General features: G+C 41.0%; 2 protein-coding genes across 5 annotated transcripts; both read right to left on the reverse strand.

Moving 5' to 3' along the window:
• Positions 1 to 17,962: 17,962 nt before the first annotated feature.
• On the reverse strand, positions 17,963 to 22,844 carry KCNJ8 (potassium inwardly rectifying channel subfamily J member 8). The gene is made up of 2 exons (XM_033057126.2): positions 22,480 to 22,844; positions 17,963 to 18,946 (listed from the first exon to the last, which is right to left on the reverse strand). Exons 1-2 carry the CDS (start codon positions 22,842 to 22,844, stop codon positions 18,046 to 18,048), a joined length of 1,266 nt encoding a protein of 421 aa, XP_032913017.1. The 3' UTR covers positions 17,963 to 18,045.
• An 8,709-nt stretch (positions 22,845 to 31,553) lies between these two features.
• Positions 31,554 to 103,488, reverse strand: ABCC9 (ATP binding cassette subfamily C member 9). 4 transcript variants are annotated; one of them, XM_033057121.2, is made up of 43 exons: positions 103,267 to 103,488; positions 101,166 to 101,392; positions 99,759 to 99,802; positions 94,492 to 94,595; positions 92,812 to 92,977; positions 89,876 to 90,017; positions 89,387 to 89,508; positions 88,361 to 88,527; positions 87,442 to 87,684; positions 83,267 to 83,461; positions 80,604 to 80,768; positions 78,953 to 79,108; positions 76,996 to 77,130; positions 75,499 to 75,661; positions 74,820 to 74,860; positions 73,730 to 73,872; positions 70,134 to 70,242; positions 68,944 to 69,054; positions 68,350 to 68,422; positions 66,376 to 66,481; positions 64,791 to 64,829; positions 61,373 to 61,411; positions 59,483 to 59,584; positions 58,012 to 58,096; positions 57,457 to 57,537; positions 56,384 to 56,521; positions 55,779 to 55,904; positions 55,082 to 55,178; positions 53,929 to 54,176; positions 52,871 to 53,019; positions 51,989 to 52,058; positions 51,004 to 51,161; positions 48,890 to 48,982; positions 46,159 to 46,261; positions 43,822 to 43,923; positions 40,942 to 41,062; positions 39,842 to 39,972; positions 39,174 to 39,252; positions 36,692 to 36,800; positions 35,757 to 35,860; positions 34,883 to 35,016; positions 34,550 to 34,612; positions 31,554 to 32,484 (listed from the first exon to the last, which is right to left on the reverse strand). In XM_033057121.2, exons 5-43 carry the CDS (start codon positions 92,954 to 92,956, stop codon positions 32,347 to 32,349), a joined length of 4,725 nt encoding a protein of 1,574 aa, XP_032913012.1. In that variant the 5' UTR covers positions 92,957 to 92,977; positions 94,492 to 94,595; positions 99,759 to 99,802; positions 101,166 to 101,392; positions 103,267 to 103,488; the 3' UTR covers positions 31,554 to 32,346. The 4 variants fall into 4 exon arrangements, with proteins under 4 accessions (XP_032913012.1, XP_032913014.1, XP_032913013.1 ...); XM_033057123.2 differs by lacking the exon at positions 64,791 to 64,829 and having other exon boundaries at positions 103,267 to 103,487; XM_033057122.2 differs by lacking the exon at positions 64,791 to 64,829 and having other exon boundaries at positions 32,398 to 33,436; positions 103,267 to 103,487.
• Between the last annotated feature and the right edge of the window lie 6,922 nt (positions 103,489 to 110,410).

The raw sequence follows: 110,410 nt of genomic DNA on the forward strand, positions 1-110,410 counted from the left end.
CTAATGAAGTGTTTGACATCAAGGCAGAGCCTTTTTTTCCTTTGTCAAGCATTGGAAGGGGCTGCCCAGGGAGGTGGTGGAGTCCCCATCCCTGAAATCTTCAAAAAATTACTGGATGTGCAACTCAGTGCTCTGGGCTGGTGACAAGGTGGTCAAAGGTTGGACTCTATGATCTTGGAGGTCCTTTCAGCCTAAATGATTCTGTGATTCTGTGATTTTTTTCACACCCAATTACGTATTTCTTGGGCAACATATGAGAAATCTGTTCCTTTTTTTTTTTGGAACCAGATTGAGCCTCTATTACTACTTCAAACTTCCAATACCAGGGATAAGAGTAGCCATAAAAAATAACACAGATTTAGGCTGGGCAGTTTTGGGGCAGGTACTATGAATTTGCTTAATTCTCAGACAGATTTTTCCCTTTTCTACCTATTGTTTTAAAGTTCACTGGTTTCCATCAGAGGACAAATGACCATCACATGTGGCAAGACAAGTCATCCAAAAAACAGACTTTAGACATGATGCAATTAATCTGTCCTCGTTAAGGCAAAGTTCTGCATTATTTCTATAATGAAAAGAAACAGAATGTTTATTTAATTGATGTTTTGATGACAGTGGTTTTAGAGTGCAGACAATAATTTTCATTCACAGATCAAAGAAAACCTTGAAGCTTTAGTGGTGCAACAGAAAGGGAGATGTGGCAAGAAGCTGAGGTTATAGGGTTCAGCTCTAAATACTCTTAAATATAGGGAGGCCCTATTGTCATGGAATTTCTGTACCTTGATTTAAAAGCTTCAGTCTGACCATGAGCTAACATGAGTATGAGCTTTGGGACTCAGACCCAAAATTATAATTAGCTGTTTATGGTCAATGGCTCCATCTTTAATTTGCTGAAACAATGATGACTGGGGCCTTTATCTCTGTTTTCTTGCCCTTATCTCTGTTTTCTTGCCCTTTCTCCTCCCTTTCTCCTTCTGCTTCCCCTTCTCATTTCTTTTTGCTTTTTAAATTTACTTTTTCTCCTCTTTCTCCATCTCATTCTCCTCCTGTCTCCTTTGCTTTCTGCTTTCTCCTTTTTGTTTTTCTTCTAGAGGCAATTTTTTTAAAACAAATTAACACTTCATAGAATGATATAATCACAGATTGATTTGGATTGGAACAGATTTTACAAATCATCTTATTCAAATCCCTCTGACATGGGTAGGGACACCTTCCACTAGCCCAGGTTGCTCAGAGCTTCATCCAGCCTGGCCTTGAACACCCCCAGGAATGCCAAATCCACAACTTTTCTGGGCAGACACACTTGATGTTGTCATTGCGTGCTTTGTGAAATTTTTGCACTTGAATTTACCTCACCATACTATGAGAAAATCAAGCTTCAGCATCCACCATGACTTACGATTTTTCTTTCTCCCAGTCCTATTTTCCTGCTGATGGGTTAGCCTACTCCTAGACAAGTTTTAAAACTCTCAGGGATGCAGCTGTTGAAATGCATGTTAGCTTAATCAAAAAACAAATAAACAGTCAAGATGTGTGGGAAAGGAACCAACCGTACTCACTGTGAACACAGCAGTGCACAGGATGGACATCTTTTCCCTTTACTTCCTCTTGTGATTCAAAGTTGGCTTTTTTTTTTACCCATGAACCAGAGAGTAACATTTGATCTCAGTTTGACTTCTGAAATAGGTCATTGTCTGGTTGGGAAGCAGAGATACACAGAGATGATGCGTCTTCTTGGAGATCAGTTTCTTGTGGCTAAGGCAGAGCAGATAGGAAAGCATAAATCAAAATAAATATCTTTGTCCCTTCTGTGGTTGAAATGGGCTCCTCTGGTATCCAGGGACAGCGGAGGATTTGGAAAGAAAGGTTGCATTGTGATAGTATTTTTCCCTTTGTGGGTTACTCAGAATCTTGCATGGGAAGATGGGGAACAGCTCGGAGCACAGATAATTGGGATGAATCAGTGTTTCTAATTCCACCCAGGATAGCCTCTGTGAGAACTGGAGAGGTTAGCCCCAAAACACAGTACGGGTTTGGAAACATTGTGCTTGTTTCAAGGGGAGCCAGAGTAAATAATATGTACAAACATGGCTCTGGGCTGTCATTACAGAGAACAACATTAAAATTATTTAATCTCCTTTATGTTTCATAAACCAGATTACCTTGAGGGATGAAGCAGAGAGGAAAGACTGCAGTGTGGGAGAAGTCTCTAACTTCTGACTCAGTTAATGGGATGGTGTGTGGATTTAAAAACTTGCAGACTGTGAGATGACAAGTTCAGCACCACTGTCTCTAGAAGTAGAGAAATTTGTCCAAAAAGTGATTAAAACAAATGAGTAAATGTCAAAACAAACAAATTGGACCTATACAAGCCCATAGGTCCTGATGGGTTGTTCCCACAAGGGTTGACCAATGTCATTGTGAGGCCACTCTCAATTATTTTTGAAAAGTTGTGACAATCAGCAGATTCCTGCTGATTGGAAGAAGCAAATGTCATCCTGATCTTCAGGAAGGGCAAGAAGGCCCTTCTGGGGAACTACAGGCCAGCCAGCCTCACCTTAATCCCTGAGAACATGATGGAGCAACTAATCCTGAAAATTATTTCCAAACGTCTAAAGGCCAAGAAGGTGATTAGGAATAGTCAGGATTGTGCCTGACCAAGCTCACAACCTCACAGACAAGCTGGCGAAGTGGAGTTTAGACAGGTGGGCAATGAAGTGACCTGAAAACTGTCTGATCTTCGGGATCAAACACTTGTCATCTATGACATGAAGTCCAGTCACCAGTGGTGTAGACCCGGAATTCATACTGGGACTAACACTGTTTAAAAATTCTGTTAATGATCTATAAAAGTAATGATTGTTTGATTTATTTCTCTTATTGCAAAGAAAAAATTATCATGGATCCTATTTTACTTCCAGTTCCAAAAGTCTCCATGAAGTTTCACTGGATCAAAGACTCAACATATCCAACTAAGTCCATATTGCAGAAATTATTACATTCCAGATGAAAATTTTCACCTCAGCATTGAAAAGTAGAGGGTAATTCTTGCATTTTCATAAACCAGAGAGGGTTATATGTGCTTCAACTGTTTTGTTCCTTCTTACTACTCCAAAAAAAAAACACACTTAGAAAAGTTGAAACAAAACAAATGTAAGGAAAATAACTCTGTAAAACAACACTGTGAGATTTTTTTTCTCTCAGTATAAACTGTACCAAGCTCACAGGAAAAGAAAAAAATTCTTCAGTAGCTGTAAACCAAGCCTGCAATAATCAGACTGACACATCTATCTCACCATGGGAAACAATACTAGATAATGTTGAATTGCAGTGTGGTTTATTTGGGGTTTTAAGCAGTAATTTCAAATGTTTATTAGGTTCTCCAGTTTTATGGTACTTAGCGTCCCCTGCTCCTCCATGGCCTCACCAGCTGCAGGGTGACTGCCCCTGGCTCAGGAATTCCACCTTCTGGGAAGGTCCAAGTCAGTGTGTCCCAGGAAAATGGGAGTACGTCAGCCTGACCCCATATCTCTGGGATATCCAGAGGATATCCTGCCTTCTCCATGCCTGGAAGAAAGCTGAATAACTCTGGAATACAGTGAGCTGAAAGGTCATCTGCAAGATCAGATGCTTAGGGAAGAATAGAAAGTGAGGCAAACCAAGAGTGGAGGTGCACCCATATTTTTGTGTTTGTGTGAATGCCTGCCTGGCCTTCTGATGTCAGGGACAGCTGGAAACCTGCTGCAGCACCCTCACGGTTTAGAAGAACTTGTACTTCACTGATGGTGGTCAGTCAGTCCCTCAGATACCTGTGGTGCTCTGACAGCTGTAGCATTTTCATTGGGAAACTCTGAAGGGAGGGGGTCACATCTCCAGCCAGTGTTCTGTGGCCTCACTCCTCTTCCTAAACCATTAATGGGACTTCTTTCAGAAAGAAGAAGAAACGGAGACTTTTTTTTTCCTAGTTCCTGCTGTGTCAGTGAGTGTTCTGGCACACCTGAACACGACACACCCATTTAAATAGCTGGAAAAATCAGTAATCCCTGCTGGATGTCTCTCAGGAGGCTCTGAGGGAAGGCATCCCTCTGGCAGATGGGGGACCCAAGGAGCTGGTGTGTGACAGGAAAGCCCCTGGCCATGCAGATGGGTGAGGAGATGCTGTTGTGACGCTTCATCCATGTCTGCTGGTGGGAGCAGCAGCTGAGGTGCAGGTAGAGGCTGTGAGCCAGGCTGCAGGTGCTCAGCAAGCCCACAGCTGTTCAAACAACATCACCTGTGCTCCCTAGCTCCCACAGAGTGAACAGGTACACAAACCCTTGGATTCAAGGCTTCAGGCCAGCCAGCTTGGGGAACTGTTTGCATTTGGCTGGGGGCACATTCAGAGCTGCTGAGAGCAGAAAGGATCCTTGGGCTTAGACAGTCCAGCTTCCAGTAGATCAGCTCAGCTGGCTAGAGCCTGGTGCAAAAAACACCAAATTTGTGCGTTTGATCCCACATATGGGAACATGGGCCATGCACTGAAGAGTTGGGCTCGATACTTGTGGGTCCCTTCCAACTCAGGATATTCTCTGATTCTGTCATCTGAAGGCCCTGGTAAATAAAAACTGAATCTAGTCTTGTGATGCTTCTCTGTCATTTTTCTGGCTTTCCATTTCAAAGTAGGCTACAAATTCTGTGCTAAGAAGCTCAATGATTTAGGCTATACAGCTGAAGCTGGGTCCAAGTTAATCTGATAGGGACAGAGATTTTTCCATACCTGCATCAGAAAGTGGCCCATACTTCCAAAGTACAGTTCTTCCCTCAGCCTTTCTTGCCACTAATGTGTGAATCCCATTGTCATGGAGCTGTTTTCCTGTGTGATAGACTGCTCAGCTCTTCTGGTGCAAATCCAGAATAATTTGGGTGACTTCAACAGAGCTGCTCAGGAGGGACACATGCAGCTGAGGTCACAATCTGTTCCGCTTAATTAAATAAATAAAGGTTAAGTATCCTGCAAGATCCATTTTCCAGTGTCCTTAACCTTGTCTTTGCTGGTGACCTCCTTATTTATTTATTTACTTATTTTCCAACTGAGCTTTTCATGGCCATTGACATAAATTTTCCAGCTTTTTTAATACAGAACATCTGTGGTCCCTATGCAGTGTCCTCTATAGGTCATGGGAAAACTTTATCTTACTAATAAGCTCCATTCCTCTATATATTCAAGCCCAATTGATGGGGCCAAGTGTGTTTATAAATAAATATTGTCTTGTAATGACCATTTCCATATGTCCCAGAGGAATAGAGATTTTGTCCTTTTGAGCTGGCCAGCTGCCTCCTTTGTAACAGTGAGAACAGTTTTCCCCTGTCTGGTTAAGGTTTGATTTATGTGGAAATGAACTCCCCAAGGTGGCAGACCAGTGATACTGAAGAATGCAATGCTCCCAAGTACCCTTTAATAGTCAGGGAACTGTGTTCATCCACCCACCCTTCATTTTTCTCTTCATCAAACGAAATTATGGTTTTAATTATTGAATCTGTATATATGTCCCTGACCAGCTCTGTCTGCCTCAGCCAAAACAGGGACAAAAGCATGAAAAAGGCAATCAAGTTCCACTGGAGTTCTGTCACATATCTGTCACTAAGAGAAACGACCACTGACGTAGGACATGGTTAAATCATGAAAAAATATGTTTGCTGGGAAATGCAGAGCATGGATTGCCAAAATATGTGGTGAATGATTGATCCTTCTTTACTGATGAGTGCACCAAGAAATATGCTGCCATATGGCTTCCCCTCTGCACAAAGTGTGATCCAACAGCTGCATATCACTGAAGGATGATACCGTGCCCAGGGCTTATTTCTTAATATTGTTCCACAAGAGAGAATATATATTTCTTATTTCTTGATCTGCTCTGCATCCTCTTCCAACTAGGCAGCAGTGCAGAAGAGGTCAGGATCCATCTTTTGAAGGCTTTCAGAAGAAACCTATTGGAGACTTCAGAAGAACAACACACAAGACTTATGTAGGATATCTGTTAATCTTTGCTTCTCAAGTTGTTCCTTGAGCTTTGTATGCATGTGTTTATGTGGAGATATACACACAGAGTAAAGAATGTTTATTCTGATTTTCCACTCTTCCAAAACATTGTACTGTGTGGAAGGGAATGAATGCCTGGGGATTTCTAGGCTTTGGTTTCTGGTAAAGCCAGTCTGATAAAGAGCATCCAGTCTTGATCAATAACGAGAATACATTCCTATGGCTGTAATTTCACCCTACCCTGTAGTCTATCAGAAAGATAATGAGGAAAGAAAGGTAATTTTCAATAACTTAATTTTATTATGCAGAAAAATAATCAAAGTATTCTCCTTGTCCCTTAGCATGCTAGAGCTTAGCACATAGTAAAGAAAGTTTATATCAAAGTAGGACATGTATTTTGGGTATTTAGGTGTTTCTCCATTTGTGTGAGAAATCCAGTCTTGGCTAATGCATGAGGGACTAGACAGAGCCTCCCTTTCCTGTATTCTGAGACATGTTCCATGGGAGAATTCAGCAGAAAGCCAATTCCTGTAAATTAAGTTATGACATCCTTATCATGTTTTCCAACTCCTCTCATATAGCACAGCAATGTATGTCAGAAGGGGATGTGTGCATTGTGGTCTGGTTTTGATACCAGCGAGATTTCGTATTGCAGTCCTGGCTCTTCTGTTTCAAAAGGCAAAGGGAAAGCCGTACCACCAGGAAAATGATATAAAATACTGTTTATGGCTATTTAATTTCAGGTTTATGAAGTAGGAAAAAACCCAAACCAAAACAATCACACGCCAAACCAGCACAATTGATCTGTTACTGCTGGGGTCTGTTCTTTTTTTGTTGTTGTTGTTATGTAAACTGCGTGACAGCCTGGCTTTCCTACGGTGGGAAAATCTCCTGAGAAGAAACGTGTCCCTCGCTTCCTCTGGGAATGCTCAGTACCCTGGAGATTCTTCTTGCTTGACATTTTGTTTCTCAAGTGACTACTGGACCTTTGCTCAGATGAGATAAGTCATTTTTCTTTCCCTGGCTACAAGTAGTACATGTAATTATGTAATTGTAAGGCTTAAGGCTAAACTGGTTTATGACAGTGCAGGGGGTTGTCCTCCCAGAGCTTTTCTGAGCCAGACTGAGCTGGGCTGCATTCCTCTGGCCATGTTTTGGTGGCAGGTAGCACAGCAAGCTCAGGAAATCCCTGTTCAGAGGTGGGCCATTGCCCATCCCTGCTCTCATACATTTTCCGACAGCAAATTTGGGGACCAGCATACTTACGTTTTTGAGCCAGAAACAAACCCTTTTTATAAAATTAAAACAGATCTTTGTTCTACCTTCTGGAAATACAGCAGACTTAGTGTTTATAAAGGTTGTAAAATATGATGAGGTCACATCTGGAAAATACCAGATTCAGATTATGCTCAGAATATGTTGAACAAATCACAAATTTTAGCTAACCTGAACCTCTTCTTTGCACATGATAGTGTTTTCAGATAGGAGCTGCTCACATTCACAGCATTTGGAAGGTACTTTGCAGGCTCACAGGCAGGACAGAGCTAATAAATGCACATAAGTGATCCAAACAGTCTACTTAAATTTATTTTCATTGTACAGTGTTTGTATCTGGCATTGCAAACAGCACCAGTCTACCCTGCAGTGTCTGAAGGTCTGTCTCCAAAAGGAGACAATTCTTTCAAAACCAGTACTGAACCATGAGATATTATATCAGGTAACACCAAATCTTGTTTTCTTACTGGACTACTGATGTATCTTTTTTTCATTATTAAGTGAGGTTCTGTTGCTATATAATCTTCCTCTCCTTTTTTTACCAGAAAACCTACAGAACGAAAGTAGCCTGCTGCCATACGGAAAGGGCAGCTAGAACCTTACTGCTGTTTCCTTTTCCATCAGGGTTGCACTGAAATGTCTAAACAAATATATTTGTGGTTGTATGGAAGTTTGGGGTTAAAGAGCTCCCTGGGGCTGGAAGACACACACCCACGCTGCCTGGGAAGGGCTGCTTCAGGATTAGGAAAACTCCCCTGCTAGACAGACTTCTGCTCTGGAGTTCCTGCCACTTTTCCCTTTGAATGCTCTTCCTGCCTGGACTTCTTAAGTAGATATTTAACTGTAAGATCCTTAAGAATTCTCCTAATTTGGAGGGGGCTTCACACAAGTGTGCAGGGATTGCTGAACTGTTTAGGATTTCAGAGGTGCTCAGGTATTTTACAGAATCACAGAATGCTTTGTGTTAGAAGGGACGTCAAAGCTCATCCAGTTCCATCCCCCTGCCATGGGCAGGGACACCTTCCACTAGACCAGGTTACTGAGAATCCCATCGAGCCTGGTCTTGAACACTCATTATCTCAGTGGGTAACAGCATCCCCAGTGTTTTAATTTTGTTCTATTTATTTATATTAGCAGACAGTACCTTACAATTCACATAGGTACCTATGTCTTAGCAAATAATTCCCAAAACAACTGGAATCCAGCACTTGCAGATCTCCCCTTCAGAAGCCTTTGATCTGAAATAAACCAAATTTACCAGAAAGAATAGTACATTTACTAAGAAACATTTTTAAAACCATGACCAGCTGACATTCATTTCTGCTTTCCTTAAAAACTGCCCATCCCTTGACTTCTTTAGAGCATTCCCACATTAGCCTGATTCCCTAGAGGAGCTGTCTTCTCCCTTGAATGACAAACTCCTTCAAGTCTGTCTCTGATATCCCTGATCTCATCTGTTTTCCATCTTTCCATCTTACAGTACTCCCTGTGTGCTGGAGACGGCTTGTCCTACCATTCCTGGGTTTTATTCTTCCATTTGCCCAGCAGCCCTTTGTTGAGCTGGTTCATTGGAGTGGCCCAGCCAAATTGTTGCAGTGTTCACTCTCCTCTGTTTACCACAAAGAATCCATGCTGTGAATGCTCAGAATGTGTGCAAGACCCTCACATGCCATAATCAGTTTCTTAGCAGGACCAAAAGTAAAATCCAAGGAATGGAAGCAAGGATCTGGTTTGCCTCTGACAGCCCCTTGAACTGTGCTCTGGCAGCTCGAAGCGAGCCTTCCCTGGGGGCACATAAGGCACATGTGCTTTGGAGAACAAGAGGATCCAGGGCTGATCCTCGCTGCTGCTGCTGGGAGTTTGCATGGCCATGGCGTGTGACCCAGCTGGAAGCGAGTCCCTCTGCCTGGCTGAAGGGGCTGCTCTGTGCTTGCTGCCGATTTCCATGACCAAATTCCATGTCCTGCCTGGCATGTGCAGCTCCCATGTGGCATCATGCATGGCTGGGAGCTCCCCAGGGGCACAAATGGGCACTGAAATTGTGTTACCCTTTAAAAGTTCACATCTCGGAGTGAAACCATTTGGCAAGCTCTCTGTGTCTTTGCTAATGAACATTTCACTCCTTGAAAGGTATTTTTACCCTCTTCTGTGAGTGTGCATGGTGCTGATAGGTCCATATTTGTGGCAGTTTTACCAAGCTGAAATGCCACAGCCTCTTCATGATTTCAGGCACCAAATTATTGTGGACAGGTTCTTCAAAGGGAAGTCTGGAATCTGTTGCTACTAAGAAAACCCTTCCCCTTTTCACAACAGGAAAAAAAAATCAACAAACTTTGGATGTGTATTTGCAAACACTTGTACATGCACACATTTTCCCTCTGCAGTTTTTTTCCCCAGGGTCATATCCCCAATGACATTCTCAAAGTACCCATATGAAATGCCTGGAAATCCTAATGGGGGTATGAATTCCCAGCCTTTCTCCACTACTGCATGCAAATCTAAGTCAAGCTGAAAATTTCAAAGAGGAAAGTGACCATAAGAAACTCACTGAGACACTTAACAGAAATCTAAACCAACACATTGCAAAGAGTTGCAAATAAAAACCGGTCTCAAATCCAGCACTCCTCCTGTGACATCATGTCACATTAATCACTGCTAGGTTGACCTAATAAGGATGAAAATTCCCACTTCAGAGCCTGCTCTCCCAAACAAAAAAATGCATCTTCTGCTGTGTCGGACCTTCCTTAATGTCTGCCAGAAGAGATGGAGCTGGAAGATCTGCTCAGATGTCAGTGTAGCTAGCTGAGGCTCAGGGTGGGAGAGAAGCCCATCTGAGTGAGGGTCTTTTCTCTCTAAAGCACAGTGGAGTCTCTGAGAATGAGGATTCATCATATATATATATATATATATATATATATATATATATATATATATATATATATGATGGAATCTTTTGGCTGCAAAGCCAAAGTAAAAATAACTTGGAGAATCCCTACTGTCAAATCTGGCAGTGCAAATGCTTCTTTTTATAGATAAATATGTGTGTACATATATATATATAGATATCAAGTTAAACAAACTTTTCTCCTTTAGTTTGATAATGTGCCCAAGGAGAACTTAAGTTGATTTTACTGATGAATTAATTTTTCTGTGCTTGAAGTGGAATAGGAAAGAATGCATTGATATACAGATATACATGGTTTAGGAAAGTCTAAGTAGTTATCACCACTTGCTGGCTGAGTGATCTGCAGTGGATTGCAAACACTGTGCAAGGTGTGGCTACCTACTTAAAGTTTCTATTTTGTGGACACCACTAAAAGCCTCTCAGTGAGTGAATGCTCAGATGTTGACATCTGAAATTACTAAGATATGATTGATTACATGTTTCCATGCTAAATTATTTTGTCTCGTGCATGATTTCAGATTAAACATCTCCACCTGTAAAGTCTCTTGCACCCCTGTTTTGAAGTCTGTTCCACCTACCATTCAGTACATGGTAAAGAGATCTTTATTTCAGCCTTCTGAACTTCTTATTTCTCTGGTCTGGAGCCTTTCCTCTAGTAATTGATACAACTGAATTAGGATTCATTGCCTGCTGCTTTTTATCTTTAACCAAAGTATTGAATTGATATTTGAACAGATTATTGTCCCTTAAGGAAAACATCCATGACTGACAACACCATACTTACTGCTAATATAAACTGAAAGATATTCACATCTTTAAAATTAGGTTAAACTTAATATTTCATGGAGCACATTCAGTTTTGTATTTCATTTTTCATGTGGATGTTGACAGTATAAAGGAGCTGACTATAAGGAGAGCTTCAGTCCAGAGATTTTATTATTCTTAATTTAACACAAAATATTTAAAGAATGCAGTGAGATTTTGTATATGGAAAAAAATAGCACATCCCAAACAATTTAATCTGATCAGCCAAGAATAGTATCTGTTTATAATATGATTTAAAACACCAGCTAAGGCTGAGCAGACAACATTTATTAGTACTTGATATATTTTTGAACAGCTATGAGATGAAAAGCTGACCACCCAAGGGGCAAACAATTGTCACTTGCTTTTGCTCAAACTCACCAGAGTTTCTTTCAGTGTGTGTCACAACCCTTCAGTTTTGCTTCATGTCCTGCCCTTGACTGAATTTGAGAACTGTGACAGTCAGCAGAAGCAGCCCTGTTCTGACAGACCAACCCAGATCACCCAGAATGAAAGACGTAACATCAAAAATGCACCCTGAAGGATAACAAGGCTGGGCCATGGGCGGATGCAATCAATTTTCATGGCTATTGTGGTTACAAAAGAAAAAAAAAGGCACTTGAGGAAAGCAGTGATGTTCCCTGGATGAGGAAGATGCTGAGCCCCAAACCACAACAGCCCTTTGCAGTCGCTCCAGTGCCATTCCTCAGTTTTATGGTCTTTGTAGTAGACCTCAGACCATAAAACTGAGAAATATAATTTCACTTTGGCCCACACAGAAGCTGCTTTTTTCTTCCTAGCTACTAAGCCAAAATTTAACACCAGCAGGAATCCAAGTAAACTCCTGTAACAATGAGATACCCTAATCTTTACAAGTTGTCCCCAGGGACATTTGTCAATGCTGTTTGAAAAGTCCATAATTAGCACTGAAATGCGTTTGTCAAAATAAATCAACAATTTGGGGATGCCTAACTCCGCTGGGGTTTCTGTTCCCCCATGTTTGTTTGTTTCCTCTGTGGGAGATTAATTTAAGACTCAGAGGAAAGTTTTCTCTTGACCAAAAACTCTCCCTATCCATAAATTTGGAGCGCAGCAGGGATCTTTAGATCATCCCATCTGACATACTGAGCAGTACAGGCCATGACACCATGCACAGCTACTCCTGCACTGGGCCCTGAAAAGCGTGCAGAGATTAACACTTATCCTCCAGATAATTAAAGCATGTTTGTGGTGGAAGTGATGTCTTCAGGTGGATCAGCTCTTCTCCAGAGTACAAAGAAAGGGCTTAAACCTTTGTTAAGAGAGAAAAGAGACTCCACCATGTTTTTGTTTGTCTCTTTGAATTTTTATAAACTAAATGTTAAAATAATTGGTAGCAATAACTGAAGTGTGGTCTATATTTTCATTGAATGCATGTTTTTTTGTCTTTCTTACATTGAAGTATGTCTTGATGGTCCTAGAATATTCTTTTCACTGCTAGCCAGTAACTCATCAGTGTTCTGAGAGTCCTCTGCCAGAAATCCCCTGAATACTTATTATTTTAAAATATTTCTTTTAATCCAAGCTCTTGGTGATGTGTCCTGACTGTGAGTGCCTCAATCCCAGTGGCTGTTTTTCTCTTGGGCAGCACTGATCATGTCTCTGCAGGCTAAACCTCTCTTCAGTATCTAATAAGGGAATATGGGACCGTATTTTATCTTTACTGTCCAGTTATCACATGAGAATTTTTTTTTTTTTTTTTTTTAATTCAAAGAATTCTTAAGGGAAAACAGAAAACACAATTCAGGGAGATAGGGCTGAGAAGCATTATTAATATGCTAAGAGTATTAGAAATTCCTGCCTATCATCTTAGTCTGGATGTCATGTAAACACAAATATAGGGAAAAAATATTTCAATATAAGCATGTGGGGAAGAAAAAGTTAACTCTCACCTAGCTATTCATGCAAGCCCCACCAGTGTTTTGAAAACACCAGGCCCAGCAAAGATTATATTTTGTGAAAATAATGAAAGCTTTGTTCCTTTCATCATGTAATATCTACTGTTTTTTTCTCCTGTCAAAGCTCCTTTCTGGTCTTGAACTAATGACTTTTGCAGCTTACAGCAAAAAACATTTGCTAATAATAACCACTGGAGTGCTTGGAAACTGGTTTCACAAAATGTCCGCAGTCTCTAGTTTGTGAAGAAAAAAAAGACGTAGAGAATTAACCATCTTTTTTATTTTCAATCAGAAAAAATAGCGTGTCCGTGCTGCTTTCCAAATTGCCAAGTAAAAGCATGATTCATGGCCTGAACCATATATATATATATATATATAAAGTGTAGATAAAGGCTCAGGCTTTTATGAAATGCATTCACCATGGCTGTGAGGCTTTGAAATGACCCTTTGGCCTGGAGTGACACAAGGCTTTAGGACAAAGCCTATGGCATGATGAGGTGCTAACTAAATCTGAATATGCCCTGGCTCTCACCTTGCAATGTCCTGAGTGCCCCAGAAAGCCCAGAAAGAAGGGTAACACTTTGGTGGAAAGAACCAAGCAGTTGTATAGGCCAGGGCAGATTGCTGTGGGACAACATGCTTATGAAGAAATACTCAAGAGGCAGAACTGTTTGACAAGGCCAGAATTGTTTTACAAGGCCAGAGTGATGCCAGGGGTAGTAGCAGAGGGGTTCAAAGTGTGGCTTGCAGCAGGGCCTTTCCAGTGCCAAGCTCCTGCTTCTGTCCCTGGCTCGCACCAGATGTTGCAAAAGAGGGAGCAAGAAGTCCTGAAGGTGACAGCCACACAATCAGCTGCCAACAGGGAGAGTTTCCTCCAAGTCCTATTACTCAGATGTTGGCTTTGACCCTGGAGCATTAATCTTTATATCCCCTGTAAGCACTGTCTGTGTTTGTTTGCTCTGTGTCCCCACCACGGTAACTCTGAATCTCCTGGGTGTCCCAAACAAGGACAAAGACTCTCACTGCCATTTGTCTGTTTAAAACAGAGAAGCTCCTTAGGTGAAAGCCAGAAAGAAAAAAATAAAATGCAATCCCAGACATTATGTCCTGGAAGTGCTTTATAATTATTTTTCTAAGCTTAGAAAACAGTTTTGCTCTTCTGGTAGGCTGCAGAAAGAGCCAAAGCACACTAAATACACAGAATAAGCGATGTCAAGTAATGCAGTTCTAGTTACACCATGCTGCAGAGGGATGGGAGTAGTAGGGACACAAAGAAGTAGGAAGGGATGGTGCTGATAGCTTATTGAATCTAGTTTACTAAATTATTACCAATGAGATGGACAGTTAACTGCTAACATGAACTGTCAGCACTATTTGGTAGAAATCTCACCCTCATTCTTAACTCGTCAGTCTGTGTTACAAACAGAAGGCTTCAAATCTAAATTAAAGCCCCTTTCTGATAAAGTTGCCAGGGAGAATAATAATAATATGTATTGAGCTGTGGTGCTGCCAGCTGATCCCCTCTCAGCAGGCAAAGCTGGGTCTGAAAGGAAATGCAGTAATATTGCAAAACCAGGTCTGAAATCTGTCCTTTCAGTAAGGAAAGCAGCTCCCAGGCACAAGACCTCTCCCACCACTGGCTACCTCTGTCCCTGACCTCTTCCAGGACTGCAAACCTTGCTCAAGAAAGGGGCTTTGCACTAAAGGACTTTCTGCACAGAGCAGGAGCACAGCACATGTCAACATGACATTCATGGCACAAAGCTTTGCCTTGTTTATCTGTTCAGCATCCTGGCACATAACTGAGGTGTCTTAGTGTAACCTCAAAATACCAATATCCCTGCAGTAGTGTTGCAAGAAACAGAGTGTATTAGGTGCGAAGCAGAGAGAGCTGTGAAGGTGAAATAAAATTTGGAAGGAGAAAATTGTTCTGGGAAAAAAAAACCCCTTCATTTGAAATCCATTGAGAGAATAGTGAGGTAATATAGGTAATACAAAATTATTATTCTAAAGGACCATGGAAAAGGCTGGAATACAGGAAGGACCAAGAGTATAGAAGAATGAATGAAGAATACAAAGAGGCAAAAAGAAAAAGAATAGGCAAAAATCAGAGATAGAAGAAATAATTATTTGTTGGGGGTTAGGATTTTTCCTTTTGTTTCCTTCTGTTTCCTTTTGTTTTTTGTTCTTTCCCTCATGGAGTTTTGTCCCATCTGTGGATAAGAGACAATAGCGACCAGTACTTAAGAGAGACAAAAAAGGTGGGGGAAGCATGCAGCTGGCTACTCTCTTACCTGGGAGGTTTTCTCTCTGGAAAGATGGTGATACCATGAGATTTTGGCCGGGTGCTGAGGGGCTGGGCTCCTCTTGCTCTCTTGCTTTTGGCATGGGAGGAAGCACAGCCGCTCTGCTGTCGCTGCCCAAAGGATTCACTGCCACGATGGAGCTTTAGGTCTTCCTTGTGTCTCCCACTGTGGGTAAGCCTTTGCTTGTAAGAGCAGCTCTTGGACTGGGACCTTATTAACACCCAATCGGACTGGAAGGGACCCTCACCATCTATTTGGGTGCCTCAGGGGAAAAACTCAGGACCCCAGTCCTCACTCCCTTCCCAGCTGCTACGGGAGGAGGCCGGGTGTCACTGCCCAGCCCCGCTGCTTTCTCCACTGCCTCTGGCTTTTCTCACTACACTGTAACCCACACCCCTGCCTGCCAGGACACCCTGCAGCCCCTGCTACAGCTGCAGAGTTTCTGATATGTTTCCATTGCTGCTCTGGTGTGGGCCGATCCCTGCTGCGGCCCTTCCCGCCACCCAGCCTGCCCGCCATGGCTGCCTGAGGGAGGCGCGGCCGAGCTCGCGCCACGGCGCCCCCTGCAGGCCGGGGGGAATCACTGCCCCCTCCGCCCGGCCAGGAGCCCGCAGCGCCCCTGCTGGCAGTGCCCGGAACTGCACCACGGGACAGCACCTACGGCTGAGAGCGGCTGGGACTGAGTTTGTGCTGCTGTTTGTGCTGCTGCTGTTGTTGGTGGATGTTTGCCTTGTTGTACATACTAGTAAAAAACTGTTATTCCTCTTCCCATATCTTCTCCTGAAAGCCCCTTAATTTTAAAGTTGTAATAATTCAGAGGGAAGGGGGTCATATTTTTTCCATTCCAAGGGAGGTTCCTGCCTTCCTTGGCAGACACCTGTCTTTCAAACCAAGACATTGTTGTAACTTTTTTATTATTATTATTTTGTATAAAACCTGCTTTTGCACAGCATCTGACTTAACGATGTATCCAACAGACAGCCTCAGAGAAATTCACAGTCCTGGAAGTGGAGGACAGAGACAAATTGTATGTGCTTCACTCTGACTCTTCTTGGAAACTTCAGCTGATCATTGTTTGGACACAAAACAGACAGATTAATTTCTCCAGATGTTCACTATCCATCCTTCCAGAACATTAATGGACAGGCCAGGAAATGAATGCTTTCAGCAGAAACTTCTGTTTCAATCTGCTGCTTCAGAGGAAGTATTTTCTCAGAGTTTTTGTTCTGGAGAGCACCTGTTCCAAATGCAGGGAGTCCACATCTCCTAGCAATGCCACTCCGTGCCACCATCCAACACCTCATGAAGCCTGAAACCATCCACCCAACAACTGCTGATGAGCTACTTCCAAAGAGAATGAGAATCCAGCATTGCTTTTGACTGTTTCACCTTACAGGAAAAAGCAAACTTTAAATGTTTGAGTGGCTTGGAGGGTCAGAACAAGGATAGTACTTCTCTCAAGTCACAGACATAAGACAATTTCTGCAAGAGATTTGAACAGGAATTTGTCCATAGTTATGCTTATTCACACAGGGAAATACATGTATCAATTTAGGCTACCAAATGTGACAGAATTAGTTGTCTTACTTTTATGTATTTGTGTAGCAAAACTTATGATGACATTTTTGGGAAGGCTCCAGGTAACAAATGCCCATTTTAATTTGCAGAGGAAAGCTTCTTCACACCAATTCTCAGCGGCAGATTACATAAAGAACACAGGTGAGGCATTGCTAAAAAACAGGAATTCAGCAGCAGCACCCAAGTCCCCCTGAAAAGCAGTTAGTTTTGAAAACACTGTCTAATATTATTGGCAGGCTTCCCTCTCATTCCCATTCATGAGTTCCCACTGGCAAAAAATAGCCTTCTTTTGCAGGAAGCAGACTTAATCCTATGAAAAGTAAGTGAAGCAAGTACATGTGTTTCCTTCCATGTATGAATCTATCAGAGAAAACAAAACAGGATTTGGTCTTTCTTCATGAAGAGAATGTTAAAGAGGCACCTGCTTTTTCCAGCTTGAATAATTTCAGTGAAACAGATGCCCATCTGGGCAGACAGGAGGACTGGGATTTCTCAGCTTGGGCTATAGCTATTCTAACATGTGTGTTGTCCTGCAGCCAAGTATCTGACCCTGAGAAGAAGAGCAGCACTCCGTCGTTTCACTGGTTTTCTTGCCTGGAGTGACACCAGCTTTCCTGTGGGATGGACAGGTCACTCACCTGACCTGAATTTGCTCTCAAAATGCCCTTGCCAAAAACCAACAAAAAAGAAAAATCCTGGGAAACCAAAGGTGAAATGGTGGCTCTTCTCCAGGGAAATCCTTGAGGAATTTAGTTACTCCCTTTAAGAGGACAAGGAATTCACACAAAAAGATCAATATCCAAATGTCATGCACAAAATCTGTGGGAGCTGTTGAATACAGAAGTTTTATAAAGCACTCACTTGCATAGAACAGCCCCACATTTTGTGACAGCCAGCAGAAGAGAAGAAAGAGACGCTTGATAGGAAAAACACAATTTAAAAAATCAGCATGCCATTAAAACAAGTATAAATACACATTATATTACATGAGTGAAGTGTGTTTTCTTTAGTGTACGTGCCATTTTTATTAATTCATACACTAAGTGCTAAGGTGTTTTCTAATGCCATTAGGTGGTGCTTTCAGTAAGTAATGGAATAAATAGTTCTTGCATGGTTCTCTTCTGCAGTATGTTCTCTTTTTTTAAGTAAAAGAAAATTGAAGCAAAACACCACAGGTGCCTCCTCCTTCTGAAGCCCAGTGCCCTAGCACAAAGCTGTGCATCACGTTTCTGAGGCACTCTGGCTCCCCTCGGGCGTGATAAACTGCACTTTGGGCACGATGAGCGAGGAGTTGGTTCTCCGCATGGAGTTGCTCCTCCGAATGGAGTTGTTTCTCCTCATGGAGTTGCGCTTCCTCAGGGAGTTTTGGTGGGACAGCTCGCTCTTCTGCAGGGTCTGGATGAGGATGGACGGCTTCTCGTCGAGCTCCCGGGCACTGCAGCGCGGCGCAGCCACTTTGACGGTGTTACCGAACTTGGAGTAGTCGACAGCGTACACACCCTCCTCCTCGGTGACGATGGGCACAAAGCGGTGACCCCACAGGATCTCCTCTGCCACGTAGGAGGTTCTCGCCTGTGTCGTGATGCCGGTGGTTTCTACGACCCCTTCCAGGATCACAATGAGCTCCAGGTCCTGGAGCGCCAGGTCGGAAGCAGAGATATCATAAAGAGGGCTCCGCTTGTCTATGACATGACAAATGATCAAGGGAGCCACCAGGAAAATGTTGTTGCTTTCAATGGGATTATCGACGGGGATATCCACTTGGTGAATGGGTATGACTTCTCCTTCAGGGGTCGTGGTCTTCCTCACGACCTGGATTCTCACTGAGGCACTGATGATCATGCTTTTCCTCAGGTCCCCCACCCGGAACATGAAGCAGAGCTTGCCGTTGCGAACGGCAATGACCGCCTGCCGGCTGAAGATCAGCGTCTCGGCCCGCCGGTGAGCCTGCGCCGTCTTCATGAATATGCAGCCCAGCATGACAGCATTGATGATCAGCCCCACAATGTTCTGCAGGATCAGGACCGTGATGGCCAGGGGACACTCCTCGGTCATCATCCTGCCCCCAAAGCCAATGGTCACCTGGACTTCGATGGAGAAGAGGAACGCGGAGGTGAAAGACCTGTAGGGGAAGATTGCACCCAGTTAACTCTCAGGACATGGAGCACAGACTGAGAAGTTGTTAACACGTACTTCCAGAAATAAACTTAAGGACCTGTTTGTATGGCTCTAGTACACATAAGCCTTGTGTTAACACCAGCCAAAGCATTGCATGCTTGGTGGCTGAGATTTGTGTGGCTGGTGTACTGTCTAATGGCGCCAGGGAAGACCTCAGAGCCTGAGCTCCTCAGAGACCATCTGGGTGACCCTGAGCAGCTCAGGGAATCTCTGTCCAGGAGCACAGGCTGCCCACTGGCTTAGTGAACAGCTCTGGAACAGCTGGGCTTTCCACCTTCTCCATGCCATGAAGCCTTTGGTGGAGAGAGGTGGTTTTGGCAAGCAAGGGCAATCTGCTGGCACACAGATCCTTCCACCGGCCTGTGCAGAGAAAAGAGACAGGTAAAACTGCAACACTTCACTCATGCTACCTGAATTGTGACCCAGAATTTCCTGATGGGGGAAAAGGGGATTTCCCAGACGTGTGATGCTTCCCAAACCCTTGTTCACCTCGTGACTGAGCAGGATGAGGCCAGTGGCCCCCATGGTATTCCCCTGCACACCCTGGCAGCAGGACAGAGCTGTGACCCAAGGCTTGGGTTCAGCTCACTGCCAGGGCAAAAACAGATAGAAAATTTCAGCACAATAGTGGGATGCAGAAGTGTGGGTTAATTAAATACACTAGAATGCTATGGATTTGGACATCACAAAATGCTGTCCACAAACTTCCCAAAATACACTATTTATAGTAGCCACAAAGTCATATCCCCTGTATACATCAGGATCCTTAACTTCCTTTTATATTTATTTATTCCTTTATTCCTTCCAGATATATTCTTCCAGTGGAATCCAATAAATCTGAAGCATCCCAATGCCTACAGGGCTATACCAGTGGAAAATATATCCTGCCCATGAAGATGGGTCTAAATAATTCATTTGGTTTGCTTTGCTTTTCAATTAATCTGCTTTTAAATATTTTTTTTCCTAGCCATATTTTCCGTGGGGTACTGGAGGACACATTTAAATAGCATAGGCTATATCAAGGATAATTCTCTGTGAGAGAAATGAGAAATTCTGTTCTTCAGAAAACCAATCAGTCTCTGCACAGGTATGTTTGAAATAACTTTCTTTTTTTGCCTTTTCTATTTTTCTTAGTCTTTAACAAATTCCTTTGTATTGAGGGGGTTTATTTTGTATTTCACTGAAGAAATCGGGGATGAAGGAGTTAATGGAATCCATGGAATGATTTCTTATTTTCATGAATATTCAGTTACATGCAGAATGAAGCTTCTGGATTCAAATTCAGTCAGCTTAATTCAGCTTAAAACTCTGTCCAGTAAGTAAAGTAGCCTGACTTCCCTTAGCAAGAACCTTTCTTTATTTGGAAAATAAAAAAAAGAAAAAGAAAAAGCAATCCACCTTTTGAACAGTGGAAGTAAGTGAAGAGAGTAAGTTTGGAAAGCATTTTAACCCTGTGAAATGGGAGAGAGAAAGTGCAAATCACACCCTTCCCAGGTCCTTCCACTCAGAGCTGTGTAGCAGCTTTCCTTTTTGGATAATGTTTCATTTCTGTGGCAAAGAGACATGAGGCTTAGAAATTTCTTCACTACTTTGTAGAATGAAAGGGCTGCAAGCTCTAGGCACTGGTTAAAATTGCCCAAGCCAGGTTTTCCCATAAATATGTAATGGCACCTACCCAAGAAAGCGCTCCTGAAATATCTGTGGGCCTAAACCTCAGGGGAGTAGGTTAAAAATTATTTGTCATGATTTTGGCATTGTAAAACTAAAGGTATTTTACACCCCAAAACTTTTCATTCTTAAAGATGTCAGCAATCACATCATTGCTTCATGACTTTGACCAAATTGGTAGCCAGATTTCCCTGGGAAAGAAAAAGATTTCCCATGGCTTGGACATGGGTGCTGGAGCAGCTGTTGCCTGGACACCCCACCAGGGAGGGGGTGAGTGTTCTTTGCCATGGGCTAAACCTGGAATGATACTGATTGATTCATGCATTGTGCTTCCTAGCAGACATACTGGAAGAGCCACAGGCAGCTATGGGAGGGGACAGGGACAGAGTCCTGGCTGTGGATGTGGCTGGCCCCAGTGGCATGAAGCCCTTGGCCCCCAGCTCAGGATCTGCAGGGTGTCACAGCAGCCACACCAAGGGAGCCACCAGCCACGTGCAGGGATGTCCCCTCAGCTGACCCTGGAGGGCTGCAGGGTTGTAGCTGTTCACTGATTCCGGTTGGACAGATCCCACAAATCCCAGAAATGCCGGGGGTAACGCTCCTGCGGGTGCAAGCTGGGTCATGACATCTCATTTCAGAGGAAACTGCTTGTGGCCAGACATCAGAAAAGAAATAGGACAGCAACCTCTGCTCCAATTCCCCCCAACCTAGTGAAGTGTAGCTTGGAAAAGTCCCCTCTTCTTTTACCTAGGAAAATTCCCATTTAGAGAAAAAAGTGTCAAAACAAAGGGAGAATTAAATCTCTGCTACTTCATAAGTCAGACACAAAGTCTCTTCAGATTTGGTGAGATACCTCAAGATTTTGTGGGAGAAAGGAGAAAAGGGAAATGGATTTGATGATGTCTCAGAGCACCCTGCAGCCCCCAGACCCTCAAAGCACTGCAGTGTATAAAGGCAGGTGATCTGGGGCAGCCTGGTGGTACAGAACCAGGACTTTTCTACCTAAAAGCCTACTGCTAAAAAATCAGATTTAATTGATGAGATCCTGAAGTGATCTTCTGGCTTACCCCACCTGTAATTCACAGTCTTCTCTTCCATGTATGTGTCAGCTTGTCAGTGCCCTGACAATTATTGTGGCTTTGGGGACAGAGAGTAAAATTGTTCAACAGGTGACATTTAATCCAGTCATCCCTTAAGATTTCACTGCCTGACACAAATGCACAGTGTGGAAAGTGTTCCTCTGTCCAACTGCTGGCCTATGGTTCCACCAAGGTATTTTTAAGCCCTGCATATTTAACACTCTGATGAGAGTCATCTTGAAATACACTTAGTTTTGTCCTAAGGGACACATTTCCTGGCACCTCTGACTGGTGCCCTGCCTGACACCCAGAGCTGGTTCCCTGCCTCTTGGGCACTGCTCTGGAGGGAGCACCTCTGGCCGACGAGGCATTGGAGATGCTCTCGCTGCCGCAGACAACGTTACAATACATATAACACATACCCACTCTTGCAGCAGGCTCTTATCTCGACAGGCAATCGAGTTACCCACAGAGTGTGGAGACACATGAAAAGCAGCAGGTCTCCCTCTCTTTCAGATCCTGTAAGGAATCAAAGACATCTACAGTACAGTATTTTCCAAGCCCAGGAGGCTTGCTGAGTTTACGCAGTCTAGAGGAAAACACTGCACTTTTCAACTGTCTCAACCAAACCCAATGGTTCATGTAAACCAAAAGCTGCACTTCAGACAACACCAGGACAGCAGGCAGCTCTGTCCCCCCCCTTCCTTCACCCCACCAAACTCTACTTTACCTGACACACGTCACACACGGCGTCCACTTTGTGCTGTTCGAAGGGTTTTCTGTGCTCGGGTCCATGTCGCCGTGGGCGAAGGCCACCAGCCACCACATCATGGCAAAGAGCAGCCAGCTGCACAGGAAGGACATGGTAAAGATGACCAGCGTGTGACGCCACTTCAGGTCCACCAGGGTGGTGAAGATGTCTTGCAGGAATCGCCCCTGCTCACGGATGTTCTTGTGGGCCAGGTTGCAGGCGCCGTTCTTGGCGATGAAGCGGGCTTTGCGCGGGCGGTCACGGATGCGTGGCTTGCGCAGGTTCTCGGCAGCGATCCGTGCCAGCACATACTCTTCAGGGATGATACTCTTGCGAGCCAACATCTTCCTGCCACCATAGTCCACTCAGCGAGATGAGCAATGAGGAGGGTGGTCCCTCTATCAACTCTCTGCAGGGCTCACTTTACACTGCAAAATAGAGAGAACGTGGTCAGAGTTGTCACCTGTGCAAGAAGACCCTATTAGGTACCCTCTGCCAAACCCCACTACATCAAATGCTGGTTCTACAGTGCCCTCCCTCTCTCAGACCATCATTTTTGCAAGAGCAGTCGGTATCAGCTGGGAGCAGAAATGAAGGATGCTATTTGGAGACTCCTTGCGGGAAGGGAGGCTGCACAGCAGTCGCACAAAGTCGGTGTTAAGTACCGTGACAGACACCAGCTCCGTTCCTCGGGCTATTTCTCCGGGAGACAGCAGTGCTCAGATGGGGACCGGAACACGAAGCACTAAGTTATTCTCATCGTTCAGGATCTGGAGAATCAGTCGTCTGTGGTTTGAGCCGAAGTTACTCTGTGGAGACAGCGTGGAGACTCCCTCCTTACGGCTGCAGCCCCGCAGCGCATTAAGCAGCCCGCCGGGAAACCCTTGCCCCGTCCCCCGAGAGCATCACAAGAAGGAGCTGAGCTGGAGTTGCGGCAGGCAGGGAACAGGACTCCTCGGAGCAGGCGGTCGCATTTTCCCTCGCAGCTCTCCTTCCCTTCCGGAATCAGGCGGGGAAACCCTCCCTTTATTCCCAAACTTTGTCCCCAAACGGGTGACAGAACAAATCCGCGGAAAGCCCAGCTTCCCGGCGACTGGCCCGTCCCACCGGGGGAGGGCAGGGCTGCCTGACCCCCCGGCGCCTCGCAGGGTCCCCCCAGCCCCCGGCCCCGCCGCCACTCACCGCAGAACGGGGCGGGACGCAGCCGGGCCGGGCGGAGCGGGGCGGGCGGAGCGGGGGGGCCCGGGCGGAGCGGGGCGGCGGCTCGGGGGGATGCGCGGAGGGGCCGGGGAGGGGCTCGGGCTCGGGATGCGGGGCTGGGACTGGGGATGCGGGGCTCGGGATGCGGGTCTGGGACTGGGGATGCGGGGCTTGGGCTCGGGATGCGGGGATGGGACTGGGGATGCGGGGCTTGGGAGTGGCGGTCGGGATGCGGAGCTGGGGCGCACACGCTTCCTGCGCTGAGCGGTGCCCGCGGACAATGGGTTGAGGGGGTTTTAGGCAGGTTCCATCCCATTTAACAGCGGAGCAAGGTGCCCACACTGCTGGTCTGAGACATTTCGCTAGTTACACAAAGCTGCGCGCCTGCGTGCGTCCCCTGGCAAGCCAAGAGTTTGTGCCTTCCTAACCTTATCTTCCCTCGAATCTGGCTGACAGAGGAAACGAGGCTTGTGCGTAAGTGTTTGGGGGACCAAAGCCAGAATCTCGTGACCTTTGCAGCTTTGGACAAACTTAATTACCTGTCTCTGCAAAAAAGGAAGGAAAGATTTCACGGGTCACAGCTCTTGCTCAGCAGCGTCAGGCGGGTTGTAATGTTCAGCTGGGCAATGGGCACTGGCAGATGGGGGTATGTATTTGGGATGGGTGTAGGAGGAATTCTGTACAATGACAACCTCTCCCCCACCTCCCCAGTGAAATCCCTGAAGTTCTTTTTCCCACTGGTTGAGGTTAACAATTTTGGCTCTTGTGTTGAATGGAAACTTGCATTCTTGGAAATTGCACATTTTTTTGTTGTTGCGGTGGGTTTTTTGGTTTTTTGGTTTTTTGGGGGTTTTTTTTGTCCTGAAGTCTTAGGGTATGTAATGGGAAGAATAAACAGTACATCAACTTCATGAAAACATCTAAATTTAGATTTTTATGAAGCAAAGTGCAGAGATTGTGTCAAATTAACTCCTTTGTATCCAAAGGAGTGTGAGTCTGAGTGTGTGTGTGTGTGTGTGTATGGTAGGGACATTCCAAACTTTTCTGTGTATCACTAAAGTGAATCACCTGTGAGATATAAAATTCCTACTGAACAAAATACCTCACTCCACTCTGTAAACTACGGAATAGCTTGACAGGCCTTCTGCAATCAGGAAGGGTTTAAACATATTCAGGGTTGGAAAAACTGAGAAGGCACATTTGACAGGCAGTGTAATCCTCAGCTTGAAGATATCCACCCTGCTAAACACATGCACGTGCTTAACTTTAAATAGATGAGTGGTTCCTGGAAACTTCTTCAGTACTGGCCTTTGCTAATACCACATACCCAGTAGCCAGAGGAGAGAAAGACACAAAGCCCCAGTCATAGTAGGCAATTAGCTAAATATTTATGCGTGAAATTAACTGTAGGCAGATGGGAAGGTGAAAAGTCAGGGTCTAAGCCAAATACCTTTAGACTCTAACCAGACTCTGACTACAAACACATAAAGTCACTTGAGTGGGTATCTGCAGTGTCAACATTGTTGGTGTGTTCATGGGCCGGGCTTGGGAGAATTTGGGAAATGATCCTTCTACAAATGGGGTGGCAGAGACAGTTCTAGAGGGCCTGACTCATTTGTTTCATGCAGCCTCCAAAACTGCATCTCACTTGGATGTAACTATTGGAAATAACTGGTTCAATACACATGGAAAAAAACCCTGTTCCCTTTTCCTTATTCTCTTCCTCTGCCCTTCTCCCATTTAGTTCCTGTGAAGTATTTGTTTTCTTCTAGGACTAGAAACAAGATTGGTGTTCCCCGGTATGGCTACTAGGTGCAACTCAAAAAAATAACTGTCTGAACTGCATGGGACACTTCCCACCCCTCACTTCTTCATGAGATCCTTGAATTGTACGACTTTGCTTCTGCCACAAATTAGTTCAATGCCACATGCCCAATGGCACACTTTCCTCTGAAATTCTTGAAATCCCCAGCTTTATAATCAGAGGCACAGAAACACCAAGAAACCTTGCTTTATTTACTTGCCACCTCAGAGCATAACCCATGTGTGTGGCTGTTTACAGCCTCATCCCCTTCTCACTCAGCCCCTCAAGCTGCTGCTGTGCTCCCCACCCCATCTCTGCTGGTAGTGAGTGCAACTGTGTGGTACACAGTGTGTGGATTAGCAGCTAGTTTAGAAAAATTGATCAAACCCATCTTTGAGGACAGGGGGAGCCAGGAGCAACATTCCTCAAGCTACTCAAGTGGAACAGAAACTGCTGCCAGCACTGGCACTGTCAGGAGTCCCCTGTGAGCTCTCAGGCCCACGTGTTCCCCACTTGCTGGAGGTTTCCTCCCCCTCAACTGGGTACCATGCAGAGACTGGAATTCTTGTAGCTGAGATAGGAAGGGATCCATCAAACACACACAAATAGTCCTGGCACAGCCCCAGTGTGGCTGAACAAAAGTGACTGATCCTTTCACCCACCATCATACATTGCAGGAAAAGTGCTCATAAAATCCCATCTTTCCCTCTCTGCCTGTTCAATACTGGAAGAGTTGCCTTCCTCCTCTCTTCTACTGGAGATGAGTTTTGAGGAAGCCCGCTGGGCCATGACCACAGGGATGTGAGGGTTAGGAGCTCCAGACATAATTCTGAGCACAGCATCCACTCTCTCAAGTTCCAGTGTATGAATATGCTATGGAGAGTGACAGCTACTAAAACCCTTCCCCTCTGACCTTTTAAATACTTGCTTGGTTGCCACAGGCACACTTGAGTCTGAGATTTAAGTAATAGCTGGGAAAATCTCCTAAAATGTCTCCTAACCCATTTGGTAAGGAACAGAGTGTCTGAGTGTTGTGAACACAGCCTTTTCAGGAAAAAAAATGATCAGAATTGATGGCAGTTTTAGGTCCAGTTTTCTTATGGCCCTTCATGTGTCTCCTTGCTGTTTCATTCCCCTCCACCCACAAGCATTACTGATATTATGGTAAATATCACTTTACAATTATGCCTATCTAAAAAACAGGATTAAATAATGCACTTAGACATTAATCTGAAATTTCCACATTATAGCTGTGTCCAGCCCTTTCAGAAAATCCTGCTTTGTAATAAGTTTTGTTTGAAATTCTAATCTTAGCTTAGAGATAGGATGACTTTGCAGGCGTCCAGAGATGTCATGCACTTAGAGCAAGGCTTCCACAGACACACAAAGCTGATAAGCCATATTCGGATAGCGTGGGTGAACTCTTCCCTACATGAGCTGGCAGGACATCCATCAAACATGAAAGAGCAGAAACTGCAAACTAAGGGCATCTGTTACCCTGAAACAGCTCCTTTCCCCCCCTGTTTCATGCAAGAGCAGCAGGACAAAAATAGTTTTTATCAGCAGAATACATGTAACTAGTGCCCCTCATCCAATTTAAGTTACATAGTGGAGTTTGTGCATTACATGCCTTTTCCTGGAGTTTTTCCTAAAGTTCTAGGAAGAGCAACCCCAGTTTGGGATTGTTTCCTTGCTTCCCCGTGCCATAATTTATGGGGGGGCTGTAAATCAGATTCTAGCTAGGTTGAACATGGTTACAGTGAGCCTCTAGCTATGTTCCCAGTGTGGAGTCCTTTAGGTGCTTCCCCTCTCTCTAGCTCACTGGCTTTTCCAGGGTTAAATTAAGATTGTGCCAGTGACAGAAAGCAGATGCCATGTCTCACCTTCAGATCTTAACACACAATATCTGGCAACTCCAAACCCTCAAATCTCAGATGCTCTGATGGGACCTGAATAAGTAGATAGCCCCAAATCTGAATGATTCAGCCATGAAAATCTGCAGTACTCAGAGATTCTTAGACTCCAACCTTCCTGCCTCTGATGGAGAAGTCTAATGGTCACATTGCTGAAAGAGTAAGGGTCTAATGTGGCTGGTAGAATAAAAACAATATAACCATTAAATATGGAAGAATATGCTGCCTTGGGGCGCCTGTAGCTGTGATCCTGAAGGGTGGTGGTTCTGGACCATGTCATTTACACGAAGCTGCATTAGTTCCTTAGTTACATGGTTAAATATTTTACTGCACACTGAAGTGATATTTATGGATATAGCCCGAAAATCCTGAAATAAATTAAAGGGAGAGTTAAGAAATGTCATGGGAATAGCTGTGAGGAACTCTTCTGGGCAGTCCTAGCTGGGACTGTTCATTATTTACTTATACCTTTAATCCAATGGTTGTATAACCATGTAATGTATTTATGTATAAAGCAGACTAATATACATACATGGGAATGAACTGCAGTGGCCACTGAAATGTGCAGTGTGCTGGCGTGAGCTGAATGCTGCATTACTATACAGCAGCTCATCAGATGAAAATCCCTGTGTTCCATGAAAATGGAAGGAGGCATCTCGTGCATCATTAAAAGAAACCAATTAAAAAGATGTTTTAAATAACTGCTTGTTTATTGTGTTCAGAATGTGGTTTATTATATTAGAGAAATGAGCAGCCTGCCAGGAATGTCTGTTCTGTTTGCATGGGTAGTATCTAGCAGCAGACAAATGCTATCAATAGTGAATAATTAATAGTAACTGTAGTAAATAGATTTTCTAAAAATCTCTCTTCTCTTGACAGATTACACTTGGAAGCTTCTTGGCTTCATTCAAGCCAATACTTTAAGCTGTCCTGCCAAAACAAAACAGCATCAGCAAGTTGCTAATTTGTACAAGTCAGCTAACTTCTGCCTCATGGCAATTTTTTCATCATTTGAATACCTGATAGTTTTTCCCAAGTTCTGCACAGACATCAATTCTAGTGGAGAAAAAAACAGAGCAGTAAAAAAACAATGTGGAAATGATTGGGATGTTTGCATGGCAACAAATAATTTGATTTACAGTTTTGTTTTCAGACTTTTCTTAATAGTCTCTTAGTTTTACCTCTGAAAGAATTTATTTTCCAAAGAAACTAAGGAGTTCTTCACATACCACTATGGAATTCATGTCAGAGAATTTACATAACATACTTCAATTCCAAATGAGGCTTTTAAAAGATGCCACTTGAGGGTGCAAATATGCTGAGTTAATTTTTGCTTTTAATCACATTTAGTGGGAGCATCATTGCTCCAGAGAGGTTTTTACAAGTGGCACTGTGGTTTCAGTGGATATTTTATAGTTGATTTCGACTGCCAGTATCAATCACACTGGGGACACAGGATTATAGTGCTTCCAAATGGAATATACTCCAACTTCTGACACTAGATAATGGAAACATGATAATGAAAACATGGCCCCTTTCCACAGCTTTTTTTATAAAGGTAGCTGTTGAGTCAACTGCATTAAATCTCCGTTTATTTTTTTGATAAAATTCCTATGAGCATTTCTGTAAAATGCTCGTGTGAGGTTTCCTTCAGCTTTTCATGATGCATTAACAAAATTGCCTGTGAATGTACTGACATCTTTACACCATAAAGCACAACAGTCCATTCCTTTGGGAAGCAAAAAGAACACAATCAATTACATGAAACAACTTACTGTGCAAGTAGTTTTTACTACTTGACCACATTTGAAATTGCATTTCTATTTTAAGAAAGCACAATTCAATATTATTGCTTTTTGCAGAGGTTTTATATATAATGAGATGCAAACTTCTTTGGGCTCTATGCCTGTTGGTACTCACTGAGTTCCAAGGAGGTGTATGAATTTATAGCAGAGGTGTTCTGCTATAACAAACCTAAAAGAGGCTTGTCCAAGTGCTTGAGAAGCATTGGATAATATATTCTTTCAACTGAATGATACATTTGGGAAAAGCAGGCACACTCTTGCAAATAAAGAGCTTTTTCAGGTCTGCAGTGAAACTGGAACTTATAAATACTTGAGATGCCTCTTTTGTGCATCACTTGGCCTAACACAGCCGAGATCTCTCTCTGCAGACTTTGCCTTGCTTATGCCCCTGGCTTAACAGAGCTACCCCAAACTGCTCAGGGGAAGTTCCAATGTTTTCTAGCATGATTAAGTTTGGGCTCAGTAAGGGTTGTATGAGATATTTCTAGTTTAGAACAAGCAGGGATGAGCTGTTAGGGGCTGTGATGAGTTTGATGAAAGGCCACATACAGAAAGGGAGCAGTTTGATCTGTGCCAGCCCTTATACCCGGCTCAAGGAGTGGGAAAGACACCCACTGGTTGTAAGCCAAATTTTAAGAAACACTGTTGTGGCTCTCTAAGAAGTTGCACAGCCAATTTCTGTACTTAAAGTGGACCTGCAGGAAAGATGGGAAGGGACTCTGTGAGGGAGTTGAAGTGGTAGGAGGAGGGGGAATGGCTTCAAACTGAAAGAGTGTAGGTTTAGATTGGATATCAGGAAGGAATTGTTCCCTGTGAGGGTGGTGATGCCCTGGCACAGGTTGCCCAGAGAAGCTGTGGCTGCCCCATCCCTGGCAGTGTTCCAGGCCAGGCTGGATGGGGCTCTGAGCAACCTGGAACAGTGGAAGGTGTTCCTGCCCATGGCAGGGGGTGGAACAAGAGGAGCTTTAAGGTCTCTCCCAACTGAAACCATTCTGTGATTCTATGATCCACAACAGGAGATCTACTCCTTCTACTTTGCTGTTTCTCTCCCAGAAACAGTTAACAGAAAAATAATGTAGATGGAATGAGAAATAATATTTAGATTCTATCACAGAGACTACTTTCCTCTGTCCATAGTTAAATTTACACATAGCCAGTGTTCACTTTCCAAGTTCCCTTGCAAAAGGAAGAACTTCATAGTGCTTCTCACACCTGTAATGGCTCTGAGACAAACCTAAGAGAAAACAGGCGCTAATTATTGGCCTTTCTTAAGTATTACAAGACACAGTCCCAGGCCCATGGCAAGCCTTCAGTGTAGTGGGAACAGGGATGTCATTTAACTGGCTAGCACCACTTAAAATAAATCAGGATTGCATCATCATCAAACACACACAGATCAACAAAACTTTTTGTACTTCATCTTTATACACAGTCTGACAGCAAGGAAATCCAATTATCTTTTTGCTGAAGACAATTAAATTAAATCAATAATAATTTTGGCCTTTTGGCCATGAAATTTGGATAACAATATGCTCTTCTTCTGCAGGCATCTGCTTTTTAAAAATGTATTTTATTTTAATGACAAAGGTCAGCACAGGGAATTGATCCTGAAAAGAACAAAAGTGTTTTCACAGCAGTAGACAGGGAAATCACAGAAGTACTTCCCCTCATAAAATGTTCAAGTCTGATCTCTTTTGTTTAGTTGTGTCACACAGATTTATTTTCAATAATTCAGTGAAAATAAAAACTTCAAAAAATCAATTTCAAAAGATAAACCACTCTGTTCTTTTTACATTGTGAGACTAAATGTAATCCAAATTTCAAGTCCTACAACTTCTCCAAAATTATTGCATTTTTGGGGGAGAAGGGGGAAAATGCTCTGCCTTATGTTATTTTAATGACACTAAAAAATAGGCTTTAAGTGCACTTAGTGATCTTCCTAAATGTTGTAGCAGCAGGTGAATAAGAATCACCTTGAATATTACCAGTGAAGCTGACCTCTCAATCTGTACCCATCTGTGAAACTCCTTCTGGGTGTTTACTGCCCATGGATCTAACCATGTGTGAAAGTCAGGTGCAGGCAACCTTTGCAAAATTGCTGGATGTAAATATGGGTCTAACTTCATCTACATTCTTGCAATAATTTGAAAATCACACCTCCTTGCACTAGATCTGATTCAGAGGTAGGACACAAATGTGTGAAGGAAAATAAACGTTTTCCCCAAACAGAACTTGAAGGACTAAAGACATATAAAACAGTTAGTGGTTGGCTAATTACATGCCATTTAAAGCAGAATATTTTAGTAGACATGAATAAAGGATTGGCTAATATCAAGTTTATAAATTCAGATCAATTTTAATATAAAGTCTTGAGATACTGTACAAAATTCCTCTATAAACCTATCAAAGCATGCATAATCATAGGATGATTTGAATCTTTAATGAAAGTTGGAAGAATTAATATGAGTTTAGGAACTGACTCTAGGAATAAACCATCATTGCACTGAAAATAGTTCTGTCACAACTGAAGTGTGCTTACTAAAGTGAAGGATGGGAAGAATGTCCTTATTCCTGATGAAATTCCTTTCCCTCATTCACTGCCCCTCTGCTACAACTTGGAGAGCAAAGTTTATGCCTTTGGAATGCAGCAGATTGCCCCAAGTGTTATGGGCGTAGATGTTTTTCCTAATTTTTCCCTCTGGGGATAGAATGCATCTGGGGAACCTCTTGCTTCCTTGACAAACTGCACGATTTGATGTCTGGTTCCAGCATAACATATGCAGTTTATAAGATCAGTGCATTCTTTTTCTCTCTTCAAACAATAATAGAGTCAATAAAAAGTCTGAGGAAAATGCCAAATTCCCAGGAAGTAAAAACTTCTCCCTCCGTGTGTGTATGTGTGTGTGTCTGAAGTTTAATAGCTTTGAATAAAGTGACATTTTTATTGCTTCAAGGCATACATGTATCGCAATAGGCTTTATTATTTTGGAAGAAGGAAGTGTGAAGAAAAAAGCTCTAAAAAACAAAACAAAACAAAAAAGGTAAAAGTGATGTTACACTGAGTAGAAAATATTTGTATTTCATCTGTTTAAAAAGAAGCTGTTAAAAGGCATTGTGTGGCTGTTCACATGTCAGCCCGGACAAAGGAAGCGAAGATGCCATCTTCCTGGGAAAGCAGATTCTCAGGAGTATCGTACTCCAGGATGTTCCCTCGCTTCATGACGATGACCAGGTCTGCAGTGAGGATGGTGTGAACCCGGTGCTGCCACGAAGGAAATCAAACAGAGGTTTTCATTTGGAGAATTCTCACCAATGGGCCTCATGCAAGGCAAACCCCATCGGGGAAAGGCTGTCCTTGTTTACAGTCATATTTGGAATAGATCCTTGTACTTTAACCTGAAGAGATTTTCAGTTACTTTACAGCCTCTGCCACCAAGCCTGAAAATACCTAAGCATCAACTTCACTTCTTGCCATTATGGACAGCACAGCTGTTGGAATAAATCCTATGCCCCCACTGAAACACATCTTCCCCCATGGGAAACAGGGATGCTTCTCATCCTGCACTGCCCGGTGGCGTAGCATCCTGCTCTGCTCCTTGTTCTCTGCACCCCAGCAGTCTGCTCTCCATCTATCTCAGGTCTGTTGCCTTCTGTAAATCCCTCTGGGATCTAATTTGAATTTGCTCCAGGCAACAGTTTAATCCCACAGGCTACAGGTTTGAAACCAGTTTGAGTTTAATTTCAAGGCCATATGAACACAGCCAGTCAGGTATAGATGGTATGAACTCTTAAAAGTGTGATATTTCACTACACAGGCTGAAAGTCAGAGATCACTTCATGGGTTGGATTCCTTTGACATGGTAGTTTCAATGTCAACTTCATGTCTAAGATTTAGGTATGATCAGCATAAATAGTCATGAAATTAAACAAACACAGGAACCACACAAGAAACACCTTCTTGCACTGTCCTCTCAGAAGCTGTGCAGTAGAAAGGAAGCAGAGTGAAAGGAAACTAAAGAGACAAAAATAACTACCAAAGAGCCAGAAGTCTTGTGAACAGTGTGGACTGAGAGAGTCTACTTGTGAGTCTTCACCAAAGTGGTGAACAGGCCGTCCTCTTTGAGGAGTAAGTTTGAGGCAGTGTCACATTCAACTAGAAAGCCCTCAGAAAGGACTAGGACAATATTGGCGTCCAAGATGTGAGACACGCGATGCTGGAAAAAAGAACAGAAAAACAGGTGGGTGAAGGAAGGATCAGCTGTGAATGAGGAGAGGAAGGAATGAAGCCATCTCCATGAGGAAAGCTAAGTATTAATGTGTGCTGTTTCGCTTGGGACACTGACTTTGGAAAGGGAAAGTCAAAGAAAAGTGAGATTCCAGACAGAAGGACAATACAGCATGGAACTGAAGGACAACAATCTCACCACTAGACTCCTCAGCACTTACACAGCCAAGAAGAGCACATTGTAAATGAGCTGGGTTAAGTGGCTTTCCTGACACGAACTACTCGCTGACAGGCCTGAAACCAGATTCCAGGAGGCCTGACTGTAATCTCTAACCACAGGACTGGATTCCAGACAAGGCAAATGAAACAGCTGTTGAAACATGTATTTATCTCGTGGAGAAAACCTCTGTTTGTTGACTAATGCTGCTGTCACAGGTGGAAATATTCTTAATAGTATCCACCACGTGTCTGTGCATGTGTATGTATGAACATGCATGGATATGTGGAACTTTTGGGCACTAAAAGTGGCAGGAAGATGGGAAAGAACATCATAAGCCCCTAGCTAAAAAGATTATTTTGGGGGGGTAATTCCCACTGATTCCAGTTTTAAAACCCTTTTTGTAAACCCAGCTTTTTATTCCAAAAGAGAGAAAGATAACCCAACTTGAGAAACCACACCAAGAATATTATGAAATTTCAACTCATAAATTTGTGCCATGTATGTAGGCACAACACATACATAGCCTTCAGAGGCAAAATTCAAGCCTAGATTTGATGCAACTTTCAGTAATGGTTCAAACCATACATTTTGTTTCAATTTTTTAGTGAGAATTACTTCAAAAATGCAGATGCTGAAGTTCCCTGTAAGGTCTTCGTTCAGATCAAAGTGTTTTAGTTTCATAGCAGGACAGCATGTACTGGAAATTTCCAGGTTGATAGTAAGTGTCTGACTTGTTCTGGTATCATGGGAATATTCTAGCCTCGTGGTTTAGTTCTATTTTGTGATGCTTTTAGTTCTGTGTAGTGGTGTTTAACTGGTGAAGGGCAAAGTTAACTGCCTGAGGAATGAGGAAAAAAAAGTTTTTTCTGGCTTAATACTTACCGCTATTGTTACAACAGTGCGGTCGGCAAAGGCAGTCATCACAACCTTCTGCAAGATGTTTTCCTGTCAGGGGAAAAGGCTCACTCCAGTTACTTCGTCCTGTTACTTTCTAATTCATATGTTTTCAAGCATATTCCACACTGTCTCTTTCCCAGCAGAGAAATGTCACACCTGTGAAAGCAGGGGTTCTCAAAAGTGTTTTTATTTTATCCTGAGAGAAACAAAAACACTGCCAACTTTTTCTGCTACAGAGATCTCACAGCTTTGTGGCTGACATTTAGGGAAGATGCCTTTCTCCTGGCGGATCCTTAATTAGCTAATTGCTGTACTCACCGTGGCCATGTCAATAGATGCTGTGGCTTCATCCATGATGAGGATGCTGCTCTTGCGGACAAAGGCTCGGGCCAGACAGAAGAGCTGCCTTTGCCCCACACTGAAGTTTTCCCCTCCTTCTGTGACCATGGCATCTGTAACAAAACCAGTTCCTGTGAACACTGCATCCCTGAAATGCTGCCCCTGAGAGCTCTGCTTGTGCACTACTCCAGGGCCAAGCAAAATCCCCATAAAAGCCAATAACCATAACCTTGACTGACCAGTGGGATGGAGGAATACCAAGAAAAATGAGCACAGCCTCTTGGGAAAGGAGAAATATATTACTAAACAAACAGTTGGCACAAATTGTTAGGAAATCTAGTAGGCTGCAGGGTAGTATCTTAGTAATATGAAATATACTTGATATGGAAATAAATATGTGAGTTTCCTTCATGAAATGGATCTGAAATGGTAAGAATGCTCTGTCAGTGTTTACAGCTCTGCTGGCAGAGCCAGCTTCTGCTAAAGGAGGTAAAATTGTTCTTTTTTCTTCTTACTAATTATCCCACTATGATCATAGAATCATAGAATATCCTGAGTTGGAAGAAGCCCACAAGGATCATCAAAATCCAGGTGCTGGCCCTGCACAGGACAGCCCCAAGAATCACACCATGACACTGAGGTGTTGCAGGATTTTTCCATGGTGTATGGGAAACCAAACTCTTCTTCAGCTTTTTAATAAGAATATTCTCTCTAGTATGAAGAGAGACTCTTCATTATGTGCCTGTCACCCCTACATGATGATCCAGAGTGTCAGATGGGATGGATCTGTTTATCTGTATGCATGCATGATTCCATTATCGGCCCATGATCCCAGAGATTGGTTCAGACATACCAAGGCCTCCTGGCAATGACTTGACCATGTTCTTCAACTGAGCAATCTCCAGAGCTTCCCAGAGTCTGTCATCGGTGCACTTGCACTCAGGATCCAAATTAAAGCTGCAAAGAAAACCATAACAGGAATCTTGTTATTGCAATTACTTTGAGGTTTTCTGCAAATTAACATCTTGGCATTGTGTGTCACCTGACAGGCTATGCAGATGGATTGGACTGAGCTAGGAAGGTTCCTTGCTATAACAGTGGAGGAGTTCTTTGTACTACTTAATTAGTGGTTTGTTTTGGTTATTTTTTGGTTTTTACTCAGAGCTAGGATTAAAAAATACACTAAAGAAACAGATTTTTTTTTTGTGCTCAGGCTTGGTTGTTTACTAAATGTTATCAAAATGTTTAGCAACACTTCTAGCCATTAGCTAAAAGCGAGCAAAATTGAGAGGAATCTAGCTAGCTACAAGGGCTCTTAAAGCTAAACAGTTTAATAGAGAAATAACACCTATATTATTTATACTTTTAATTTAATAATTCAATTTCTGTAACCTTCAGTGTGGCACTAACTGTTCAACCAGAAACTATTACTTGAAATTATGAAGAAGAAGGAAGATGTGCACCAAAAAAGACACTATTTAAAATCTTCCATCTTGTTCCATACCTATTACTATTTATAAGAACCTTTCACTATGTGAAAGCACACACTTCTGTTTAACTACACTCCTGGGATTTTAACTTCATCATTTAAATTTGGAAGGTTTCTCTAAGGCCTTAAGTCAAAAGCAGTGTTTTTCAGGGGATTAGTGCTAGAAAGCACAGAAAGCTCAAAAATCCCAGATTTCTGGGATGCAAAACCTTGCCTTTTCCATCCTGTCCTGTCCCACAGCTGCCATGACAGGCAGGCTGTGCAATGCTGCCTGCCACCCCCTGATGGCATACACCTACCGGATGGAGCCACTGAACAGGATTGGGTCCTGGAGAATGATGGAGAGTCGCGAGCGGAGCGTGTGCAGAGGCAGCTTGCTGATGTCTATCCCATCAATCACTATCCTCCCTGTGTCAAACAACACACAGAACACGTGAGGGAATTGCACATGATCCACAGGTAGCAGGTGGGAAGATGGAACAGCCCCTCTGGGGCTGATCTCTGGATAATGGGACACTGTGAGCTCTCAGCACTGTCAGACACATGGGGAAGGTGAATGTATCTAATAACACAAGCCAGGGATGTCATAAAAGCCAGTGACACTGCCACCTTGCTCTTTTCCTTTTTCTTCCCCCCACCCTCCCTTAAGGAATATTACATGTCTTCCCTTCTATGTGACTAATGATAGCACCAGAAGGATAATTTATTTTGGGTCAAATACAGCCAAACTGAGCAAGAACAAGAGCAACTGATGTTGCTGTGCCTTTCTTTGTTCCCCTTGAATTCAAGAGTTGCTGAAGATATTTCCCTTGAGAAGGGGTCATAATTTCTTTTTCATAATAGATGCATGTATACGGGGGGTTGGAGGTTACAGGGAAGGAATGGGCCAGGGCAGAGTGAATGAGGATATGGTAAGGGCTATTTCCATCAGGCATTTCTGCAGTTTTCAGGTGGATTGATTCACTAGACAGCTGCACTCCTCTCTGGGATGTACCTGACATTAATTTCATCAGTTCTCTCTCCCAACAGTGAGAACTTAACCTTGAACTGGCAGGCACATGGATATTCAGAACTTTGTACATGTGTCCCTTCTGTCATTCCCATTGACATGATACTGCATTTTGCAGGTTGTTCTCTGTGACCCTGTTCCAGTGGAAGATCTCATCAGCCCCCTAGCTGGACTACTTCTGTTATTGTAGTTTTATGCTTTTATTATATGGCCAGAAGAATCAAGATTTTATCTGTAAGGTCCAAAGTCCAGTTATTTTCACAGTTCAAGAAATTCCAATTCAGGTTATGGGACTTCTGCTTGAGACACTGTTGGTTGCATAGACTTAAGCAATTCTTTTTCTTCACAAACAAGGACATTAGAGTGGGTTAGCAGAAGATGAGGTAGAATAAGGAGGGAAAAATTAATATGGCATGCCTGGGGAATAGGGAAATGCATATTTGATAGAAGCCAGGGTGCTCAAGGAAAAGAAAAGAGGAGATGAGAAGATCAAAAAGTAAGTTTGAGAGAAATAATTTGTTTGTAAGTTTGAGAAAGAATTGAGGAGTGATCAAGCAAGACACAAGAGAAATGAGAGTTTGATCAATAGGCAAAAGAAGGGAAGCACTAAAGAACAAAGCAAAAGTAGGGAAATAAAATGTGACTGATACAAATTTAAGGCGATAACGAAGACCTAAGGAACAACATAAATGAAATTTTGGCTCTAGTAAAGTTATTAAAAATCTTATTATGTAACTTTTATCAGAGTCAGGACCCCACCCAGAAGTGGATCAGCATGGAGGACAAATATGGGTACAGCTGGGAGAGGGATGTGCAGAAAGAATAAACAGAGCTTGATTAGAAGAGGCTTAGACATTCCCATTGGGAAAAATCAAGGATACAGGAGAAGCAGACAAAGAAAATATACAGAAAGAAGACTTTAAGTAGAAGGAAACTTCAAGCTGGCCATAAGCATGGTTATTATTTCTTTGCAATATTTTTCTATCCAGGAATCATGGTCATGAATCAGAAGCCTGTGACCATAGATACATACAGGCACAGAACCACAACAAAAGCAAATATTAACTGCATCAGATTGAATTATCCTCCCACATCCTACTGGGCTTTCCCTAGCAAACATTCTATGCACAATGGCTAAATTAGAAACTTAGAAATCCTTGAAACAAAAAGATGACTTTGTAGTAGTTTTCTATATTCCCTCAACAGCACACATGTATCTGTATTATAAATGCTGAAAAGCAGTTCATGTCAATTAGCTGGGACAGCTAAATGTTGCAGGAGTGAAAACATAGCAACATTTTTCCAGCCCTTAAGTCAGATTCTGCTGCAGTTGTGGGAAAGCACAATAAAATAAAAAAAATCAAGGGAATGGACTTGTTGAGTTCTAGTTTCTACTCTGCTAATATTTTGACAGCTATAACAAGTTAATGCAGTTATTCTTTAGGGAAACATTTAGACACTCCAGAGAGTTACATTTTTTTTGTCCTGTCTCAAAAATTGCATGTTTTGTCAGACCATATACAAATTAAAAAAAAAAAAACCAAAAACCAAAACACTAGAAATATCATCTGTGCACAACATTTCCTGGAAGAACCAAGTGCTATTCAAAATAGGGCACTTTGTACTTTGAAGGATCAGGTATAATACTTCTAATCAAATATCTTCTGAGCCAGAGAACCAGGTTATAAACTATCAAAAAGGCTCCTCACTTCTTCTGAGGAAATAAGGGGGGATCAGGTGAGGAGTGACAACATATTCCAGGGAAAACTGACCATCAAAAATATCCACCATTCTGAAGAACGCCAAGGACAGAGAGGACTTGCCACTGCCAGTGCGACCACAGATCCCAACCTGCAAGAAATGGAGGATGTCACTTACTCCAGAGTACTCTCTTACTCACATACTCCTTACTCCTTACTTACACTTGCAGTTCTTTTAGGAAAGCTGCACTGGATTGTGTTACTGGTGAGTAGAAAGGTCCTTCCCAATGGCAGGTTTCACACCAGGGAAAACACAAAACAGCACTGCAATCACACTCCCCTTTTCTGCCCCTCATCACAAGGACTTGTCCAAGGAGCATTTCAGCATTTTGGCCTAGATGCCAATGACACTCTGTGCTGAAATGTGAGATACTGCATTGTTTTTACACAGTTCACTCTGGTGTCCCGCTAATTTATCTGCCATCTAAGCTCACTCTTATGCAAGGAAGATGAACTTGGAAAGACACGAGACATTCAGAAGAAAAATTGATCCCAGCCAAGAATAAGTTTTTATCTGTAAGTTCTTGATCTGTGCCCAGGGACCTTAGAGAGGATTGTAAATGCATATATCTGCCACTACAAGCTGTTAATCGTGTTCTTCTGCCACTTTAGAAAGGAAAACACAGTAACCAAGGATCTGGACTAAAATGAGGATGATGAGCAATTGCTTGACAGGGCACCTTTTGTCCTGGTTTGATATAGGCCTTCACATGCTTCAGAACAGGCTTCAGGTTGTTTTCATAGCGAACACACAAGTTTTCAATCTTGATTTCCCCCTCCTTGGGCCAGTCTTTGGGGACTTGAGAGGGATCTGAAATAGTTACAAAAAAACAAACAGAAATGAGTGCTGCCAGAGCTTCACCCTTCACAAGAGTCCCCTTTCCCCCTCTCTCCTTCTGGGGCACCTTCCTTTAAGCCACTGGAGAAATGAAGCTCCAGTTCCCTGCCAAGGGCAGCCTGAGCTGGGAACTGCCTGGCAGGCACTTGGCTTCCAGATCTCCACACACAGGGAGAGAGGGCAGATACTAAAGCATCTCTTGGCACTGTAACAGGGAGAAGCTGAAGGAGCAGAGAACGCAGTGTCAGGGCAGCATTAGCACGGCCCTGGGTCAGTGGCCGGCACAGGAAGGGCAGCTTGAGGAAGGAAGTTGTTACTGCCACACAGCATGAGCTGTTGACATTATCACAGCTCGTGTTTCATCCTGATTAGCAAATACACAGCAGGTTTTGTCTCTGGACTAAGGAGCTGGGCTTTCCAGGGAAGCTTCTTGACCTATGAGCACTTTTTCTTGTACTTCAACCACTTCTAAAGTAGCAATCAAAGCCAATTTGAAGTGTGTGGAGCACAAATTCCAATGTGCAGCTCAGAGAAGAGCTGCTGAGGTCTGCTTGGCAATGTGGGCCTATCTTTAGTCCACATCTGCTAGAAAGATCAGAGATTTTGAAGCATGTGACATTTCTAATTTTTATCTTTATTTTTGTTTTCTAAATAACTTACATGGATGTTTTACTCTTCTCGTCTACAACTGCCGTATTTTTGATTGCACTACAGGGTCCTGCTCTGCCTCCCCAGCATTTGATAGGATTTTTTTCATGTTGACTAACATGAGCAACATATTTTCATAGCTTCTTTTAGCTGTCCTTGTCATTCACACCAGTGCCAGTTTCTACACCTCAGTGAAAACAGATTTTGGCCCGAGAGGTGTGTACATTTTTCATGACCAAGCCCACCATTCTTTCACATTACCATGTAAAACCCCAAAAAGATTAAGAGCAATACCCAGGTAGCCTTCATAGTTCTCCGACTCCATGTTCAGGAAGCTGTGTACTTTTTTTACTGCACCCATCTGCACTTCCAGATCAGCCAGATTCCTCACTACCCAGTTCAGGTAGTTGGTTATCTGTACCACAAAATGAAAACAAGGACAGGGTTCAGCCTTCTTTCTGTTCATCTACCCGTTTGGAAATAAAGGTTGAATACATTTCTGAAAATCCTGACTCAGCATAGTGGTTCTCTTTTTAGCATTACAGCAGTTCAAGACTCAGTGGAACAGCATCAAATCCATAAGAAGCCAGTCATACTCCAACATAATTAGCCCTAAGACAGCAACTTGGTGCTTGGTATTCTCATCCTTATTTTTTGAAGGAGAAGTATGGAAAACTTATACCTAAACTTTGACTGATTGAGGGAATCTCTTGTTTTCAGCATCTAATAACCAGTGCTGAAAGAAACACAGAAAAGCATCAAAATTGAAAGTGCTGCTTGGTAATAGTTTCTATTATGCATATCCTAATCTTTCAAAGACTGCAACTAAAAATTAAGAAAGTTCACTATTTGCAAATATATTGAAAACATTTTATGATAATTTCATTTCTGCATATTTAGATAATCCATTTCTCTCTGTGGAAAATATGAGAAGTTTTTAGCACAGAAATATATGAGGCAAAAAAATGTGTTATCAATTCAGCAATATTTCTTTCCTGGTTTTTATTCTCATTTGTAATGAAAAAGAATTGATCAACAGTTGAATCAATAGTAAAGGTATTACTTTTAGTAGATAATTCTTGATTATTAGTCCTCTAACAATACTCAGTATCTTAGACAAACTCTTTTCTAGGCAGGTCTTACTATTTAAGGCTGAAAATTGTAAATCTGTTTCCTAAGTCTGTATTTAGGTGCTTCTGTAGAAAAGAACTGATCTTCTTAGAAAGAGTTGATTGCTAAGAAATTTTAAAACTTGAGATATTTTATGCACCTGAATGAAGTTTTAGAAACTTAAAAATAAAAATATCCTATGCACAAACATATTCAGAGAAAGGCTTTGCCATTTTTTTGGTGAGTCCCAAATAAGGACTTGATTGAGAATAAATCACCCAGTCTCACTTCTTTACTACTAACATAATACTGATGTAATAAGCAAACAGAAAATAATTTTCACTGATACTCAGCAAAAATTGTTGTTAATCTGCAGGATTTGGCAACTTGCTTTGTCCTTAAGAGAGAGTTCCTGATGTGGGATCCTCTCCTCTTTGTTGAGAAGCCTGCTGACTTGATGTCCAGCTTTTGAGTTAGGAAGTTGGAGAAATGGGAAAGTTTGCAGATAAGCAACACACTGTGGAACTGCTACTTGCAGTGGCAGGCTGCTATCCTAGATCTGGCAGATTTGGTAACACAGCCTGGTACCCAAAAAGCTCTGCCCACTACCTCAGGCTTCATCACAGTTGTGCAAAGGACTTGGCAGTGTTTTTAGAAGAGGAGAGAATAAGCTCAGGATATCCACTGTAAACGTAATCTCAGTACAAACAGTTTGCTCTCATCCAGGTTCAAATATCAGCCCTCTCCTAGCTTCAAAGAGTAATTATGAAAAAAACCAGCTATGTCAGGGGACACAGGTGATGATCCAGCTGCCTTCAAAAGTTCATCAGGGTTATTGTGGGGCAGGAGAGAGACAGGTGATCACTTGGTGCCTACAGCTGTTCTTCACCTGTTGTGCCAGACTTCAGCATGTGCCTATTTCACACAAATGAACTGTTTGCAAATAGAGGCTAAAAACAAAGAAGCCCAGGATGATGCAGACATCCTGGTGCTTCCAGATCCCTGCTAATGAAGCAGCATTACCAGGAATGTTTTCAGAGTGAAGCTGAAGCCCTGGGACTGATTCTCAGTTGTTGACAGATTCTCACACTGTTGCAACAGCAGCATGGAGGGGGATCTAAGGTCACCCTAAGGCAGCTGCTGAGGACTTTCTGTTGTAGCCATGGGCTCACCAGCAAAGCCATTCATGTGCACAGCCAGATCTCAGGGTTAGACCCACACCTTTATCTCTTCCTCATACCAGTGCTTCAAAGCAGACAGATTTTTGCCATGCCAGCCATGGTTTCAAAAGTTCTTCCTGCCACTACCATCCTATCTTTGTCCCCACTCTCATGGCTCATTCAGTAATACTTTGTCTCCTGGTTAATTCATGAATACTTCTGCTGTCTGCAGTGATTCACTCTGTGCTCATGATGAACACTCAGCCTCTCCTGCAGCCAGGTACACTAAAATACTGTTCCTTCTCCTCACTGCTAATGACAGTGGCAAAATGGACCAGCTACTGGGCCACCACAACCTTGTCATCAAAAAGTCCATCTCCTCTGCATTCCTACTGCTACCTGGCATGATGAACCATGCCCACAAAGGTCCCAATCCCCAAATCCATTCATAATTGCATAGACAATCTTAATCATCTCAATAATTTCCCTTCAAGGACAAAACCAATAATTCTGTTTCTTTGGCAATTATTTTATTTGGTCTTTGGTTTAAGATTACCCAGATGATAACAATCTGTATTTCCTGGCAGGTTTTGCCATGTAGAGGTGGAACCAGTGCTGTGTTGTACAAAACAGAGTGCACAGCAGGTCCTCTTACGCATTTTTAATTTTCCTACTCTGCTTGGGAGCACGCAGGGCCTGGGAATGGTTGTGTTTTTTTAATTGGCTCATAAAACCTGAAGCAAGTCCAAGTTGCCCTGAACTCCTCAACTTTGGCTCAAGTCCATTATTTGCATGATTCTTTTTTTCAAGATTAAGAAAGCCGGGAGATGACCATGCACACATACAACTATTATAACATTAATGTGTTAGTCTGGAAGTTCTTAGACCTGGCCTTGGCACGTACCGTCAGAGCATACAGGAGACCCAGCCCCACAAACCCCGAGTGTGGCCCTTCAGTGATGGAAGTGACAGCAGCAGTCAGGACAATACAAGCACCCAGGTAATCCTGGAATGAGAGAGGACAAAAAAGGGGAAAAAATGCAGCGAACAGAACATTTCTTTACCTGTTGAGCAGTTCTGCTTTACCAAGGATTATTTGTATTATGACAGCTAGCCATTAATTTTGGTTTGGTTTTTTCCCTTGGAAGAGGTCATGGTTGAGATGTCCAACCTGAAATACTCAAAGCAGCTTGCTGAACACTAGTGAAACAGGCCAGCAGTTGCTGCAAATTCCAAATTCATTTGGGCTAGGGCATCCCATGGTGGCCACCCTAAAAAGAGCAAGGATCAAAGAATCTAATACACATATTAAAAAAAAAAAAATCATGAGAAGGATATAACAGTGACACCTCTAATTCCTACCATTAAAACAAATCAATTCCACTCTCTCCATTCTCCTTCAGGTCTTCTCAAATACGGGTTTGGCTTCTCAAAAAAGGAAGTATCATAGACTTCACAAAGACCAGGAAGGTTTTTGGTAGAATTCATACAGGTCATGCACATGTTTTATTGGCAGAAGCTTTACAGGAGCTGGAATCCATTTTGTTGATGTTTACCTCAGGCTTTTCATGATGTTTACATGTCATTTCATGGAGTCAAGGTGTTGATTAATGGGATATGGTTGGTATTCCCACTGTCCCACTGCTGCCTGCATTACATTTACTTTGGATCACATTTTCCGTTCATTTTGCTCCTCCTGTCACGAATCTTCCTTCTGAGATTTGAAATGAGGGCTGCCTATTTCATCTGTCTAAAAAATGTGCTGATGAGCAGAATACAGACTCAAAATTTACGGGGGAATAGACTCAAACTGAAAAAGGGGGGGGAGTTAGATTGACTATGAGGAAGAAATTCTTCCCTGTGAGGGTGGTGAGGCCCTGGCACAGGCTGCCGGGGAAGCTGTGGTTGCTACATCCCTGGAAGGCCAGGTTGGATGGGGCTCTGAGCAGCCTAGCATAGTGAAAGGTGTCCCTGCTTCTGGCAGGGAGTGGAACTGGATGGGCTTTAAGGTCCCTCCCAACCCAAATCATTCTGTGATTCTGGGATTCTGTGACTCACACCTATGGAGCATAATGGTCTTGAGTTTCCAACTTCAGCTAGGACAGGACTTAACAGCTGCTATTAAATCCCACAAACTTTTTTGTGATTTTAGTACCACTGTGCAATTAGGCAGAGATAGATGAACTAACTATTCCTTGGCAAGACCACATCCTTGCTAATGTTCTGATCAGGTGAGGTGTATTCTTGGAGCAAATTTATTCTGCATGTAAGCAAGTCTAAGACTGTGAGACATTAACAGGCTTCTTCCAGGATTGGCTGTTGCTCTGTTATTTATCTGTCTTATATTTGGAAGCAATTTCAGCTGATCTTGGATGCTGTAAGAAGTGAAAGCTTCAAGCACAAGGGAAAGCATTGCCATCATAAAAAATAGAGAATAACTTTGTTGCTCCAAAGGTAAAGACGGTGAGTATACAGCCTTTGATGTGAGGATTAATCATGACTGTTGCTATTTATGTCCAGCAGAATCAGGCCACTTCTCTGTTTATTCACTGCTCTTTATGTTTCAGATGAATAAGGGAATCTCAGTTACTTTGCTTTCTTCTTCTTGCCTAGCAGATCAGGAAATCCCTCATAGAGAGCTCCCCACAAAACCCAGGAGCCTATGTCACTGTCAGTGGCTGCATTGTGCCCTGCTACTATTTTCTTTCTGGAATCTAGTTCTGCTATCTTTCCTGATATCAAACAATAAAACCACCAACAGAATGGCCCTGAAAGGGTTTAGCTTACAGCTGTGGGATCAAACCTGCTGCTGGAGAGGTACTTCAAGACCTGGAAGATCAGTGTGCCTAAAACAACCCTGGAAGAAGGATGGCACAGTTCACAATGCCACTGAAAAGCCACATTCTGCCTTGAAAGCAGTTCCTGCTGTAGCAGGTCTGTGGATGCTGCACAGTAGTAGAGAAAGTCTTGTTTGAAGTTATGTAAATGTTTGTTCTTGCACTCCCTTCAGACACTAGACAGCACAGCAGCAGAAGATGAGGCAGACTTGTATTTTCTTACTCCTGGCCAAGAAAGCTGAAAAAACCTCTGGGTTTAACATAACAATCCTGATCTATTTTAAGGAACTCTGTGTATAATCTCCTCGTGAGATTAATACTCATTATTATCTTCTCTGCATCAGGCAAAGTCTCTGTTTGCTTCCAAGGTTTCAAAACCATAGCTGGAACAAAACTGAACGTACCGTCCTGACCTCCAGCCATCTGTTGGCAGCTGACAGAAATAAGTAGGCAATGTTGTTCGTGTCCGTCAGCTCCAGCATACGTTGTTTAAATCTGGATTCATGCCTGCGAGACCAAAGTTGTTACATTACAACACATTACGCACTCACACACAAAAGGGTGAAGCATTAACTCTGCTCTGCCTTCTCTCTCCCCAGCCCAAACCCTTTTGTCCTTCTGTTTTTGCCGAAGCTCGGGTTAAAAGCTCCTCCCTAAGAACGTGTATCTGCTGCCAGAGCGACATGTGGAGTGGGGAGGGATTTGTTTGACAAGCAATTCTGTTGGACTAGGGTTTGGACCAGAGACTGTCCCCACAAAGAGATTGCAATGCCAGGTTTGTGGGACAGATTTTGTTTCCTGGAGCTGATCCATTTTTTATAGCTGTGGATTGTAGTCCACTCCTGCCACAGGTGAGTGCTGCTGTGGCCCCTCATCTCCTCCTCACAGGCCACTAGCAAGGGCAGAGGGCTCACCTGCCAGCTTAAATCTGATTTCAGAAGTTACCTGGCCAGCTGCAGGCCTCTTCAGCAGGGGTGACATCCCCCATGGATGTAGAGTGATCTGCAAATCAAACCTTTCAGCTACTCAGCTCAGCTGTTTTCTCAGCCAATCACACTTTGCCTAAACAACTGGGAAACTACAATCAGGGAGAGCTATAGATCACCTCTAAATTTAAAAAAAATGAGTGGTGTTACCTCCACTGCCACTTGTTCCTCTCTCCCCCACACAATGCCCATCACATTTAGAAACCAGTGCAAGGATGTCAGAGTGCTGAATGGTCAAGGTACACTTTGGGAGGAGAGGGAAGGGGGAAATCTCTGTTGGTGCAAATGTATTAAATTCATGGTGCCTTGCACAGTCAGACGGAAACCATTTTGTTGTTCCATATTCTATTGTCTGGTGAATACTTCACTTGATTAAACCAGCTGAACTTCAGTCAGCAGCTCAGTGACTGTTTTATCTTTCATTTCAAAGCCTCAGGGCCCTGCTGTGAAGCACCTTTAATGCCTGTTCTTCCAGAAGCTTCCTCTTTTTTTGCCCTACTATTTTCTCCTGATATTTTATTTCTCTCTGCACAGCTTGTAAACATGACAAGCAACCTCCCCAGAACAACTGGTAATAGTAATGATGTGGGGAGGAACAAGGATGCACTGACTACTCTGCTCATCTGCTTTCCTGGCAGCAAAACTTCTCCTCTCCTAATGGAAAATCTGACATGCTCAATCTGTGTTTTCATCCACGTTCAGCTCATCTTCTGGGCACTTTCAGACTTTTATCCCGTCAGATGACGAACAGCAAAGGTCACTGAGATTGCTCCCTGATCCAACTGTACAGCTTTGCAGTAAGTTATGTGAGGAGCTGCTCAATTTTACCCTGGAACATGCTGAACCCAAACTGCAGAGAATGACTAACAGGACCATCAGTAAATACAAGCTAGCAGACAATAAATGCAGGAGACTTCAGGTTTGGTGGGCAGTGGAGCACACTCAGGGAAATGAAATGGCTTTGATTAGCACCAGAAATCCAAAAAATCTCAATTGTTGTGGTGCCACTGGGTTGCATTTTGCTCTCTGCCATCCAAGCCCTTTTGGTTTTTTGTGAGGCAGAAAAAGAGTTGAACCACTCAGAAAGTGCTAAGCTCCTTCATCTTCCTCAGGCTCTAACTTCAGGTTATAACCTAAATCCATAAACTTCCTCAGATGATGAAAGGCCTGTCTGAACCTCTTGAGAAGTACTATTACATCAGCATCAGGCCCTAATGATGACTTCCTGTTTCAATACATCATTCTGTTGATAAAGCTAGTTAAAACAGTTCCTGTTGACCACCGGCTCACACCTCTTCATCACAACAAAGTTTTTGCTTGTTCTTTCACAGGTGTTACTGCAACACTCTGTGCTAATAGCTGAACTCCTAAAGCTTAGCTTGATGTGAGGAAATAGCCTTTAGCTCATCAAATAAGTGTGTAAATGGCACTGCAGTGGCATCTGCTCTGGTTTGGAATTCTACATAGTGCAGAATGAGTGCAAGGTGCACTTACTAGGAAAAAACCTCAAGCTGGCACTTTGATGGAATCATAATCATAATGGAATGAACATAGGAGATTTTGGCCTATATTTCATGTAGTAGAGGGAAAATATATGCATGGAAAGCTGGCAAAACTCTCTGGATCTTACAGAATTTATTTTTCAGTTTTGATTAACAGATGGAGGTTTTGCAATATTAAGATCAAGTTCTATTCTGACGCAGTTTTCTTGGAAAGTCTCTTAAGTTGCACACTGCCTTTCAATTGGAGAGTGCTATAATGATGTCTCCCTGCTTGGGAAGTGAGTTAGACACAGAACTGATTCAGGGATACTTGGAGAGGGTTTGAAGGGGCAATGCCTCTGCCTGCTTGGCAAAACAGAGCTCCATTCTGTCCAGATTAAAGGCATGGTTAAAACAGACTCATTAAAAGTTTAAATATCATATCCTAAAAATGTAATCATCTTTCATTTCTGTGTTACTGAAAACATGCAAAATGTTTAAGAGGCATGGCAAAGCAACAGGAAAAAGAAAATCTGTTCTCTTTCTTCAAAATAGCTTAATAAAGTTCTTCAAATTCAACAGTTTGCCCTCAGAAATGCTCCAAGGAAGCTGAACAGGCTGGCCTGACCCCCAAGCCTTCCTCTAATAATTTGTTTTACAGATTTTACCCAAATGCTCTGATAGTGGTAAGGCCTTCAGCTGTCTCAGAGAAGTGGCACAGCAGAGGGAGTTGGGTGCTGTCATCAAGTTCCTGGAGGTCCCTGGGAGTACAAAAAACAACAGATGCCCATTACAATGTAAACATTTCTGTCTGCAAAAATGTTGCTGCACAGCAGACAAGAATTTATGTATTGCACATATTCTTTTCAGGATCACACAAAATAATATTTCTATAATACAGAAAGACACTGGCATGGGAATATAACATTCCTTTTTTGCCATAGGAGCCTTTGAATAATCTCCCTTCTGCCCTCTTCATCTACTTTTGGTTACTTTAAGCTTCTATTTGCCCCCCAGGGATAATGACATTATCATGTCTCTCCTGGATAAAGACCTGCTGTCTATTTTAGATAGATCCTAATTACCTTTGATTCTCACAGATTTTGATATATTAATAAAATTAACTTAAATTCAAAACCATTGATTTTAAACTTTATGGCATGTTATTTGTTACTCTAAGGTGAGGTATATAATATGGTCTGTGTATCAGGATGTTTATATATTTTACCATAACAGCTGCCCTACCAAAAAAAAAAAAGTTTATTTCCACATAAACCTGGCCTCATTTTCCATATCTGGAAGTACCACAACATAGCAGTTCTTCTCTTTGTGCTGTTAACATTGGTTGTAGCAAAGACAGCACTGACAGAGAAATATTATATGAGTGATAAATTTCCCTAATTACTCAGCAATGGCACTTCCAAGACCTGCATGGAGCAACAATATTTAAGTCCAAAAAGTTCCAGTCTTTTAAAAGAGGAACATTTTCCAAACCACAGAAAAAAAAAATACATCTTTCTGTAACACTCTGCCATTGGCATAGCAGCCAGTTGTACAAACAGAAGAAAGTCCAGATCATTAGAGATTAAAACTTGCTATAAAAATCCTACTAATTTTGCACACTGTATTAGATAGGCTAGGAGAAACATCTGCTCAATGTTGCTGAATGATGTAGTGTGCAGAACTGAATTTGCTGCTGATGTTTTGATGATAAATATCTTTTGAATTTATGATGGAAAATACACAGAAGTTTTTGAAAGATGTAATGGAAAATACAACAAAGAGTCAAAGTGCTGCAAGAAATACTGTAAATATTTGCATTTCTAAAAATTAGTGAGGCTTATATGCCTGCAAAGGACTGCATGCAAGTGAGTTACAAATACTGACTGAAGATATGCCTTCATCCCACATTTCCCAAGACTAATTTTTAGGGAAATAAATTGGATGTTTTAATTTCTATTGTCCATCAAAAGAATGCAAGGCACATCTCAAGTGATGTAAAAGAGTTTAATTTAACAAAATAACTTGAGAGTGAAAAGGTCTTCTGATTTTTCAGCCACCTTGAGATCTGCCACACACAGCTTCAGTTTGGAGATTTGGTGGGGCAAGAACAAGGTTTCTGAAAAATCTCAGAGAAGTTAAGCAAATTATTTCAGATTTAAACATTTCTGGTTTGTGAATTCTCATTACAGGGTTTTCTTATAAATAAATCTTCTTGAAAGATTCTGGCTGATAACAAAAGACTAATAGCTTGAATTTAAGAAAAAACTTCAAATGGCTTGCTGAAGATATTTTATGAGATTATAGAATTAATTTACTACCAGAAGTAGGACTCTCTTTTTGCTGAAAAAAATGTACTCTACACCCTGCCAACCACCCTGAATATGAAAAGCTGTACAGTGGAAATGACTTCCTGTGGAGCTTTTTTCCCAATATAAAGGAAAAGCCATGATTGATGCTAATCCAGGGAGTTATTTTCTGTCCTCTACTAATCCTCAAATGTCAAAGAGGAGTTTTGACTAGATGCAAGCTCAGCTGATTAACAAATTTCATGTTCATCTGACTCTGGAGCCAAAAAAATCGATTCAGTTGGTGTTACTACCCCATTTATAGCTGGGTCAGTTGTCAAATATTCCCCAGTGCATGTCTCAAGTTGATGCCTCAGGATCAAAAGCAGGATGCCACAACCATCTCCCCCTTTTTTGGCTCCTCACATTCCACCACAGTTTTTATGTACAATATTTCATGGAAGAAACTTTCAGGATGGTTCTTTAATACATACTTGGAAGCAACCCTGAAGTATTTCTGGATGAAATAAAATGCTATGCCCAAGGGTACAAGGGCCACAAGGAACCATGGAGTGGCATAGGAGATCATCCCAATGGCTGACAGGCAGAGCAAGGTGGATCTGGTCAGAGACTCCAGCGTGGGAGGGATGTGCTAGAGGGAAATGAAAAACATCCATGAGGAAAAAAATCCCTGGTAGCATCACTGTAGACCTTTTCCTATAGGAAAAGTGGAATAATGCCACTATGCATTCATTGATATTCTCCTATATTCTATATATTCTATATATTCTATATATTCTTTCTGTTTCTATGGGTTTCCTAGCCAAAAGTACAGGGGTTAAAAAATGAGTCAGTAGGTTTTTGTTTTCTAAAGGTCAGAGTTTCAAAGATGGGAAATAGGAGCCATTTCCACCTCATTTATATATCAGGCAAAAAAGATAAAATTGTTCTTGATAGGTCAGACATTTAGAGAAGTAGAATGCTCTGCTTCAGAGTCTCATGGATTTTTATTCCATGTTCCCATCAACCTTACATTCAGGAATATTGTTCGTGCAAAAATTTTAATGCACATAGTGAAAGCCCCTGAATGCTCTAAATTCATGTGTGTTGCCAGCCACGGTGGAACATTTATTTGTCACACCTACTCCCATATATTCAAAGTTTTTATTTTCTACTGTGTTTCCTGTTTCAAGCCCAAAAGCTGATGTTTTCTTAATCCAGCTCTTCCAATAGAATCAACCAGTCTGCATATGAAGAAATTAAGAGCCACTACCTCCCACTATGCTTATTTTAATGGTTTCCTGCCCTCATTACTACAAATGCTTCTATTTTTTACTTCAAGCATCCCTATTATCATTCCCAGAGCCTAGTTTTGCTATGCCTATCTCTACTGAAAATTTTAGTACATCATCTTATTCAGAAGTGACATGAAAATTTGTAAAGTCAGGATAATAAAACAGAACAGATTGATAAATCTACCTGATCAATGATATTTGTATCAGCAGAGAAGCGATTTAGAATTAGCCCCAGCGGAGTCATGTCGAAGAACCTATTAGACAAATTAAAACCAAAAAGTAACCTGTCGAGGAATTCCAGTTTTGGATTACAACTCCAATCAGACAGAACACAGAGCTGTGTACAGCCATTGCCTGAAACCAAGCAATAAATATGAGTAATATACCAGATCATCTTATCTACATCCTGACTGTCTAAATGCTTCTTTTGGCACTTCCCCTGAAAAAATTTTGTCTCCTCTTCCAAAAAACTGCTGTCATGTGTCCTGATCTTTCCTTTTCGCTCCATCAGGATTTAAGATCCCTTCCAAAGATCACAGCCTGTTCCTGGCTGCTGCTCAGCCTCCTTCTAATGGGCACCAACCTCAGATGTTTCATGGAAGCACTGTGATAAATTTATTTGTTATTGAGGCACCCTTTTGTCCATCCTGCTGCCTGTGAGACCCTGGCTGCACAGAAGAAGCCTTGGTGTTCACATGGTTTGACACCATGGCCGTTGCTCAGAGCTGGAGCTGGGTGCCCTGGAGCCTGAACTGCCCTCAGAGCTGTCCTTCACTCCCCAGCCCTGAAGGGGTGCCAGCTTTCTGAAGCATTTCAGCCAGATAAAAAACACATGTTCTCTCATGGAATCTTTTCCCCCCATTATTATCTCACTAATTATTTTCCCTTTTAGAGGCCTTGGAGGAAACAGGTATATATACAAGAGTATATATTATATATATATATATGAGTATATATATATGAAAGTATATATAACACAAGAGTATTTTCCCAGGAGTACCCTTGCAGTTACAAAGCAGACAGGATTTGACCATGTAGCTTTTCAGAGACATCATTTTTGCTGTACCTGATTGGTCCAAGGATGATCTTGTTGAGGAGATTGTGGTGTAGGTTCTTGGCTGCTGTGAGGCCCATCCATTCCACAGTCAGGGATGTGATGAGGCAAAGGACAATCCCAGCTCCGGAGAGGATGCTGAAGACAGCTACATGATAAGTCTGATGGAATAACAAATACATCAGTTCTAGAAATAAGCACCCATTTTTCCTTTCTGCTAAGAAGTTCCCAAAATACCTGGTGCCCATCAGCTACTATATCATATCTCTTGTATTACATAATTATATATCTTCTTCAGGAGATAAAAGAACTATGATGGAACTGAAATTCATTAAGTCCACATAATTAGAAGCTCTGACAGTTCTAAGATCCCTCACTCTATTCTACCCCTCAAGACCTTGAAATGGTAGCTCTTAGAACTGTGAAGACTGATTATGTGGACAAATACAAAGGATTGTTAGCCAAGAAACTTAGGGAAACAGAGTGGAACCTCTCAAGAATTAAGGCATTTGAGAGATGTTGGAAAGTTCCACTTCATTAAGTTCAAGCATCATTAAATTCCCAGAGCAAATCCTAAACTGATCTGCCAGGGTTATAGCACATCCAAGCCTTCTGAAAGTCTAGCAATTGGATTGTGGATTCCATTGGGATACTGTACTTGAGTCAAATTTACAGGATATCAGCAGACTGTACTTAAGCAGTATAATTGAAGACTTTCATTTTATTTTTTTTTCTGGCAGAACACTTCTTGACAGCCAGTACTTAGGAAAGTGGGGTCATTGACTTAGAAGGCCAGTTGTAAAATCCAAATGGAAAAGTTTAGTGTAAGGCTCCTTACTTTGAAAGGCCAATTATTTTTCTACCCTCAAAGATGCTTCTGTTTCAGTTTTGAGTGGTCAAAAAGATTGATAAAATTTGAATTGCCTTCTTTTAACATTAAGAATCCATCCATCTTGTATAATAATCTACCTATCATTTCAATCCAGCTACTTCTAGACGAACAGCAAATAATTACTTTAGAACAGGTTTTCATTCATTTTTTCCCTGTCAGGCTCCAAGGTCTGGCTCACCTTCCCTTTGCTCTTATCTTCATCAGCATTCCTGGCTTCATTTGCATTGTCTATGGATGTCCATGTAGCAAGCCAGTAATCTATGGCCACAATAACTGAGTGTTTCAACAGCTTGGAGAAAATCATCAGAAAGAGCAAGAAAAATCCTCCAGAGGTTAGATATCTCCAGCAGGTTTTCCATGGCATCTTTGTCCTGAGCCTCAAGACAGTTGACATGTTATCATCTTCATCTTCTTCCTCTTCTTCCTCTGTGACTCAGACATTTGATCAAGTTAGCTTGGATTCAATAATAACTATATCATGTTTTACCAGATTTGTTGGATTCTTTTTTCTTCTGATTTGAATTTAAATTTTAAAGTCAAAATTCAGTTTGTCAAAATTCAGCAAACACTTCAGACATATTTTCACAAGACTTCCCCTGTACCTCTAACAATTCTATAGTTTGCCAATCTTGTCACAGTTTTGTTAAGAAAAAATCTTATAAACCAAGTCTTCACTACTTATTATTTAGAGCAGAGACCAGGCCTTTCCCAACCCATTCATCAGCTTTTATTATACAGTCAGCAGAGCAATTTGGAAGATTTTAGAAAACCCTCCAAACCTTTCCATCCAGACTCTTCATCATCTGTTTGCATGAAAAAGTTCAAAGTACTAAAATGCTAATTGATCACATTCTATTGAAATACAAATGGTGGACGAGTTCTGCTGTGGAAAATACATATTTCAGAGGTGTAGAAATATGAAATCTAATTTTTTTTAATCACAGATAATAAGAATATATATCTCACAGCCCTGCAGGCTGCACTTGAGGAAGGGAAATGTTGACATGCTCTTGACAGCTACCTCATTTTTTTTTCTTTACAATTTTATCTGATGTGGTACTTCAATCTCATCCCTTAATAACTCCAGGCACTGTGAGTTAGCAAAGAAATTAATTTGTTTTGATACACCCTTATCTCTGTAAGATGTTTAGGGAAATAGATGAAGAATCCTTTAAACAAGTCCTACTGTAAACAGGTCAAAATGTTAGACTTTGCACTATTATTACCAAGTGTCATCAATGGAGTCACACTTTGCTGCTAAGAACTGCCAGCTCTAAAAGTGGAAAGGCAAAGAAAAATGGTATTAAATAAGGTGAAATTGTAAAACAAACCTTCATCTTCATCTTCCAGCTGTGACTTGGATTCTCTGGGGTACATAGCCCTTCTAAGGGTTTTTCTCTCAAGAGTTGTCTGGTCAGCTTCCATATCCTGAAATAATTAGGTTATCATTATTATTATTAACTAATAATGGGTTTTATAAATTTGAGAGCTTAGCTGTTCACCAATTGTAGTAGTACTTGCAGTAATCTCAAAGAGACTTTATGTGGATCATTTAACTCACAGAATGGAAAAACACAGTATTTATCAATTTAAATTTCAAATAATTCAGCTTTGTCCATTTCTTTTCCACTCTCTCTGCCATTTTTTCATTCATTCTCTTCTGGAATGGCAAAAACGCCAAAAATAGTCTTTAGAGAATCCTAAATGTTCATGGCAGTAACAGAATAAAATGATAAGAGATACCATAGGAAGTTTCTGGGTCCAACCCTTGCCCCACCAAAGGATCAGTTGTGCACCACATTTCCGAGGGTTTTCTTGGCTAAGATGTCCTTACAAACCATCCATGATGGATATACCACACCCTTACTGGACAATCTATTCCAGTCCCTAAAATTCCTTACAGGTTATGTTGTTTTGCCCCAAAGTCAAGTTGAAAACTTGCTTCAGATATGGTTTGGATTTTTGGGAAATTGAATTACAAATATTTCTTTGCAGAAAAGTCATCCTTGCCCAAATGCTCCTATTTACCTTTTCCAACTCTTGATCTTGGCGATTCATCAGAGTTTTCCAGTGCTCATACAGCTCAACATCCTTGTTTTGGATATCCTTTAGTGTCCCTTCTCTAAGCACCATTCCATCCTTCATTGCTATGATCTAGGGGAAAAAGCACCCAGCACTCAACAACACAGATACCATAATCACTGACCTGGATCCTACAAGATATGTCTCACCATTAGTGACAATACAATTATGCAAATTTCTCTTTTCTTTTTATTCAATATTTTATTAATAACCTCTTAAGTTTGCTGGTACAGCTCATAAACTGAAACTTGTATAAGTCATGCTTTCCTGAACATATAAAAAACATTGAAAAGAAGGGATAGACTTAGTTGCAATTAAATCAAAATTCTTCAGGCCTTTCAATGAACAAAAAAATCTACTTATATAATAGAAAAATAAAATAGTTCTTCCACTATAAAAACTGTGTTAGTTAAAGTGGTAGCCACAAGGCATACAGAATTAAGGAGGGACTCTACTGTAGAGAAAAGTAATAATCCCATTAAATGTTATGGTGTTAACTTCAAGTGTACATTCATCCTTAGCAAATTTTCCCCTGGTACCCCTTCCCTTACCCAGTCAGCATGTGGCAGATATTGTAATTTATGTGTCACCAGAACAAGAGTCCTCTTGTCTTCTTGCAGAAACTTCAAAATCCCTTCCTGCATTAGGTGATCACTTAAGTGAATGTCCAGTGCAGAGAATGGGTCATCCTGCAACCACATCAAATTGAAAAATATTACAACAGGATACAAAAGTGAGGTTTGTTCCTAAAATAGTATTTTTAAAATAGAAAGCATCTGTCTTTACTGATGCTTCATCTCTCTTTAGTGACTAGGACCCAGTCAGAGGGCTGTACTCCAGTGAGCTGGAATCCACTGCTCTTCAGTTCACAGGACTTAATTTCATTTTTTGTGTCTGGCTCTGTGTAGTGCTGGTGCCTCAATGACAGAGTGAACAGCAGAACTGAAATTTCCCATCGAAATTTGAAAATGCCAGGATCCACAGCCAAACTTGGGCCCAATTTTGATGTGAAACTGGCACAGGAAATTTAAAGCAGAGATAGCAGCTCTTCTGATTTTCTCCAAACTAAAGTACAAACATGCTTGGTCTTCACTTGGAGTGAGTGTGGCTGGAAATAAGACAACATTCAGATAAGGATATCAATATGCAAACACTTTTTCTTCAAGAAGTCTCTACTCAATTTTCAAGAGGCTCAAACAGCCCCTTCATGAACCTCCTGAAATTCCTAATATGCCTTGAAAGTAATAACAGAGAAGGGAAAGGTTGTCCAACTCCACAGCAATCTGCAGGAGAGTGCTGAGCCCTTTATGTTCATTATGGCTCCTTATCAGAAATCCTGCTGATTTCTGTAGGACTGTGCTGATAGTAGGTAACCACTGAGAGCAAGGTGAATTAAGACAATCTGTTCCACTCTTCAGTGTTCATCTGTGCAGGAATTCCCACCTTCATCAATCTCCCAGGATGTTTTGATGCTGCCTCTGATGGATGCTTATTTCCTATCTCTATAATTTGGTTTTGGAGATGAATACAAGTCCCCCTAGGTCTTCTAAATATAAACTAAATATATGGAATTCCAGTTTTATTACTATCTTTGCATGCTCCACGTAAAAAAGAAAAATCTTACCAAGAAGACAATGTTGGTGTTCTGGTAGAGTGCTCGAGCTACACAGATTCTCTGTCGTTGGCCTCCACTTAAATTAATCCCCTAATGATTCAAATGGATCAGAAACACGCATCTTTGAATAAACATTATGACAGGCCTTTGGAAATGGGATTTTTTACAATTATAGAGTTCCATTAAAAATAAAAAACTTCATTAAAATGCCAATTCTACTGATAAACAAGCATAGTCCTTATATAATGATGAAAAGTTATTGTTTGTGGTAAGTGTAAATTACGAAGAGCTGCTCTGAGCACAGCAGGCTTTATAGATTGAACAGTGTAACCAATAGTAGCATCAAACTCTGCAAGCAAAAAATGGGAGACTTCAGTTTAAAAATCTAATTTGAGAAATAGCTAAAGAAGCAGAAGAGATTTCAACTTTTTTTGTAGTAAACCTTGGTGAATTACAATTATTTACCACTCTGGCAGCCCAATACAGACTAGAACTGTGTGAATGACATCAGGGAGTGTCCTAACACAAAGGCCAAGCAGAGATAAAAGCATTCACATTATTTACCCTTTCTCCAATTTCTGTCTGGTCTCCAAATGGCAGTAAGTCAATATCAGGCTGCAGAGAACAGGCATCTGTAACAGCCTTGTACCTGGAAAAACAACGTGGTCATTGCAATTGTTTACTCAGCCACTTACTCTGTTAACACAAAAACCTCCAGGTACATGTCACCACAAAGTTTTTATTGCTCTGTGATGGCTGGATAATTGTAAAAATAAGTAGGGCAAAATTATTATTGAGAACTAATCCTGGAGCATTGTAAATGAAGCATTGTAAAAAATTACATCTTTATTAGAAGATGTAATTTATTAGCAAGTCTGCTTTTTAATTATGTACATTATTGAGTACATTCCTCCCTATCATGGAGTTGTTTTGTTGGACTCCAGAGTGTTTGAAGCTATTTTCCACTGAGTTTTTATTCTTTCCCCTTTAAGTGCCTCTTCATTTTCTTTGAAGTGATATTACAGGACAAGGGATCCTTACAGTGCTTCTGGGCTTACCAGAACCAACAAACCACTTACAAAATTTTGATTTTTTTTTTTTTTGTGAGATTTCTGGGTCTGTAGCAGTTGATCTGCTATGAGCAGCTGGGATCAGACTATTTCAGTGATGAAATTCAGCCTGCCCCTTTGAAATGAGTGAGACAAACTTATGGCTGAAGAATCTGGTCTCTGAAATTTTGGTGCTTTTCTGGATTTCAAGGCATTTGGTCATGGTTAGGTTTTACGAAGTCAGAATGGAGTCATACATCTTAGCATAGACTGAGAGGAACAAGGTGTATTTGCAATAATTGAAAACAGAGAGTGTTGCATTTGAAAACACCAGGAATTTGTTTCCCTTAAGTCCAGTCGCTTTTCCCACATTTGTTAATGGACTTTTTAGAAGGATGGAAGAAGCAGGTGCTGGTAAGCACAATAGAAGCTCTCAGCTTTCACACTTCCTTCTCCTGTATTTCTAAAGGAAGAATTAAGGGCATTCCCTCAAGGCACCAATTCTTCATAAATGCTGTTTTTGGAAAGTGGCTGCTCCAGTAACTTGATCACAGCAGGATTAGCACAGTGGAAGCATGCCTAGAATCCCTGTTTCCAGAGTCCTCTGGCAATCTTGGGCTCCATTAAACAAAAGAATACATAAATAGTCTCCAAAGATGGGATTCATCTCACCTTGGAGATGACACATATGGCTTCAGCTGTATTCTGTGGAGAGCCACTGCCACTGTGGATTTCTCACAAACATCTTAGACACATGCTCTCATTAGAGGAGCAGCCTAACTTAAACCAGAAACCTTCCTCTGAAGTGAACAGTCAGGTCAGCCAAATCCACCCCAGGTTTAGCATGCATTGATTGATGTTTTCCAAAATCTAGAAACTTCCACCAGAAGATGCCAAAAAACCTTTGTTAAAAGGAGCTGCCAGGTGTTTTTGCAAGGAGGTGGATATTTACCTCTGCTTATTTTTGCAAGGAGGTGGATATTTACCTCTGCTTATTAAAGGGGCTGCCAAAGATGATGTTCTCCTCCACGGTGGCATTGAGCAGCCACGGCTTCTGAGCTGCATAAGCCACGGAGTACCTGTTCCTACTGCAGACAGACACAGAGCTTTAGTAAGAAACCAAGTCCTCACACTATGAAATGTCTGATAATCAGGTTTTTAAAAGTTAATTTCATGAATGAGCATTCAGAAAAATACAGGGAAACACATAAGCAAAACAAAGTGAAGAGTTTTAAATCTGATGCTTTTGTTAGAACAGCACCCACTCTCTCCCCTGATGGCAAAATCTACACTCTAGGTTGTATTCTATTCTACTCTAAATGGTTGGTACCTACCTCAATCTAGTAATTGCAATTCAAATCCAAAGGCAAATTATAAACTGTACTAAGAAATATTAAATTATCACACAAATAGTTATTTGACATTATTTTCTCTAACTTGCTGCTTTCTGAAGTGTGAGATTATTTTATATGGCCATACATATAAAATACTTTTTTCTCAGTGAATACTTTTTTCCCTTTCAGTTTATTAGATGCTCGGTGATACTGGAAAAGAGGGCAACTTCATACAGATTGGGAAGGAATCATTGTAGCCTCCCAAGGATTTGTTAGACATAGTTTAAATATGTCTAAATGCTTAGTGACATTTGTCAATAGGGGCATGAATGTTTTTTACTTCTGGCTGTTTTGCCAAGGTACAGCAGCATAAATAGCCATGTAATTTCAGACATTTTTCTAAGATGCCCAAGGTGATGTGAGGAAGGAAGTGTGAACTGGTACCAGCTCATGGATCTGAACATTTTATCATAGAATCATGGAGTGGTTTGGGTTGGAAGGGATCTTAAAGATCATCTTGTTCCAACCCCCTGCCATGGGCAGGGACACCTTCCACTAGCCCAGGTTGCTCAGAGCCCCATCCAGCCTGGCCTTGGACACTTCCAGGGATGGGGCAGCCACAGCTTCTCTGGGCAGCCTGTGCCAGGGCCTCAACACACATACAATAATTTTTTTTTTTCTAATCTCCTCTCTGTTAGAGTGAAGACATTCTCCCCTGTGCTGTCGCTCAGGCCCTTGTAAAAAGTCTCTCTCCATCTTTGCTTTAGGCTCCCTGCCATTTCTGAAAGGCCACAATGAGGTTCCTTCTCAGTTTCTATGATGGTATGGCTTCCAGCAAAACATTTGCTTAGCTTCATTTGTAAGCATGTAGGATTTACTACTGAGAGAGGGGGTGCTAAGGCAGGTGAAACAGCTGGTTAGAAGCTGTCAGCAATATCCCAAAACTTCCAGGAGTTTTAGCTGTTCATATGCACTCATATGAAATACATCCTCAGGGTTATGAGGCAGCAAACCGTGGTGTGGCTCCCAACCACAGCTCTGTGTGCCACTACCTCTCTGTCATTTATGACATACTTTTAGTGGAGCTTGTCCTTCTTTTAAACCTGCAGCCAGGGGTGGAGTCCCTGTTTGGCATCAGCTGGAGCTGAGCTGGCTCCCTCTGTGCCCTGCTCCATCCCATCCCAGGTTAGGCACCACGGGGAACCCAGGGTTGGGCAGAAAACTCAAAAACACGTGGGAGGAGACACCTAATGATGCCTCATACCTAGAGATCCTGTCTTGCATGACAAGGAGAACATTGAACTCCCACTGAGGCCAAATGGGAGCTGAGCATCTTTCAGACAAGACAGAGGTAGTGGTTCACTGGCTGGAGAAGTGTGGGATCCACTGGATTTGCACAGTCTATCAATTAATCCCACAGTAAACAATTATCAAACATGGTAAGGAAACATGGAGATGGCTGAAAAATACAAAGATGAGGATTTGGGGAAATTCTGAAGAAATTAATGATTGTTTTATGATACACTAGGAAAGAAATAATACCTTCTGGATGCTTCAAAAGAAGGTTCAGTTTCATTTACACTGTAAGTTATGGTAAATGACATTTAGTAAGCAGGAAATATAAAGAATAACATTTTGTGCTAGTTTTACATACAGTGAACCTGGAGTTAATTACACACTTTAAGAACTCAGCATAAGTTTGGGTATTTATGTTCTTGAAGGGAAAACAAACAAGGTCCAAGCAAAACCATAACACTTTTTAAAATGTGACAGTCTCATATCTACAAGGCATAGTGGCTAAACAGACCGATTACATTGTTAGAAAATGTATTAAAAATGAAAATTGTATCATAAAAACCTATTAAAAATTAAAATATTAATATTGCCTGGTAAGCAATAAGTTAGCTTCACCACACAGTTCTGCCAGTGGCCTTCAGAAGTTGGTAACTAATGACAAATTTCCCCTGGAGTAAAGATGAGGTTTGCAGCTACGCTGCAGGATCAGAACAGATTTTTAATATCTTTGTAGCACTAAGGAAACATAAAGCTGTGCACAGCTCTACAGCATGTAGGTTTTCCTTGTCATCCTCCACTTCTCAAGAATCAAATTCTTAAGAAATATATTCTGAAGAGCATTCAAATAGCAGTAATGACATGAATGATTTTGCAGCTCTCTCTGTTTGTTAATTGACTTTTTAACAGTGCCAAGTGCCTGGAATGTCAGAGAGCAGTTTTGGACCAGTGATGATGCTCAGTCCAGGCATGGTGATGCATCACTGCAAAGTGCAAAACCTAAAAGAGATTATACCAGGTAAATAGAAACAGGCATTGGAAGGAGGTAGAAAACTCATGCTAAAACATTATTTTCCTGACTTTGAAAAAAGAGCCATGAACAGACAAATCCTCTTCTCTTAGGCCTATGAACACTCCAGATTAAACACTTCACTGCTGAGACAGAAATGACTGCTTGACTGCTGGGATACCAGTAAATGCAGATGCACTCATTAGCAGGATATCCAAGTCTAGAAAGGGCATAAAAATTCTAATAGGAAGCAGAGTCCTTTTAATGCCAGACTCATGTATTAAGAACCTTCCCAAAATGCCAGAACTGAGACATGTTGCTTTCTGTGCTGCACATCAGCTGAGGACTTGGATAATTCAGGCCTCCTAAAATGCACAGTCTAATTGCCAGAGAAGGTGCTGCATCAGAGGGCAGTAAGTCTCAGAGGTGGCAGAGAGCCACACACTGAGGCTCAAAACAGACAGCTCCTCACTAAAACTTGGTCTCTCATTCAGCAGAAGCCTCCAGTCTTTTCTACAATGGAAAAAAAGTTACAAGAAAGCAAAAGACGGGGTCTAAGGAGAGATTGAAAGGGGGCTGGTATTTAGGTGAAGGCAAACAAGATAAGAAACCCTAAATTTGCTCTATTCAAGACCCCCAAACTTTTGTCAGGAGAGCACTGCAGTGGTAGAGAGAGAGAAAATGTTTTCAGGTGTAAGTTTGGGAGCACCCTCTGAACTACAAGTTTAAAAAAGCTGGGCACAAGCCTTGCAAGACTCCTTGCAATTCCATTCCAGATTTAATATGCTTGCCATGATAACCAAACAGAGTTTCTCAATGGGCAAGGACTAATTTTAGGAACTCGTTTTCTTAAACCATTTTCCTTGGTTAGAAATTTCATTCCTGACTTAGCTTGACAAATTGACTTTGATTCTCCCAAATTATGAATGAGATTTCTGTGAGAACTCACATTTACCAATAATCCCATGAATAAACACAGAGAAGACCTTTAGTGAGCTGGGGCTTTCACAAGCAAGGGGATTAAGTATTTGGTTTTATTCTTTATTACTCTGCTGAATCTGAGAGAGTGATGTGATTGCAGGGCATGGGAGTGGGCTGAAATTGAAGCTCCTGAGATTTCTAAAAAGGGTAGTTTATTTGCCTGAGGGGATTAGCATTTATTTCCTCTGGTTCATTTATTTATTGAAATGTGGCTATTTATACTGATTTTTAGCTGTACTATAAAATATACATATTGCCCAAAATGGGGTGTGTTAAGTTCAAGTTTGAAATGGTAGGAAGGACCAAACTAATCAGTCATTTTTATAGGATTTTGAATAGATAAAATTTTTAAAAAATCTATTGAAATCAAGGTTTTAAGAAAAAGTAAAAAGATCTCTTTCTGAGGTTTAGGTAATTTTATAGTCACTCATAATGTTTTAAAATAGACTAAAGCATCTCTAGCCAGGCCTGATTCCCTCATCCTACAGAGTAATGAAGGAGGAGAAGAAAGGTGTACAAAATCTCTGGGATACCCCTGTAACAACAGAATGAACCATTTCCTCTGCTAACATAGGCAGGAAATTGAGGCAAGATGAGGACCAAGCATCTACACAAATTAAATACAGGAGTTTAGAGGAATTTAGGCCTGTCCCTGCAACCAGAACTACTAGTTCTGCTGGTTTTGGCCACTGCCATATTTATGTGGGTAATTTTTTATCCCTCTCATGCTCATTATGCCCTTCAGTGCTTTCTGTGAGCTCCTGTGGTTGTAATCTTTTGGTGAGCATTGTACTTGGCAATCCTTCTGAGGGGAGCACCGACTTTTCCTAATATTTGTCACATCCTTCTGGATACTTGAGGACAAAACAGGCCATTTTTGAGGATCTGTTTAATAGTTCTTGTGTTCCCTGAGCTTTTCACTGAGTATACAATAAGCTGTTTGCACAGAAACCATTTCTATGTACAAAAAAACCACATAACAAGTAAAAGGGTTCCACTTAGCCCCTCTTGGCTTGGCAGTCTAAGATGGTTCTGACTGTTTGGCTTGATGTGCATGAGGAGAATACGTTTCTACATTATTCCCACAAATTATTAAAAAATAACTTCATAATAAATAACTTTCATCTGAAAAAAACTTGGCGGAATGACTACACCCAGACACTCCCATGCATCAATGTCTAACAAGCCTCTCAAGCTGATTGCTCACTGGGAAAACAAAAACCCAGCCCCATGTCTAAGGATGTCACATTTCTGGGCCGTGTCTCATATAAGTGGGAAAAACTGAGACCCAGCCCATAAAATTTGCCCTGGCCAAGATCTTTTACAGAAAGATACACTGCCGTGCTTTATTTCCCTGAGATGCCAAAGCAGTGACAACCCTGGCAGCAAGACACAACAGCTCTCACTGCATTCAGCCTCCACAGCAACAGGGAATTTGAATCCCAGTGATGCCTTGCATGATTCTCCCAATGCAACTGGGGCTGCAATCTTGTCCATGCTTACAACTATTTTGTTGCTACAGCTGAATTTGTAAAGGAATACATCTAGCCTGCATTCCATCCCTGGATCAGTAGCTGCGTTAGTCATGCATGGAGAATTACATGGAAAGGGACTTAAAAGAGTAAATAGGACCTTAATTATGGTTTTGCAAAATACAGGAGCCACTTAGTTAAATACCTGAAGTATCCTTCTGTATTCATCTGTCTGCCAGGCAGTCTGAAATTACCAGCAAAATATAACCATGTTTGCATCAGCTGTATCACAATTATTGTGTGCAATGAAAAAAACTGGAGGTGTTTGCTAAAACCTGAGTTTCTTGGTGTTGTGGTGATGTACAGACTACTAATCAACTGACAGCATGATTCTATCTCTTGAACAATATTAAACTTAATTTTTTTCCACAATTCTTAATTATGAAGCATTTCATAAGCTGTATTTATTATGTGTCTAAGATTTCTCATTTTTCTAATCTTTCCAATGCTTCCAGTATCTTTATCTAGGAAAAATTTGAGTCTTTCTCAAATACTTCTTTCAAAACAATTCTAAGAATCATTTCAAGGTACGTTCTACTTACTCCTTTCATTTTTTTCTTACTACCGAAAAAAACAATGCCTGATTGTGGTATAAAAAACCTTCCTTGCATGTCTCAAAGAAATAACTGTGGTAGGTCCCATATTCTTCTTCCTTCAAAGCCTAAATTAATATATAATTAAACTAAATTTAGTGTAGACTTGGCTTCAACTGTACCTGCTACTCCAGTGAGATCATATGTTTAGAATAGCAGAAAGTGAAGTATAGCTAGAGAGCAAAAATGTCATGGATACTATCACAGGAAAAGCAAAAACCATCCAGTTTACAACATTGCTGTAAAAAAAATAAGACAAATGAGGTTACTAGTCAAGGGATGGAGCAACAAAATATTGGTCTCTGACAAAATTCCCTCTTCTCTCAGCAAAAAGATAACTGAGAGGAGTTTGACTTGGTAGTTTTAAAGAAACAGAACTGATCTTTAAAACCAAACAAGTCTTGGGTTTACAGCACATCACTTCCACTGTCTCTGCCCTGCCTAGGCTTGAAGAGTGCCTGCTGCCCCACTTAGTTTCTGTGGGAAGTTCTCATTCACTGGTTCTGAATCCATGCCTAGCCTCATGGGCAGTTCTCCTGTCAGAAACAGCTTTTCCCAGCCTTTACTTTTAAGGTATTTGGTGTGCTCAGGCTGCTTTTTGAGTGTATTACTGTGAAGAGTGACACGGTTCCATAGATGAGGCTTGGGTAGGTACCAGGGAAGGAGAAAAGCATTGCTCACATGTAATTACATTTTTTTTCCTGCCATCAGTAACAGCAGCTCTGAGTGGAAATACAACAGCCCATACATCCCACAGGGCTGGAGAAGCTCCACACTTTCACTGGTGGATACAGGAACAATGTGACAATGCTGACTTCAATTATAGCGAGTACTGAAGCCTGTTTGATAAAAGGAATAGCCTATGCTTTCTATCCAGGTCATTTGCTAGGCCAGTATATCAGATATTAATAACCAGACTATCTTCTATCCCTTCCTTGGGCACCCTGCTCTGCCTGCTCTGAAAGTGACAAAACAATGAAAAATCCTTCCTGAGTTGCAGGTGATGCATTCCAGAGAGGATCTGGGTGATGGTAATCTCTCAGCATGCAGTTCTGAGGCATGAAGTTTACATTTCTCACAGCAAATCTCAGCCTCCTCCTTAAATGAATACAGAAATTAATAGCTATATAAACATACTTGCTCCAGTGAACTTTTCCCTCCAGGGTCTGCATCTCTCCCAATATAGCAAGGAGAAGTGAAGACTTGCCACAGCCAACTTGGCCCACAATCATTGTCATCTGACCTATGGTAATAGTAAAAACAACAAAACACTTTTTAAAAAGAAAAAAAACAGTTATACTCTAGTTCATGAGGCCCAGCTAGATTCAGCTCTAGAGCACTTGAACAGATTCAATAATATTTTTAGCATTCACTACATAAATGGGCAATATTGCATGTATTCATCCATGGAAACATTAATGGATTGCAGTAACACACTAATCTCCAAGGAATGAGACTTTTGCTCTTACCTATATTAACATTTGTTTTGTGGGACTGTGTTACTCTACAGAAGTTATTTAGGGTCAAATGATATATGGTGGGGAGTGATTATTCAGCCTGGAGTTCCATGAAATTTTGGACCAATCTAATAAATGAACTGAAATTAATTTGGGTCAATCTATTAAATAAACTGAAAGAAGACCCATTACTCTTCTCTGCTTAGCTGTACTTTTTCTTCACCTCCTCCACAGACACTTTCCTACCTCCAGTCCTCCTCTGCAGTGACAACAATGCTTCTCAGATCTTCCCATAAACTGATTGAACTCTAATTGTGCTGGCCAGACTCACATAGACTCACAGAATGTTTGTGTTGGAAGGGACCTTACAGATCACTTCATTCCAACCCCCTGCCATGGGCAGGGACACCTTCCACTATCCCAGGTTGCTCAGAGCCCCCATCCAGCCTGGCTTTGGAGAATTCCAGGGATGGGGCAGCCACAGCTTCTCTGGGAAACCTGTGCCAGGGCCTCCCCACCCTCACAGGGCAGATTCCTTTCCTCATATCCAATCTAAACCTTTACTCTGTCAGTGTGAAGCCATTCCCCCTTGTCTTGTCACTCCAGGTCCTTGTCAAGAGTCTCTCTCCATCTTTCTTGTAGCTCCCCTTTAGGTACTGGAAATTTGCCAGTTCGGCTTCTCTCCATCTGGGAAGCCAAGGGTCTTATTCCTTTCAAAGGAGGCCAGCTCTGGTTCACCCATCCTGGGAGCCCATGGCCTCAGACTGTAAACTCCTTGGAGCAAAGACATTCTGCTGGTGACACTTAATGCTACATGGAAACAAATCATACAGGCTTGAGGATTACTAAATAACCATGTGACAGTAACCTAAAGTAATATTCTATTTTAAAACAAAGCCCTTGATATGAAATCAAAATAAAGCAGAAGACTATTTAATATAATATCAAATGCCAGCAGATGGTGTTATGAACATGACAGCATTATCAACAAAACAAAAAAATAAAATTATTGTTGCTATTATTAATAATAGTTGCTACTTTTCACATTTTCTATACAAGTATTCCAAAACAAACCAGCATTTTATAAACCTGTGGAATTTCTAGCCAGACACTGAGGGTGCAAGGAATTACAGGAACTCAGCTTGATAAAGAGGAATTCATTGAGAGAGAAAATAATCAAGGATTTCTTGACAGAAAAACTCTCTTCTGAATAAAAATAGTTGTGAACTGGAAGACTGTAATGTTGACAAATGGCAGGAAAAGTATAATGCATGAGTGTTGTTGAAAATAACTGAGTTAGATAGACCCCTGGTTTGAATGAGTCTAGAGTTCTACCTCTTTTTTTTCAATTTCTCTGTCAAAAAATAATAATGATATATTTTCAATAATTTTTTCATGTTTATTCTAACTTTTAACTTAGTTTGTGCTATTATAAAACTATATAAACTATATAAATACATAAAAGCCAGATAATTTATCTAATTATATTACTCTATGAACAATACAGTTCATGACCTTATACACTCTTTTAACCTCTATTTTTTCTTTATAAAATTCTAAATGTATACCCTTGTGCATTTCAAAACATCAAGAAGCAGAACTAATAACAATTTGACATTCTATATTTTGTATTTAAGGTGTGCTTTCATCCTACCTGTTGGGATTCTAATGTTTATGTTGGACAGCGTAGCTAAACCACTTCCCCATGAAAAGTATCCATTAGTCACCTACAAAACAATTACCACAAATCAGACATTTAAACACAGGAGGGGGAAAATAGAATTATTAAATTAGATTTAAAATACCTTCATAAAATAAATCTTTGATTAATAGACATGGTAGGGTATGGTTGTACACACACAACACTAAATTTGTAAAGATTGCCAAACCCCAAAAAGCTGTGAGTAGGAAAAGATAAATACACAAATATACAAAATGTTTGGAAGGCAATAAAGGGATGATCTTGAGCTCTATTTACCAAATACTTTCACTCTGTCAAATATGAGACTAAAGACTTGGACATTAGATTCATGATGCCTCTTTGTCTCCTGAGAAGACACAAAATAATTGCAAATACTGGTCTGAAGCTCAGTCTTCTCTCTGTAAACTTGGCTAAAGTGCTAACTTATTTAAGGGCTTGCTCTTGCCATGGCAAATTTGAAATAATAGCAGTAATTGGGCACCATCAGGTGCTGTTGCAGGAGGACCTGCTCCCTATTTTCAGGAGGGAAAACATTTTCCAAACCACCTTAATGGCCACATCATCAATCTCCACGGGCCGTGTCTGCTTCCTTGCTGGCTGCTCATAGCTTTCAAGCTGATACCTTAGGGGCTGCCTCCTGTTGATGGCCTTGGTGTGCTACACAGAGAGAAGTGAAAACAGGAGAAAAGTTGGAATCCTCATGAGGAGACAGCATTTAGTGCCCTGTAAAGCAAATAATCCATTCCCTTTCCTACCACCATTCCAGTTCAGGAGAACCAACCAGTGCTTTTCAATGTGGGATAATACAGATGTACCACAGTCATGCACACATTTTAAATGTTTTAAACACCCTTAACTGAAGCACAGAAAATATTGGGACTTTTTGCTTCCTATGCATAACCATCCCAAATTTCATCTCTATCATCCTTCTCAAATCCTCTCCCCATCATCTACAGCCTCTGTAGGACTAAGCAAAAGGTGGACAGGACAAATAAAAGCTGAAACAATCTCATTTTTGTTTCTTTTGTTATCATTGTTAGCCCAGAAAAACAAGAAGGGTATTGTTTCAAGTTGGAAAGCTAAAATAATATTAATACTTTCTTTCTGTTGCTGCAAGTTTCAGTCACATTTCAAATTGTACAGTCAGTTTGAAACTGGTGAAATATATAGCTTTGGAAAAAAATGCCAAAATGAAAAAAAAATCACCTTTTCCCAAATCATCTTCATTGTGGGTTTTGTCCTCAAATTTTAACTTAAATTCACTCTATGTTTAGTATTCCAGAAACAGCATTTTGGAATTAATTCCTATTTCACAAAGCTTGATATTGCTTTTTTCCAGCTTTAATTCTGTATTTCCCAAAGCAGGAATTTTTCCTCACTAAGGATGCCCAGTATGAGATGATTGCACAAGCAATGTACAGTACAAGCCCCATAACCACAAATCCACATGGGCCTTCTATAAAAATGAAGCAGGTTGAATTTTAGTTATATTTAAATATGTTGGCGTATTATGGTTGGTTCCAGTTGTTCAGGTTTTTTTACTATTGACACTTCAGCAGTGCTTAAGTGTATTTGGGGACCCTTCATGTCATAAAAACACAGAGATTAGGACATAAAAGAGACAAAATTGGTCAATATTAGAGCCAGGCTATAAATCAAAGCTCCCAGGCTCTGTCCTTGTAAGGGACTATATGGCCTCTCTGCTTTGAAATTCAGTGTCAGAAAGCAGAACTTACAAGTCCCGTGTGCTTCTTACAGGATTCATAAGGTACAGAGCTGTCCACCCCTCTCCAGCTGTCACCTCCAATCTCATCACTCAGGAGAAACTCATTCAGCTTCTGTACACTTGAAAGAAAGCAGGACAGTGAGTTACATAAATCCAGGTTTCCACGAATACATTTCCTTTTTTGTGCAGTCACGCCAGTAGGATTTATCAGAAATGTTCCAAAAGAAGTTCATGGGATACTTTCATCTGCCACCCTGATGGCAAATGAAGATTTATGTGTGTGGAAGAAGGACAGATGAAAATAATTAAGCATTGTACTGGTAGCTGGGAATGAAGAGCAGAGCAAGTCATGAGGGTGCCAAGGGAGCTCCGTGGGAATGGTTTCCCTCTTGGCAGACTTACCTCTTCTGTGCCTTTCTCAGGCTGGTGCAGTCAGGGCACAGAAATAAGTCATTGGGACTTACAGTCATTCACCACTTCCATCCTATGGAAATGCCAGGGCAGTGGGTGCATCCTGACAATTTTTGCATCAAGTAAAAAAAGACATTAAAGCTACTGGAGACTGTCCAAAGGAGGTCATGAGGACTGTGAAGGGTCTGGAGGGGAAGCCATACGAGGAACAGTTGAGGTCACCTGGCTTGTTCAGCCTGGAGAAGAGGAGACTGAGGAGAGATCTCATAGCAGTTCTGCAGCTTCCTTGCCAGAGGAAGTGAAGGGGAAAGCTCTGCAGCTTCTTCATGACAGGAAGTGAAGGGGCAACTACTGATCTCTGCTCTCTGTGACCAGTGACAGGACTCAAGGAAACCGCATGAAGCTGTGTCAGGGAAGGTTTAGGATGGATATCAGGAAAAAAGTTCTTCACCCAGAGGGTGGTCAAGCACTGGAACAGGTTCCTCAGGGAAGTGTTCACAGCTGCAAGGCTGACAAGAGTGCAAGGAGCATTTGAACAATGCTCTGAGGCACAGGGTAGAATTCCTAGGGTGTTCTGTGCAGGGCCAGGAGCTGGATTCGATGATCCTGGTGTGTCCCTTCCAGCTCAGCATATTCTGGGATTCCATGGTTCTATGCACTGCATGCACACAGGGGTTGGTTACTGCACACCTCAGCACAGCCATGGCCAGCTCTGGAGACACACAGCAACTCTGCCTAGCTCTTAAAATTGTCCACTGGGAAATACAGTGCACAGGTTCAATTCATTCTTCATCACACGAGGATTTGATCCCCTTTCAGTCCCCCTTGCTTTCAGAGTGCCATAAGCACCTGGGTCTTTATCATTCCAGGGGAGGGATGAACAAAATCACACACCAGTCATGGTAAAGCTATTACCTTGCAAAAATTAAAATCAAGGTGCAATGGGTCAGAGACTGAGAAAGCAGAAGGACAAATGCCTTCAGATCAGTGATTTAGACATTAATCTGCAAATGGGAAAATAGTCCATCTCAAAGCCTGTGTATTTTGTATTAAATTATTAATACACCTTCATGCCACAAGAGACAGGTTACCAAGAAAGCACTGCTATTGCCATTATTTCCTCCTGCCAACATGCCTGTTCCATTCCTCTCCTCTCTTGAACAGAAAATTTATGTGCCCCATAAATTCTGATATTTTTCCACATCAGAATTACAGTCTTACATAAGGGGCTAAGCAAGAATTTATTTTCTTGCAGAAGATACAAAACCTTGTTTTGATCATGCACCTGAAATAAAATCAACCTTTATTTTGCATTTGAATGAATACCCTCAGAAGTTTTGTTGGCACTAGAACTACTCTTGAACAGAAAATTGAGATTCAGACCAAAGCACAAGCTCTTAATCACAAAGACAATAAGCACATACTCGTGTATGTATTTAATTGAGGATAGAGCCATTGAGTGGCCAAACATACATTCTTTATCCTTCACTTGGGGGACTTGATGTTCATGGGAGAAAGATGTTAGAAAATGAGTTTGACAAAGGATGCAGTTTGTTTTGGCAAATCTGGTCTTTAAATATTGTTCTGAGGGGTGGTCAGCAGTGTTAAAGAAAATGTACACACCATTTTGATATTAGGGCTATGCTAAACATAGTACAGAGATGTAGTGGCTTGACTGATTTATAGAGGAGCCTGGAGATTTTCCACTACTCAGAAATCATTTTCAACCTAGGGAAAACGTCTCATGTGGCCCTTCTTCTGCTGCTGCTTTGATAAAAATAAACTCTGTTTAATTATTTTTGTTTTTTAAAGTCAGTGTGGTGCTGGTAAATGATGGCTGTGGAGCCTGAAGTCCCCTTGACTGCCGTTTGGTATTACCATTACCCACCAAAAAGAGGCAATGACAGCAGCAATTCAGTATCTTGCCAATGTGCCTTAGGCTTGGCATGAAAGAATGATGTTTCTGGGTGGGAAGGTCAGTTCTGTCTTCACATCCTGCTAGTGCTTGGCATCTGACACTCTACTGCCAGCCAGATGTCACTTTGCACCTCTTGGGACATCTTGGCAGTGTGTAGATCTGCATAACCATCCTATGGCTGTGATTCTGTCCATACAGACCACTAACACAACACCCAAAAGCCTGAAATTTGACTTATACCAATCTGCTCCTTCAAGATTGAGTGCTCCATAGCCCAGCAAGAAGGAACCTTCTGTTGGACTGTTTTATAGATATAAATACCTGGAACAGGATGCAGGACATCATTTAATTCTCACTTATAGCCCAATGCACTTTATGTGGGGGTAGGGTTAAGCCAGTTACATTTCCTTGCTTCAGCAGAGCTGGTCTTGCTAGAGAGCTTCACACCAGGCTCTCTCACCCCCTCAGTGCTGACAAAAGCCCACAGACTGTGAGGTAAGAGCAGTGGTGGGTGGCCACAGTGTGAGAGGAGGAGCATCTCCCAAGGAAGGACAGTGAAGCTCTGAATCCTAGTTGCCAAAGTTAGTTAAATTGTAAAAAGAATGGAGTATTAGGAATCACAGAATCACAGAATGCCATAGGTTGGAAGGAATCTCAAAGACTACCTTGTTCTGACCCCTCTGCCATGGGCAGGGACACTTTCCACTAGCCCAGGTTGCTCAGAGCCTCATCCAGCCTGGCCTGGAACACTGCCAGGGATCCAGAGGAAGCCACAGCTTCTCTGGGCTACCTGTGCCAGGCCCTCAGCACCCTCACAGGGAAGAATTCCTTGCTCTTATTCAATCTAAACCTCCTCCCTGTCAGTGTGAAGCCATTGCCCCTTGTCCTGTCAGGCCCTTGTCAAGAGTCTCTCTCCATCTTCCCTTTAAGCTCCCTTTGGGCACTGGAAGGCCACAATGAGGTCACCCCAAAACCTCATCTCCAGGGTGAAAAACCCCAATTCCCTCAGCCTTTCCTCACAGCAGAGCTACTCCATCCTTCTGACGCCTTTGGTGGTCCTGCTCTGGCCTGGCTCCAGCAGCTCCTTGTCCTTCCTGTGCTGTGTTTCTTTGTCTCTGTATGATGCAGTAAAAAGGAAAAGTCAATCTGATTTCTCTCACATCTTTGGCATCAGAGTCCCACCTCACAACACTCTTACACATGAGCAGGTAGAAACAACCTTTTCTGGTACTGAATATGAGTGTTCAGGAGTTGGAGGAAGGAGAAGCACCTCTTACCTCACGATGGCCTTGACTGCAAAACGAACCACTGTGGAGAGCAGGAACAGAGGTGTGACCAGGATGTGGAACAGCGACAGGGATGCAAATGCCTGGGCGGGCTGCAGCGGCCTGTCATTGGTGTATGCATAAGTCACAAAGGTCTGTCACATCAGAGAAAGAGCATGTCATCACAAGGACTCTTGAACAAGATGGACAAGGACACCTAGCAAAATATTTTGCTCAGTTAAGGCTAATAACTGCCTCAGTTCAGTTGGAATCAAGATAAACTGGAGAGAAAGATGTGTTCTGTTAAAGTGAAATAGATTTTAAAATCTTGCCAGTGATTTCAAGAGGCTTACACATTGAAGAGTGAAAAAGTTTTCATTGTAAAATCTAGCATTTGATTGCAGCTTTGTAATTGACTTTTTTACAGGAAATACACAACCCAGAAAACAAACAGTAAGAATCTAACAAATCTTAGGATTTTTTTTCACAGATGAAGAATTCTGGTCATAAATGTTCCAATTCTTGTACACACTCTCAGTATACTCTGCCCTCAAATTTTGGTTCTATGAAAGTTCCTTACTGACCAGCGTGGCATAGTTCCTCTAGTGCATGAGGCTGAGACTTAAACCTGGCTAGAGGACAAGCAAAATTTATTCCTCTTTAACCTGCAGAGTACCTTTTCTTGAAAACTTTAATGGTGCCTCATAATGCATTTTGAAACAGAAATGAGTTTTGCTACTAAAGAGACAAGACACTCAAAATCTCTTTCAAAAAAAGCTTTTCAAAATGTGTCTTCTTTCAAGTTGTAATGATCTTTCTTTCTTTCTTTTTTTCTTTCTGTAAAAAAATCAAGATGTAATGATTTTTCTTTCTTATAGTAAAAAATTATTTTTCTCTTTAGTTTTACCAACCCACTTTCTGGGAATGAAAACTTCCAGTGTCACGCGCTCCTGCAGGTAGCAGAGGCACCTTAATTCATCTGCTGGTTTTATGAAGAATAGGTCCTACGACAGCAATGCTGATCTTTTATCCTTTTTACACCTCCTCCCCCCACTTTCCTCTCCCTTTTTTATAAGGAAAACTGAAAAAAAGCATATCTTACTGCAAGAACAGCTGCTATTGGTATGGCTGCATTCATAAAAACTGGGAAAGAGAAATAAAGCAAGCATCAAATGATAGGAAATAAGAAAAAAACATTTTTTCAGTAAGTATATGACACTAAAATATTCCAGTTATTTCCAATTCAAGTAATTAAAACTCCCAAAGGAAAACTAGCCTTCAGGAAGAAATTTCCTTCTGTGATAGTAAAAGATCTTAAACACACCAACAAATAAGCCATGGAATTCTCTCATTAGTCTACTCTACTAAACTGGGATAAAAATCATTATGTGCAAAAATTAAGATGAAATACAACTAAAACATTACTCAACCCTTCTGCATTGCAGAAAACACAATTTATATGCAGAAAACATAATTTATCTTCACTGTAGTAGTCAGAGCTGCCAATATTATCTGCAGCCTTCTTACTATAGCGCAACTCCTAACTGTAATGTCACAATGAAGGTTACAGAAAACTTATTGCAAAAAATAATCAACAATATGTATTCTATCCTTTAGAATTTCTGTGTAATGTAATTTATCATGCCTTTTTTATTTTAATGACATTACACATAGACAAAAGTGTCACAGGCACTGCTGTATCTCTCTTTGGTTGAAGTTGGGAGGAATGTTGACATGAAAAACATGAAATACTTTTCTGAGCACTAAAAACAGTTACTTACTGGAAAGAGACGTATGAAGTGCAAAGGTTTTGAGACTGGTGAGCTCTTTCATTCTCGTTTCTTCCACACTTTTACAAAATATGTGCTCCCAGGCATACAGCTTTAATAGTTTAATGCCTTTGAGTATCTCATTGGTTTTCTTTAATCTCTCAGTAGAATAGTCCTTCATTTCAAGAGAAAACCAGGGGGAAAAGTATAACCATTTGTAGTATTAATGACAAGTCTCTTTTCTCCTCATTTCTGTTGTTAAATTCATTTTAAAAAATAGTTTTGTTCTTTTGTAATTTTGTACAGGTGACATACTGAGAAAAAGAATAGAACATTTCATTTTCTTTGGAGATATTAAAGTATTTACAATAATTATGGGAAATTAAGTGACCCTTTTCTGCAAAGAAAAATAACTCAAAACATCCCAACCCTTCAAGAGAGGGTGAAACTCAGGGAGGCGAGTTAGTAGGCCGATGATGTCCACCACAATAGACAGAAACCTAAATGTGTGTATTTGCTGATGCAAGAATCATTCTGGGATACAGTTGTGAAAATAAGTGAGATATTTAGCAATGTATTTAGCTGATTTCCCCTCATCAAAAAACAGTAATCGTAAGTTTTGGTAAAATCATGAGTTTTTGTAAAATCATAATCCAAAAGATGTTATGAGTCAGAGGAAGTCAGAATAGAGCAGCAGGAAGAATTGAGATTATTTCTGAAATTATGCAAAGGTAAATCCTCTGTTCAATTTGTACAGATTATAAAAACTGGCACAATTCAACAGGACTCAAGTGTGCTGGCAATTAAATCCATGCATCAATAATTTGCTTACTGAATATTAAGATAAAAAGGATCTTTTAATATTTGGCAACTTAAACATCAAAGGCTTATTTTAAAAGTTCAAGGGTCACAGCAATAAAGTTAAAAATTAGACAAAGGAGAGAAAATAATTCTAATTGGTGAGCTAAATGAGGCAGAAAAATAAACTTACAGCACTGAAGAGTTTAGATATGAATAGATAATAATCCAGTAATGCAAACTGATTTTTAGAGAATAGCAAAGCTTGGGCTGAGAGTAAAAAATTTCTAGATTTTACAGAGGGAGGTTGCGCACATTCTTTAATACTCTCCTGCTATAATTTATATATAATTTATAATTATCAGTCATTTGCACTGTTTGCTAACATTCCATGAAATACAACATCTGCATGTGGGAATAACACCCTTTCATGGAGTGGAATTCAGACAGAATCATGCCAGTTGGATTAAAAATACTCTTTGCAGAGAAGTCAGGTCAAGGCCCACATACTTTTTTGATATTCTCTTCTGAGAAATTGTGAGGAAGGAAGAGACACAGAGCCAGCCATAGAAAAACAGATGGGGACAGTGAAACTGAGGGATGGCCTGCCCAAACACACACAGTGTTTTTCACTAACTACAAGAACAGAACCCAGAACAGAACCCTGTTCTCATTTCTGGATCATAAATGTCACTGAAATAATTCACTTACAAGAGTGCTCTTCTGAGCCTCAGCCAGCTTGGTGGCTATGAAGTACTGGATGGGGGCTAAGAGCACGATGACAGCGGCCCCCACCAAGGCACTCACTCCCAGTAGGTTATAGAGGAGGATCACACCCATTATTATCTGTGAAGAGAAAAGCAACACAGGAGGAAAAAAAGTAGATTTCAATATTCCAGAACCACACCAAGAGAAAAATGTTTGTTCTTCTAATAAACACTTAAATGGTTCATAGGAATCAGCTGAGCCCATACTTCAGGAGGTCACATTTGGAAAGTGTGGGAAATAAACCCAGAAGCCTTTCTTTCTGACATTAACTAAATAGTTTGTGTTAGTGTCTGGTAGTTCTAATTCCTGACTGGGCTTCCACAAAACTAAAGGAGCACTAAAATGATGGTGCTTGCCCTGAGGCATTTTACAGTGCTCCTGGCCTCGAGTCCTGTTTACACTAGAGTTCCTTACCTCACTCTGGAAGCATTCAGAGGTCTTAGGGCTGTCATGGATCAGTTGCATTCTGTTAGTAGTGTCCCTGTGCAACTGCAGGCAGAGGGACATCACAGACAGGCGCTGAAGCATGAAGCAGATGTGCTGGGACTGACACAAACTGAGCTTGGGCATCAATACCACACAGCTCTGGAGGAAAATGCTGCCTTAGCACTGCAAAGGGGTTGGGACCACTTCCCACAGAAGGTTCTCTGGGAATGGCTGTGATGGGACTGCTGTGATTCTGGTTCCTGAGTTAATTCGAGCTCTGATATATAAATATTTCTATTAAAAGCTCTACTTTGTGGTAGAGAGATGTCCTCAGTGATAAGAGGACACACAGAATTAGTTGCATATCTCATACTTCCATCTGTTAAACAAGTCTGTCTTTAAATCTCCCTTCTTATTATACAACATCAGCAGTAAGAATCAATTGAGTATAACATTTTTAAAGCAATATTTAGCTTTTGAGGCTCCTGTAGTGCAAATTATCACACCCAGCCACAGCAATCAGATCACCTGTTCACTTAATAACTTTCAAAGTATTGATAGCAACACTTTCATCTACTTCACAGGATATGAAACAGTGAAATGGAAGCCTATATATTATTTCTAATTTCTGTTTCCAGATAGCAGTTTTTTCCTTTTTTTCATAAACTATCTCATGACACTTTAAAACCTACCCGACCCATTAGTAGTAGTCAAGTAGTAATTACTGACTAATAAAATAGATTACTGACACAGGAAATTCAGCAAAACAGATCTATTCTAAGAATTGGTTCTATCCCCTTTTAAAAATTCTTTAATGTCAGAGGGATCACTGAAAGATAAGGACCATGCCAAACACACCCTGAGCTAAAATTCTGAAGAGGCTACAGGAGTCCAAGCTTCATGGAAAATCAGCATGTCTCAGGTCATTAAGTCATTGGCATTTTTTGAGATTTCTTTCATGCTAAGTAATCTCAACCTTTCCTTCCTACAGATCTGCCTCCATTTCTTTCCCAGCCTTGTTAAGAAGTAGATGTATTCAGTGACTAAGTTTGCTTAGATGAGAGCTCCTCTGAGCATTGTCAGTGTTCATGTCACTCATGGAGCAGGATTCAATTACTGTTGGTCCTGCCACAAAATCCAGTTACAAGTGAACACTGCAGAAGCAATGCTTAGTGCTGATGCCAGGTGGCAAAATAAAAGCAATGGATTTGTGTCAGTGGAAGAATTATGAGTAGGAAAAGGACTGCAGGTCCTCATTCTTCAAGTCACAGACATGGAAATCCTGCTAATAAACCCCTCTCTCTTCACTGACCCTTGGAGAGAAACCTTTCCTTGGGCCACCTTTCTTGTGGCTGGTTAATTTTAGTGGGAAGTGCAGGTTCCCCTCTAGATGTTGGAGCAGTGTCCCAGACATGCACCTTCCTCAGCCAGCCTGGAGGATCTCTGAAATCACACCCTCACTTGGATTCTCTACCTGAACAGGCATTGCCCACAGGTTTGGGCACAGGAACAAGAACCACATTAATTGGTTGGTTTCTATGGCAACCAAGTTATTGATTTGTCCCAGTGTCATCTCTCCCATGGACAAGTTGGATGTAGAAAGCCTCAGGATCTTATTATATATCATTGCCTGTAAGAAAGGGGGGAAAAAAGGAAGTTACTAAAATGATGTAATTATAAAAGAATAGTACCAGTAGAATGCATCCTCAGCCTTTACCTAGGACTGTCCTTCTCCCAGTCTCTCACCTGAGACAGAGAGGTGGAGACAGAGTGAGAGAAAGCACAAGAGAGAGAACTGATTTTTAAAAACTCCAATTCCTCTTAAAAAGTTTGTTGCTTAATGCAGACCTAAAATAGAACAAAAAATTACAACAAAATATCAAAATTTAGGAAATTGGTCAAAGAATCTTTTTAAAAAGCATTTGGTGAGCCTGCTTTTCTTTCAAAGAGATCCTTGTTTCTGATGAGACAGATAAATTCATGCTGTGAAGTTTGATCAGGGTGTGTATGTATTCCTTTGGGTTTCTGTCTCTCTTACCTGTCCATTCCTTTCCATAAAAATTGTAGGAGTTTAACAGGGTTTAAAAATAATCAAGGCTCACATCTACTGAATTTTTAAGACAAATATTGTGAGCCCAGTTTGCAGTTATGATGAAACATCAAACACTGCAGGTCCAAGGAAGTTTTAAAAATAATTTGTCCTTTTTGACCCATTTTATTCATGAATAAAGTATATCCTGTAGAATCAATCAGAAATGCCTGGTGAAATAAATCAGCTGTATATTCTCCAAAAATTCCCAGTTTTGGTAAGTGGGTGTCACAAAAAGGAAATAACCAGGTGCCCTTTCATCCCCAAGTTTGTACCATCTATCCTGAGAGAAGGCAGAAAATGTTTGAAGCAGCTCCATCAATCAGAGCAAGTACAAAAAAAAAAAAAAAGCTTCCATGCTGAGATGATATTCCCATGGTTAGTTACATCTGGCAAAACATCATTTCCGGCTTCTGGATTGCTACTGCTGCCTGTGGAGTTTGGTCTGTGCAGAGCCCTGTTACACCCCCCTCAACGTGCTGGGCTGGAGCTGCTGGCTCCAGTTCATAAACAAGGCTCTCACAGAGGGTTAAGGGATGCTGGGGTTACAGACACAACCCTGCAGATGAATCACTCCTGTCCCATCCCACAGGGCTCTGTGCTAAAGGGCATAAATATCCAGAGTCACCACCCCCGACGCATGCACAGTGTTCCCATAAAATAAGGACACGCTGCAGATGACTCTGTCCAAGTCAGCAGAGGCAAACTCATAACCAAATGAACAAAGCAGATGCAGAGCCAAAATCACACAGCTGATCTTCACCTATCTCTGATTGTCTGCAAAAATGTATTTTTATATGGGTTTTTTATAAGTGTTAAACTTCCAACTGGTTAGAATGATGGGATTCGTTTTTAGCAAAAGGAATTGCTGTCAGCTGCTTGCCAACACTACTTTGTCTAGTTTTCTGTACAAAAATAGAGAAATACAGAACATATCTTCTCTGAAACCACCATTTCAAGGTCAGTCTTCAGGTAAAGAATGAAAGAACAAAGCTGGAGCTGTTTCTAGTGAATCTCCTGGCAGATCTTTGCTCACCAGTAAGGCACCCCGGAGGTTGATGCCAGTCTCTGTAGTCACATAGTAGGAGGCCTGCAGGAATGTCCTCTGCAGGATAAGGGCCAGGAAGAGAAGGACTGCCAAGACATAAACATTCCTGAGGAATTCCTCCGATGAAAGGTAGGAGTTTGATGGATCCTTCACCTGAAAAGAAAGGAAAAGATGATGCAGGTGTCATCGGAGGGATTGTATACTCCCAAGAAGCTGGAATCAACCAAATTAAATCACTGCATTAGATAGAACAAAACATACTGATGGTATTATGGGAAAGTTATAGAAATCAGATTTCTCACTGACCTCTGTACCAAAATAATTTGGACACACATTTAAAACTCTGCTGCTATTCCAAAGACTGAGGATTGAGATGTTTTAGCAGTTCTAGAATTATTTAGTTCCAGCAGGAAAGGAACAGTAAGATCACTACGTCTGCCTTGTCTTTAGTTTCCCCATCAAATTCTGGTGATTTTTAGGATAGAAATGCTACTCAGTAGACAAAAAGGCTCATTAAACCTGCCCCACAGAGAAGCTGCAAGAAAATATTTTTTATTATATGAGATTAGTTATTTATGTTACATTTGCATATTATGGAAACAATTCCTTCCACAAATATAGTTTATGATACCCATAAATTCTGAATAGCATAAGACTACACATGCCAGTATTCTGCATAAAATGGGATTTAAATGTCTCAACATGGAAGAGGAAAAAAAATCTTGTTTAAAGCCCTTTGTTTTAATTTTCTAGTTTTTGTGTTCACTGTTCTGCTCTGTTTCAGGCAGAAAAGGAAACAAATGTACCAAAATACATTTGTCCAAGGAAGACTGTTCCTTTGGTATTTCCGACCCAGCTGGAAGCAGGATGTACTTGAATTCTTACAGGGGAGGGCAAAAAAAAAAAAGAGAGAAAAAAAATGAAAGAAAAAGCCTGTTCTACTGAAATATCCAACCTGATTCTGAGATGACAGGTATGGGCAATATAAAAAAGAAAGCCATCTGCCCAAGACTCCTTGATAAAAGAGCTGCTTAAGTGCATAAATTATGAGATAAATACATTTGAAAACTTCTCTCTTAATGTTCTGCTGCATCTAACTTCCCCTTGTTTTCATAGTGGGGATAGCAATAAGAAAATAACATTTGTGGGTACCTTTTTTCAATGTATATAGAGTTCTCAGGAATTAAGGCAGAATATGCATAAAATTAAACATATTCACCTTAACTGGAACTAGACAGAATTTAAAGGAGAAATGTTTAATAGCAAGAACAGCCAAGAGAAAGTTTATCAAAATCCATAAATTAAAGGCAAATACATTCTGAAATGTATCCAAGAGAAATAGTGACTGTCACCAAGCCAAGTGCTTACAAGATCTCCAGTGATTCCAATCTTCCCTTTAGCCAATGCTCATTAAAACTTTTAAAAGTCACAACTGAAGCCACTACACTGAAGAGTAGAAAAGATTAAGGAAGCAGACAAGGTACAGATTCCTAAATCTGAGATCCAGAAATTATTTTCAAGCCTAAATACTTTATTTGCTCACCATGCAAAAAACCCCAACATTTTTGAAAGCAAAACATGCATTCTGCCTTGTAACTCTGTGGCTCAAATCCAGTATGTGCAGGTTCAAGAATGATAAAAAGCTTTATTTGATAAGCTGTACAATTAAAATCTTGTTCAGTGCAGGGAAAGCCTCAAGCCAAATTGAGACTATCAGTCAAGAAAATTAATGTCAGGAGTGGGCAGCCAAGAAAAAGATATTTGGATAGTGATGATAGTCAAATACTTTATCTAGAGAGGAAAATGCTGTTCCATTATTCCATACCTGTCTGCTCATTCAGAGATAAAACACTCCCAAACCTGTATGGAGATGTTTTTCTCTCAGAAGACAAATGCAGGAAAAATTCTTTATAATTTCTTCTCTGCTGTCAGTAAAATAATTTTGCCTGTATCTTTTAATTAGTTACTCATCAATTATTTTTCTTGTGATAGAAATTATTCTGTATCAGAGGCTCGCTCAGCATTTAGAGGTGATCCCTGAAAGTTCAGTCTCAGTGAAACTTGAAATGAGCACTGATCTGGCACCTCTTGTGCATCTCTAGTCAAGAACACCACTGAGTAAAGTGGATACTTTTCAATTTCACAATATGTGCCAACACAGTTCATCACAGCAGCTATCAATACAATCAGTCACAAACAGGAACTGGCTACTGTCAGCTTCCCAGTAAAAAAAAAAAGAAGAGATTTGAGAGAACTCAAAACTGTCAAACTGGCAAATGGACAGGAATTAAGGAAAATTCCCAGGCTGGATGCATCACTGAGGCACCACCAGTGTGTGTCCTGCCTGAAACAACAGGCACAGTTGAAGAGGAATAGAAAAAGTAATTCCTTCTTCCCAGAACTTCTGGGATGACTCCATCAAGAGAGATGGCTGGGGAGCTGGAGGGAGCCTCCATGACCTGTGTTCCATGCCTACCTAGGCTCCCACTGCTCAGGTTTATAACTTGACTGTCTCTCACAACAGAAATACTCAATTTGCTTAAGAGAAAACATGAAATAACAGAGTGATGACCACACACCTATCAAAGCATGCAGCCTGATGTGACTCTAAATCTACCACCAGAGCCTTTCGATGCACACTGTCAGGTTACCTTTTCTGTGCTATTTGTATTATTGGTTGTGTTCTGGAAGCCCTGGACAATGCCAGAAATGCAGAGTGGCCCAGCAAAGCCCAGCAGGTCAGCCAGGTAGCGGAAGGTGCTGCTGAGCAGGATTGGCCGTCCAAAGGCGCTGTACATGGCCAACCAAATGGAGGGACTCCGGTTTGGATGGTCCTCCACCTTTTTCTGGAAAACAGAAACAGGTACACAGTGCATTAAGAGAAGTCTCCCAGGCTTTATATGGCAACATTCCTGTCTGGATGTCCAAAAGGTTCCTGAAAAGTGGTTTGGACCAGGTGAGGCAGCAAACAGGTTGTAATTATCAAAAGATTTCAGACATTCTTCACAGCAAATTCCAATTCTGCCTGCCCTTGGTAATTGTGGTTTCTCACCTCTATATCCCACCACTTTCCCCAACCTGTGAACACAGGAATGCTAGCAGATTACCATCCTGGCAGACAGTCATTGTTCCTTGTCATGTGTGCTCAGGGAAAGTCTGACCTTTCAGTCCTTTCCTCACATGGCTAATCCTGGTTTCACAAGCTGTAAAGGCTTCTGATTGCAGGAAAAACACATTACAATTACAAGAATATAGCTTAATTTAATTTATCTGGAATTTTTTCCATCTCTTGGATGCCTTCCAGGATGACACACTTCAACAAATCAATAACTGTGCTCAAAAAATGAAAGCAGCAGACCAGGACGGGAGGTAAGATTAAATCAACCAGGGGTCCTTTTACCCTTCAGATCTGTGAATTTATACAGTATCACAGCTCTTGGCTAAAACACCAACCAGCAGATATGGCTTTGTGTAATCAGAGGAGTTCTGGTATCTCTGAGGTCCTTTAAGTTTAACAAAGGAAGAATTTTACTGACCAGAGCCGTGCTCTGCAGAGTGCTTCCTTGCACTTCAGGCAGCAACTTTTGACACTTTAAACAAGCATCTGCCATTTCTCAAGTAGCACAGATGCCTGCAAGCCAAGCCCTCTTGAGCATTCACAGAGACATTTTAAGCACAGTCCATCAACAACCACCCCCTGCCCCAAAGCAAAAGCAAACGTGCCTGTAACCTGCCTGGCTGCTTCACATCTTTTCTTATTTTCCTCTTTTCTCAGTTTTTCCGTTTTATGCCATTTCACAGTGAGAAGGATTATATGCATGGTGCCAAAAATGTGCAGGTGGATCAGGTGGCTGCCAGAGATGGGCCAGGCCAGTGCCAAGGAGCTCAGGAAGGAGAAATAAGCACCATGGGGTCAAAATAGAGCTACCATTTCAGAAAGGGGTGAGAATTAAACTGCTTCCTCTGAGGACGGAAAGAGCACAAGGGCCTTATGTGAGCTTCCCAGACAAAAGGCTCTGAATTTGTGGCCTAATGGGTTTTGAGCTTGAGTGCCCTAAATGGGTTAATCACCCTCCTCAAATAAATAATTAATAACTTTGACAGCTCGAGAGGAGCTAAGCTAATTTATTGGGTAAATGGCTGCCATCTTTTGGGAAAAAAATTGTTCTATTATTCTGGGCATTCAATTAATAGCAAATTTGTTAAATGGCAACAGTAAATCTTTATTTCTCAAACAATTTAATAGCCATTTTCACTGTTACTGCAATTCACACATTGGTTATCATGATATGAAATTTGTTTCCTTTTCATTGGAACAACAAACCAACCCTACTTAAATTATCTAATTTATTGCTAAACACCGTTTTTTCTTTTTTTTTTTTTTTTAATCAAGACTTCATATTAGCTAAAGCATGTAACAAGAAATGGGAGAAAAACCTTTTTCTAATCATAATTTCTTTCCCAGAATGGTCCTTGAGTGTTATGGGCCTGCATAGAATGTTGTGGTGTTAATTAACCAGTCTGGGCTGCTGTTTTCAGTTTTGCCACTTGATTAGGTTTTCCTTGTCTTTGCCAACTTCCTTTCAAGTTCCTGTAATTTTCTCTATCTTGGGCACTCCACAGTTGGAATAAAGGGTGGTGAGACAGTGTTTGCTGATAAATCGAGTCACCCATAAAGTTTGCCTCAGTAAATATGGAAATCTGACTGTTCCCATAGTTCTGGAGCTGGCAGCATAAGCCTGGTGCTGCAGGGCAAAGTCACTGTGACTGATAGTTTACACAATTTCATTCCTCCTTTTCTTGGCCCTAACAGGTAAGAGCCATAGTGGACCTGAATAGCAGACAGAGTAAATTAATGGTTCTTGTATTTAAAAATTGATTTAAGTGCCCAAAAGAAAAGCTTTCTATTGACCATCAGGACAAATTATACAGGATTTAGGCTGGTGGTGTAAGCCAAATGTAATACCAATGTGCTAAATCTATTTTTTGGTATGTGATATATGACGCACTGATATGTGGTGTGAAACATCTAGACTGCTTCAAAAGAAACTGAAACAAAAGCCAAGCAACAACAAAAACAGGATCATTTTGTGTGGGGGGGCGTTAATGGAATTATGTGAGAATTGATACAATTATTCCCACTTTCATAGCATGCAGAAGAGATAGCAAGACAATGTCATGTGAGCTATCTCAAAGGGATTCCACAATACAGAGTATTCAGGGTCATGTTCAGCATGATGTGAGAAGGATTTGGGAAGGAACAGGAGTTTTCTCTCTGCAGGGCCATGGAGCATAGCTGAGATCAGCTATCTCCAGACACAGGCTGGGGTAACCCCACTTAATCCAGAGGAGGCTGTGGGGCTCCCCACCCCAGTTGCAGGAGATTAATGTAAAATACACACTTGGTAGCAGAGACAGGGTCATATCACCTCCTCCAGACCACACTCCAGTCTGAAGAATTTTCCTAATTCTGTGGCTGGTTTGTGGCCCAACCAGGCACAAGCCAACACATTTCTCCACAGGAATGAACTGCAGTGAGTCCCACTGCCTGGTTCCTTGGATTTGTTTTAGCCATTTCGTTTACTTTAACTTTATCTACAAAATACCAGTTTATTTCAAGGTTTCAGCCTGTTTTGGAATAGTAGCACAAATGTGCTAGAGACTGTGGTAATCTCAAGACTTTAGACAACTACAGAACACAAAATATCTGATGTAAGGCAGCATCAGAAATGTAGGTGTGTGTAACTGCATGTGTTACATTTATGCAAATGTTTATATGAGGGAAGCTACACACTGAAAGTTTGTGCTCATGCACATGAGAAATTCACATTTAACTTGCCTTGTGGCATCTGAACTGCATTTTTGTGCAGCCACAGGCAGTACCTGCAGATGTGAACAAGCCACAGACAAATGCTGGCACCCAGCTGTCATGCCTGTCATCAAAAATGGCACAGACTCAATCTGGGCCAAGTAGGTTCATATCCCTCTTTGGCCTCTTTAAGTAGGGTTTAGGCACCTTAAGGGGCTGGTTTAAGGGATGCACCTCTCCCAGGCTGCTGTGACAAGCTCAGTTGCAAAAACTCAGTTGCTTTCTGCCCTAAAGCAGAAGGATCTTGATCTCTGTAATCCTCAACTGGAGAAGGAAAGAGAAGCAACCTATATATATTAAAATATAAACAATTTTGCTGATAATTGCTTTGTCTCAGAGGGCACAGAAAGGAGCCTGCAGCTCCATTGGCTGCTGGGAGCAAAGAGCTGCCTAAACGCATCCAGAAGTTTCCCTGGAAAATCCTGCCCTACCCAGTGAGTTTTCCCAACCACGCCTTCTGTACTGGGTCTGGCTGGGATGGAGTTAATTTTCTTCCTTGCAGCTTCTGTGTTTGGGATTGGTGACTAAATTACTGCTAAGACACCGGTGTTTTGGCTATTCTTGATGTGTGGTTTTGGCTATTTCTCTGTCTGGAGAAAAAAAAAAAAAGGGGGGCGGGGGGGAAGATGAGTATTTCCAGCTGAAACTATGGACAGAATACTTCCAGTTGCATAAGTAGCTCAGATTTAAACAAATCTTTCACTCTTAAAATCTAGCAAGTGATCAGTCTGTTGTGGTTTTTGTTTCCAGTTGCACTCAGTTTGGCAACTCTCTCCTGCTATAAATTCACTTAAAACCAAACAGTAACTATTGGACTGGAACTTCCTACGCCAATGTTTCACCTTGGAACAAACAGTCCTAAGTTCAAAAATTCCTAAAACAAGGATTTCATGAAAGCTGAAGAAATTCAAAGTGATACTTGTCTTTCTAAGGCCAGTCACATGGACCTGTTATTACCTTTTGTTCCTCATAGGCTTCTCTGAGACAGACGTAATTTGTCAGTGCTCTCATTGCAATTGGAAGCTTTCCAATGGCCTTCAGGTCCACAGGTTTCTTGTGAGCAGAAATAATGAGAGTGTTCATCCACCAATAAGTTGCCTTTGAGAGCAAATTGACAAATGGCTGCAGGAACCTCACCCCCAGATCTTGCAGATCCTCTGGAGGCTTTACTTTCTGAGGGTTCATGAAAAACACATACCTCTGCAGAGGAGAAAACAGACAAACATGGGTTCAGAAATTATCTTATTGATAGTAATTTTTTAGTAAAAACTATGTGTGAGACAACCACAGCCTCAAATTTACTTTTAGAGGTAATGATATGTTGAATTTAAATATAAATTTGCATGCAAATAGGAGCATTTCCAGTTTGACAGATAACTGGCAAATAACTGAGCAACATGGGATGTGGATACTGTTCTGAACCCTATCAGTACCACCTATCTCAAGCTGAACAAAAGTAAAAACAAATTCTTGAGAAATAATTTTATTTTAAGTTGTCAGGGCAAGAACATGTGCTAACTTACAGATTCACTACATAAATGGTTCATCAGCACTAACACAGCACATATTTTACAGATTGCATCCACCTATACCCTCCTCCTGTGCACAAATATGCAATATCTACACAGGTATGTGTGCACTTTGTGTGGGTAGATGCACACAGGCCCACACACCAAGCCCAGGGGATACATCTAGGACACACATTTTAAAGAAATTTAAATGACCACTGATTTCCACAGAATTAACCAAACCTTTATGGCTAAGCTAAACTTGGGTCTAAAGTTGACAGAAGCCAGAGTTCCTGGGACTAAGGAGCCATCTTCAGCCCCATGATACCACTAATATTTTTCCAGATCCTGAGGAAGAAGCCACATACCCTGACTCGGATGACATTGATCTCCACAGCCATCAGCAGCCCATAGAGGATGACCATGATTCCAGTGATGCAGAAACGCAGCTGAGAAAAAGGCACTCCATCCTGGCAGTATCTGACAAGCTTGATGGTTTTGGTGACAAAGGCCATTATCCAGTAAAGGAACAGGGCTGTAAAACAGGTGCACGTGCATAACTTAGAAATAAATTAATAAATTAGTGTAACTACAGCATTTTAGCTTCTATGGCTTGATACAGTGCAGGCACAGTGATCCTCTATGTCACTGCCACTGTTTCTTTCCTGGGCCACAACCCTTCAAACACATCCACAATGGCTGATCTTCACACAGGAATGAAAGTCCACTGAAGGGACGTAATCTGAAGGGGAACTTTCTAAGGCACATAACTTAACAAAAGCTATATTCCCTCCTAGAAAAAGCAGGATGCATCCCAAGTGAGAATATGGAAATGTGCTAATTTTGAAAAAGAGTTTATGGAATTTAGTCTTATCCTGTATCTGTCAGGGGCTTGTTCAGGTAGTTCAGCTACAGACAATTTGGACAATATACTTGTATGGAACATTATTCTGAAATTTCTGGTCTGACCATCTCCTGACTGAGACAGCAGATGGGATCATCTTGGAATCATCTGCAAAAGATATTGAGAAAGAGCAGCATCTGCATAGGAGGGTTTGTGGTCAGATCACTATTCAAAGTGGCCTTTTGAAATAGCCCTTTTGAATGCAAACAAGTTTTCCTCAGCAGTGTTAAAAAATGCCTAAAAGCTTGTGATAGAAATGCAACAGGCATGCAAGGTTTTCTCTTCTGTAATAATTTAAAAAGTAGTTTTCAGTGTGTACCTTATGAAAGGTGCAGTAGTTCCTATGAGACTACCAGATGCAAGAACAGAGAGTTACTCCTCTTTGTTTTAATATTCCCAGACATTCCATCATCTTCCTCAACCTACAAAGCTGACTTTGGCTAAAATACTGAGATTTTTAGGAGTATATAAATATCAGACTTAGACTTACCAAGCAGTAACTTTGGAAAGTTGGATGTTTCAATATTATGGTAATAGACTATGGATACAGTGGCAGCCACAAATCCCATTATAGCTGGTAGGAAGAGATGCAGGTGGCGAGATTTCATTTGGCTGAAAATAAATAAGGTATAAATTAGTGAATTTGGGGCCTTTCTTTCACCATTGTGTGAAACCATACGTGTTCTGCTAATCTATTGATGAGGACAAACATCAATTTCCTAGAGACAAAAAGCTTTTTGTCCTCATGAGTGCTTAACTTTGATCAATATTTGCTTGCTATTATAGCTTGAGAGAAAAATAAATGCTAAGAACAATGGCTTCACCTTCATCCCATTAAAACCTAGACAGTTCATGAAAGGATTCTATTAATTTTATGGTGGAAAACCTCCTCATGCCGTACTAGCCAGCCCATCAGACATTAACACTGTTCATTAACAAATGAAATTAGCGTGGTTATCCACCAAAGTTTGCCACTTACGTGTCGGAAACAATCCCCTCTGCTATTTCACACACGTGCACGAACAGCAGGGTGAATGTCAGGATCCACCGCAGGTTGTGCCCGGGGAAGTGCAGCCAGGTGTTGTGGTGAATCTGCACTTTGGAGCTCTGGCTTCCCCAGCCTGGGAAGTGATAGCAAGGAAAAAGAAAAGTTATCTCACAGCAAGTCAGTGACTGATCTGGTTATCAATTTTCTGGGCCACACTTGAATGCAATCGATACAAACCCCCTACAAGACTACAGGAGATGTTGGTGATAAAATGATGAGCCAGCAGTGTCTCAGTTGCCCTGTAATTCAAATTAAATGCTGAAGATGATGAGACAAGACTTTTCCCAAATTACAGTCAAGGAAAAGTTGTTCGTGGCCAAGAAAAATGATAAGAAAACAACAACAATAAAACCACATCAAGCGGCACCCTCAGACAACAGAGACTGACCAATCTGAAGTGATGGCGTCCTCACGTCTTTCACAGTCACAGACAAGAGCAGGAAAAATTCCCAACTGATATAAAAGTTACATCCTCAGATGAGGCCTTGAAGAGATGCATTTACTTGAAACAAGTAACATTTATTATCTGTTTCAGGCCTGTTGTGAGCTAAGTCTGAGTGAAGGTTGAAGAATGATTTCACAGCTTCTCTCCCTCAGGCACAGCCCAGCCTCGTAGGCCTCTGCACCTCAGGCCCTGCAGAGCTCCCAGCACAGCAACTAATCAACTAATTAATCAACAAATTAAACTTGAAGCCTATTTCCATGGCATCACCTGCCCTTTCCAGGCAAGATCCTCTCTGAGGCCAGCAAGAGGGGACACAGAGGATGCGAGGGAGGTGCCAGGGCTGGGGAAGCCAAGCCTGACCATGGGTTGGCTTCTCATGGCGGCGAGCCTTGGCCTCCATCTCTTCCCACTCAGTGCAGGGCTGTCCTGAGCCAGCACAAAAATCCCTCTCACTCTAAGGCAGCTCCTGGAATTCCCTGACAGCTTCCCAAAGAATCCCAACAGCAGCACGTTTTGGGGAAGTAAAGAAACCAGACAAAAGGAAACAAGCAAACTTAGTTTAAAAGCCAGCATGTGCTTTTGCTATACAAGGATGGAGCACCTCATCAGGCTTAGAGGCTCATCAGGTGACTCAGGAACACATCAACCAAGCCCTAAGTTTATTCATTCTTGGAAACTGTTAGTATGTCACCATTCCATCCTTATTTAAGACACAAAATACTGCAAGAACAAATGATTCTCTCTTCTCCATAGCTATCTCAAGCATTTTCTATAGTTCTCTAAGGCTTGCTTTCCTAATCTAATGTGGTTTTCTTTGACCTTGCTCCTGTCTTTTTCTCTCCCCAGGCTGCTTTTAATTTTTCCTTTGCTGACACATCTGCACAAACACAGCTCAGCACCAAATTTCTTTTGGGGTCAGTCTATACCATGGACTCCGGTTGGTTTTTAATGCTCTGTTCAACAGTTATTTGCCCTGATAATTAGCATACAGAATGAAAATAGAAATACAAATAATTACAAATAGAAAACAAAGAATTACATACTTATAGGAATAACATACTATTTAAAATACTATATTTTTTCCTAACATTGTTAGGGAATTTTCAGCAGCTGCAATAGCAATTCAAAATTATTCGGCTAATACCTCTAAAAAAATCAAAGCAGCACTTGGTGTTACAGTGTTCAAAAATATTATCTCTGCCCACAGACCTCATACTGTACTCCCATCAAACACTTCTGCACAAAGCCTTGTCTTTCAAGGATGATTTGCACCTCACCTCAAAGGAAAAGCCAGCATTGAGGTAAAAATCCAGCATTGTCAGAGAGAGTTTCCATAATCCTGGGGTTTCTTTCCAGTCTTTATAATTTGTTAGAATTTGTTTCTTATTCTTTTGCTTAATTAATTAGTTTTTAGTCACTGGATCATGTCACAGCTACGTTTAGCCCACAGATTTTATTCAGATTTTATTAGCATTTTATTCAACCGCTTTGGAGTCTTTTTGCATGATGAAAGCCCTTCAATCTCAAATACAGTCCCAAATTTAAATCTTCCTTGTGGAAGAAATGCATTACCATCCACACATGCAACAGCAGGAAGGACACATGGGAGAACTGACATGGCATTTCTCATGCAGTTGTCAGGAGAATATTTATTTTCACTAATATTTTTGATGGTAATTCAAGTCTCTTGAATTACCTTTCTCTCTATGATCAGTTAGAATGCCACTGTTTGACCTTCTGGAAAAGTATTAAATTGTATTTATTTCACCACCGTAAATTTACTGGGATAAAAAGACAACTGTAGAAAAAAAATTATCATTAGAGTACTAGCTTAAATGGGTTTTTTTACAAGACTATGTGAGTTAGAGCCCCTCCACTGTCCTAAATTCCTCAAGACGGATTTATCATTTCTTCCTTTTTATTCCTGTTGGGAAAAAAATTATCTCTGTTGCTCTACTTTTGTTTGCATATGTTGGCAAAAGAAGTAATTATTCTATTTTAAATATTTCCTACACCTGTCCCAGCCTTACATCCAAGGTGAACATTTTGGATATTCTCTGTAATTCATGTAACTTCAAGGAAATTCAGACCCACTGCCCTAAGTCCTCTAATATGTAATAATAACAGAAGTTGCAAGTTGCCAGTTTTGAATGTGAAGAAAACTTCTGCAGAGAGAAGTTCCACAGCACTTGGATCTGATCTCTCTGGTTCTCATCCATCTCTTCATGCTGATTAGTTCAGATTTACATCTAAAATTCCTACATTTCACCACGTCCTCCGGGTGAAGCCATTCTGCCTCTTCTTTTTCAGAATTCAAAAATACAAAGCATCCAATGGTTTCACCAAGCCCATGCAAACTTGACTGAGTATAAACACATGCTCAAGTGCTTGTGGGATGGCAGAGCTGCACGGAATAACTCACCAATGAACAAAATTGGGAAGGTGATAAACAGCAGGAAGACATGAGGGACCAAGTTGAGGGCATCCACAAAGCAGACGTTCCTGAGGACACCAGCACTGATGTTGTAGGCTGAGGCATTGTCGTTGCCACAAAATGCGAGTCTCATCTCTTCCAGAGGGTCTGGCTACTACAGAAATGAGAGAAATGTTGACTACCAAGAGTGCTAGCATTCCCTTTGGCTGAAGACAAAATAAATATAATAAAGAGATAGGGAAGGAGCATGCTGAAATACCCATAGAGAATAATACAGTTGTATTTTGGAAATTATTTTGGGCTATGGCAAATACAAGTACATTAGAAGGCTGTGTTTATATGACATTAGTATTATTTATATTTTGATAATATTGTTTATATTTAGCTGTATTCATTATTTAAGTGCTATTTTTAAATATATTATGCTCTAACTTCTAATGCTCATAAGCACAAACACTATGCTGCAAAAGCTCTGTGAGAATACAAAGAAAGAAGGTAGAAGATATGAAAAATAAGTATTTCCATTTCTCCTAACAAAACCCAAAGGGACATAAGTTGACCTGTGTGTTGCTGTTTCTTTGGTGAGCCAACACTGTCTGTGCAATATCTCCAACAATTTGTTGCACTGCATTCCCAGTGCAAGCTCTGAACCTTTGGAATGTGTGATCTGGCAGCTTTGCACTCACTGATATTTTGTATTTCTTCATTGCCACATAGAACAATGGCCACACACACAAGACATTACAGATAAATAAGGAACTCTTAACCAAAGTAGGTGGTAAGATTGCCTAGGCAGTAAATCAGCATTTATGTTTGATCCTGAGAACCCTTAAACATGTGCTTAGACTCATCCCAGCAGTCTCTGATTTCCAAGATTTCTTGTGAGATTATCTTTGTACACCAAGATAAGCTCCTGTGTTTGTGTTTGCAGAGTGTGGACCATAGAGCAACCCAGAGTTATGGCCAGGTTCTGGCTTAAATCAATCTGTGCATCATTTATTTTTTCAGTCTTCTTTACAAGAAGATGAAACAGGACTGCAAACAAAGTCTTTCCTTGCTCATCTCTTTTCCTGAGACTTACACAGAGCAACATAGTGTTGTAGAATAAGTTGTGGAGAACCATTTATCCACATCTTTTTCTTTTCTCAAATTTTACATGCTAAAATAGAAGGAATATATTTAATTCAGCAAAGCATCTCTCTGCAAGAATGTTGGCATTGATAGGTTTTGCAGAATCAGAACAAGATAAGGATGCAGAAAGTGCATGAATGCAGTTTAAAAACAAAAAGAAAAGTCAGTTGAATGGGGAGAAAAAGGTTTCTTATTTTCCTCAAATAGTTAAGATTAGTTCTGTAAGTTGTTTAAACAAGGTAATCATAACAAGGTAAGCATAAATTACACAAGTAGTCCCGTAGAGACAGAACAAACATGCAGATCTTCACAAAAACACGGAATTCAAAGAAGCATTTTGAACCTCTGCTAAACCCCCTGTTAGCTTTTAACCAGGCTCTTTTTGGGTCTGAAAAGCACAGCCCATATCAAAACACATCAGTGAAGAGGAGTTTCTTTGAAAAGAGTGTGATAAATGCACTCCCTTTCCCAAATATTTCGGCAGTTTAAGGCTGAGATTTACCAGCAGTTAAGCGTAACTCGCATTCATGTACTCACTGTGAGGCAAAAGCTGAGGGTCAACCGACTCAGACTTCAGTAACCACCATCTGCTAACAGTCCATGTGCTGTAACATAATTTGATGGAGATTTTGGCCCATTCTCTATAATGAATAGAGTGATATGACCACTATCATTCTATAATTTTATTTTTATACCAAAATACATTCATAAGTGCATAAGGCTAGTAACAAAAAAGAAAACTTCTGTTGATGTGGAATCTGTCTGAATATATCAAGGAGTTACTAGCAAAACAAATAAGGAACTTTTTAAAAAGATCTACACAGAGGTTGTTTGGGTTTAATTTGTGAAATCTTGACATGTCTTCTTTAAGGGAAACATAATGATAATGGTAATCTCTTGAAAATCAGAAGTGCTGTTTCCTCATTTTTATCGAAGGTCAGAAGTCCAAGGGAGTTCTGCTGGGAATTTTCCTCCCTTTCCCACAAGGATGAGACTCTTTTGAGGCAGCATAAGATGCTGTTGTGGTCTAGTGGTTGGAGTGGTACTGAAAGGCAGGAGAATCCTGGGTTCAGATGAGCACTCAATCATTGACTGCCTGTGTAGCTTTTGGCTTCTAGTCAAAAATCAATCTGGGAGAAAGGATGAAAACCACATCCAGGGGAAGCTAAGGGAACTGTTGTTTTTTTCCCATTTTTCTGGGAGGAAAATAGAATAGAGGTAGCAAATGTTCAAGTGAAGGACTATTAACTGTAGGAAGAGTGTTTTCTCCCAACTAGAGACCACCATCAGTTTGCAGAGGTTTCCTATCACACCTCAAACAATAGTTGCTAAAAGCTCTTGTGCAAGATGCATCTTTGAAGAATCACATCTGAATCTTCACAAGAATCTGTGCTGTGCCTAATTTTGTGATGGAGTATGTCCAGTAATACTCTTAAAAACAATTGTTCTTTGCACATTGCCAGGACTGAGAAAAGAACCTGGTCCTACTAGTTAATTCTGATATATAGAGACAGTGCCCAACATACTGGTTATATTTTTCAAGAGAAGGTAAGAGCAGTCTATCCACAATATTTTTGTTCATTTAAAAAAAAAAGAGAAGCAGAATTTAATTGCCTTCTCTTAAAAAGAGAGAGAAAATCAAACCTAGTTTGGTTAAATAAAAAAGATTATATGGCAAATGAAATGAGGTAGGGTAATTGACACTAAATTCCTAAGATTTTTGATCAGAAAACTTCATCATGAGTCAGTTTATCCAGTGATCATGTTCATTCAACTTTCACAGGCTTAAAATCTATCAAAATATTCTGATCAGTGCTGTGATGCTGTGCTGCCCCAATGCAACTTTAGCATCCTAAAATGCCAAATCATAAAATGTACAACTTCCCTGTTCAGCAGCTCAGGACTCACATCCAGTACAGTTTGGCACTGATAGGGAATAGAGGAGATAAGAACTGTGGAAGCATTAGTAGTCCAGTGATTCTTCCTTCCTCCTTTCCCTCCTTTCTTCCACCCATTTTCCCATCTCCACTGTGCTGGGAATGAGCTGTAGCTGGAAGTGGAGGACTCATGTTCTACATCTGTTGGCATATCCCAAATTTCATAACACCTTCTGCTGCTGGCAGTTCCCTGGATCTTTAAGAATGGTGCATGGAAACACCCTGCACTACCTTAGAGCTCTGATAATGGGAGAAATAATGTCATCTTCAGTGTGTCTCATGGGGAGACAGGAACCAGTCCATCTTTCCCTTCCCACCCATTTCTGGTTCAGAAGGCAGATCTCACACACACACTGTTTTGTGTCTTGAACCACAGGACCTGGCCCTGTTTTTTGGAAAACTTAGATACAGAGGAGACTCTGGAGGTGGATAGATGCACAGATCCATCACCCCCTGGAATAAAGTATGTAATGTAGTTCCTGCCTCTTGGCTCAAATTTCCTAGATAAGAGAAATATACTGGATGAAGTTTTGCTGATATCAAAGGGAGAATGCTTTGCATTTACAGTCAGTGCCCTTTGGTTTGAAGCTGAAATTAGCCATTACTTTCTGCAGCATCAGGGCATGCCTCCAGAAGCTCATTTTCATTACCTAAAAGTTTAGAGTGGTGTTCTTCTCCAAAGAAGGACAGAAAGAAAAGCCCCTAGGGCAGACGAACAAATCCTTAATTTCTCTAGACAGTACAGGACATTTTTCAACAATGCCTTTGCAGCTCAACTAAAAATAACATGAGTTGGACCATGACAAATTTTCAGATGCACTCTGTCATCCAAGAAAACAGTGCAGCCTTCAATCTTTTTCAAATAAAACTTTGATAATATAATGGCAACATTTTTTGTGCCCACTCTCAAATCCCATGCTTGGGAAGTTCAGTGTGGCTACAGAAGGACACATTTTTTGGGCTGCAAACGATGTAAGCTTCCAACTAATTAAATAGTCAAGGTTGCACTTTTAAACAGCATTTCAGTATTGCAAGTTAAAGTTAAAGAGATCCTTAATAATTCTAATAATTTTAAAGAGTTTTGAAAGGCCTCAGCTACACTGGCTTTTCATGAGTCCTAGTTTTGAAAGCTTTCACTCAAAAAACTGAGCCCGGAAATTAAAACAATCTTGATTGCAGTTTACCCAGTGAACGCGTGAAAAGGGACCATTCCCTTCTTTCATGAAAGATTTCATGAAATGAAATGAAATGAAAATGTGAAAATTAAGAACAATAAATTAAAAATTTTTTTAAAAGACCACCAAAAAAACCCTCAAAAAACAATAACAAAAACCCAACAAAGCCAAAACATTAAGAACTGAAGAAATGCAGTTGTGCTTACTGTTGTAACTCATTGGAAACCGCAGCAGGAAAGGAAGATGGAACACGTCTATGTCTGATCACTGATCAAATTTGGTTCCCTGAATGAAAATTTAACTATTAAACTATCCTTTCCTTGGCTTTTACTCTTCTAGTAGGCAAATGCTGGGCTTCAGTCAGCACTACATCTGCAGAGAGGGAAAAAAAGGTATCTTGCCCATGAGTGGAAGTGCAGTTTCTTTCCCTCCACACTGAGCTTTATGCAATAAGAAAGTACACTGAATACTTATTCTGTTTTTCCCACAAAAAAAAAAAAAAGACAGAATGTTGATCACACAGAACAGCAAAACCTGTAATGCTGAAGGTCTTTGAATTTGACATAACCAAATCAGAATACAGAGCTGACTCAAGTTTTCCCACCCTGTGGCCAAGGGTCCTTTTCTCCTTCCCAAAGATGAGGAGACAGTTTTTAGGCCACAGCAAGTATGTGGGCAGAGAGCAAGGAGGTAAAACTAGGCTGCAGAGCCAGTTTTCTCAGGAGGAGAAATTCAAAGATATTTCTGTTGTAACAGGGATGGAAGAGATTAAAGCCTTTAATCCTCCAACTCAGAGAGATTATTGCATTCCACAACAGCAGCTGCCCTCGTACACCTGCTAGGACCCTTCCTTGGGAACACTGGAACAGCACTGCCTGGAAGGGTACACAGGTGAATTAAGGAGCAAAACCAGGTGGGTTTATCACCCTCAGCACTCTGCCTTGCTGTGGGCTCACAGTCCAGCAGAGAGCCACACAAACATAGTTCAGTCTCACAATTAACAGTCCTAATCACCATGGTGCTGTTCCCAAGATAAGAAGCCCTGCTCACATCAAGCTCAACATCAGGGCTGAGCTGCTGCAGCTGCCCTACTTCAGTTCCCAACTGGCTCATACAGGACTGTCTCAAGGACATAACAGTGGAGAAATGTCCACCAACCTCTTAGCAAAACTTTTTCTGTGGGTCCCAAAAGACAGGAGAGGCACTGGAAAGCAAAGGCCTCTTCTTCCCATATGGATTGACCTTTTCTCTAAGCTCATGCTCAGGTTGGAATCTTTGGAGCTGAAAGCTTCTCTACAGGAAGATGGCTTTGACTGGCAAACATCACTGTCTGAAAAAAATGGGAGCACTCTAACTGCCACATTGAAAAAAGAAATTGTGCAACCTAAAAGTGAATATTCTGGAGAAAGCAGACAAAGGGGTAGCAAGTTATTTTGAAATTTGTTGCTCATCTGCCATTATGAACCACTACTTCTCATCAGGTAGTAGCAGCCATTCAGAATAACTGTTGAGGTGCTCATAAACTCATTTTAAACTACAATGTTGGTCAGTCATTACAAAATATGGCTTTCCCAGAGAAAGTTCCACTTGCTGTTGAATACAGTAGGCCAACAAGTTATGCTGGGGCAATTGTACCAATGTGGATACATCACAATTTGCTTCACTGCTAATTATAGCAGGAATGTTATACGTTATAATAAAGTTACCAAGCATGCTAGGTTTAATCTATCATTTCAGACATGGAAATGTAGTAATGGGACAAGATCACCTGACAACAAGCATGTCCCATCTGAGGACACCAGCTAAATTCAGCAACCCAGCAGAAGTGCCGAGTGCCAGGTAATTTTTTGTTTTAACACTTGTAGGCTGGAAGGCCTTCGTCTTTCTAAGATACTGTCAAATTACTCACTTTAACTTCTGTCTTTATGAACTCTACAACTTATCAGAGATTCTCAGAGGTGTTTTTTCCTCCTGCCTTTGACAATGGCCTGTACTGAATAGTCAGTGCGAGCTACAGCCATCAGCCAAACTTCACAGAGGAGGGGAATGGAAAGAACAATCAGGATGGGCCCATGTTGGTACCAGTGGAAGGCAAGTTTCAGTTCTCCTTTACATCATTTGGGAATCTGATTCCCTGTTGGTTTACTTTAATGAGTATGTGAACTATCTGAACAGCAGTTCACCCCTCAAAGAAATAGCTAAAAAAACCCTCATGGTCCTTTATGCATCTAAATTTTTTTGCTAAGATCCCCATTACTGGCAAGTTGAGACTTCCTGGTTTTAGGCTAAGGTGAACAGACACAGTCATAAGAGAATAAACAGAAAACAGCACAAAAGTGATTCATGAACAAATATTCACTGTGAAGAGGAATTTTGAGAAGAAAGAAAATAGCTCAAAGTCGTAAACATGGAAATGACAAAACGTTGAACCTAAACACTCACAAATCTCATTTTAACAAGCATAAATGGGGATTCTCAGGGGCACTAAGCCAGTTCATGAGATATATTTTCCATAAGCAATTCTGAAGAAGACAATGGGAAAAATGGTAGATAATCTAAATTTCCATTAAAATTATGAGAACATCCTCACCAAGTACAAAACTATAAGAATCCTAATTAAAGACATTTTAACTACCTTAAGGGTCTTTTAAAGTGGACTTAAAAATCTTCATATTCAAGAGTTTAATCTTACCTGAATTATCACTCTGATCGTCATGCTCTGCAAGGTACTTATGACTACAAAAAAAAGAGTATAAGTACACTCCTCAGGTGGAGCTTGTTTGGGGGAATAAGAATATTTTGAAAACATTTACTGCAGTAGTTCTGTTGTCCATACTTAAAAAAAAAATAAAGATATAAATTGATAGTTGCACTTCCTAATTGAAATATATCTGTTTACAGAGCATTCTTGTGTCTCAGTTCAGATCAAATTTCATTTTGGTCTTACATATACTGTGCATTATATGCCCATATATACATATAAACATGTATGTATATACATATGTGTATGCATATAGGTGCAGGGTGAAGAAAATAATCTGAGTTTTACAAAAGTACTTAGTTCTTATCTTCTGAATAAATCACAAAAGTAAAATTTGTCTTTCCTTCTGGAATTTTCCACAGTAAATTTTAACTAAGGACCAATGGTTAATTTATAGCTTTGAATGAAAGGCGTAACTCTGAGGTTTTCCACAGATTTTAGTGCTCTGAATCTTTTTCCTTTCTAGGTTTAACCCTTCTAGTTTACTCTTCTTGCCTTTCCTAAAAGCCCTAAACCCAACCTATGTGATCTATAGTCTTGCAAAGAGTTCTGCTGAGGCAATGGCAGAAAGCACTGTCCCTCTCAAATCTATTTTATCAAAAATGACCCGATACAAAATACAACTTTCCTTTTATTCCTTATTTAAGCTGTGACCACCTATGCTCCACAGACCCCTCTTCCTTGCTAAGAGCTGTCCCGGCTGCCCTGGGCCTCAGGATGATGAATTACCTCTGGTGCTTGTCAGCATTCGCAGCGCTAGCTGCCGTGTGCCACAGCCTGATCCAAACGGTGCTGAAGTCAATGCAAAGAATCTCATTGACTTCGGGAGCCTTCTGGATCAGGCTCCAAACACAGGGAAAATCACAACGGCACTGGTGCTGAAAAGGCTGTTGGCACTGCAAAGCATTTCACACAAACATCTGCAGTGGTCTCACACATCTAAAGGCATCGCTTTTTTTTTTTTTTTTTTTTTTTTTCTTTCTTTTTTGGAAAGCTTCTCCACACAATGCAATCCCCAACACCAGCGTGCTACGCTGCCTGCTGTAAAACCTTCGACTTCACATTGCCAAGACAGGACAGTTTAAAAAAAGAAACATAACCCTGTGAACAGCAGCAAAGAAAACATCAGCAGGAGGGGACGGTAAAGGCTGAGAACGCCTGCGAATGGAAAAGGAAAAAGAGATTGGAGTTGTAATCCCAGGAAAGAACGAGGAGCAGCCCTGTCCCACAGATATAAAGGGAAGGAGGAGGAGGAGGTGGTTAGTGGGAGATAATGGGGGGAGGGTCATCGCATGCCCCGTTTGGTTACTGAATGTTAGATCAAACTCTGCAGCTTACCTTTGTAAACACAACCCCAAAATACCAACCCAAAGTGTCACTCGGTTGTGCTATGTGATCAATATCATCCCGATGGCAGGATTTTCCTCCACTTAGTGAAGCCGCTCCAAGCCCTGGAGTGGATTATTTTTAGGCTGGTGATGGGAAGATCAGCTGCTGCCTCCTATCGAGTTTCCAAAGTGCACAAACTCTTCTTGCCTTTCTCATACGCTGAAGGGGGCAGGAAACTGGGAAGAGACAGGCAAGCAAAAAGCACCAATTTTTTGCCTCCTGAAGCTACGGTCCCCTGGGATTTCTTCTGCTTGCTTTTATTTTCATTTTTCCCTCTCTGGAGCAGTAAGATTCCAAGAAGCTGCATTGCAGCACATAGACTATTAGCAGATGGCTGTTCTGAAGTAATTGATTTATAGACAAGGTAGTCTAACTTTTGGCAGGCTTTCAGAGATTCAGCTTTTGATTCCTTTGTAATTAATCTTGGATAATTTGAATTTGACAACATAATTTTGCATGTCTTTCACCATATTAAGCAGAAAATCTACTCAGATATCTTACTTTACTCACGTACCTAAGTCCCTCCAGTTCTTCTGTTTAAAATACAGGCCAAATCTCACTTTTTGATCACACAGGTCTGCTTCTTGTGAAATGGCTTTTTTAATACTTGAAACAAAATTCCAAACTAATTTCATGTTCATACCAGGAATATAGTTTTCAATACAATAGCCCTTATTTACGTGGGATAACATTTTTTAGTTGCAAAATCCATTGTATATGTTTATTTAGAGGTAAAGGAGTCCCAAGAGAGCCCACATGTGGCCAGTTGGTTTGTTTGCTCATTTTCTCACAGCGCCATCAAACAGACATGAACCAAGATTTGGATTTTTCCATCGTGACAGTTTCACTTGAACCTTACAGCTTGAGGTCATAAATTGCAAAAATCGCACAGCACACGTGGCAGTGCAGGGTGGTTTTGGGTAGAGCTGCTGGAATCACGGAACGGCTGAGCTGGAAAGGATACACAAGGATCATCCACACCAGTTCTTGTTCAGTCATTTGGTACCAGAGTTGGAGGGCCTTGGGACAGAATTCTGCTTAGACCTTGCAGAATTCAGAGACTGCATCTAGATCATTAGAAAATAAATGGTTTCCAAGGGATTGAGGTCAAAGATGCTTCCATGTTTCCATGAATGGGGTAACAGAGAATGCTGAGCTGAGAATGGACTTGGATGGTTGAGGCCAAACACTGCAGGATTAATCAAAATCTTGGCAAACCCAGACTGCTCCTTTTTCTCTGATGATTCAAACCTGACTGTTGTAGGGATAAGAAATCAGAAACCTCAGAGCTAGACATAATTAATACCTTTTGTTAGCTCCCATTGATTTGAAATACCAACACAGCTTTATTACACTTAGATAGACCTCAACAGTCCTCCAAGGCATATGAAATCTTTGACTTGTGATTACTTTTTTTTTTTCCTTTTATTTCTTCCCTTTTCATGTATGAAATGCTTTAGAAAAAAAGATTACAGACTGGAAGTCTCTGAGTTCTGCTATATATCTATGCTTGCTAAAGAAGATTTTTTTAAAAATAAAAAAAATTTAGCCCATCTAATCATCTGAAATAGCATTGCCATGTAATATTTTTGAAAATACATTTAATATCTGACAGAAGTGAGCAACATTTATGTTCACAGTTTTCTTCACCAAAACATGAATATTTAATTCATTGTTATTCAGTTCTGTCTTTGCTACAAAATTGTTTAAACAGGAAGGAAAAAAATAAGGCAAAATGAACATGGAATCAGCCAGCATGTTTCATTTTGCTGTTTCTAAATGGGGTGTTTTCATTTCTCTACATGACAAGCTAAAGTGTTTTGAAATGCATTTTTAAAGGATTAAGAAAAATGAAAAGCTCTGAAATGTCAGAAGAGTCAGCCCTGATCTGGGGCTGATCTTGTATCAGGGCTTTTCGATTTGTCAGGGGGAGGAAGGGAGCGGGGAAGGAGAGGGGGAAATGATCATTACAGGAATTCAAAATATTTCAGGGAATTTTTGGGCGTTTAAATGAATGGAAACAACCACAGGCTGATCCTCAGGTACCCACACGTCCAGCACGTCACCAGGTTTCCCGGTCAGCCTCCAGAAGATGAGATCTGGTACCGACATCTCCGCAGGCCGGGGTGATTCAGCTGCAGAAGTGCCAGCAGTGCGGGACCGAACCGGGCACCGGAACCGCGGGACCGAACCGGGCACGGCACCGCCAGCACCGGGACTGCCGCCCTGGGAGCGGCTGTGGGGGGCAGGGAAGGGAGGGCATTGCGGGGAGGGATGTAGGAGGGATGCGGGGAGGGATGCTGGGAGGGATGCAGGGAAGGATGCAGGGAGGAATGGAGGGAAGGATGCAGGGAGGGATGCGGGAAGGGATACAGGGAAGGATGCAGGGAGACATGCAGGGAAGGATGCAGGGAGGGATGCGGGAAGGGATACAGGGAAGGATGCAGGGAGAGATGCAGGGAAGGATGCAGGGAGGGATGCGGGAAGGGATACAGGGAAGGATGCGGGGAGAGATGCAGGGAAGGATGCAGGGAGGGATGCAAGAAGGGATACAGGGAAGGATACAGAGAGACATGCAGGGAAGGATGCAGGGAGGGATGTGAGGAAGGATGCAGGGAGGGATGCGGGAAGGGATACAGGGAAGGAATGCAGGGAGGATGCGAGGAAGGATGCGCCATCCCCTCGGGCCCCCGCCGGTACCCGGGGCACTCACCGGCGGCGAGGGTCCCTCTGCGGGCTGGTGGCCCCGCGGCCCCGGAGCGAGGGCAGAGCCTGACCATGGCGGATGGGCAGCTTAGAGGCAGAAGCTGCTTCACCTGATGGCTTTGGTGAGGGAGGGGCAGAATGCAAAATATTCTAAGCGGATCTTAACAAAAACACTGAGGTTTTGGCTCCTTCGTTCTGTGAAATCCACAGCCCGGCTGGCACTGATTTTCACACCCTGGGGGTTTTCCATCAGCTTGACCAGCTGAGCCCAAAAGAAGCAAAATTGTGGAGGAATAGCATGTGTGGGAAAAGGTTTTCATATATCAGGACTCACCAATGTGAAGAAAATTACGTGACAGGCGTTGCAGTGTGGATTTATTTGCCACAGGTCCTGGCTGAGCACTCTCCACCTGAATTGTCTTGGTTTATTTAACTCACTAACCAGGAAAGGAAGGGTGGCTGCACTCTGGACCCTGTCCACACAACAAGCTGCTCTGGTTTCAGCTGCCAGCAGCTCTCTCTGCTGCTTCCCATATTGTGGGCCAGTCCATGGGTCTCCCTCTACAGCATTTATGGCAGTCCAACACTAACAATCAAAGCACTGGACCATAAGGAGTTTTTACTCACTACCCAAACTCAGAGAGAGGCCTGCAGGCTCTTTGTCTTTTCCATTTTTAAGGTGAAGAGCTGAAGTCCACTTCATCACTTGCGCAGGTTCACACTAAAGTAGCTGTTTTGGAGAAAACCTCTCATTGTGCTGAGCTGGATAAATTCCTTGACTAATTTTAAAATAACTTTCATAATTTATACCAGGGCTTTATGCTAATGCAAAAAAATATTCATAGTTTATTATATAAGTTATGGACTATCAAGTATTTATTTTGCTTCTAAATTTGTCACAGTGACAGAATCCCCATAGTGCTGTGTCAGAACTTGCGCCACCATATAAAAAGATCAGACTGATACACCTTTCAAGATTATTTTTACTTACACTTACAACCCTACTTTAAAAAAAAATTTGCTATATTTCTTTTAATTACACATTGCTCTTTCTATCTAAAGAAAAATTAATGGATCTACCAAGAAAATTGAAATGAAGTAGCAAAGATTTTTTTTCTTTTTTTTTTTTTCTTGTCATAGAAAATGCAGCTTGGTCTTTGGATAACTTCTCTGTCTGTTTAAAATATTTATTGTTATTAAGCTTGGAGGGGGGAAGCAGTAGAAGCTTAGTATTATTTGAAATATTTTCCACAGTTTTTTTAAAAAGTTATCATGCCTGGTTTCTATGGGGAAAAGTGTTGTGGAAAATATATATACAGCAAAATTTCAACAGAGCAATCTACGTAGCAAAGAACTCTATATGGAGAAGTATGAGAAAATCCCAGACCCCAGAGTTCATCTCTATAAAAGGTGTAGAAAGCCACAGGCCTTGAACAGGGATCTACAAATCTTCTGATCTTTGAGGGACAACGGCGCCGTGGTGGAGTCAGAGGCACCAAATATGATGCTACCATTAGCTCTTGATCTTGGCAAAGGTCAGATCCTGCACACAACACAAATTTTCACATCTCTAGGTTTAGTTGTTCTGTTTGACAAAGGTTGTTTTACTTAAAACGACAACAACAAAATACACCGAAAAAACCAAACAAAAAAACCAAAACCAAAAAAAAACCAACCACATAGGTAACCAAATGCATGTAGTTTGCATTACACTCTTTTTTCCTTCAAAAACCCCACAAAGTCTGAGAGCTACTCCTTTCATATTGAAGGGCTTTTCAAGGCTGTCAAGGATAATGCAAGATCTCTGAGTGTAGAGGAGTTGCATCATAAATATCATAAAGTAAACCTTTTGCAATACAATTTAGATTCTACCAAACCCATAGACCCACTCGTACTTGTACTATAAATTGCCATGATATTGTGGATTTTACATGTATGTCTGTGTGTGAGGATCTGGGGAAAAGGGGATTATTTTTGGTTTTAAATAATCACAGAATCATTAAGGTTGGAAAAGACCTCCAGGGTCATCAAATCCAACCTGTGACCAATCCCTACCTTGTCACCCAGCTCAGAGCACTGAGTGCCAGCCACATTCAGTTGTTCCTTGGATACCTCCAGGGATGGGGACCCCTTCCTCTGTGCTGTATGGGATTTGAGTCCTCTAGGCTGACACTGGATAATTCAGACCATTCTTTTGCATTTCCCAGAAAAATCTTCTTAATTTCTAACCCAGCAAACCTGCCAGTCAGATTTTAAACCATCTGCAACCAAAACTGAACTACTGTAGGATCAGGTTCATTTTCTCCCATTAAACTCCACAAGGTACCTACATTGTTCAGTCCCATCTACAAATGATGGCTTTTAGAGATGTAGTAGTCAGAAATAAAAATTTTAGGTGTTTAATTTCAGAATTAATGCCTGAAAGGGGCATTAGATACTAAACACAGAACTTGCTTCACCCAGGATTAAATTTCAGATGCTTGATTGCTTGTGTGTCTGCCTGCTACTAGCTCCCTATATAGCATTTAGAGAGAAAAATACATTTTCAGATGATGATTCTTTTCATCCTAAACCAGATATAGAAGATAGTGTGAACTGATTTCACCTGGGATATGACTATCTCACCCCCTGGAGAATGACAGTGTTTAAATGGTTAAAGTTTTGGAAACTTTACCTGTATCTTTTTCTTTTTTTCTTCTTTGAGGTATGGAAATAAATTTTCAGCCTGATATATATTTTTTGCATGTATATTTTAAAAGGGCAATAACCATAACAAGTGTCTTGTAGAGGCCATCTCTACCATTTTTACTACACCTGGTTAGAACCCACACAGAATGTCTTCCACATGTCTTCTCACCTCTGATTGTAATTCCAGAAGTTTTCCTACTTGAGACCTGCCACATTCTGTGCTGGGAAAAATTTTTAACATAAAAGAAAAACAATCATCAAAACTATTAGAAATCTATTTGATAGGAATAGATGAAATTAATTTGCCTATACTAACCCTGAAATCTGACATCTGTTGCATACAAAAGACAGTTTGCTTTTTTTTCTGTTATTTGTTCTGTATAGAATACATTCCTTAAAATTCACTACCATAAGGGGATGTAAATAATCCCTAAGAAGATTCATACCTTTTTTTTTTGCAGGCAAGATATGTAGTGCAGTGCCTTGCTTTCAGAGAAACATTCAACCATAAAGGGTCCCACATCTGCCTTTTATCTAAATCCTCATCCTCCAGTCTCTGAAGCTGCATATCTGCAAGCTGGAAACTTCTTAACTTCTTAAATCTCTGTTCAGACTTCTGGGAACAGAAAAGAACTTGTGTTCAAATTCATTTCCATAAAAAGGACAAACCACAAATACATTTAAAATCATCGTGATCACATTTTATGTTGTATTTCAGTTAATGATATGTCATCTAGGTAATTCAACTGCTACATATTAAGTGCAGTAATTGAGGATTTAATACACTCTGCTCTGTCCTTTGTGTTATTTGCTACCCCTGTATTTACATTTATTTATAAAATCTATATTATTTATTTAAATTATTTATTTATAAAATACTCATGCCCCTGATCTCAGATCTTTTCTCATTCTCTTGTACCTGATGTCATTTGCTACCCTTGCTGGAAATCAGGAAATGGTAATGTAAATCTAAATTCAATTTTATAGCACACAGAACTTTATTAAATCTCACTTTACATGGATTAAAACTGGGAATAAAAATTAATCAAAAGAGAAGAGATTAAGTTAAAATTACTCTTTTACAGTAGGACATGCCAATGGCCTAACAGTGGAAGGCAGTGTCTTAGCAGAAAACAAATTTGAAAACAAATTAAAACTTTCTAAATTATCCAGTAATCAGCATACTGCAGAATCTTTATGTCACAAGGAATGTTGCATCCACAGATTTGCCAAAAACACTTTCTGAAGCTCCTGGGTAGGGTATATCTAAAGGTACTTCCTTAATACTTCATCACAGCCCTGTGACACCAGTCTGACAGTGTGGTTAAAGGGTTCAAATAAGTAAAGAAAAAACGGGATAAATTCTTACAACACAATTGGTCCAGGTCCAAGACAACCACAATACCATATGGTAAAGAAATAATAGAAAATTAAACAGCCTTTGTGGTGAAAACAGCAGTTCCTGTGAAACAGTAGTAGCAAAACACCTCCCTGAAAGTGCACAATGCTTCCAGGAAGACTCTTGGTAGACAGCATAAGATTTATTAATGTGACTTCAAGGACATTCACATCAAATTTGCAGTAATAAAGCAAAGGATCTGAGAAATGTAAAAGGGAATTAAACAGACTTACATCATTGTTCACTCTCTGTTTTACATCTTGTCCCTGTAGCAGTCAAGAGCAGCACCATTTCATTTCAAGTGGCCCTTTGGGTTCTTTTGCATTTTGGATTGTTTTTGCATATGAAATGCTGGCATACTGAGGCAACCCGGCCACCATCAAAATAATATGACCAAAACCACCCTAGCCAAATCTTCACTTTGTGAATTGGTGCGTAAATGGGCTGCACTCAGCTATTCTGATGAATGGATTCTTCCCTCCCAGTTATCTCAGGAAGACCCCACAGGTCTATGTGCACTGCTGTGTGTAACATGCTCAGCATTGTCACTCTAGCTGCAATTAAAAATGAACCCCACCTGTACAATCCAACCCAAATCTGGTCTGTACATGCATCATCATCCAACAGTTGCTTCAAATGACAGGGTTTTATCAACAATGAGACAGATTCTGTAGCCAACTTGCAGCGACTGACTGTGAGATGGGGCTGAGGAATGTCTGAGAGCAGTTGAGCATAACTGGGTTTAAATTTGAACCATAAGGCAACAGCCACTAGTGGTAAGAATCATACACATGACATGTTCTGCCTGAACAGATTAAATTGTATCCTCAGGAGGTCAAACTCCCATTTCCCTCTTCAGAAAATTTTAGATGGAAATGCAAGTTCCTGTGTCCCATACTCATTTCATATATTGCAGGGTGCCTTGAGCAGCTGATGTGCGTGTGAACCCTTTCATTTAGACTAAAAAACCCACAACAAAATCACTTTATCTGTTGCTATAGCAATACTATGTTGTTGGAAAAAAGTAGCTAATGCTACTGTGATTCATGTTGCCTAACAGAACTGAGAAAGAAACTGTGAGAAAAAGTGAGGGGAAAAGAAAGGAGAGATGCTTTAGAGGATGTCTCAGGAAATATTCGTGTCTTTCAGGGAAAATACAGCTGCACATCCTTCTTGCCTTCATTGGGCAGAGCCTTTGTAGGTGATTTCATCTGAACTGGATATTTAGCTAAATCACTATTCAGCCCACGTAGTTGGTGTTTATTAAACTGGTTCAATGCTAGTTGATAGGAAAACCACAACTACCAGAATTAGTTGGAATTTTATTTTGAAAAGCTTTTGCTATTCTGTCTTACTCATAAAAAAAAAAGAAATTCAAAGTACTTCTGTTAGGTATTTACTTTTTACTTACAAAAATACAGTATTTTTTCTAATTTCTACTTTTTTCCCCCTCTGTTATTTCCTCTCTCCTTTTAGAAGTAAAACACAGAGGAAGAAACAAAAAAAATTATTTTTCTGATGTTTTTAGGGTCCATAGTACCTAGTATTCGTAGAGATGTAAATTATGATAACATTGCGAAAACCCTTTATGTGTGAAAAACTTATCTATTTCCCATTATATTTGTTCCAGTATTTTCAAAATGAAAAATCCGTAGGTCCATATTTTGAAAATTTTAACTTGTCTTCTTAAGAAGTATTGACAACAGTGTTCCTACTGAAGCTGAGAGGAGACACAGATTCCTGAACTCCTGAGGAAACTTCCAGAGCTAAAGAGAGATATTAATTGAATAACAGAAGGGTGGGGAATATATGAAGTGATGCAGTTATTCAATGTATTAAACATTTTATTATGTCTTGGGAACCCAATAAAGTGGGATCCTGATAAATAAGCTGAAATTATATTTTCTAGTAGATGATTTACCACAGTTTCTGGACACAATTTGAACAGTAAAAATCAAGATTCTTGTTTAGAAAGCTTTCTCTCCTGCAAATACACACCTCAGCTCTCACCTAGAAAATTCAAAAGAATAGTTCTCTTATCAAACCATTCTGTGTTTTGATATCAAGTAACACCAGTAAAAGTGCCACTACAATTTTGAAACAATGTCCTTTTTACCCTCAGTTTGAAGCATTCAAGTCTGGTACCTGAATAAGGTGTACCAGCATCCAGGCATCTTCCATCTACACATGGAGCTGTGAGAAGAGTGACACAGAAGTTCCTTCTCCCTACTAAAAACTCTTGTTTTCAGACCAAAATGTGTCATTCCCCCTAAGCGCTAAGAAACACATCGATAAAGACAGAAAGTTACTGGTTGGAGCTTGTGGAATACTTGATACAGGGAATTGGAAACACACACAGGAGGCAAATCAGCCTGAAATTTAATCAGGAGACAAAAATAAT

This window comes from Catharus ustulatus, chromosome 4, assembly GCF_009819885.2.
Source record: "Catharus ustulatus isolate bCatUst1 chromosome 4, bCatUst1.pri.v2, whole genome shotgun sequence".
Taxonomy (NCBI): Eukaryota; Metazoa; Chordata; class Aves; order Passeriformes; family Turdidae; genus Catharus; species Catharus ustulatus.

Bases quoted from the DNA above. Each gene is read 5' to 3' on its own strand.
- KCNJ8 (XM_033057126.2), bottom strand. From the start codon at position 22,844: ATGTTGGCTCGCAAGAGTATCATCCCTGAAGAGTATGTGCTGGCACGG. The intron at 18,947-22,479 runs GTAAAGTAGAGT...CTTCCCCTACAG, and splicing joins CCGTGTGTGACGTGTGTCAG to GTCTTTCACCTCCGCGTTCC.
- ABCC9 (XM_033057121.2), bottom strand. From the start codon at position 92,956: ATGAGACTCGCATTTTGTGGCAACGACAATGCCTCAGCCTACAACATC. The intron at 39,973-40,941 runs GTATTGCTCTTA...TAACTATTTCAG, and splicing joins GAACTATGAAGGCTACCTGG to ATCCCTCTCAAGTCCCCAAA. The intron at 36,801-39,173 runs GTCAGTTTTCCC...TGTTTGACACAG, and splicing joins AATGGTGGATATTTTTGATG to GGAGGATAGTGATTGATGGG.